At 33.0% G+C, this 112510-nt stretch overlaps 18 protein-coding genes and 1 pseudogene across 24 annotated transcripts; 7 read left to right on the top strand and 12 right to left on the bottom strand.

Annotated features, from left to right (window-relative positions):
- Positions 1–1370: 1370 nt before the first annotated feature.
- LOC106351277 lies at positions 1371–4650 on the bottom strand. The gene is made up of 9 exons (XM_048775846.1): positions 3712–4650; positions 3351–3624; positions 3111–3225; positions 2763–2887; positions 2567–2648; positions 2365–2476; positions 2131–2288; positions 1936–2056; positions 1371–1868 (listed from the first exon to the last, which is right to left on the bottom strand). Exons 1-9 carry the CDS (start codon positions 4246–4248, stop codon positions 1572–1574), a joined length of 1821 nt encoding a protein of 606 aa, XP_048631803.1. The 5' UTR covers positions 4249–4650; the 3' UTR covers positions 1371–1571.
- Positions 4651–5107: 457 nt separating this feature from the next.
- On the top strand, positions 5108–8314 carry LOC106438246 (probable pectinesterase/pectinesterase inhibitor 17). Its single transcript, XM_013879347.3, has 2 exons — positions 5108–6018; positions 7410–8314. Exons 1-2 carry the CDS (start codon positions 5172–5174, stop codon positions 8093–8095), a joined length of 1533 nt encoding a protein of 510 aa, XP_013734801.1. The 5' UTR covers positions 5108–5171; the 3' UTR covers positions 8096–8314.
- A 2331-nt stretch (positions 8315–10645) lies between these two features.
- Positions 10646–11879, bottom strand: LOC106443645 (auxin-responsive protein SAUR36). Its single transcript, XM_013885193.3, has one exon. It carries the CDS (start codon positions 11383–11385, stop codon positions 10900–10902), a length of 486 nt encoding a protein of 161 aa, XP_013740647.1. The 5' UTR covers positions 11386–11879; the 3' UTR covers positions 10646–10899.
- Positions 11880–14789: 2910 nt separating this feature from the next.
- On the top strand, positions 14790–17144 carry LOC106438245 (Golgi SNAP receptor complex member 1-2). 4 transcript variants are annotated; one of them, XM_022716041.2, is made up of 8 exons: positions 14790–15040; positions 15301–15482; positions 15726–15815; positions 15910–15981; positions 16104–16233; positions 16315–16374; positions 16549–16608; positions 16810–17144. In XM_022716041.2, the coding sequence occupies exons 1-7, from the start codon at positions 14857–14859 to the stop codon at positions 16578–16580; spliced, it is 750 nt and encodes a 249-aa protein (XP_022571762.1). In that variant the 5' UTR covers positions 14790–14856; the 3' UTR covers positions 16581–16608; positions 16810–17144. The 4 variants fall into 4 exon arrangements, with proteins under 4 accessions (XP_022571762.1, XP_022571761.1, XP_022571760.1 ...); XM_022716040.2 differs by having other exon boundaries at positions 16789–17144; XM_022716039.2 differs by lacking the exon at positions 16810–17144 and having other exon boundaries at positions 16517–16567.
- A 12381-nt stretch (positions 17145–29525) lies between these two features.
- On the top strand, positions 29526–32089 carry LOC106438241 (axial regulator YABBY 1). Its single transcript, XM_013879343.2, has 7 exons — positions 29526–29919; positions 30014–30169; positions 30254–30383; positions 30891–30939; positions 31031–31106; positions 31582–31659; positions 31839–32089. The coding sequence occupies exons 1-7, from the start codon at positions 29806–29808 to the stop codon at positions 31911–31913; spliced, it is 678 nt and encodes a 225-aa protein (XP_013734797.1). The 5' UTR covers positions 29526–29805; the 3' UTR covers positions 31914–32089.
- Positions 32090–34801: 2712 nt separating this feature from the next.
- Positions 34802–35590, bottom strand: LOC106438242 (14 kDa proline-rich protein DC2.15). Its single transcript, XM_013879344.3, has one exon. The coding sequence runs from the start codon at positions 35400–35402 to the stop codon at positions 34956–34958; it is 447 nt and encodes a 148-aa protein (XP_013734798.2). The 5' UTR covers positions 35403–35590; the 3' UTR covers positions 34802–34955.
- A 1385-nt stretch (positions 35591–36975) lies between these two features.
- LOC106438243 (autophagy-related protein 8e) lies at positions 36976–38216 on the bottom strand. The gene is made up of 4 exons (XM_013879345.2): positions 37960–38216; positions 37816–37871; positions 37479–37531; positions 36976–37378 (listed from the first exon to the last, which is right to left on the bottom strand). The coding sequence occupies exons 1-4, from the start codon at positions 37997–37999 to the stop codon at positions 37159–37161; spliced, it is 369 nt and encodes a 122-aa protein (XP_013734799.1). The 5' UTR covers positions 38000–38216; the 3' UTR covers positions 36976–37158.
- A 6353-nt stretch (positions 38217–44569) lies between these two features.
- On the top strand, positions 44570–46727 carry LOC106388222 (scarecrow-like protein 27). The gene has a single exon (XM_048775843.1). The coding sequence runs from the start codon at positions 44736–44738 to the stop codon at positions 46551–46553; it is 1818 nt and encodes a 605-aa protein (XP_048631800.1). The 5' UTR covers positions 44570–44735; the 3' UTR covers positions 46554–46727.
- A 4502-nt stretch (positions 46728–51229) lies between these two features.
- LOC106438237 (phosphatidate cytidylyltransferase 4, chloroplastic) lies at positions 51230–53499 on the bottom strand. Of its 2 annotated transcripts, none has more exons than XM_048775842.1 (7): positions 53099–53499; positions 52645–52943; positions 52383–52573; positions 52174–52298; positions 51972–52105; positions 51770–51885; positions 51230–51689 (listed from the first exon to the last, which is right to left on the bottom strand). In XM_048775842.1, exons 1-7 carry the CDS (start codon positions 53360–53362, stop codon positions 51598–51600), a joined length of 1221 nt encoding a protein of 406 aa, XP_048631799.1. In that variant the 5' UTR covers positions 53363–53499; the 3' UTR covers positions 51230–51597. The 2 variants fall into 2 exon arrangements, with proteins under 2 accessions (XP_048631799.1, XP_013734793.2); XM_013879339.3 differs by having other exon boundaries at positions 52645–52913.
- A 130-nt stretch (positions 53500–53629) lies between these two features.
- LOC106438240 (vesicle-associated protein 1-2-like) lies at positions 53630–55831 on the bottom strand. Its single transcript, XM_013879342.3, has 8 exons — positions 55614–55831; positions 55444–55514; positions 55289–55370; positions 55096–55211; positions 54819–54983; positions 54670–54720; positions 54127–54204; positions 53630–54019 (listed from the first exon to the last, which is right to left on the bottom strand). Exons 1-8 carry the CDS (start codon positions 55660–55662, stop codon positions 53903–53905), a joined length of 729 nt encoding a protein of 242 aa, XP_013734796.1. The 5' UTR covers positions 55663–55831; the 3' UTR covers positions 53630–53902.
- An 858-nt stretch (positions 55832–56689) lies between these two features.
- Positions 56690–58586, bottom strand: LOC106438239 (SPX domain-containing protein 3-like). Of its 2 annotated transcripts, NM_001315901.1 has the most exon segments (4): positions 56694–57186; positions 57283–57432; positions 57435–57438; positions 57942–58230. In NM_001315901.1, coding segments are annotated over 4 exon segments (741 nt in total). In that variant the 5' UTR covers positions 58149–58230; the 3' UTR covers positions 56694–56806.
- Positions 58587–62713: 4127 nt separating this feature from the next.
- Positions 62714–64108, bottom strand: LOC106438238 (zinc finger protein ZAT4-like). Its single transcript, XM_013879340.3, has one exon. It carries the CDS (start codon positions 63805–63807, stop codon positions 62884–62886), a length of 924 nt encoding a protein of 307 aa, XP_013734794.2. The 5' UTR covers positions 63808–64108; the 3' UTR covers positions 62714–62883.
- Positions 64109–67296: 3188 nt separating this feature from the next.
- Positions 67297–70735, top strand: LOC106438235 (ribosome biogenesis protein BOP1 homolog). The gene is made up of 12 exons (XM_013879336.3): positions 67297–67538; positions 67613–67813; positions 67886–68040; positions 68128–68245; positions 68319–68686; positions 68764–68866; positions 68936–69086; positions 69185–69317; positions 69389–69495; positions 69590–69654; positions 69871–70423; positions 70517–70735. Exons 1-12 carry the CDS (start codon positions 67377–67379, stop codon positions 70600–70602), a joined length of 2202 nt encoding a protein of 733 aa, XP_013734790.2. The 5' UTR covers positions 67297–67376; the 3' UTR covers positions 70603–70735.
- A 1813-nt stretch (positions 70736–72548) lies between these two features.
- On the bottom strand, positions 72549–75202 carry LOC106443644 (expansin-B4). Its single transcript, XM_013885192.3, has 4 exons — positions 74150–75202; positions 73942–74054; positions 73491–73684; positions 72549–73208 (listed from the first exon to the last, which is right to left on the bottom strand). The coding sequence occupies exons 1-4, from the start codon at positions 74298–74300 to the stop codon at positions 72887–72889; spliced, it is 780 nt and encodes a 259-aa protein (XP_013740646.1). The 5' UTR covers positions 74301–75202; the 3' UTR covers positions 72549–72886.
- A 499-nt stretch (positions 75203–75701) lies between these two features.
- On the bottom strand, positions 75702–76779 carry LOC106443643 (cyclin-U2-1-like). Its single transcript, XM_013885191.3, has 2 exons — positions 76218–76779; positions 75702–76101 (listed from the first exon to the last, which is right to left on the bottom strand). Exons 1-2 carry the CDS (start codon positions 76613–76615, stop codon positions 75825–75827), a joined length of 675 nt encoding a protein of 224 aa, XP_013740645.2. The 5' UTR covers positions 76616–76779; the 3' UTR covers positions 75702–75824.
- Positions 76780–86539: 9760 nt separating this feature from the next.
- On the top strand, positions 86540–86954 carry LOC106438234 (protein transport protein Sec61 subunit beta). The gene has a single exon (XM_048775841.1). The coding sequence runs from the start codon at positions 86558–86560 to the stop codon at positions 86804–86806; it is 249 nt and encodes an 82-aa protein (XP_048631798.1). The 5' UTR covers positions 86540–86557; the 3' UTR covers positions 86807–86954.
- A 267-nt stretch (positions 86955–87221) lies between these two features.
- LOC106438232 lies at positions 87222–89295 on the top strand. Its single transcript, XM_013879334.3, has 9 exons — positions 87222–87584; positions 87668–87734; positions 87809–87886; positions 87959–88011; positions 88082–88165; positions 88524–88576; positions 88668–88732; positions 88837–88895; positions 89009–89295. Exons 1-9 carry the CDS (start codon positions 87306–87308, stop codon positions 89096–89098), a joined length of 828 nt encoding a protein of 275 aa, XP_013734788.2. The 5' UTR covers positions 87222–87305; the 3' UTR covers positions 89099–89295.
- LOC125606878 lies at positions 89157–92016 on the bottom strand (annotated as a pseudogene).
- Positions 92017–99630: 7614 nt separating this feature from the next.
- LOC106438231 (ethylene-responsive transcription factor ERF034-like) lies at positions 99631–105630 on the bottom strand. Of its 2 annotated transcripts, none has more exons than XM_048775839.1 (2): positions 104730–105630; positions 99631–99843 (listed from the first exon to the last, which is right to left on the bottom strand). In XM_048775839.1, exons 1-2 carry the CDS (start codon positions 105581–105583, stop codon positions 99837–99839), a joined length of 861 nt encoding a protein of 286 aa, XP_048631796.1. In that variant the 5' UTR covers positions 105584–105630; the 3' UTR covers positions 99631–99836. The 2 variants fall into 2 exon arrangements, with proteins under 2 accessions (XP_048631796.1, XP_048631795.1); XM_048775838.1 differs by having other exon boundaries at positions 99631–99847; positions 104734–105630.
- Between the last annotated feature and the right edge of the window lie 6880 nt (positions 105631–112510).

Genomic DNA, 112510 nt, shown 5'->3' with positions numbered 1-112510 from the left:
TTCTATTGTTTTCTTTTTTTGTTTAAGGAGGTGTTATTGGTTTATATATTTTGATTGATTTAAAAATCTATATAGTATTTATAAATCCAAGTAAAATATGCAAATCCAGAGGTTTTCCTTCGGATTTGAGTCTTTGTATTTTTAATTAAAAATTCAAACAAATCCATTCAAATCCATTATAAAATCAAATATATTAGTAAATCCGTACGATTGAATAACACTCGATTTGATATAGAATTTATGAATCATTAAACCAATAACAAATGATTTTAATACATATTTGAAAATCATAAAACCAATAACACTATATTTAGTTAGAATTTTCAAATCCATTAAAATTCAACAACCAATAACTCCTACTAAGAGACCATTGGACATCCGATCGAAATAAACTACCGTAGACGCGTATATATGCCAATAATGTTCTTGAATTGTATATAAATTTGATAGACTATATATGTAAACTTCTTTTATATTCACTAGATCCTTTCTCCGCGCTACGCGCGGATAATATATTTAAATTTGTTATATTTATCATTTTTAACTTAACTTAACTAATTTTAAAATTTGTTTTTTAAAATATATTTTAGTTTGAAGTAAGTATTTCTATTATATGTAACACAATTAACTAATAAAATATGAAAAAATCTAAAATAATATAATTATGTATAGAACATAAATTCTCTTATTTTAAAAGATTAGGATATCATCTCGAATAAATTCACGAAAATAAAAAGTACTCTAATAAATTACTTAAAATATAAAACCCTCTTTTCAAAAAAAGAGTACGTAATCATATTTTTTTACGTATAGTAGTTGAAAACTGAAAATTGAAATTATATGTTTTAAGTTTTATATAGCTTTCAAATTATATGTTATAAAAAATCGAAATCCTTTCAAATTTAAAATAAAAATAGTTTCAATTTAAAAAATATAAAGAAACAAATTCAAAATAATTCGAAAAATATTCATGAAAGAGTTAAGATATTTATTTTTTTTATGTTTCAGCAAATTTCCATTTTGGCTTCTAGAAAGAGTTAAGATATTTATTTGTTTGGTGTTGCAGTTTTAATAGTATAGATACATTTCAATAAAACATATATTTTATATTGATTATCTTTCTTAATCAAATGTTTCAAAGAAATTAATTTCAAGCAATGTTAAGTGATCATATAATATCACATTTTCAAGCCACATGGTATATTAAGGAAATCACAAATTTATTCGTGCAACTTCTTTTTGAATAGGTTTTCGCAATTGGTTTGATATTAACCAAGTGATGTAGTTTAAAAAAACAAAGTAGATGCTTCATATAAAAATGACTATATGATTAACGTAGATGCTAATATACTAAGTAATACCTGCATGCATACGTAAATATATTATCCAAGCATTCAAAGGTATCAATCAGCTACTTCTAGCCTTAGCCAAGTATTAAGCAATAAGGAATAAAACAAAGCATAGTCTTTATCAAACACCAAGATTGTTCAAATGACACAAAAGCAAAGTCTGAAGATGAAAAAACAAAGCATAGTCTTTATTAAAACAAAGAAAACAGTAACAGAAACTTATTAGTCACATTTGGCACGCTTGGTCTCTCCCGACTCAATCCCATCAGATATCCTTTTCACATTCCCATCTGCAGCTCCATCCTTTTCATCAACAGGCTCCTCTTTCACGCCTTCATCTATGTCGCCTTCAAGTGCTGGAACTTCTAAAGGGAGAACTTTGGTGACAGTCAAAGTCTGGGTCTTGCCATCCAGGTTGTGTTTTGATACCTTGATAATAAACGTGCGAGACTGTCCAATGGAATCAGTAAGAGACTGTGGCACCGGGACGACATGATCATCTCCGACGTTTTCGTTGGCCTAATACATAGTCAATCATGTATAAGAATACATTCTAAACCTAAATGATGGATAGGTATGTAATTACCTCAAAGTAGCTCTCAACCAAATCCGAGGCTTTCATCCCAGTCAACTCACGCCCAGCATCACCGAGAAGCACGAAGCTTGCGTGATCATTGTTGTCATAGACAGAGATCTTCGTGAGATACCTATGACATAAGAACATTATTAATGGATGCTGAAAGTGTATCTGACACAAAAAAAATATGAATACAAATCTTACTCTGGAGTGCCGACAATCTCAGTCTTTCCACACTTCTTACACATAAGCGTGGTAGGCCCTTTGGTTGCTTTAGTCTTGCACCCACCACAAGCAATATAATACCATGCCGAATCACGCACAACATCATCAATAGTGGCTGTGCACTCAAACCAAGCTACCTGCGAATTATATCAGAGAAGATCGTAAATAACTAAAGCTAGCGCAACGTATGGACTAAAGAATCAAATATTGTACCTTTGCCTCTTCCTGCATCATGTAAGATAACAGCTCCCCTATAGTAGCCGTCTCGGCTTTGGTGACAATCTCAGCATACACCCTATTGGCAACTTCTGTGTTCGAATCAAACCTGTGTAAATGTTCAGAAACAAAAAAAATTTAAAAGTTAATCGCTCGGTGAATTGGAATAGATGTTCCAAATCAATAAATGAACACATACCAAGCCAGATATTCCCGAGTTGCTTGAACATCCATATCAAAAAACACACGCGATGAGGATAGAGATGACAGAGTTAAGGCACCTGCAATATGACCAATGTTCCATACCAAACAAAAATAAATTTAGCAAATAACCAATGTTCCACACGCCTCCTACTAACATCAATAAACCACAACCAAGTTTAGGTAATACTAACCTCCAAAACGTTTTGGATTCACAGTTGTAACCAGAATAACGGTTGGAGGTTTTCCAAGCGCTTTAAACTTCTCACAGAAGTCTACAGCAACCTTGTCCCATATGTACAGCTTCATGACAGGACCACTGCATCAAACCAAACTCATGTAGTTAGGATTTTTTTTATACAAAAAGAATTCAATATACTAATTTTAATCCATCAAAGAGAAATTAATTTATTTCTAATCTCGAGATCATATCTATAAAATATTATTTATATTTTTTTGTATAATTATTATTTATAGTGTTCCTAAATATCTATCAATGCGTTCTACAACTCGTGATATCGATAACTAAAAAGAGAACTCACTCATGCGTCTGGACATGGACCAAAATTCTCCTGGAAGAAGCTATCTCGACTTCATCAAGCACAAGACTATCACTCAAGGTCTGCTCATTCACCAGTTTCATGTGACCGACATAATCTGCCATAAGATAAATCAATACTTATTATTGTATATCATACTAACAAACCTAAACCTACACGACTAAAGGACCCCGTATTCCAAACCAATCAAGTGATAAACAAAAGATTTCGAGAGAAGATTACCATAAAGATCTCCCTTGAGGTCACAGGCCGCTTCAAACTCCTCATAACCATAGAAACGAAACCGGTCTTCAGGAAACGGAACCGGACTGTTCTCGAGAGGTGAGAGCACAGAGTTCCATGAGAAAGCAATCGTCACTAATGGTTCAGCAACTCGGTATACAGTCTTGCTTTTAGATCCATAAAAGTTATTAAGCCTGTAGACGGAACCAGCGAACATATGTGGCAAATAGGTCTCGATCCTGTTGGGTGGGATGAACCCCTGGATCACAGTACCCTGTTGATAACAAAAAACAAAGCGACGAATGTTATTATTTGATCGGAAAAGCAAAACCAATACGAAATCATAAACGTTGGAATAGACCTGTCCGTCGATCAGAATCATTTCGAGACCGAACAGGACCTTCGTGAGTGCGTTCCGAGCCTCCCAAAAATGTATCAGACGAAACCTTAGCTCGCCTTCTTGTGGTCCGTACTTGACATCTCTGAAGAACAGTACTTCGGCGGAGGAGGAGACGACGGATCTGCCGTTGAGTATCTTGGACTTTGGATCGCCGGAGACAGCGATAGCGGGAGAGACTCCGTGTTGACGGGTTTCTTTGACCGGCTCGGCGGAGGAGGCAACGGCTTTGCCGCTTGATTTCTTGGACTTGGAATCGCCGGAGATAGCTGTAGCGAGAGGGTCTCCGGGATGACCGGCTCGGTTGGCCGTATCGGTAGAGGAGATAACGGCTCTGCCGACTGGTTTCTTAGATTTTGAAACGCCAGAAGCAGATCTGGCGAGAAAGACTCCGGTTTGACCGACTCGTTTGACAGGCTCGGCGGAGGAGACAACGTCTTTTCCGTTTGGTTTCGTCGTGGTAACATCGCCGGAAATAGGTGCTTGACTGTTGGAATTCATGGTTTGAGATATTTGTGTGTGTAACTAATCTGGAGAAGATATGAAGGTTATATAGAGATTGGAAGGAAGATAGGCAAAAGAACACATTAATGAGTTCTCCAGAGGATGATTCACTCATGAATACGGTGCCGATTGATCGATCCATGGAAAAGGAGTAACGGCGAAGTGATGAGTCGTCGAAGAGATGAATCGCCGCAAGGGATCGTAAGTGTAAGTGGTGAGATGAGGCTGATCTTGGACTACGCACGAGAATGGGCTTATTATGAATCAATTAAAATGTGAAGCCCAAGTTCAGATAGCGTCTGTTGGTCGTGGACAAACGAACACACACTATTGGTCAAATATAAGTGCTGACGTGGAGGGGCTCTCCGGTGAGCATATCCTCCTTTTATTATTGTTTTGATGTATTGTAATATTTTCATTTTAATACGAAAGCCTTTTAAACTAGGTACGACTTCCTAATTAATAAACCTATTAGTATTTTTTTTTTAAATCAACCTATTAGTATTAGCTATCACATTTAAGTCGTTTTTAAGATTCGTATAAAATTTCGGTTGTGGGCTGACTGGTGTTAAAAAAAGACTGATTGGTTTCTTTTTTTTTCTGATTGAAACTAATTCCAAATGTCACCTACTCAAATTATTATTCTTGTAAAAAAAAAAATAGCCAAAACAAGAGAATACATTTCAACAAAGAGAATATATGACGGCATGCTGGTTACCAATCCATTGGTTGGTACAGAAATATATGCGTTTTTGCTTCAGCTACAACGAAATTACATTTTAATATATATTATTATTTATTTAATAACAGCATAAAGTCACCCCACACATCTATATAAACACATCGATTCAAGACATCAATCTCATCATCCAATACCTTCAAACACAAGCTTCACGTTTCTCAAAACATTTGGTCTTATAATGGCTTTTCGAGTTGATATTCTAACATTTGTGTTCTTATGCATTTTAGCCGCATCCACCGTTTCCGGGTACAATTCCAAAGACGTGAAAGCGTGGTGCAGCCAAACTCCAAACCCTAAACCATGCGAGTACTTCTTAACCCACAACTCAAACCAAAAGCCCATAAAATCCGAGTCAGAGTTCCTCAAAATCTCAATGAAACTAGCTCTAGACCGAGCCATCCTCGCCAAATCCCACGCGTCCACACTAGGACCAAAGTGCCGCGACACACGTGAAAAAGCTGCTTGGGAAGATTGCATCAAGCTCTACGACTTCACCGTCTCTAAAATCAACGAGACCATGAACCCAAACGTGAAGTGCTCGAAAACCGACGCACAAACATGGCTCAGCACGGCTCTAACTAATCTTGACACTTGTCGTGCCGGGTTCTTAGAGCTTGGTGTTACCGATATCGTCCTTCCATTAATGTCAAACAACGTCTCAAATCTTATATGCAATACACTCGCCATCAACAAAGTTCCATTCAACTATACCCCACCCGGGAAAGACGGGTTTCCTTCGTGGGTCAAACCCGGAGACCGGAAACTTCTGCAAAGCTCGACACCAAGAGATAACGCGGTGGTGGCTAAAGACGGGTCTGGTAATTTTAGGACGATTAAAGACGCGATCAACGCTGCTTCAGGGAGTGGTAGGTTCGTGATATATGTGAAGCAAGGCGTTTACAGTGAGAATCTTGAGATTCGAAAAAAGAATGTTATGTTGAGAGGTGATGGTAAAGGGAGAACGATTATTACAGGAAGCAGAAGTGTTGGAGGAGGATCGACCACGTTTAATTCAGCTACTGTCGGTACGTATGGTTACAAAATAAAAACAAAAGACTGATTAACCAAAAAAAAACGATTAATTTAATTTATTTTCATGAGATATATAGTGACTTAGATTGTTTAGTTTGCCAATGGTTACGTGCATGAACACACCAAACTAGAGTGAAACTGAAAGTGATATATAAAAAAACACTCTGCATATCCTATAGGTTTGTACAGAATCAAGATTTTAGATGTGGTCTTAAGATCTTTAGTGGTGTCATTTCCTTGGAAAGTAAATTCATACAATTTTAACAAAGTCTAAGTCAAATCATTTTTTTATGCTTCGTGTGGTGGTGCATTTACAAGTACACGCAAACCTCTAATATATTATTATTTCATAATAATTTTCAACATTATGATTAGCGTGAAGTATAAACAAAAATATATATGATTTGATTGCTAACCCACAAAATGACATAACCTATACGAATTATAAGTTTAAACTATATAATTGCATTTTATGCTTGATTTCAATTATTATAAAAAAACACTTGCTATTTCACAAATTCGATGATTAATTTATAAAATTATAAATCAGTTACTTGTCTTTTTTTTCTTCGTATTTGTATATAAATTTTAGAAGCATTCCATCCATATTATGATTATCTATTAGATTATGTAATAATTCAACATGGTATAATTAAGACTTATTCTTGGGTTCACCCCCTAGGGTGAACCTAGAGGTTCACCAACCAATAAAATTGTGTTATTTCATATTTGAAATCTTTTAAAAAAGTAAACAAAATATTTTCTCAAGCTATAAGTTATATTATATTTTCAAAATAAAAAGGTAAAAATAAATAAATTAAAAAAATGTAGTAATTAAAAAAATATATTTTTAACGTCCTCAGCAAAATACTAAACCCTAAATCCTAATCCCTAATCCCTAAACTCTAAATCCTAAACCCTTAGGTAAACTCTAAACCCTTAGATAAATCTTAAACTCCAAATTAAAAACACTAAACACTCAAGGGTTTAGGGTTTAGGGTTTTAGGATTTAGTGTTTTTGATTTAGAGTATGAATTATCCAAGAGTTTAAAATTTGCCCAAGGGTTTATAGGGTTTATGATTTAGGGTTTAGGGATTAGGATTTAGGGCTTAGTGTTTTGCTGACGACGATAAAAATATTATTTTTTTTAAATTCGTTTTTCTCTAACTATTTTTTTTTTTAATTTTTTTAACCTTTTTTATTTTTAAAATATAATATATTTTGACAATATTTTGTTTCTTTTTCTAAAAGATATCAAATTTAAAATAATGAAATTCTATTGGTTGGTGAACCTAGAGGTTCACCCTAGGGGGTGAACCCAAGAATAACTCTATAATTAAAAGGTAAGTAATCAATTATTTTCCTTTTCTAAAATCATTACAGCCGCGGTTGGAGATGGATTTATAGCACGTGGAATAACATTTAGAAACACGGCGGGTGCAAACAATGCACAAGCAGTTGCTCTAAGATCGGGGTCGGATCTATCTGTTTTCTACCAATGCAGCTTCGAAGGTTACCAAGACACACTTTACGTTCATTCGAACCGTCAATTCTACCGTGATTGCGATGTTTATGGAACCGTGGACTTCATCTTCGGAAATGCAGCAGCTGTTCTCCAAAACTGCAACATCTTCGCACGTCGTCCACGTAGTCGAACTAACACAATCACTGCTCAAGGAAGATCAGACCCAAATCAAAACACGGGTATTATTATCCACAACTCTCGGGTCACCGCCGCCTCAGATCTCCGACCTGTTCTTGGATCTACCAAGACTTATTTGGGTCGACCATGGAGACAATATTCAAGGACAGTGTTTATGAAGACTTCTTTGGATAGTTTGATTGATCCACGTGGATGGCTTGAGTGGGACGGTAACTTTGCTTTAAGTACATTGTTTTATGCTGAGTTTCAGAATACGGGTCCGGGTGCTTCGACTTCAGGTCGGGTCACATGGCCTGGATTTCGGGTCCTTAGTTCTACCTCAGAGGCTTCAAGGTTTACTGTTGGTAGTTTCCTTGCTGGTAGCTCTTGGATTCCATCGGACGTACCATTTACGTCTGGTCTTTGAAGGATATATCTAGTTAATTCAAATATCATACGATATATGATGCAAAGTTGTATATATGATCCAATTGATAATTGGTCTAATACGAAGAATAATGTAATACTGGAAATTCTTGTATGTTTGTAGTAGTTTCATGTGAACTCTGTTTTTTTCTTCAAATATATTGTATTTTGTATTTCGGAAATAAATTTATCATATGAGTAAAGGTTAAGGAATTTTCATTTTGTTCTTTACTTCCTTTCGTGTATTATTACAAAGCCCAACTAGACATTCTTGTTGAGTCGTGATTGAATGGGTTAGCAGTTGGTCGAAAATAATAAGCCTAATGTTATTGTTACACAAATGTTTATGACAAAAACCGAAAATCGGGATTGTTCATCAGATCAGATTAATTTGGTTCACAGTTATAAATATTCAATTAGTCTACGTTAATTATCATATTAGATCAGTATTATTTATGATAAACATAATATATAGATTTACAAACGTTTTGAAATATTTAATTATATACGTGTATATACAATTATGCATTCATGTGATCAAATGTCAAATGTAACATATTCTTAACTATCCAGCAAACAAGTAGCTGGTATTTTCCTTTGTATGGACCAAAACCGCTGATGGTTACGGCAAAACACGCAAATTAATGTCAACTCGGAAGATATTTCTTGAAATTGGACCAATCTAATCTACAACTTAAGAAAAATTATAAACCAACCTACGATTCTTTTTGGACAGTTACGGATCTATGACTCACCTGAAAATGAAAGATCTCGCCAATATGCACATCCTAATGCACATATCAAGTGGGGAAATAAATGCAAAGCAGACTTATATTCCAACAAGGCAGGAACCGTGGCATGTATCATTTCCATGATTTAGTTTGAATAGTTTATTTATATACCTTTTTTGGTAGAAAGTTTATTTATATACCTATACAACATTACCGGAACCGTATATTGTTTCCTAAATCATCTCTAATGATTTTCTTTATTTTTTACTCTAAAAATATAATACTCTAAAAATAGAAGAGGGTTTTGTTCCAATAGTTACTTATATTTACTACTCTAAAAGAAAACATTCCAAATATACTATTTTCTATTGATTTATTAATTTATTATATAATCTTTAATTTTAAAGTATCAAAAATTTACTCATTCATTTTATTTTATAACAATATACTACCACAATAAACTATTTATACAGTTAAATGATTATTTTAAAATTAAAATTTTATTATAACACATAATTATAAATAAACGATTTACTAAACATAGTATTTAAAAGTGTAAAGTTATAATAGATAATTGTCTTTTGGTGAAAAATGAAAATTTTATTACAACACATAATTATAAATAAATGATTTACTCAATATTTGGCGTATAATTGTTTCTTTTTTGTGTGCATAGTATAGCGCACTATTAAATGATATTTACTCTATATTTGGCATCTAGAGGAAAAAATTAAAATGCCATTGGAAATGTTCTTATATTCCGTAATTCATACATGCATTCACTGATTGTATTTTTTTGTGCTTAGTCATAATTTTTTGATTAATCTAGAATGACCCAAACTGATCTGTAAAAAAGATGCAGTCCACATATAGATTCTCTATATACATGTATTTAAAAAGGTCCTTAACAATAAATCCATATCCGCCTAGCCACATGGAGTATAGTAAGGAATCTTGGAACCCAGGTTGCTTAGCAACATTTATCACTAGACTACAATCACGTGCTTAGTCATAATTTGCTAACTTGAAGTATCGTTTTACCATAATAGAGGCAAAATATACATGCGACCAGGTGGAATGTACGAGTATTTTTATAAGAAAGGCTTAAGAGAATCGCTTCAGGCTTTGGAAAATATTAACGAACCGATCGCTGGAACGGGATGGGGTCCATGGACCGAGAGATCGGACGTGGATGGCCGATTAGCCGTGGACGGGTCGGGCGTTATAATTTTATTATTTACTTAACATAATAACATTGTCCATTCCTCTTTGAGATTAAGATTTATGTTTTTTTTCTTTTATTTGTTCTTTGCTAAGAGAATTTAATTTTGATTGAACGATTTTATATAATGGATTTTCAAAGTTCAGAAGGGAGAAAAGAGACATAGCATATATGTAGAATATACATACGAGAACATAGCTGAGAAAGACTCAAATCGATAAAAAAAACTTGTAGTTTATAGTTTGTATTAGTATATATGATCACAAATCACAATCTTCGTGTGTAAACATACAACAATTAGTAAGCAACATTCAATATATAAATGAAAAAGTTATCGTCTGGATATCAATCGCATCACGTTCTAGCGAACGCCCATTTTAGATATGAACATCTTTCAGATCAAAAGTATCCAAGTCAGACATGACACCAGCAAAAACAAAAACTTTCTTGACATTTATCCTTGTCATTCTTATATAATATTCGAATTATAGTTAAGCTAGCTAGTGGGTGGGAATAAGCAAGCGACAAACAAATCCTAGCGATTGATCACTTCTTTTTTTATCACTAAAATCTCCATTAGGGAACAGAATCGTGTTAAACTTACCTTCTCCTTTGAGGTTTCATCACAAAAGAAAAAGCTTTTTATCATTACCATTAAATTGTGTCCCCATGCTAATCACATCATTATCCAATATAATCATATTACGATAATAACAAGTATTTACATTACCACCTTATATTATAACTCACTACTACGAAAAAGAGTAAAGAGAAAAAGGTAGAGAGATAGAAAAACAGTAAAAAAATAAAGCATTGAAAAACGTTTAGAACTTTATGTTCTTATGTTCGTCTTTAACTGCTGCAAAGACGACTCCATGGAAATATCCGATCAGAATCCAACCCGGAAGCGATTCGGGTTTTGACACGTTGGAAGTCTGAATACAGACAAGGTATTGTGATGCCTCCTTCGTGTCGGAATCCATACTCTTTTTCGGATTCTCTGAGCAGCTCACCGAACAGAGGATGGTTAAAGTAAACAATGGGCACCAAAACTCTGCGAAAGTCACCTTCTTTTTGACCCACGTAAACCGCCAAGTGTCCCCGTGGAACCGGGTCAGGTTTACATTCGGATCTTCTCGTAGACCCCAATATGCTGAACCTTTGTGTTAGGCGTTGGCTCCAGTTTTTGAGTTTGGTGATCGGCAGTGTCAACATGCGAGTTGGTCTGGTCGGGTGTAGCCGGTTGTATCCGGACCGACGGATCCGGGTTTTCCCAAGAATCCATCTAGAGACTCGTCGAACCCGTCTCCCCATTATAAACCCTACGAGCTTCCTCATCTTTTCTTCTTGATGCTATAACTTTGACTGTGTAATCAAACTGTAAAGAAGAAGTGATCAATAGAAGAAGGGAGTGAAAGGCAGAAAGTTTTAAATAGAGGACCAGTATGAGTTACTCGAGTCTAAACAAATTAACGGTTAGATAAAGCATGAAGCTTTTTGGCCGTTGGATTAGATAAAAACTGCCAAATAATCTTGGTCAAAAGACGAAGAATCTACATTAAATAATGACACGTCCCCTTGACCGTTAGGCGTTAGCCAACATGCTTACCGTCTAATCTTATACAATATGGAACCATAATTATACTAGTTTGAGAATGCTGTTTTACCTTTGCCAAACAATATAGTAACTACAGACTACAGTGTTTTATTGTGATTTACGCGAGATCTATATTAGTGGTTGATTCTGAATCTGAGATGAGAATCATGGTACAGTTTTCTTTTATTGTCTGAAAATGTTTTGTCGGCGTTACATGTTTATTATGTTTGAAGATGCAGACAACTATGCCACCACACGCGTGCTGGCCACTTGGGACAAGTTTTTGAACCTATTCGGGAACACTAACACGAGATCAAAACCCCACCATTTCATATTAAAATGTTATTTTTTTTGTTAGTGATCATCATCTACTGTGTTTAATTAATCAGGTTAGTGATCGTCTATCTGTATGTGATTTTGTTAAAGATACAGATTCAATAAATAATTATAATCCGGTACGAGATGTGTACGGTATGTGTCCTCTAGCTGCGTTACTTGCGTACGCTAATAATGGTCGTATATATAATATTTTCATACCAGGACAAGCCATCTAAAAAAGTTACACCAACATAGATAGATCTAGTTTTGAGTTATTTCTCAAACAATAAGTTTGTGTTTCTAACCAGAGAAGCTTTGTTTATATAGTAACTTTTTATTATATAATATTTAGTAATCATGTTTTTGTATTAAGCACCTCTTAGTTAAAGACGGTTAAACGTACATGTTGGATTACAACACTAAAAGTATGGTCAAATGTGGATCAATGAAGCAATTTAGTTCATTATCATGAAACTCTAATCCGAACATAGGAAAGATGTTTAATCGATATATGGTCATATCATACAGTCTCGTGGAAGATATAGGTCAAACGCACTTTTACGACCGGTCTGCTCCAAAACTTGAGTTATAGCCTTTAACAGGAGAAGATCCAAGTATCTTCGCAACTTGGGTTAATGTTGTATCCCACATCGAAAATATAAAGGGATCAACCCAATACATTAAAAAAAAATTAAATAGCAATTCATTTATCCAAGTACATTGTTTATCCAAGCATCCTAAAGAAAGATTCAGTTCAAGATAGATTGATAAGAGTCATTATCTCGAGGAGACATGTTGAGACCATATATTAAAAGTTTAATAGAACCAACACTAATATATAAAAGTTTTAGAGGCAATCCATTTCTTGTAAATTAATTTTAATTTGAAATCCCAAAAAAAAATTAACGGTTAGGCAAATCCACATTCACTTTTAAATCCTTTCAAAGATCAAAGTGTCCATTGCACATGACAAACAGTAAATTTACAAAAATCATAACCAAAACAGAACATAAATGAAGTTGTTTATAATTTTGTTTCAGGTAAATCCCTCGAAAATGTCTTAGAGGTTTTAGAGGAAACGCTTGATTAACCAGCAAGATGACAATTATTTATAGCGTGTGAAAATTGTATAAAGAATCATCAAAATGACAGTCATTAATACTTTAAATATTGATATGTTTTTACTACAGCTTTTAATCAACAGTTTTAACATTTGTATCACAAAAAACTCTAAGACTTACTTGTTCATCAAGTGAAAGACTAACTTGTACTATTTGTAAAAGCGGTCACATGTCGTTTCTTTCTAAAACAAGATAAAATTTAAATGAATTATAAAGTATATTGTATTACTTCTCAAAATGAATTATATTTATCTTTCTATATAGATTAGAGTTTTGATTAATTTGTTAGTTGCATTTAGTTTGGTTTTTTATCTTATATTTTCAAATATATTATAGTGAAATTATGCATGATTTGATTGGTTTGGTTATTCCCGATGTTTTTTTGCGTTCGAATCTTGATATACTAAGATTAGATATTTTAGTAATTATACAAAGACTTCTGAAATTTCTTAGAATAATGTTGGTTGAAATCTAGATATACTAAGATATATTTACATTTTTGATATAAAGTTACAAAAAGATGAAATGTTGATAATTTGAAGTTGAGTTATCAAATAAAATATATTATTTATTGTAATGACATGGTATTGTATTTCTAGTACCCTTTTCATGCTTAAGATCACTTAAAAAAGATATTATTTCACTTTTTAAAAACTATACACCAGAATTTTGTTTTTCGAATTTTTATTTTGTGAAATAATGTCTTTCCTTGTTTGTCAAAAAAAAAACTTAATTATAGTGACTATGTGTAGTAGTGTTAGTTCATTACAGATATTATTTTATGTTAATTAAAAAATCTTTAGTTTATTAAAGATATTACTTGATAAAAAATATAGTTTAGTACTTAAATTTTACAATATCAATTATGTTTCAAATGGAAATTTTTTTAATGTTTTAAATATCATGGTTTTATTTTTGTGAATTTTTATTTTTTAAGAAATCAATTATATATAAAACAATTATCACATTTTTGAAAAAAAAAAACATTTCCTTTATATATATGTTATTTGGAAACTAATCTAAAGGAAAATTGTTTGACAAAAACAAATCTAAAAGAAAATGAAGTTAGAATGGTTAATTACAACGATATCCTTAATGAAATTATAAAAATTAGAATTAATGGTATTATTTTTTTGTCAGAAAATTAACGGTATTATGAAAAATTTCTTTTATTTTTTAATAATCTTGTTCAGTTTCTTATTAATTTAATTTTCCTTTTTTATTGATTTCCAAATCACATATATAAAGAAGTCAAATTTATAAATTAAAAAACGTGGTTATATTATATATAAATATTTATATATTTGATTTCAAAAAAAGCTAAAGTTTATAAAGAAAATATTTTTATATTAAAAATATATAATTTCCTTTTAAAACATAATCTCAAACAACATAATACATAATTTTGAGACATTGTTTCTCAATTGAATTTTCAATTTAAATTCCTTTTATATTTTTCGAAACAACATTTATAAAAAAAAATTATAAAATTAAAATATGGTTATATTAAGGATATCATGGTAATTAGATAACATTACAGAAATATAGTATATTCAATATAATTTTATCATTATACATGTACATAATTGTTTGTGGAAGCCCAATAATATGGAGGCCCATTCGAGTTCGTTTCCTCACCTGTTTTTCTCGATTAATCGCCGTTGATGGTTAATAGTTTTGGTTTGAATTTCAGATTTACGAGTCCGGGTCTGGGTACTCCAAAACTTCATTTTCGGATCCTTCGTTTTGCGTAAGAGGCTTCGAGCTAACTAGATGTTAGCTCTTGGCATTGGCTCACAAGAGATCACAACATTGGTGGAGACGATGACAGAATCGAGCTTGGATCTACAGGAATCAGGTTGGGAGGAGCTTCGGAGAGAAGCTCGCAAAATCGAAGGCGATCTCGACGTTAAGCTCTCCTCTTACGCTAAACTCGGCGCCAGATTCACTCAAGGCGGTTCGTTTCCCGCTTCTGATCATTCACTCATGCTCTTGTTACGCTGATTGTGATCTCCACTTCTTTGAATGTGATATACTGATCGAATCGATCATATTAGTTCTCGATATTATGGATTGCTCTCAGTCTTGGCTCTGCTTCTACAGTGCTGAATCAATTCTAATGTATTTGACTCTGTTTGGCGTTAGCTGAACGGCCTTGTTTGTAGTGTATCGAATCACATTAACGAATCTTGAAATGTGTGTGTGATGGTCTCTCAGGGTATGTTGACGCCGGGTCTCCAAGATCATGGAAGTCCATGGAGATTGAGATTCAATCTTCGCTTGAGAAGCTGTTGGACATTAACGATTCCATGAGTAGATGTGCTGCGTCTGCTGCACCTACAACCTCTGTTACTCAAAAGCTTGCAAGGCACAGAGATATACTTCATGAATACACTCAGGTTCTCCTCCTGCACTATCACTTGTGTGGCACGTGGGATACATGATGATACTGTAAACCTTATGTTTTCGCATCATGCATCAGTGGTTAAGTACTAGACAGTCCCATCTTTTGGTAAAAGGAGAATCCTTTTTTTTGCAACTAGTGTGGCTTTTGCTTAGCGATGCTTATGCGGTTTTAGTAATATGAATTATATAGGGACCTATCTTCTCGCCTGTAATGTTTTTCCAATGTAAATTCATAGGAGCTTCGAAGGATAAAAGGAAATATAAACTCCATGAGAGAACATGCTGAGCTTTTGAGTTCTGTCAGGGATGACATTAGTGAATATAAGGTAAAGAATTGAGTCTTCTTAAGATTGGAAATACACATTCTTCTGTGGTCACCACCTTTTGATAGGAAGTTGGGTTCTGTTTTCGCCTCTGCAGGCTTCTGGTAGTATGTCACCAGGTGTGCAAGTCTTAAGGGAGAGAGCTTCAATCCATGGAAGTATTTCTCATGTAAGATACTTTCTCTAATCTTAGTTTTATATTCTGTTAATAGCCCTTGTTATAATGCTAACTATCTAATGATATGATGTTACAGAGGTTTTAGTAACATTTTTAGTATGATTTGGCTGCAGATTGATGAAGTTATTGGTCAAGCTCAAGCAACAAGAGCAGTTCTTGGCTCTCAACGATCTCTCTTTTCAGATGTTCAAGGGAAAGTTAAAAATCTCGGAGACAAATTCCCAGTCATTCGTGGCTTACTTGGTATCTCTCTATTCAACCTCTATATGATTTTCTCAACTTATCTCTCACTAACTTTAGCAATTTTGTATTCTCTATTTATAGGTTCAATTAGAAGAAGACGTTCTCGGGACACACTTATCCTCTCTGCTGTGATTGCTGCTTGTACGTTGTTTCTAATCATCTACTGGCTCTCGAAATAAACAGTATTTTTCATACACCTAAAGTATAAGAAGAGCTTATTATTTTTTCCAAGTCATTTTTCTTCTTTTTGCTTTTGTATTTTGCTCGGTGTATGTGTTTGTAGGGTATAATGTTACACTCTTAATCATAAAACAGCTTTAAAAGTTCGAGAACACACACATTTTTAACAAGATCAATCCATGTGACAGCAGTCAGGTACTTGTTTATTTTTTACCACACTCAAAGTTCTTTAATGTCGTACAGACAGTGTGGTCCAATGCACACTGTAGCTCTGTTTTGTGTTAGATATTTCTTAGTCCCTATCCTTTTGTTTTGATCCTCTCCACCACAACACTGGTACGAAAAAGTAACCCAGCTCATAAATTGATCTTTCAGCTTACATTTACGTCCGCTCAGGTTATAAAATCTAAGGGGTGGGGACACACTTCACTGATGATGATGATCCAGTCCTTATGTTTGTCTCACTACTCATGCCCTACATATAGTGTCAAGAAATGTTAATTAGTTTGTTCATACTGGTTTAGAGATATTGTGGTGGTCCAGAGCCTTTATATGGACTTGGTCCAGCCTTGTCAGGGCCAGGGCCAAGTCAATTTTTCTATGTAAATTAAATTATGCTAGAAAAAAAAAATTGTAACCCTAAAGAAATTGTCAATGTGTATGTCTATCAGAAGCATATAGTCTCGTGTAACATCTGTATTTAAATATAGATCAATGATTATTGATTAAGATGTGGTTATGGCATGTAGTCTCGTGTAAGATATAGGTTAAACGAGGAAAGAAACTAGAGTACTGCTCCCCAACATGATTCATTTGCTAATTGCTAATACTAATTATAGTTTGAATATTGTTTTTGCGGGGAGGTTTGTAACTTTAGCTTTTGGCATTTTGTTATACATTGGCTGAACATAGGACTAGGAATCAGAGGCTTTTTTCGAAATAAAAAGCTTGTTAGATTATACGCTGCCCAGTGGGAGACCGTTTCTAATGAATTTCAAGACAATGAAACACTCAACAGGATCCGAAGATATTCAGTTTCAATTTTGGTTGATCATTCTAATTTTTGTGAAGACATGATAATACGGCGTCGATGCCACCAAGGCACCAATGCAGGTCTTTAGGCAAAGCAAAGGAAAGCACATGCTTCCAACTTTTTTATTTTTTAATAAATTCGCCCACATGTTCTCACTAGTCTAGTGGTGGTAGTGTTTCAAATTTATCTTGAATAACCAGTAATCGAGAATTTAAGTCATAATAGGTTTTTATTTTTTTCCTTAATCTTTGTTCAAAAAAAAAATTTCCTTTATATTTTTTTAAAGTGACCGATTTTTTTCTCTTGCTTCCTGTTCAAAAACTCCGGACCGGCTCTGGATGCCACTTATAAAAACATTGAACCATCACCTATATTCGACAACTCACGGATCGGGCATTTTTACTGACCTTAAAACATTAGATTCTTTTATTTCTCTTTATTTTGATTGCAAAACGTTATCCAAGAGAAAAAAAAACAAGTTAATGATCATGTTAATTAGTGTCGCAATATACACACTAATGTGGTTGAAATAGTATGGTCAACGTATTGAATGGCAAGTTAAGAAGGTAAAATTTAATTAATGGTTGGCCAGATGCCCTCCTCAGTCATCAATTATCATTTGTCCATATAAAAATGAGATTGCCATATTTGTGTTTTTATATGCTAATAAGTAGTCTTGTTAATTTATGTCAGTGTCCACCGCCTGATCTTAAGAAAGATACTCGACTTACATATAGAATAGTATGTTAGGTAATCTTTCGCCGTGCGATGGGAAATATACAGTTTTAGTAGTGACTAAACTTTGATCCCCAAAACCTCGCAAATGTTTTATTCATTTTATATATGTAAAAATCTGATTTCTACATCGTTAATGGTAAATATTTTTAATATTAATTATATTTTCAAATGTTTATGATTTTTTGAACAAAATAATGTTATAGTCAACATGTATGGTCTTCTTTTACTATTTTTGTAGATAATTTCATGATTTTTAAAGTCATATATTTATTTGCTCTTACTTCAAGCTTTGTAGTATATATTTTAAATTATTTTTTACAAACGCAAGCATACATCACAAAATAAAGTTGCACCTTCTATTAATAAATTTAGATCAAAAATAAACTATGCAGTTATAACAAAAATTTAAAATAAAAATTTAATAAAATATACTGATATAAATTTTAATTATCCTAGTTAAAATAGTATAGGGGTGGATCATAATTCTTTCCAGTTCCAAAATTTTAGCATCCCTTAAAAGCAAATAAAATAAATTTTATAAATTCAAAAAAAAATATATATATATATATATATATTTGGAATTATAACTTTTATTGAAATAAATTTGTTAAAGAAACAATGATTCCATAATGTTATTGTTTATTCCTAGAGCATGGCATGTGACCGTCTGAATATTTGTTTTCACTTAAGAAACGGTTTTGTACTAAATGGTATAATATATATTTGTAAATTTAAATGTACTACATAATTGTTAATATAACATTTCAAAACATAAGAATTTTACTTAATACTCTGAATAATTATATTTTGTGATATTAATCACCTATTATATCATAGTGTATCATATAAGCAAATCCAATATTTATAACTAATTGGATTTATATATACGAAAACATTATACCAATACTTTATCAATAGATTATTTATTTATATATTATATAAATTGATTATGATGTGTGATTTTTTACTTTATTATTTATTACTAATAAATATTGAAAACTATTTAATATGTTATTATGAAATCTATTAGGAAATTTATTGGAAAATCTATTTTGGTAAAGATTCGATTAAAAAATATATTATTTAAATTATGAAAGACATTAAATGACTCAATCTAATATTTAAATTAGAAAAAATAAGCATACTTAATTATAGGTTCAATAAATATTTTAGTGGTGTTTTAGTGTAATAATTAAGTGATAAAATTAAAGGGCATTTTTATTTTGTAGTTTTCTTTCAATAATATAGACTACCGTTGTTGTGTATACCAATGAATTTGTGAGGTTTAAACCCCCTTACAACTCAAAACTAATGTGTAAAATAAAGACAATTAATATTAATATGTAAATAAAGAACGCACAACAGATTGATAATCCAGTTCAAGTCTTTAAGCCTTGTTTCTGGAGAGTCGAACTCTTTTCCATCAAATTCACTAGATCAAATGAAAAATTTAAAGTTTACAAGACTCAGACCTAATAAATAAAAGACTCAGACGTCGATTTAAAGTGGAAAATTGAGCAATGAATAAAAAATAAAAAATTATTTCATTTATAGAGTAATATTTTTATTTTTTGTTCACTACTTCATTTTTCATTCTATTTTGGAATAAAATATGGAATGAGTATATATATATATATACTAGGTTTTCAAACTAACTTCAAGTCATGACCCATATCCGTTTTCTTTTTTCTTGCTGGTTAAACATGCACTTGGTCCAAATATATATTTAGTATTTTTAATAACGGTCTGAAATTTTGTCGAAAATTAGCCCGATATTCACAATCACTAATCGAAATATATAATTAATGTGACAGATTAAACGTATCTAAAACTGTACAATTTGAGAATCAGAAACTCGTTTTGGTCCTCCAGGAAAAATTATACTTCAATGATTATCTGCTTCCCATTTTCACCCTTAGATTTCTCCATTAGTCATATACCCCACTAAAAACAAGAAAATATATGCAGAGAGAGCTTTAAATTTGTCCAGTTTGGCATGTTGTGTGTGCCCTAAAGATAGAAATGTGAGGACAGAAAATAATGCACGTGGAAGAGAGAAGCCTGCGACATAAAGACAACGAGACGGACCATAGGGCTGGAGCCGAGGAGCCTGGGCGGTCCATAAACATGCTATGCCTATTAGCCTACATGACTGCCCTACCTATTCAATATATAGCTCTCCCCTCCGTACTCTTCTTTTAATTAACTTTTCTTCTGGGTGCAGCAAAATTACTGTGTTCAGTTAAAAAGCCATTTTATACATAAACTATTAAACTCTCTCTTTTTCAACTTTTGAAATATTAAATGAAAATCTTACATCTACTACTAGTCTACTATGAAGTTCATAACAAAAATAGTTATTTCTTCATTTTTTAATTTATATGGAATGGAGTTTGTATTCTAATCGTTTCCATTGATGTCCTTAAGATAACTTAGACTAAACTATTTAGTAGTTGGACATCTTACATTCAGTTTAGTAGAATGAACGAAAAACTAATAAAATATATATTTATTGTTAGCTTTTATTATTTTATACAATTGTCTACTTTGAATCAAGTTTAAGAAACACAACTATTTTGACGGCAGAACTCTACGGATCAATACCAACCACTCCTATTAGTCACTTCAAGTCTTCAACCACACTATATACTAAATCTTAGTTACATGATCTTGCATAACAAGACATTCACATGTAAACATCGTTTCTCCTTTACTTACTTTTATAGTTCGAATCCACTCGTTGTTTTTTGTTTTACCCACACTGTCGCTCTCCTTGATATCCGAGAATTTGTTACTATTTCCTTTAATTTACTCAGCTTAATTATATAAGAATAATATATAGAATTAAATAGAATCTTACAACCCCCATTTTAAGAAATAATAATCAAACAAGATTTTCGGAATCTAGTTTTGTATAAAAAGAAGATAAAAATAGAACTGGAGAAACCCTAGTCTTCATATCTGATACCTTTTTTAAGCACAGAATAAGTAAATGCTTATTCACACACAGTGATGTATGTATATAGAAATATTTAATTATAACCAATTTAATACTAAACTTTGAAAAGCCATTGTTCTCCCTTCTGCTCAACAGCCCATTTCTAACTCTTCCCTGGCAAGCAGCAAGCATAGGCACATTTTTTGCCTAATATGCGTACAGCGTACATAACTAGAATGGTTCACGATAGTATTAATTTAACTGATTCAAGTAGTCTTTTTTCAAAGTCTCTAATATAATTCAGCGTACTAGGAAACTGAAATAGTCAAAGTAGACATTCATCAATCATCACAAAAACATAAGCTAGCAATGAAATGTGTTCACATGGAATTTATACCAACAGAAGATGAGAAATTTAATATTCCATCTAAAAATTTAATATCATTGTTTGTCCGTATATATTTAAATAAAAATGAGGTTGATTTTACATGAAAGCAGTTAACACGAATGTTTACTTTCAGACATGTGGGGTTCACTTTATATCTTTACAGTTTGAATGTTGTGAAAAAATATTAATTATATAATAGGTAACAAAAAATACATTTATTGTTTTAGAAAGGTGAAAATTTCTGAGAAACACCAACACCTATTATGTACACACCAATCGAGCAATTGAATTCATTTTAATTGTCACTAGGATCGTGTCCGCGCTACGCGCGGATATTGGATGAAGTTAAAATTTGTATATGATTATAGTTGTGGCTGTTTCTGGTTGTTGTTAAAATAGATTTAAAGTAATTATAAGAATGAATATATGACACTAAGTTTTTTAAGATTGATTGTTTATTTTTTTATGCGAATATAGTTGGAAGTCAATCGATAGAGATGTAAAAGTAGAGGGGAGTTGATATTTTTGGTTGTGTAAAGTGGTTTTCTGTAGTAATGGAAATTAAATTAACGTGTTGAAAATTAAAAATATGTAAAAGAACTTCGTAATTGAGATATTGTTTAGCATTATGGTGTTTTGAATTTGAACATAATCTTTTAAAAGTGTGTTTAGGTCTTTCATTAATAAACTAATTAGAAATTTTATGAATTACATGGAAAAAAGGCCCGTTGAAAAAAACTTATGAACGAAAAACCAGATAAATTGATCGAGAATTTAATACTAAGGTTTTGTTGTGTTACTTTCAAAGTATAACCTACCAGATCAAACTATCTCTACCCTTAATTTTGCACTTAATAGTTAAGATGTTCTGTCCGAATTTTAGACAAATGATTTCTTGGATTCCAGAGAGGGGTGATTGGGTTCGTATGTGTTCGAGAATTCTATAAACGCACAGTAAAGTTGTAATTTTGATTTACCTCCAGCAGGTGGAGGATCATTGTGGTTTGATTTGACCACCATGTTGAGGAAAACGACCCTTTGACGAAAGAAATAATTAGAAAATGAGTCAGCGAAAGAGAGAGAGATCTTGAAATGTGGAAATCCACTGATTGAGTAACTTACATGTAATAGTTGTATCCGCCTTTCTTCTCGTTGCAAATTTCTGAGTGGAAGATGATGTGAATGTTATGTGGAGCTGAGGTTGTTAACCGGTTTGTATCAAATATGCAATGTTACTGAATTTATTCGTATATTTTGTTGATTTGTATTGATGAGACAAAAGATTTTTTTGAACTTTCAGTGATTGCCGCCGGTGATTGTGGCAGGAGATGTGCTACTTGCCTTTCTGATATTATTGTCTATCGAGAAGAATATTTAGGTATTATAATCTATTGAAGATTTTTATATTTAATGTGATACGTTTAAAATATGAAAATTTTGTGTGAATTAAAATAATTAGTTACAGTCATCAAATTGAAGCGAGAGAAAAAAAAACAAACAATCTGACAATAAGAGTTCATAATTGTCTTTGTTCATTACTCTTTGGCTCTGTTTTAAGAAGAAAAGTTACAAAACAACATAATAGATTTTGAATTGCATAACCAAGATTCTGGTGCAAGAACAAACCACTATATTTTTTAAACAGACTTGATAGCTGTCTTTAATCTTTTTTTTTAGAAATTTAATTTTTAAATAAAAATTAGGAGCTATATTAGTCTACATTTTGATCCGTGCTTCAAAAGCACGAATTTTTCGGTTAATACAAATGTGATACGAATAGTACTTTTGATTATGATTTATATTATTAAGTTATTATATAAATTTTTTTTAAAAAATAATATATATAATTTGTCAATTCTTTTATTTTAAATTTTGTGTGTACATTCTTATCTCACAACATCATCTTTATATTTTTATGCATTATATAAAAGTTAAATTTGTTGGCATATGTTAGACTAATTTAAAAATATATATTTGCAGGGGTTACAAAATATATAGAATATAAATGTAGTTTCTAAATGTAATTAGATTTCTTTATGTTGGACATGTTCCTAACTTGATAGTATTGACTTGAATTAGTAAAACAAATAGAGATTTTTATATAGAAGCTTAACATGGTTCATTTGCACGTTATAAATGAGTCCAAGACATATTTATGTACACTTATGTGCATGCAGTATCATAATATTCCAAGACATATTGCCATAAGTCAGGCCTCGATAGTTTTTTTCTTCTAGCTTTACGTGTGAACACGACATATCAGCCCCTGAGTCACCTGGATGGGCTGAAGAAATGCATTGTATTGGATGATGTGAAAGTACATGCTAATTTACTGCAACACACTCAATTTCATTCACACAACATAAATTCTAACTACGATTTAAAAATGCTACTATTTTCGCACCACCTTGTTTCCGACTGTTTTGTTATGATCCATTTCTGCAAATGGATAAACTTTATTGGATTAATTAAGAATTACCGCTGCAACTGAAAATTTTGTCTTGATCTCCATCGCTGATTTGGATGTCTTCACTTGGGAGCGTTGCTGCTTTGAGCTCCTCCAACTGATCTAAGATCAAACGTCTTTATTTTATTGAAGCTATCAATCATCTTTGGAGGCGTTAAGCAACCAAAGGTAGAACAGTTGAGTCTATGTTTTCGTACGTTTATTTTTTTTGGAAGAAGAGCCACCACCATCACCACCACCTGCTTCACACTCCGCTACATCTTTGTTATCAGCTTTTGATCCTTCATCAGTCGCGTTCGAAACATAGGATGCCTTTGTCTTCTTCTTCATCTAGTGCATATCAACACGTGCCTCCTCCTTTATTTTGCTGCTTCCTGCTTCTTTCATCGCCTTGTCTTCCACCCACAGAGGCTTCGTGGAAGCTTCAGCATCAGCGGTTGGTGCTTTGGAGAGGTCATTGAAGAAATTCTGTGGAGGAGGTTCAGAACTCTGCTCTGCTGCTGGTCTCTGAGAAGTTGTTGGATGAAGAAAGTTCTTAAAGTCATCAATCACTTTAGCGCTTCTATCACCTCCTCCTTCTAGATTGTGATTCTCAGAGGAGGTTCCAGCATTGTTACCTTTACCTTTCCCTCCACCACATGAGAGACCCAAGCTGAGCTCAAGCCCATTATCATCATCCATTTTTTTTGTTTCACACTATCCTAAACAGCTCAACAGATCGTTACAACATCCCTTGTCATCTGAGAAAAATCATTAGTCACAAAAAAGGAACCCAATCATCACTTTCGCTTTTTAAAAATTTATAACCAAAAAAAGGAAACATACAAAAAGGTGTAGACTTTTCGATCTGTTTACGGACAAAAAAACTCTGAAGACTCTGGTAATGATTAATAGCACTACAATAAGCAGAAGATCTGTCAGGTAATGATGTTCGGTAATATTATCATAAACCTCTTGAATCACTCCAAAGTACCAGACTTTGGAGTTTGGAATCATCATAGAGTAGTACCCAGAACCCTTACTACAGAGCTGGAGAGCCAAGTCAGCTTAACTTAGAGTCATTTCAATCACAAAGAAACTCAGAAATCTTAAATCGAGTCAGAGAGTGAACAAAAGTAAAACCTGAAACAATGACGATCAGAAGAAAAGAAAAAACCCTAGCAGCTTCGCGGCGTCGCTTTGTGTCTACGTTTCCATACGTCTATGTGCCATTGCTTTTTTCTCCATCTTCTAACGATTATGATGTGGAGGGTCTGTAGGGATCTTGAATGGAGGATTTATGGGAGCACATTGAAGTACCAGCACTCACATCCGAGGCGTTATGCGGGAGGAGCTGGGGGAGAGGAAGAGAATCAATGAAGGGATGAGACGGCGATTAGGGTTAGGTGGAGAAGGAGCCATATGTTTAGAACACGGGATTGTGCGACATCACTGTCAAGAGAAACTCGGGATTGGGCTGCAAGATGGGTCAAATGGGCTGTGAAGGTCACTAATTTTTTTTAATTTCAAGCCCAGTCCAAAATGACCTGGCACTTTGATTGGTCATGATTATTTTGACCATGTGGATAGCCTTAGGAAGCTCAAATTTAGCTTCTTTTATATAGTGGGATTAGCCTCAAGGGCAAGACTACTTTTCAGAAAATAAAATATCAGTCAATTATTTCATAATAATCCATTTGTATATCTACAATATGACAAGTGGAGACTGGCCATTATTACTTCAATTAGATTGTAAGTACTTTCTCATTAGATGTACAAATTAATATATTGGGGATTTATGCAATATTTGTATAACATGCATGCATACATGAGTGTACTGAGATCATAGGTGACATTGACATTGACATGTATAAACATGCATGCGTGTAGTAGTCTCTGCATATGTGTTTTTGGTAAAATATGATCATATCAACATTTCAACTTTTACTTCTTTACAACCAAAAACTGTAAATGCCTTAATTACTAAAAATATTAACCTTTAAATGTTTGTCTTCGCCCGACCTTACCTTTATTATACTCTCTCCGTTCCTTAATGATAGACTTTTTAGAAGAAAAAAATTGTTTCAAAAAGATGTATTTTTTGTGTGTTTCTATGAAAAAATTATAAACTTCAAAAGAATTAATTGACTTTATTGAATTACTATTAGTTAAAAGTTATTGAAAATTACAGAAAACGATACATTTATTATGATAGTTTTATATGTTTTCTTAATATGTGTGAAAATACTAAAAAGTCTATCTTTGTGGAACGGAGGGAGTATATAAAACTACTTACATGTTATATTTAGGCAACCAAATATTATGAGCAATATATTGGGCTTTGGTATACATTGTTTAAGAGCATCTCCAATGTAAAACTCCATTTTTTCTTCTAAAATGGAGTAAAAGTGAAAATAGAGTAAAATTACTTCAACACTACTCCATTTCCCATTTCATTATAGAGTGATGAACAAACAAAAATAAACTACTCCATTTATGAAGTAAATTTCATTATAGAGTAAAATATGAAGTTGAATTAGAGCATTCCTTACTCCATATCCACTTTTACTCCATTTTAGAGGAAAAAATGGAGTTGGAATGGAGATGCCCTAAGTTATGTTCAGCTTACAAAATCACGTGCTTTTGGGGTAACCAAATATCCTGAGTTGAAACCCAAATTAATTTCAAGAGTTTGGATAATTTTACAAAAAAAAAAATTTGAAATGCAAGGAAACTAATATATGTGGATATGACTTCGAGAGCATATAGATGGTTTGAAAAAGTTGTTAAGGAAAGTATGAATTGAGTCCATTAATGTAGGTTTGATTAGCATGGCATTCTCATTCGGATGGTTTGAGTAGTTGAATTACCTATCTTATAATCTGATTTTTGAGGTGAGATGATCGTTGATGCTCGTATATATTAGTAGTGAAAGAGGTAGTTTAGGTTTTAAATAATTTACCAGTTAGTTGCGCAATTTAACATGATTGATTACAATACCCAACCTAATTTCTTAATTCTTCAGAACAATAGTAAATTAACATCACTATCGTGACATTAGGAATTACTTCAATTTAGTCGGACAACAAATATATATACCATCATTTGTGCAGGTAGATGCATATATATATATATATATATATATATATATATTTTCGTACATACTTTAAGGTCAGTTTTTCTTACATATATATACTTAAATGAGTGAAATATATGAAAAAATTTATTAGAGTTTGAAATTAGTTACGTGTGGAGTTTTGCTCGTGGCTTTCACCAATATGGTGTTTCTAATACGTACATATATATATGCCGCTTTCAAAACTATCATTGAGAAACAATAAATCATATTTGTTCTTCCTTCTTTGATATTCTTAATTTGTCTGGAATATGTGTATTAGCTAGCATTAACTCATCGTTGATATGTCATAATTCCTATTCGAATTTGGGTCATGTATGTGTGTGTATGGGAGTGTAAGAGTTTTTTTTTTTTATCAACCGGAGTGTAAAAGTATTTTCAATGTATAAACTCCATTTTGGAGAGTAAAAAAAAAATTAAGTAAAATTACTCCAGCCTAACTTCATATTTTATTTCATAATGGATTAATGAACAAACAAAAATATATTACTCTATTTATGAAGTAAACTTCATTATGTAATGAGATATAGAGTTTGGTTGAAGCATTTCTTATTTCATACTACATTTTTACTTTATTTTTACTTCATCTTTACATCCTAAACGATAATATAAAACAAAAAAATGATTATATATCTTGTGTCAAGTATAAATTATGCTTATTGATAATCGGCCAGTTTGCTTGAAATACATATATTATATTTAAATGAGTGAAATATTTAAATGAGGAAAAACAATCATATAATTGACTAAAAAGCTAATGATAACCAATCAATAAAAATGGAACATTGTGTTTCTCTCTAGTCTCTACATACATACAAAACAAACTGTAATACTGTTTAGGGATAGGACAGAAAACGAAATTAGTATTTTAATAGTACTAAAATGGAGTTAGAAATAGGAAAAGGAATTGTATAGAGAAACGAGAAAAAAGTAATGGCAGAGGTAATTAAAGAATGACAACAACGGGTGAATGAGGCGACGCTTAATCACACTCCCATGCACACGTCCCTTTCTTCCCCCCACCTCTCTCTTCCTTCGTTGGGAAGTGCGAATTCTATTGCAAAGTATTATTATTAACACTTTTCTCTTTAAGTATTCATCGTCGTTTCTTCGCTTACTTACAAACATACCACAATACATTAACATTATATGTGTTGTACATATATGTTCACGTGCAAACCAAAGCTCTAAGCTCGTGATTCTTCATGTATATGCATGAATCGTCCCTTGTTCATACTATAGTCCTTACTCAGATTTCTAAAATGCGAAGAATAATGAAAAGGTTGTGAAGTGTAGCGATCATTGTCATATTGATCAAAGTCAAAGCCGTTGTAGAAAAAGTGCTTACATATTTTCAGAGGTTCGTCCTTTTGTACAGAAACGAATTATGTAATCTCCTTAGCATAGATTTTGTTCAGTATTTTAGATCCGTAACAGATTTAAAAGTTTAATTTATTTTTATTATAGTTTTGTTTTGGTGTTAAATAATTATATGTAAAATAATGTTAATAATTAAGTTTTGAATATTGCGCATTGTAGTTGTAATTAGAATAAAAAAATAGTAGCATAAACTTTTGTCATGAGTTTTTTGTTACTAGCAAACAAATTTGTGGATTTCGCATTATACGGATGCATAAATGCAGATTTTGAGAATACTAACAAATGTTCTTTTAACTGTAAACCCCACAACCTCATTGAAATTTAAGTTTGAAACTGATTCAGTTGAAATGTGTTTTAGTAATTGTTTTTGGGGTCAACAAATGTTCTTTTAACTGTAAACCCCACAACCTCATTGAAATTTAAGTTTGAAACTGATTCAGTTGGTGGAGCAAAGTCCGTTGTCTTTAGGCAATCACATCCTTAAACGGCTTTGTCAACATTCTTGTCTCTTGTGACCACGAGATCACACCATAGACATGCACTACGGTACAAGAAATTAGTATGATTTAAAACGATCACACTATAATTCATAGTGTTTGGTGTGTACGTCTAGTTATATTTGTTTGGAAAAAGCTTTGGACTTTTTTGTATCCCTAAGTGTACTGCTAATTTTATCAAATAAAACAAATTTTTTCATAAACCTACTATACCATTTAACTTTTGTTGTGCTTCCTTTTCCTATTCTACACTATATAACCATCGTTTGTTTCGGACCACTTAATTAGTTCAAATTCTGCTCATTGATACATTTATATAAACCATCGGAGAGTTTGTTGATTGGGTACTCTGTATAGGTTAGCTAAGCACTAATCAATACCTAATATATATCCATTTACATTGTCTAGCTTTATTTTAAGGTTTTATATACATCAATATGGCCTAAAGGTTACATAGATGCTGTTTTAATTTAAAATTGAATGTACCTAACATAAGAAAAACGTTATTAGAAGACGACCTAGTGGCTAGAGTTTATAACATAAGAGGCTTTGTTGTTTTTCACCTTCTTACCATTTTTTTTTTTGTCACAAATCACCTTCTTACCATTAATATTTCCTTTTCTCCTCTCACCCTTTATCTCTCTATCTCTCCCTTTGTGGTATATAATACACAGCAAACAATCAAGAAGATCAGATCATGGTGGGGTTTTTTATTTTCTCCTTATCAAGAATCCTCTGATCAGTCAAATACCCATCAATCAATCAAATCCCCAAACACTCCCAAAATAAGAAGATCAGCTTCCAGCTTCAAATCCTTTTCTTCTTCTTACAAAAAAATGTCTATGTCGTCTATGTCTTCTCCTTCCTCAGCTGTTTTTTCACCAGAGCCCCTCTCTCCTTCAGACCATCTTTGCTATGTCCAATGCAACTTTTGTGAAACGATTCTTGCGGTAAGCAATAACCACTTCTTTTTACTTTCTCATTTTCTCTTCTTGATAGATCTCCTACTTTTCTTGATTTGCATATTTCTCTTGTGTTACATAGGTTAGTGTTCCTTACACAAGCATGTTCAAGACCGTAACCGTCCGATGCGGTTGCTGTACTAATCTTCTTTCTGTGAACATGAGATCGGCCGCCCTTCCAGCTTCTAACCAGCTCCAGCTTGGTCCTCACTCTTACTTCAATACACAAAATATTCTGGTAATTTTCAATGTTTAATACATAAATCTTATATATTGGGTCTTTTGTATACTAAAGCCTTAAGGATACTAAATGTTATTGAAGGAGGAGCTGAGAGATGCACCTTCAAACATGAACATGATGATGATGAATCAACATCCTAATATGAATGACATACCGTCTTTCATGAATATTCATCAACATGAAATTACTAAAGCACCACCCGTTAACCGCCGTAAGATACAAATTTCCTTCTCATTTCTATTGGGTTTTCTTTCAAACTTCTTTGCATATTTATAATTTGGTAGTGGTTATGAATCGCCAGTGAGACATGCATAGCTTTTATTATTTTAACGTCGCTGGATCTTGTTTCAAACCCATAGAAACATTGAATTACGCATAGAAATAGACAGGTTTGTATATTTAGCATATTATTCGATCAATGACCTTTTGTATGTATTGATTCTCTATATATCAAAGATGGCTTTTAGCGTCTGTAAACATTTAAAAGGTTAAAGATAATGAGAAGGGGAGATATATTCATGGATCCCCCGGAAATCTAGAGAGAAAGAATCTCTGTATTAGAAGATGGGCTTGTCTTTAGAAAATGATGAAGTGATGATGGGTTAGAGAGAGAAAGTGTTTTTGTGAGAGATATAAAAGAAATGAAAGTAGTTTTAATGAGTGTTTGTCTCTTTCTGTCTGAGTTTTTGTTTTTGCCGTTGAATTTTGCCATTGCCAGCTCCAGAGAAAAGACAGAGAGTCCCATCCGCATATAACCGATTTATCAAGTGAGTTTTATATCATTTTTATTTTGTTCTCTTAATCGTAGTCGTATATAACATTGATTAATGTAATTCCTTTATCACGCCTTTCTTGTAGGGAGGAGATCCAACGTATCAAAGCTGGTAATCCTGATATAAGCCACAGAGAAGCCTTTAGTGCTGCTGCCAAGAATGTAAGAACCTTAATTTTATTATTCCAAAAATACATATTAAATCGTTATATCCATTGGTTAAATTCAAATAAAATCCAAAAGAGTTCAAAATATCTCTTGTTGTCCGGAAAAAAAAGTCCAAAATTTCTTGGTAAATCCATATACGTACACGAAAGTCCAAAATTCAACGTACAACAAAACGCTAGCTTGATATCTAGTAAATCAAACGTCTAGAAAAATTTCAGTTAATTAAGGCATTGGTGTTATCCATTTCCAGGGTTGTCTTCTTTGGTTTGAACTGGAGGCGGAAACTAGGGTTTAATTTTCTCAATGTCTATATACTCGAATGCGTGTATATATAAATATATATGTGTGTGTAGGTGTGTCAGGTTGTACAAAAAAACATATATAGCTGAGATTAGGAGTAAAGAGTTTTGTCCGGTTATAACACAAGTTGATATGTGTCTTGTACTTATGTTGTTTATGTGCAATGTAGTGGGCCCACTTTCCTCACATACACTTCGGACTCGCACCAGACAATCAACCCGTGAAGAAAACCAACATGCCCCAACAGGTAAACCCTAATCTGTCGACTGTCGACATACCTTACATCTTTAAATAATGTTACATATATCTTCAAGAAATTCGTATTTTTGTTTTTATGGATAACTTTTCTTTTCTTTTCCTCGCAATAATTTACATAAGGAATTTCTATATATTGATTTTGATCATATCTTTAAAAATGGTGTATAGGATGGAGAGAACAACATGGGGATGAAAGAAGGATTATACGCTCCTGCGGCTCACGTTGGTGTGGCTCCTTACTAAAGATAAATATGATCGATAAGTATTTGAGAATTTGAAATCCAATTTCTGTAAGATTGATGATGTTCAATTGTTGGGTTTCTTTTCTTTCTTCCACTTCAATTATATATTATGTATGCTTGAGTTTTCTTCTGTTGTTGTAATCAAAATCTTGCTAATTAATGAGGTTTATTATGTTAGTTTTGATGTGTATACTCGTATGATTAGTTAACTTAGCACAATGTTTTCTATTTACCTCCAAACAGAATTTTAAAATTAAATAGCAGCACTAGTTATTAGTTGGGTAAACAATAAACCGAACCAAACCGAACCGACACAACCTAAACCAAAATATATGTCTTAATGATTTGGTTAAAAGTTTTATCAACTCAAATCGTTTGGTTTGGTTTTAAACTGAATTGAACCAGAAAACCGAAGTGTTTATTTAATTAATTTAACTAAATACACTAAAAATATTTAGATTTAAGATATTTTAAATCTTATTTAAACAACTAAACTTAATTTATACATTTTACTTTTAAGAGAGTAAAATAAACACAAATAACAATAAAATAAATAAAATAATATAAATCTCAAACACTACCATCAACACCGAAAACAAACCTATAATATTTATTTAGGTTCAAATGTAATAATATAAAATTATTGGATTACAGATTTTAGATTATTATTCTGATGTTTGGTTTTATGTTTAAATAAAAAGTTAATAATTTAGTGTCAAATATTGATTTGTTTTATATTTTATAAATTATATTTTTGTAACCGAACCAACTCGAACAAAACCAACATGGAAATCTGGATTTTATTTGTTCTAAGCTCTAACCAACAAAAAGGAAACATACGTCTGAATAATAAACTCTTGAACTTAACCGTGCCATATCTCAGGATCTATCAATCAGTAAGATTGAATACTAACAAAATATAAATAATATCGCATTAGCACAATAATGTCGAAAGTATTATTCCATTCTCTATTTCATAAGTGTCACTCTAGAATCAGAGGCGGATATAAAACAATACTGAGATGGGGGCAGTGGGGCACAAAGTACTTTTTCATCATGTTTAATTTTTGAATTGAAAACATTTAACGAAGTTAATGTAATTTAGTGAAGGAAAAAAGAGAGATAGGGCCACGTGCCCCATAAATTTTTACGTTCATCCGCCCTTGTCTAGAATTACTTTTCTAACTAGGTGATTATCTACTAACATGCACATAATGAAATATATATTATAATAATTATTGAATAGAAACTTTGCTTGTTCAACCATAATTATATCATGTCATAAGTCTTATGTATATATATATATAAATATTAATCTGAATATCTATTAAATAATTGTTTTACTTGTATGGTGTTTTGATCATTTGTATTTTATTAAAACAAAAATTTTAAACTATACACTATAAAATTTTCAGTGTGAGACTTTTAACAGTTTTCGTAATTTATAGTTTTTTTTTTAAATTCAAAATATAGCATATATAAAAATAAAAAGTTCTATTATATGGTTAATATGATTGTTTAATTTATTTTAATATTATAGCATTAAAATAATGAAAGATATGTAAATTGTTATCAAATTTTTATTATTAAAATCATTAATTGTCAAACATATATTTTATTCATTTTTGGTAATTTTATAGCTTTTATCTAAAGAAAGTAGAAAAAATAACAATGGTAGATTGTTAATTAATTTCATGATTAGTTTAATGAAAAATATATAATATATGTTTAGTGAACCAACATATTTCTCTAGAGATTTCAAGAAGCATTCTAGTGATAACATATGTCATATCTAAAATGTTGTAATGCTTCTATTTTAATATATATGAGATTAAACTGTTTTGTGTTTATAATTTCACATTTTAATGTAATTTTCATAACTATTAGTTTTTTCTGAAAAACATAACTATTAATTTTCTCATTTAACTCTTACCCAAAACTAGTAAAATTTAAAATTCAGAAAATTATCTACATAATTATATCTTAATGTATAATTATATTTTAATATTATAAAAGGTGATTTTGGTTGTGAAATGGAGCTGAAAGAATATAAGTTACTAAGAAATATTTGTCTCGTAAAATAAAAATTCTGTGATAGCAATAAGTTAATCTAAAAGTACAGTGATGAACATTCTCTGGCAAATTTGACAAAAGAAAATGACATTACACACCAAATTAAATCACTATGAGATCAAATACACTGGCACAAATCGGTAAAGTGACTATATAATATCAGGCCTACGAGATCAGCCCATTAAAATAACTGAGGCATTCTAGAAATCAGCCTATCTAAATTAATGCGGCTTTCCGTAGCAACTGGTGCGTTATTCTATATCGGACCATCCAATTTCTACGTCGAATGACAATTGTACCCTCCCGCTTTCGACGCGTGTGGTCCATACTTATCTGGACTTATAGAGCCATATGGGCCTATGGTGAGTTTCATGACAAAGTAAAAAACCATGTAAACCCAAGGGAGGCAGGCACTGAAGCAAGAGCACGAACGACACGGAACACTGAAGAGTCTGTTGAACTTTGTTTTGACTGAACGTAATTTTTTGGACGGTCTCAAAGTACTTACGTATCCTGTATAAATGATCTATCTGTTGTGAATTTCTTTGATGTTCGGCTTCTACTGTTTTCAATAGACTATTTCCTACTTACATCTCAAGAATGCATATTAAATATACTACATTATTTAGATAAAAATTCTTGTGGGATATATAAGTGATGTATTGATTCTCCATTCTTTAGCTAATTTTTTTTATGTCGGTTAGATCCAGTATTCATTAATATTTGTCTACTTCTTGTTTTTTGGGATAGGTTTCTTATAAGGAATCATTGAAATGATATCTTTTATCAACCACACATTTACATTAGGAGAGATAATAAGACATTACAATAAACGATTTCATTAACAAGTTCAATATGAAATAACAAAGGTTGTAGATTTGCATTTTTCTCACAAACAAAAAAAAACAATAGATAACAATAGAAACCAACAGAACAAAGCATAACCAAGAGATTTTTTTAAAAAATCTCTTCAAGCACATTGGAAGCCATAAGGAAGTTTCTTCCCACAATAGTTCAATAACAAGCTCAGATCAACAGGAACATTGAGATTAATCCCCAAGACATTGGCTTTAAGAGCGGTGCAAAGACAAACCGCAGCTTCAACATTAGCAAGACCATTAAGAAGTGCACAACATGGAGTCTTTGGTGGAGAACCAACAAGAACGTTAACCAAGCCCAATAGGTCTGCGCAAACACCGAGCTTAAGTGTGTCGGTAGGACAAGTGGGTTTAACCGGAGGGTCCTTCTTTGGAGATTTTGGGGTTTTAGGAGTAGTCGGTGGACATTTTGTGGAAGTTACAAAACTGAAGAAAAGAAGATTAAGTGTGAGAAGAAGAGCTGTAACTGCAAGAGCCTTAGGAGCCATAGAAAATTCTAGGAATGTTTTTGGGATGAATGTGAAGGAGATATAGGACATAGTTTATATAGAAGAAGTTAGTGCCTTCGTAACAGAAATTTACAAAGTTAAAACGAACATGTGATGTGTGAATGCAAAGAAAATTCGAGTAAGAAACAAAAATATACAGCTAGTTGGCTTTTGCAACTTGAGACCATGGTACTGATTAGACTAATTTTGAGATATTTTTTTCAATGGTGATAATGGAGGAGACATGATTCTTGTCTTGTTTGTTTGTTAATATAATTATGAACAGGGTTCCACAATCTTTGTTTCGACATGGTTGTGCCAGAGTGTCTCTCTGCTTGGTATGTATCAGTTTAAGCATCGAGGTGGTATACATTGCACGTTGTTGATAAGATATAAATCTTACATTGCATTGGTCCCTATTCCTTTAGATTCTATTATTAGTGATAATTCCCTATCAGTAAAGTTTGTTCTTCACAAATGTAATTCTAAAACATAGATTTCAATTTGTCACCACATTTTAGATTTTTTTTTTTGATATATTAATTGTTTCTCAAATTAGATAGTAGAGTATTTTTTTGTTGAATTAATACATGGATCGTATTTAGATTTTTTTTTTCTTTTTCATGTATAAAAATATTTTTCTCCCCAGTTTCAATTCTTAAGATTTGAAAATTTTATTTATTGATCAAATCAAAAATAATTGAACAGTTTTTTCTAAAACAACTTTTAAAAACTTCATAAAAGAGCTATTATCTCATAAGTTTTTTTTTCTATTCGATTACTCAAACTTAAGATAGTCTCGGAAACCAAACAAGAAAGAACAAACCAATGTAATACATATCCATGTGAAAGGACTTTGTTATCTTAGCTAATGAATAAGAAGATGCATTTTCTGAACAAGAAATAAAAAACAATTGAGAAATTGGAAAATCTATGCTTCAGTCTTGACAACTTCTTCAATTCAAAGAAAAAGTTCGGCTATGCTCCTAGATCTTGAATCATTAAGATTCAATCTTTACAATCAGTGCCAAAACTCTGATACGCCGATAGTTGTAGCATGCACTCTATTACTTATGAGAGAGCCTCAAGTTCCAAGTGAGGGGTGAGATCCTTCTGTGTTGGTTTTTTGCTCTCAAAAGTTGAATTACTCTTCCAAAATATTTATATGTCCATCCACGATCACTGAAGAATGCGTCGTGTGTCCATGATCCATCAATCATATATCTCTCTGTTGTTGTGACATGTTCAGGAGATTATCGCTCCACTGGTATTTTTTCTTATTTACTAGTAGCTTCAAACAAAGCATGACATTTTGATTCAGCGTAAGATAGTTTTTAATGGATCCTTGTGTATTATTCAAGGCTACGAGTTTGTATCCAGCTCAAAATTTTTAATATCATTTTTTCCCAAAATAAAAAATAAATAATCCATATTTGTGTATTAACTTGAGTTGGAACAACAATGGGGAGATGGGATTTGCTAATATTGACCATGTTTGTAACGTTGGTTAATAGTTTCATTCTTATCGCATAAAGATTTCTTTAACATTGTAAAAGACAACCAAAGCCATATTTTCGATGATAAACCTATTATAACTAAAATAATATTATCATAAAGATAATAATAATGCCAATGTAGAGAATATTTAATATCAGTCTTAGTTTACATTATTAAAAACTGAAGTGAGAAGAAGAAAAAAAACATAAATCTTGAGAAGATTATGCTGAGAGAATGATACTTATTATATACACAAAGTTGAAAGATTGTGGGAAACAACAGAATAAATGCGTTTCTCAGGTTAGGGGATTCAGATTGAAGAAGCACCAAACGTGTTCTCGCCACTGTAAGTGATGTAAAGGAAGCCATCTTGGTCTTTCTTCTCCTCATAGACGCTTGACATGATCTCTCCTGTAGGAGGAAGAACATTGTCTACGAATATAAAGATGGCTTTTTCTGCACTCAGTTTGATCCTCTTCCGAATCACATACACGAATTGTCCTACTGTTAGGTCTGATGGCACAAGGTATCTGCATTGATACAGAATCCAAAACATTTAGAAAAATCACATATAAATTTTACAAAATCTTGAACGTAAGAGAATTTAAAGATATGAACAAAGGTCATTACTTTTTCTTGTCAATGTTTGGGATATCACTTTTCTCAGCCTTTTCCACAATCACCTGCAACAACCCACACACAAAAAAAAAAAAGCATTTCTTGAATGATCAATACAATGCAAGAAAGTGATCAAAATCTTGAAACATAAGAAGAAGAAGAACAGAGGTTTCAAAACAGTATTGCATGTATCTCTCAAACAAACAAAGATTCTTGATCTAAGAAGAACATCTGATCAAACACAAGAATCCAAACATTCCCCTAAAGGGTCTAATGAGATCATGTTCTTATTCGTGGAATCAAGAAACAGAGCATAAAGATAAAACCTTTAACAAGAAACAGAGCATACCGGGATTCTATCAGGGTACTTCTCCCTGATCCTTCCAGCTTCAGCTTTCCTCTTTTCTGCACACAAAAACCCATCTCGAAGACTCAGATATAAACACATGTATGTGCTCTTATAAACCTAAGATCACAAGAAAGAAAAACAAACCGTAATCGTTGTCAAGCTTGAAGCTGCTGCCTTTGTTCATCTTTACTCCTGAGAATCTACACAACAAGAAGGATCCCAAATCTAAAATCGAAGGTAAGAATTTAAGAAGATCTAATCAACTGAAAGGTAACAGAGAGAGAGAAATTGATGGAATGGATAAGGATGAAACTCTTTAAAACAGAGAGAAGAAGATGTCAACAAAGGCTATTTCTTTTTCTTGTATGATTGGATAACGATTAACTTATACCTATTTGTATAGTATATTCCCTTACGTGTCTAGACAACCTTACCTTGTTTTTTTTTTTTTTTTTTTTGAACATTTTTGTGACAACCTTACCTTGTTCTCCAAACATAATCATTCACTTTTTTTTTTTGCTTAGGTCAATTCTATAATCTTCGTCTTTCACAAGCCAATAATACTACGTATAAGTTATATAAATATTCTATTTTATATAAGTTTTACAGCAATCTTTTTGCTAAAGTTTTTAAATTAGTTATTATAATTTTTAAAATTAAATTTTTTTTTTCATTTTTGTAATAAAATATTATTATTTTAAATTCTTTTGGATAATTTATGTATTTTTATTTTTACTTTTATGGATAAAATAGGAAATCCGGTAAACAATCTAAAATTTTCCACCAAATTTTCAATCCGGCTACCGATCGAAACACATCGGATAATTGATTATTCAAAAGAAACTAATCGGATCACAAATACCACCAAAAATCCGGATATCCAATTTGTGCCTACCCTTACAGGTAATCATCATCGTCTATATATCTATCTTATATTATTTTCTAAGAAGTGATTTTTCACATTCGAACGCTCACGTTAGAAGTTATATTAGTTAATATCGTTTATACCCTTAACAAACAAAATATATAAATTAGTAAGAAAAAAAAACGAATTTAAAATTTAATCACATCATTTAAGAAGTAATTTCTTACATTCAAACCCTCACGTTAGAAGTTAAATTAGTAGATATCGTTTGTATCCTTAATAAATAAAATATACTCTTTATGTTTCAAACTAGATGATGTTTTAGGGAATTTTTGATATTTCAAAATAGATGATGTTTTCATATTTCAATGTCCCTTTTAACTTTATTAAAAACTGTGTAACCAATCATATTTTGCAATCGGTTTTGTGATTAGTTCAATAATTTTTAATTTATGTTTTAATATTTTTAAGGTAAAAAAAAAGTTTCTTAATAGTTGTGTCGCATCCTAAAACTATATGTATTTTGAAATAGAAAGAGTATAAATTAACCGCAAAATAAAACGAATTAAAAAATTTATTTGATTAAACAAGTTATTAAAACTAGGTGACTCACCACCTCATGCGGATATAAAGATTTTATAGTTAATTATTAATACATTTTTTACTAACTGAAAAACTATAATGATAAATTACCATTATTATTTATATTTACTTTTTAAACCAATTATTCAAGTTGTGAGCATACCGATGCTGAAGCTAGCCATGCAGCGCCGAGGAGGCTACCGATGCTGGACAATATATTTGAGTTGTGAGTATACGGTTATCGGAACGAAACCGATAATAGAAAACGGAAACAAATTCTCTCTCTCTCTCTGAAAATTTTTGATGAGGGAAGAGAGAGAGAGTCCAAGTATTTTTGTATTTTGGCGACGAAATATTATTTACGATAATACGACATTTATTTAGTAAATTAATACCAAATGTAATTTGGTGGTGTATTTGGTTTCTCTCTCCTTTCCCTCTGCTTTCTCTCTAAGACTTTTCACAGAGGAAAGAACGACGAGAAAAAGCTTTCGGACGGTGGTTTTCCAGCGACACTTTGCGGTTGGGCCTCCCTTTCGGTGTTGCACTATTATCTCGGTGGTCAGCCAGCTTTTGGCTCCAGTGGTACATCAGCTTCTTCGATGTTGCCGTTGGCACTTGGCTCCACGCCTCACATCTTTATGCGGTGGTGACAATAGTCTTCTCCGGGACTATTTCAGTTTTGCTTGATCTCAGCTTCTTCAAACTTTCTTTGTTTCTACCGATCCAAAGCTCGATTGGTTCGAAATTGTTGTTCCTCGATAAAAACTTCAAATTAGGAAGCAAGATCCTTTTGCTTGGATTTAGCTCGTTTAGTGGCTCTGTTCAAAGGTTAATTTCTCGGCTCAGAGTAGATGTGTTGTTTTCTGATGTAGGAGCTCCGGCAATAAAACCTATGGTGTCTTAGCTTCTTCAGTTGCTAAAGCTGTCTAACGGCTTCTTCTCATGCGATGCCATGTTTCCAATGTGTTCCGGTGGACTGTCGGTGAGTTGTTCAGGCTACAACTTTCTAGTCTTGAAGATCGGTGGCAACTTTTCCTTCGAGCATGTGTCTCTCCATCACTATATGAGCTAGAGCTGGAAATTTTAATCAAGGCTCAAACGGGGGAGTAGATGCGGATCGAACAATTTGAAAATTTTCAATCGCGGGTGTGGGTTGAGATTATTTTAAGCGGGACGGTGCGGATCAGCCGAATTTGGGTCGCGGGTACTCGCTAACCCACGGGTTTTTGCGGGGCAGGTGCGGGTAGAAACTTTTATGTTAGCGGGTTGGATCGATTTTTGAATTAAAATAATGATTCAACCCGCAGCGGGGCGGGTTGACCCGCAAACCATTATGAGCAATGCGTGGTGGTGCTCGAGATGACATACCTTCTTCTTTTTGGGCTTTCTTTTTGCTGGGTCCTTTTTGGATCTCTCGTTTTGGGCCTGGTTGGGCCTCATCTTTTGCCGATGGTTGGGCCTTGTAGTAAATATTGGTTTCCGGCAATTTTGGCTTTTTATAATACAAGATGACTAAAATACCAAATGTAATTTCACGCACTTCTCCGTTAGTGCAATGGCTTAATGATTTGTGTAAGAGCGGATAATACGGATTACTTAGCTTTAATGGGCATGTAGTTGGTTTGATAAGATAGATTCTAAAAGGCTCATGCCCTATATACTACATACGTGTCCATGTATTGCTACAAAACAAACATGATACGACTCTCTCGTTCATGCACCAGTCACCAGGGGCGGACGCAGAGGCGATGTAACGGGGTCACGTGCGCCCATCTAAATTTTATTTTTCCAATAGTAATATGTATAAAGTATAAAAACTGCCCCCATTTAGAGAGTTAGATGTAATGTAAACATGTCATGTGCTCCCATCTGAGTTTAGTGCTAGATCCGCCCTTGCCAGTCACCACTCCTTTGAATAGTTATAACTAGGGTTTGCGACTAGTTGCAACGCATGTCGATGAAATGATACGGGTCGTGCAAATCCTTTTGCGTCTTCTTTACTGTCTACCCGTGCCTATTCGCTCATCTGGATGATTCTAACGAAACAACAGTAGCGTTTAGCTATCTTCAAAACTAGATCTTATAGAGTCATTCGATCATCAAAATATATTATTTCGACGGACCAAAAAAATGTTCGGAGATACTCTTAGTATTAGGTATGTAAAACTTGAAATCTTTAGCAACATAAATATTAAGGGACGTTATTAACATTTTTGACAGATGAAAAAAGGGTTTGATATATGGAGTATATAATAGCTTCTCTTCGTCATTACCAAATGATTATGGAGAATGTGTTATGTGTGTAATAGTGCATCATATAATTTTATACTTTTATATTTCAACTAACCCTAGATTTTAGCAATAATACTTAAGTTTTAGTTTACGTATTAATCGTTAACCATCTCTTCTGTTGTTGTGTTGGTCGTTAACAAAAGAGACCATTATTGTATCAAACATTTAACTAGGAACATAGCATCAATATAAATACGTATATGTTCATCTTGATTTATTAATGATATTCATATATCCAATGAGAAAATGAAACTACTAATAAAATTATATAAGTAGATATTATTATCAATAGGGAATATAAAGTAATGTATAACAACCTCAATGTCCTCAACGCAAATGCCCCCAAGTTTGAAGCTGGGTTTAAAGATATACTACTAAGAATTTGAAATCTAAAATTTTAAAATGTAAAACAATAGGAAATATAATTTTACATATACACAGTATATACATACGTCAATATCTACACAAGTGGCACGTTAGTGGTGTCCCTTCTTTAGCTAGTCACCACTCCTAAAGATTGAATAAGCAAGTTGGTAATTTGTATTCTGAAAATAACAAAAAGCCACGAAAAAATAAATTAATGCGACACACATTTTGTTTTAAGACAGAGTTACAATAGTGGTGGAAACTCACATGGAGGTTTGTGGTTTGTCTTGGGAAATAAACCATGTCTCTCATAATGACAATGCTCAATATAATTGTTTTACATTTTCTGATCATTACTGGTTCAAGATAGGAGTACTATATGTATAATGGTTCGTTTAATGCAATTCTGTCACATAATAATAACTTAATAACCATGTCTACTTTACATTCATACACAAGCAACCAAAATTTTCAATCTTGTCTTGGAAATCCAGCTGCACTTATCCTTACTTGATTTTCATTTACTCCACTTTCATATATGGACCACTTGATTATTAGTAATGTTACTATATTTTATGGTTGTATAGTGTTTTTTAGTGGAATAAACAATATGTTAGCGTGATCCATGTTAATATCATCGAGGTGTTTCACTACCACGAATTTTCTTAGAAATTGTGAACAACATATTGGGACCGTGCGATTAAATTGATTTATGTTGGCAAGAAAATAAATTGTTTTATAGCTAAAAAAAAGTTTCATTTCCAACACAGTTGTTTAGTGTCGTCAATATCTTATACCTAATGTAAATATTTTATTATTACGTTTTTGTTTTGTACTTTCATCGATTATATAATTTTTTAGCTGTATTATTAACGGTAGACAACATTAATATAATAATTAACGCTTCATTATTTAAATGAATTTTTATTTTTATAGTGCGTTGAAGTTTTTGAGCATAGCATTTGTCATCTCCATTGACCAGGACTAATATATTAAATGATCATTGTTAAATCATTCAAATTGATCTTTAAACAACAAAGTAAAACGCTACACCTTTGTTTCCACACAAAATGGAAGTATTTCCTTAAAACCTCAAAACATTATTTTTTTTGGACAACAAAAACCTCAAAACATAAAACGAAACGAAACCATACAAATTGGGAATTATTTCCAAAACATGCATTGATAAAAGTCCCAATAAAATAATGTTAATTATTTAACAAACACATGCCATCATTAACAACTTTTTAACCACGAGTTAAAGTAATAGACACAACCACCCATCTCAGATTTTATTTAGAAAAGCAATACAAAAAGATGAATACTTCTAACATAATTTAGAGCCACTGGATCTATGGATAGACAAAGAATCACAGCCGTTGAAAGAGTTGGTCTCGATGTTTTCAAAAAAATCTTCAAAAAGCTACACAGAGAGACACTCAAATAGAGCACCGGTCCGTCAGATTTAGTTTCGAAAACAAGGCCCAAAGCCAACCTGCCAGAGTTGTTTCCCCTGAAATTACCATAATATGCCTCTCTCCTTTGTAGTGTCTCTCAATGGTATAAGAGGATAGAATTGGGAATTCACGTAAATAAGGAGTAATGAAACATCTGCGTCAGTTTCGTCTTTTTGCTCTGTTTCCTCGGCATTTGTAAGATTTTCTTTTTAATAACACTGTTTCAGTCTTTCAGATCAATGATTTTTTTACGCGCCTCTTTTTCATTATTTTTGAAAAAAGTATTTGCCTATGTAAAGCACGTTGAAATTTGTAAAACATTTGAAATTTTCAAAAGAAAAAACACTTTGTTGTAATTTACTTTTTGAATTGTGTGCTTGAATTTCTTTTCTTCTGATTTTTGTATATATGTTTTCATTTCAATGCTGGAAAATAACATGTAGCATTTTGTCTAAATAAAAATCGCAAAACATGTTTGTTTAGTAATATATAATGAATTTCAATTATCGTTATGACAAATAGCCAACTCTTATTTCCACAATCGACTACATGTTTTGCTTTTTATTGACCTGTTTATTATGTTAATCATATGTTATGTATATTACTGAATTACTAAACCTTGATCAAGAAAATCATGTAACCATAGCTTTTTGTTAAAGGTCATATAACCAAATACTTCAAGTGAATCTTCAAACTTCAAAATTTGATTTATCAGCCGAATTTTTATCAACCCAATTGGGTTGAACCGGTTGTTTACATCATATTATATCATCATCAATGATTTAGTTTACGAAGTTTAAAACCCTACAAAATGCTTACCAACTAGTAATTTGTTGTTATAAAATTCACAAGTAGGTAGAATTGGAGCTTATAGAGGCAGGGCAATAAGATTTACAATTGTTTTTTTTTTCATTGAGCCCACATAGGAGCCATTTAATTAATTTAACCCACTTGAAAGTGGCAAGGGTGATTTATATATAAATACTATACAAGGCAACATTCCAAAACAAAGCAACAAAAAACTAAAAATTTGACAGCTTATAAGACAAATATGGTGACTAAAATAAAGAGGGGAAAATGACTTTAGAGAGAGTAGAGTCACGCGCAGCATATTGCGAAGAGAGACGACAACGATGGCACAAGAACACGGTACATATGTAGATAAGTACATCTACAGACACAAGCCACACATAGAGGAGGAAGGAGAAGCAAAACAAAATAATAAATAAAAACAAAATAAAAATAAAAATTCTTCATTACACAAACCGCACCCTCTCTCTCTTCTTTTGTTGTCTTCCTGTTCTGTTCTGAGATCTCTCTCTAATAAGTTTTTCTTCGTTACTGTGTATGAGGCCATGCCCTTATCCTTTGAAAGATTTCAAGGGGAGGGGGTGTTCAGTGTTTCTTCTTTCTACTCAGATTCTCACAAAACACGGTTTAATCAAGACAAAACCGGAATCGAAGAAGAACGAGAAGATCTCGGTTATGTTTTCCGTGGTGGTTTACAAGAACCAACGTCTGTTCTCGACGCTTTAAGAAGCCCTAGTCCTCTCGCTTCTCACTCCTCGACCACCACCAACACGACGCTGTCATCCTCTCACGGCGGTGGTGCCGTCACCGTCACCGCCACCACAACAACCGCCGGTGATGATAAATGTAGTCAAATAAGCTTGGACGATCTCGACGGAGTTATCTCTCCTGATCAAGAACAGAGCATCTTGAGGCTTATCATGGACCCGGGTTCAGGATTCGGTGTTCTCGACCCGTGTTTCGGTTTCGGATCCGGTTCAGCTCCGGTAAGCGATATTTCGAATCCTTTGCTATCATGCGGCTTCCCGTTTAACGAGCAAACTCATCAGACTCCGAATCAAGAATCGTTGTTCTCTAATCCTCCTTCGTCTCCGCCTACGAAACGGTTCAATTCCGGATCTCATCAACCGGTTTTCCCGTTTTCCGATCCGGTTCCGGTTCAGCAATACCAGTTTCCGGTTCAGTTTCACCCCCAACAAATCTCGCCTTCTTCTTCTTCTTCACCCGCGGCGGCTTTGGTTCCGGTTCCGGTTCCGCCGCCGGGGATAGCTAATGATGACCAGTCAGTCATCATCGAACAGCTCTTCAACGCGGCGGAGCTAATAGCAACCACCGGCGACCACACCATTCTCGCGCAAGGGATATTGGCGCGGCTCAATCACCATCTCAGCAGCAGCTACAACAACAAAGCTCCGTTTCACAGAGCAGCTTCCCACATCTCCGAAGCTCTCCTCTCTCTCGTCCACGACGCAGCACCACCGTTACTCACGCCGGAGAATCTCATCCTCAGAATCGCAGCTTACAGAACCTTCTCCGAAACGTCGCCGTTTCTCCAGTTCGTCAACTTCACCGCGAACCAATCGATTCTCGAGTTGGGCTTCGAGCGGATCCACGTTATCGACTTCGATGTTGGATACGGAGGACAATGGTCGTCTTTAATGCAGGAGCTTGCAAGGAAAAGAGGGTCGTGTCTTAAAGTAACTGTCTTTGCTCCTCCTCCTTCTTCAGTCTCCGACGAGTTCGAGCTCAGATTCACCGAGGAGAATCTCCGAAGCTTCGCCGGAGAGCTCAAGATTCCGTTTGAAATGGAGTTGTTGAGTCTCGAGCTTCTTCTGAACCCTGCTTACTGGCCGCTCTCTCTCCGTTCATCGGAGAAAGAAGCTGTCGCGGTGAATCTTCCTTTAAGCTCCGTCGACTCCGGTTACCTTCCGTTAATCCTCCGTTTTCTTAAACAGATATCCCCAAACGTCGTCGTTTGTTCAGATAGAGGGTGTGACCGTAACGACGCGCCGTTTCCTAACGCCGTGATCCACGCGCTTCAGTACCACACCACTCTGCTCGAGTCTCTCGACGCCAATCAAAGCCAAGAGGATTCGAGTGTTGAGAGGTTTTGGGTGCGACCTTCTATCGAGAAGCTTTTGGTGAAACGACACCGTTGGATTGAAAGATCACCGCCGTGGAGAAGCTTGTTTACACAATGTGGGTTTACTCCGGCGAGTTTGAGTCAGACGGCGGAGACTCAGGCGGAGTGTTTGATGCAGAGGAATCCGGTGAGAGGGTTTCATGTTGAGAAAAGACAGTCTTCACTTGTCATGTGTTGGCAGAGGAAAGAACTTGTTACTGTCTCTGCTTGGAAATGTTAGAAGAAACCATATGCATCTCAGCTAATTTTTATGTTTCTTTTATGATTTCAATCTCTCTCTTTATTTTTAATTTTAAATGATGTTATGTTGTTGTTCAATGTTGTTCTTAGTTTCAACTGTGGTGTTGACATTTGAAGGAAGTAAGGATATATAATCAAAAATCTCCTTTTGTTAGATTCTATTTGGTCCTTTTGAGTTTATGCAATCAATAGATCTCTTATCCAAAAACAGAAATTGCTAAAGGGATAGTTATTTCAAATCAGATACATTATATTTTGCTTTGAGGGGACTTGAGTGTATAGTTTAGCTGTATAAACAGTCTAATTTGGACTATTGTTTCTTTTAATATTGATTGCCTTCTAATTATTTACTTGAATAAGACTTGTGGAAAACTATGTCTAAGAGCTTATTCTAGTGTTAAGTTCATACATGATTACATTTATGGTGAAAACTGATATACAATACACATAAAATAACAATCAACGACAACTTTATCTTACCTTTGGAATGTGACGAGATAGAGAAATACTCACGGTACATGCAAGAGATACTGTTATAACACATTTCTATAAAGTAATAATTTTTTTCAACCACAAAGTTGAGCCAATTCGTTTCTCATTTCGTTTTTGGAGCTTCCAAGGTTGAATGTTTGTTTAATCGTCTTGGGTCCCTAACATAAATTATTTGTTTTCTGTCATAGAAAAGGTTAAGACTTTAATTTACGTACAATTTGTTTAATATTAATTGAAGGATTAAAAAGTATAGCCCTTAACTGTATTCCTAAGCTTTTAGCTTTAAGGTATATCATACAGTATACATGTTCATTATTGTAATTCGACTTTTATACGTGAAATCACATGGGCCTATAGTCATTGGTGCTTAATATTATATAGATTTTGGTTATTGAACTTTTATATGTTAACTAAATTGGACGGTCTTGATTTGGGACCAACCGCTTCATTAAATTAAGATCGATCTAGTTTTATGACGTCGGTGTAAGAGAATTAAAATTTCTTAAAAACGTGTAGTTTTGTGCATTGGCTGGATTAAAGAAACAAATAGTATAATTATTAACCCTGCATATCTATTTATATCAATTATTGTCGTCTTTGTTTACTAAGATAAAGATCGATATCTAATCCACTAGCATCTTACCGAACTATTAAAGCACTCGATAATGGTCTGTAATCTTGTTCTAGGCTCTCTAGTAGCGGATCGAGGTTTGCATGTTACTTTGTATGAAATTTTGTTTGTTTGTTTTGGTTTCCTAATTTCGAAATTATCAGCTTTTTGACAATATAAAAAAGCATCATCAGCTTTAGTTATTACAGCTTTAAAACTAAACAGTCATCAATAAGATATGAGAATTTAAACTAGAAATATAATAACGTGGATTAACATGGAGCCAAACCGACAACAGACACTTTTGTCTCCATGACTGCCAAAGAAAGCTTCATAATTTTACTTTGCGAATTAATTAAGAACCACCGGTTCATGCACACATACGTGCTTACAAACATTACATCACACAAATAATTCATCTCGAATTAAAATATATAAGTAATATAATTCGTGTGAAAATATTTTCCCCATACTCCCCAATCCCCATAGATTATGTATTAAATGATTTCAGTAAACTATGAAAAAAAGATTTTTGTAAACTATGCATTAATGCTTCCAACTATCAAATAAATTAAAATATAAAATTAATTAAAATGTTAAGACTTTGAAAATTTATAACTTATAAGATATTCAATAATCAATAGATTTATAATTATTGAAGTAAAGATTTCATTTTCGATGTACAGCATGTGGTTTTACAAACAGTATTTTATTATTTTGTTTCCATATTCTTACACTTTTACAAAATGTTAAAGAATGTGGTTAAAAGCATACAAATTAATGTGACATTTCATAAGAAAGGAATAAACTTTGATAGATACAAAATCTTAAGCTGATGCTCTCGCTCCATGGCTCCACCAATATCTTCTTCTTCCCAATCATTTCTTCATTTTCTCATCTTTATCACTATCTTTTGATTCTTTAAAAATAGATTAATCTACTTTTTTGTGTCACACGATTTTAAAAGTCTGCTTGGGAACAACGCATTCTCTCAACCCTACATATTTGTAGTCACTCTTTCTAACTTTCCTTTCTCAATACCTCATTTTAGTTTTTATATATTTTATAACAAAAGGTTCATTTTATAGAAGCAACAAAATGAAAAATCAAATCCCTTGTCTTTGTAGAACAGCGTCAATGGTGGAGTAGTGGTAGACCCATCACCATCAAAATAATTGCAATTCGGCCGTTAATCATGTAATAATTTTAGTGTAATATATAGTCAAGGTCAAACTATCATATAGTTTTTCATTAAATATAAAAAGAGTTCTTAAGAATTGATCACATTTATATATGGAGTACCAAATTCCTATGAATACAAATTAAATTACTGTTTTGAATAAAGAAGAGAAGACAAGGGAAGAGAGAAACTGGTGTGTATTATTCCATGAGTAATGAGTCCTTTATATAGGATTACAATAGCTTGTGGACAAAGCCACTTGGAGAACAAGTAAAGCTTGGAGAACAAGTATATTTAAGATATGCCATAATGGCATCACCATAATATTCATAACACTTCCCCTTGATGTCCATTATGCGCGTAAGATGCTGCCTCGTTAAAAACCCCACCAGGAAAACCCAATAGGAAAAAACCATGGTTAAAGGAAAAAGAGTGCAGCGTATAATGACTTCCCCTCATGTGTACATACGTCGAGATCTTTGAGACAACGTAATTCAATAAGATGAGTGAGCTTCTTGAAAGTAGCTGGGGTAGCGTCTTGGTGAATGAAAACAGCCAAATATTTACTCGAACGAACTTGTAGGAAACGAACTTCGCCATTCTTCAGTAGTGCATGAGTCTTCATGATCTGATCATTTCTTGGATTTTTTTATCTCCAAAACTATAGAACAATGATAGATTTTCATTTCCCAAATTGTAACATTCTCTTTGGGTGTCTATCTTTTATGTGTTCTTTGTTGCCTCGTTAAAACCTTGTCATGGAAAAACCCAGTGGGATAAAAACCATGATGAGGGAAAAGAGTACAACCACACATATTTCACATTTCTTCTTCGGAAAGCAATATCTTCAGGATATGCATTCCAATAAGAGAAATCTCCTTTTGAAATTGAGAATATTGTAATACTCTTTCCATTAGAGTATTCAAGGTCTATAGATTTCTGGTCCACAATTCTTATTTGATATAGACAATATTTTCTTAGTCTATTTGGACTTCAAACCAAACTTCTTACATACAATCGTCTAGACATTCGTTTCGTACATACGAATAACTCATTCGTAACTATTATGACTTTCTTTCTTGTCATATGAAATTACATCTTTTGGTTATGAAAAAGATTAGTAATTTGCTCAATAACACTTTAAATATGGTACTTCAAGACCAAACATGTATGAGCATCTTAAATAAAATCCTTCACGGATCTTTATGATAACATCTAATTTTAGATCTCCAATTTGGAATACATAAAGATAATATTTGTATTGTCAAGAGCTTTCTTCCAAAATACAATTTTCTATAACTCTTCAGGAGTTTTATTGATATTCAAATCAATGATTCTATTGATCTATAATCACTTGACAAATATAAAGTAGATTCTGAAATACTCAAAATTTGCTCATATAAATATGGCTAACATGTTAGTAAACATCAATATATAACATTAACCATATTTAAATAGTAATAATTCATCCAAAAAAATCTACTTAAATCAAGCGTATATATAATTACTATAAAAATCATTCAAGCATTAAGCAGAATGTGCAAACCAACGGTTTCTAAACCCGATGCAAACCAAAACTATTACCATATCATGTGATGTTCCAAGTAAAATAGAAATAATATATTACATGCACTCAACCGTAACACTTGATTACTATATTATATGTATTCGTATATATTACATGCACTCAGCCCAAAATTTTAAACCAACATGCAATATCTTATCAAGTCTAGTAAATAATTATTAACCTATAAATCCAATTCGATGATATAGTTTTAAGCATTGAACAATACGCAGCCATAAAGAATAAAAGTGGATGCAATCACAAACGCAATAACAATATAAGATGTAGCTGCAACACTAAATCTATGAATTTGTTAATTTATACGTTCAACTGTATCGATACTATATGCAACCGTAATAATAATATGCAGCCGTAATGAGACGTATTCAAACTTCGGAGCTATAGTCATCTGCTATTACTGAACAATAATGGTATGCTGTAATTAACAATATGCATAAACAAACTATATGAACTTGTTAAGCAATAATCATGGTTATACGAATATGAATATGAAAACTAGCGAGATTGAGTATAGCTTATAAAGTCGATAAGATCTCACTTTGATCGAAGGATTTTTCTTTCCTTGAAACAAGGGAAATCAATATTGTCGATTAAAACTTTTAAACTCAATCTAACATGTGATGAACTATGAATCCCAATCTTACAAACCATGAATTGATAATAAGCATGATCGGTAGAATGATTGGACATAGACTAAAAATATAAAATAAAATCTATACCTATTAGTTTAAAGTCGCTAGAGATTCGTGCTGATAACGTGTTTTGAATAAAGAAGAGAAGACAAGAGAAGAGAGAAATTGGTGTGTATTATTCCATGAGTAATGAGTCCTTTATATAGGATTACAATAGCTTGTGGACAAAGCCACTTGGAGAACAAATAAAGCTTGGAGAACAAGTATATTTAAGATATGCCATAATGGCATCACCGTAATATTCATAACAATTACTAATTAAAGCCCGACTTTCTTTGGCAACTCAACTGTCAAACATTAACCAAACCCAAACCGGTAGTTGCACTGAACCAGATAGTCACATAGGCTCTTACAAGTCTTCTGCATCTCTCAAATGGCAACAACACTGCACCATATTTTTCTTTTTTCACAGCTACTTTGTACCGTGGAACCACTTGTAAGTTTTCTTGAAGCTACAGTGGATCATCAAACTCCGTAAAGTCTAAGGGATGTTTTGATGAACGAGTATGCTAATGCACCGGTGAAAATGTAACTATCAACCCTGTCCAATATTCCACCTGCTCCATGGACAAAGAGATTTATTAAGAGGAGGTGTGAATGATCTATGTATTAGTATGTTACGTGGGGAGATTCTTACCATGTCCAGGGATAAGTGAACCAGAGTCTTTGACGCCAGCATCACGTTTGATCATTGATTCAGTAAGATCACCAAAGACTGACCCAAAGAAGTTAATAAACCCAAAAGCAATGGAGCTGAGGATACAAATCAAGTAAAGAAAGTATTTACAAACAGAGAGATGATAAGAAAGAAACTGAGTTTAGATAAAAAACTAAGTAACCTGAACAGAGACTGAGGCCAAGACAGAGACTTAGAGAGTAGAATGGTAATGACTATACAACCAACAAGTCCAGCAAAAGTCCCTTCCCATGTCTTCTTGGGACTAATACTAGTAAGAGGTGTCCTACCAAAAGCCTGCAACTTTTCTATAGTTAAAATCAAATTCAAACCAGTTTTACTAGTTAAAAAAGCTTATTGTTTACCTTGCCACCGAGGAAAGCAAATGTGTCTGTGGCAATCACACCACTGAATGAAATCAACGTTGCCACGAGTCCCACCGTCCACTGAGGTGGACCACCAAGAAAAATTGGCCAAGTCCTTGCAATTCCTAAGAAAGGAGGACAAAGTCTCAAGAGCTTTTATGTTTTTGAGATATAAAAGGAGGGAGAAAAAGAGGTGAGAGAGAGCTTGCCAGTGTTGAGCGCAGGAGCAGCTAAACCACAACGAAGCTTAACCCAGAAACAAGGGAGATAGCCACAGTAAAACAAGCCAAACATTGTACTACTCAGCTGAGAAAAACGTGGGTTTCCTCTCTGTACTAACAAAGCCATTGCAACAACAAACGCTGCGCATGTCACCCATATATCAATGTTACCATAGTACCTAAACAAGAAACTCAGTCTCAAGAAGCAGTCAAAATGGTTAACAACAACAACAAGAGATATTGAACTTACAGTGTAAGTATGGGCATAAGAGCACATATAACGGAGCAAAAACGTGATACGTATCTAGGAGGAGGAGTCATTCCTTTAGCTATGCCTCTACTTCTAACGAGCTCGAAATATTCACGAGAACCGATGAAAACAGAAGCTGCCAAGGCTAATGTGAAAACCCATCCTCCAGCTAAGACAACACCTCCAACAGGTAACCCAATGGCAACACCAAAGATGACTCTTTTCTTAAGCTGGCTTGCTTTCTTCTGCTTCTCTTCTTCTTCAACATTCTGCAAATCGTGGATTCTTTTATCAACTCCCTAGCAAAAAAAAGATGGAAACTTTGAGAGGAATCAGCGAAGGCTCATTGAATCAGACAAAGTGACTACCCTCAATTTCATAAACTAAACTTAAAAATTGAATCTTTATATCTAAAATAGATTCTTGGGAGCGAGCATATAAAGTTACTATTTACCTCTGAGTTGTCATCACCAAGCTGGTTCGATTCAGCTCGAGTAACGGCCGTGAGGAAACGCCGTTTAACAGGAATCCGACCAAGGCGGGAAAGAAACAAAGGTTCGGTTTTGGCATCACGGACCAGACGTAGGCTCGAGTAATCGGAGAAAGGTGGGAGATTTAGGGTTTTCTTAGTGGATACACGGCATGAGCATTTACAGAGAGTAGTAGTTAATACCGGTACAGGCTTATTGTACGTACATACTTTACCAAAAGACGCCATTGTTTTCTCAGCTGTGACACACGGAAATTAAGACCGAACAAAAGGAAGTGTTCTGTTTGAAACTCACAATCTCTGAATCACATCATGTCGGAATATCTGTGGGTCTGTGATAAGCTGAATTACTCGGCGAGTTTTGTATTGTAGTAACTAGGAAAAAGGTGAAATTAGCGGTTGGTTAAAACCTTCTAGCTCAGTTAGAGTCTTATAATCCTCGCACACTGCTGATCAGCGAGGATTTATGTCTACAAGGAAGACAGAGACGACAAGTTAGGGGAGGAGAGAACACATAGAAACAGAATGTCTTTAGGATTACAAAAGTTGAAAAAGATGAAGAAAATTCTAAGTCATATGAAAACTGTAACACAATCAATCCTCTAACGCAACTAGGTTTAAGATTCAAAACTAAAGGTGAAATGACGACGATAAGAGAGGACTGAAAGTCCACAGTTTGATTTTTCATTTTCATGTCTTTTGGTGTGTTTTTGGCGAAGCCACTTTTTGATGTGGGTTTTGTGGTATATAGTTTTTCCAAGGTGATCATCATGTCCTCTTCATAATGTATCCCAAGATTAGACCGATAAGTCCCACTAGGAGAACGTACAGGAACGGGATTCCACCACCACTCTGACTTCTATTGCTTCCACGCTTCAACTGCTCCTGCAATCACAAAACAAACAAAAGAAAATGGTTTCTTCATTAAGACTTGTCAAATTTGCAGGTAGTGGTAGTTCAAAGATACATGGGACCAGGTGAAAGTTCCTTACCAATTCTTGTTGAAGTCTGTTGTTCAGTTGAACCGCAGAGTTCTTTTCCTCAGTGAGCCTCGTGATGAGCGCTCTCGCCTGAAATCACACAAGTCGATAGTCATCAATTTTTAAATGTAACAGGAATGACCATATCACCTATAAGTATAACGGTAAGTTTTGCCAATTAGTAGCTACTAGGTTTGTTGCAAATGCATAAACTGATTAGTGGAAAGCTAAAATCCAACAGCAGAAGAAACCTTATTCCTCTAGAGTTAGACCACGGTATTGAGGTACCAAACTCTACATAAAAGATTGGTAAAAGCAAGAAACAAGGTAAAAGTCTTTACGGTGATAAACACAAAGATTAAAAACCGGTGTACAATAAGCGAGCCATTAAATTCCTAATAAGCAGAATGATCTGGAAAAGAAAAAAAAACAGCTCTAAAAGACCTGACAGAAAAAAGATATATCCGCAATGATAGAATTAATACTCATGCACGCTCTTTCAGATGCAAAGGTAGCTCAGCTTCTACAAAAGATCAGAAAGATTATAAAAAATACCTCAGAAGGGTTATCCTGAGGTTCAAGCCTGTCCACGCTAAATCTTGGAGCCTAAATTCAAACAAGAAATAGAGCACGATTATTAGAAAAGGAAACGCCTAGCATAGCCAGAAGCGTTCTATTCTATTGAAGCTGAGGTGTATACTTACAGCAGTAAAGTCAGAAGCGGCGTTGTTCCCATTGTCAGAGACAGAAGCTCTTGGTGAAGAGCCCTCTTCTGATCCTTCACGAACCGGTGAAGGTGGTCGTGGTGGATCAACATAGACAACTCTCAATTTAGTCTCCTCAACTCGATGCCCTGCCTCTTTGCTAAACTGCAGCGAGTTCATCAGAAAAAAAAGAAGAAAAAGAAAAAACACAATGTTAAGTCTCAGAAAACATGAGAGAAGCAATGTTTCAAAATCCTATAAGAAGAAAAACGAATACCATGTCAGGAGTAACGTCCTTGGGAGTGACACCGGGAGTAGCGACAACACATTGAAGCAAGAACTTGTCCTTGCACTGCATATCAGCAGGAGCTTCCTTTTGCGCTTGCATCGTCACTAGTTTCCAAAAGACAAACAATCAATTCAAACTCTTAATCTCAGAACTAGTAACTTAATTTCTCAAACAATCTAACCAAGAACTTCAGAAGAGGATCTCGGAAGAACAACGCCAGTGTTAGGCCTCACACAATACTTCTTTGGATTCGTCGTTTTAACCTAACAATCGAAAAAACCTTAAGTTACACAGAAGATAATCTTCAAAATTGAGAAGGATTCTAATGAATTTCACCTTGAAGGCCACATAATTGTCCGTCTTGTTAGCCAAATACAGAGAGCAGGAGATCTGTTTCTTCAATTCAACTACACACAAATCACCAAACCAACCAAAGGCAGATCTATAAGGAGGAGGAAGACATGCGAAGATCATTGAAAATTCGGATATATATATATTGAGCTTACAAGGGAATTGAAGGTCGATAGGGTCGATGTCGAGAAGCGCGTTACTCATTCTGATAAGATCGCCGGCGAATTAACCGGTTCAATCGTTTAGAGTTAAGAGTGGTGGTCGTTGTCGTCGTCGTCGATCGTGGACGGAGAGAGAGAGAGAGAGTTTTGGCGTCTATTTTGAAGGCTGGAGACGATATATGTATGCCCTTCTTCTGATTCAAGGCGCGTCACTAATCGCGGGGGTATAATTGTCATTTAATGCAATGCGTTTTTTTTAAAAGTTTTGACCGGCCAACACGAGGTGCTAAACCACGACCCCCCTTTTAGCTTTCTCTGATCCTTTTTTTTTAATTCTCAAAATATATTATCTAAGTACCAAAAGTAATTACATCAGATCAGAACGAGCAGAATTGAAACTCAAGCGAGAAAAATGTTTATGAGTAAACAATTTTGTTTTCATTAATCTGCAAAATAGTGGGTTTATATACAAACATAACCACGACATAAACCAATCTTTAAACCCAAAAAAGAAAAAAAAATACATAAACTATACACGACCATGACTAGATATTCAAGAAAAGATCAGTGTGGTGCGAAGGTTTTTGGAAGCCTATGACGAGTTACAAAATAATTTTACACAATATTTTTTTAATAATAGTTTTATTTAAATTCAAATTATATAAATTTTTTGAATTAAAAAGTTTTGAATTATTAAATAAACGTTTTCTAAATTTTCTTCACAAAACTTTTATAAACTAAAAAATGAAAATCATGATAAAAATATGAATTCGTAAGAAAATAACAAGGACACAAATTTTAGATTGAAATGTTGGTAGCCGTTAAAAAAGATAAATCTTAGCGTTTAAATTAAATATAATAAACTATATATTCAATATTTTATACTTTTTTTTACCAAATTCCCATAAATATATAAAATAAAGCTAACTAATAGCATATAAAAAGAAGACAAATGTAGATCAAATATTTGCAGTTTTTGGAAGTAGAATCTTTATTGTTTTATTTAAAATATATAAACCTAGCTATTTCCAACATGGGCCATGAACATTGCTTGCTTTTTTGAGACGTGATATCGCTAAACTTGACTGATTAAAATACGAAATATTAAGATAGTGACATAGTCCGTCTGGTCTAATGACATAGTCAAAACTAAAAACGCTGCTTATATGAAACGTGAGTTACAAATATTACGATAATATCGGGGAAGGGATGTGTATCGGTTGTAGAACGAGATCGAGATCGTAGAGATTAACCGGTGGAAGTGACAAAGCACTGTACGTAGAGCTCCCTCTTCTCATTTCTCTCATCGTCACCAACGCCGCAACCGTATTCCTAAATATCCCTTCTCCCGCAGCCGCTGAACTCACCGCCGCAGACCGCTCATATCCCCTCTCCGCTTCCGCATTCGACGCCGGAAACACCGCGTCAATCGTCGTCTCCCACTCCCTCACCAGCCTCGACACCAAATCCGTCTTGAAAAATGGTTGATGAAGAACTTTCTGTACAAACGGTGATCGCAATGCTCCTCCGCTTCTCCTGTCGTACTTCTTTAAAATCTTGGCTAATCCTGTAGATAGAATGTTTTTTTTTCTTTATTTCTCCGACCAGACACGCTTGAAGTAAAGATTCTCAGTATTGGTTCAGAGTTATTAAGTTAAATTACCAGTGTAGTTAATGTTGCTGTAACTAACGAGAAGTACCATCTCTCCATGGAAGTTAACAATATCCTTTCTGATCTCACCAATCTCCTCTCTGAACGTTTCATCATCATTGTCTCCGTACTTCTCTACCAATCTCTGAATCCGATATTGCAATATTCCTTTAAACATACAATCTGTAATTAATTAAACTTGTAGTTCAAACTAAAACATATGTACATTAGTATAATTAACCATTTGTTAAAAAAACATATGGTCAACACCTAATTTGCATAAGAAAATGGATTAAATATTTGTCTTGTCCTGAAAATTATAGCGCAATGAATTTCTAAAAGTTGTTGGATTACTATATAAATCACACTAATATAAATTAAATCCTCCAAAGTTGTTCATATAATAAAATTAATTAATTCTCACTGTATTGAATATTTCCTATGTACTTCACATTCATAGTTTGATAAAATATAGTATTTTATTTAGCAACCAATGATATATTTTTTGGTAAAATATAGTTATAGTATATAACGACCAATTAAATGATTTATTTATCATACAATTTTTAATAGTGGGAAAGTTAGCTCAGTGATTGGCTAAAAACTTAAAACACATTGTAGCGAGTCAATTCTGATGGTAAAGTGAACAAGAATGATATATGTTATCATACCTTGTGGTGGATGATGAAATCTTCTTCTTGTTCCACAAAGAAAGCATTAAACTTTTCGATCTCGGAGTTCAACAAACCGATGAAGATAAATTCAGCCGGATCTGGAGAAGAGATCAGATTCTTGAGTTCTTTGTAACGTAGAAACTTATCTCGCCACTCCGGCAACGACTCTTGTATTTGTTCTTTAATCCTCTTCCCAAACTTCATCAAAATACAATATTATATATCTTAGGTTTATATTCTTTCTTTTAACTGGAAAAAAGGAAAGAAATGTATTATAATGAGATCTGGAGGAAGAAGAAGTTAATATAGAGATTTATAAATAGTGGTTATGTAATACAGTAACAGAATATGAAAGAGGATATGCTTAGCTTTGGCGTGACCAAGTGTTGTGAAATGTGGCATGTACTAATTAAAGATACGAAATAAAAGTTTAGATTATTGTTGCTGTTGATGTAAAAGATGGCAAAATCCTCAGCATATTCGGTCTCTAAGTTCTGTTTGAGTCTTATGTTTGCATTTCTATGTAAAATAATTTTGAGTTTCTTATCTTTTGACCGGACCTAGAGTATGTTTGGTATATTAGCATTACATTTTTTTCTTGTTGATTTTATGTTTTCTTTTTCAAGGTATAAACTCTAGAATGTGAGGTTGATGATCTTACGATATTTCTACCATATTGATTTAATTTTGTTTGTTTATTTTTGAATGCATGCTGTTGATGTGACCGTGAATCACGTCGTTGAGAGACTGTCGTGCACAAGGAAAGAAAGAAATTGCCGGGACGTTTGTGAGATTAGAGATGAAAGTGACTAAAATTTGCCCGCAAAATGGTAGTCACGTAGATCTTCGGGAAGCCCTTCGATAAAGAGATTTCAAAGATTCCAAGAGAATCAAGCATGTGTGTTTCGTAGCAAAAACTAAAGGTTTAGCATACCCATTACAATAAGTCAATAAACTTGCCTATTCAAGGCCCGATACTAGCTCATTCTAGGTCCACACGTTGATGAAATTTTATTACTTAAAAGTTAAAACCAAATTTAGTTCTAATTCATCTTTAGTATTTCCATGGTTGCATATTAATAATTAATCAACTCCACAGACATGACTACAGTTTATCGTTCATCACTATATGAACCTTTGATTAGTATTTAGTACATATTTCTCCGGTTACTAAAAAGTAAAAAGCATACTCTAAGTGTACAAGAAAAGTGATTCACTTGTAGAAAAGCATGGCGTAGAAAAAACATCATAGCATACAAAGAAAATTACCAAGTTTTGCAAGGGCATGACCTAAAATGCATATAGTAGATCCTAGTAACAAGGAAACAACATAATGTTCGTTAATATTGTAGTTTATGTTTCAGTTATCTCTCGAAAATGTGAACTCCTGAGTCTTGACCATATATATATATACGTTTTCTTGCATTTCGTGCTCGGCTCAAGAAAACGTCTAAAATGTATGGAAACTGCAAAATAGACATGCAACGTCTAGTTTCAAAAAAAAAAGACATGCAACGTCTTCGATGAACTTCCGTTACCAATGGTTAGAAATTAGAATCCCTATTTGAAATAAATTTGTATTCATAATCAAATCTTACCCGTATATCCAATCCCCGTTATTGGGGGTCATAGTCTAATCCATAACAATGTATGATGTATCATAAGGTATAGATACGGACATTATCGTGGAACTTTTGTCTAGATAAAAACTTGTAAACTTTATATGATTTGCCGGAAAAAAAAGAAAACTCCTATATGACTAACGCGTTAATTAATCAAGGGGAATCCATCGATCCACAATTCCAGATTGTATATAGAAATGCATGTTGTCGTGGCTCAGCTAGTCAACTTGGGCTGGGTATATACATTCCGAAAAGAAAAACACTTGTAATAACAAATACGCTCCCCGACACAGATATCGAAGCAGCTCTTACGCCCATGGAATCCGACGCCGGCAGCTCCGTAGCTCGCCGGCGTCGCCGCCTCTCCGTCGTCGTCATTTCCTTTGTCTCTCTTCCGCTCCATGTTACCTTGTTACTTCACGAGTTCCTTGTGGGCTTGGGTTTCTTATGCTCGCTCATCGTCGCTATGTGCTGGAGATGCTGCCGTTGCTGTCACTTTATCCTTTGGCTCTTGCTTATCCCTTCTTCATCTCTATTGACTGCAATAGTTCCAGATCTGTTTCATAAGACCAGCACTTCTTCGATTTGTTATTCTCAGATCCCAGATCTAAAGCTGTTACGACGTGTGTTCCCCTCTTCGTCTCCTACGACGTTGAATTTTCTCCCTTCGGGGAAGATCGATGCTAACTGGTTCAGCTGTCCGTGTGGCTCTCGTACTAGTCTTCCAGGTTCTCTGTTCGTCAGATCTATGAGGCTCAACGGCTCTAAGTACTACTACCGAACTATCTCGACGAAATTGCTCCCGTTCGATGACCCACGAACCAATCCATGTTTATTGCAAACACCATTTGAAGCTACACATACCGACGACTGCTCAAACTTTCTCAGTCTGCTTGACCACAACGACCAATGGCTAGGTTTTGGTTCCGTCAAATCTCCCGGGCTCCAACACGGTAATGCTGGAGTGGGAAGCGTTTGCCTGGAATCAACGCTAGTTCACTCAGAAGTTGGTGTCAAGCCCATCTCTTTGTCTAAGGTGAAAAGCTCTTTAACGACTAATTTCTTTATGGTGAAGATTCATAGCTGTAATGCAGTTCCCGCCAGACTACTAGAGTGGTTTAGATGCTGGGTACACAAAGGTCAATCTCTCCAGGCAATGAAGTATCTGTTTGTTGACTCGATGGTCAATATCTTACAACAATGCTCAGCTTCATCTTCTAATCTGAGACTTCTAAAGCTCGACAGAAACAGCCCTTTTAAATCATCTTTTGAGGATGAATTTAATCAAATTTCCTCTCGACAGGGCCGAGAGAGATCTTTCTCCATGTCCTCCTTCTCAAAGGAGAGAATTATTCCACCAATTTCCCTCTGTATAAGAGGTGATCCTCTCCCGGCATTCAAAACCCGGAAAAATTACCAATTTCCTAGCCGTTTGCTATCTTGTGTGAAGGTCCGCTTGGGGCCGGTAGATGCAACGACTCTCATACGAATGAGAGTTGAGGTTTTGGATGGTGCTGCGACGTCATATGCTATTGTGACTAATCGTTCGTTATTTGAAGATTTTGAAGTGCGGTTCAATAGGATCGCAAGTGGCAACTTTAATATCTTTCGTAACATTTTATCAAACTTTTATAAGTTTGTGTCTCTATCCTCGTATTCTATCGTTTTATATGTTTGGGGTTTAGCCTTTTGTTTCGCACATCGTGGGCTGTACGATGTTGCTTCTACTCGTGTAATCGCTTAGATCATCAATGAAAGACTTTGGTGCAAAAAAAAAAAAAAAAAAAAACACTTGTAATAACATATGAACATCTACTTCCTTTTGTTACCAGATGTCAAATATGCGAAGTTGTTATCTCACTTTACTTGTGGTTACCTCTTTGCATTGCATGCTATCTTCATTTTTTGCTAGCTCTATACATTTGACACCTTTCTCTATATGAGTTTCTCTTACATATCATAGCTTTACAGAGAGTGACCTTCACGGACTTCTTTAGTTCTTTAGTATGAACGTATCATATCTACTGGATTTTTCTTCAATTAAATATGTCCAAAACCAGTTATGTGCGTATAAAATCAAATTATAAATTATAATGGGAAAATGAATATTTATCCATTTATACCAGTTTAAAACTCTATGAAAACGTAATCTTATAAAAACAAAACTTAAGCTAAATGAAGTAATTTTCCCCACCGTTTTTATAACTTATTATAGCGTTTTTGTTGTTGTTGTGCGTGTTCGCTCTTTTCGTAGACAAGTATAGAGAGGAAGTTCGTGTCAGTGTGGACAAGATCTACTTACTCTACTGGCAAAGCAAATGAATAAAATCGACTTACATATTTGAGACCTAAAAGGATTTAATAAGAAACAAATAAAACTCTTGAAAACTTACTAACGTTTTTGGTACGCTTAGTCCGTTCCTTTCATATAACCGTAATCATTCGATATATACTGTATATTGAAATATTCTTGAAAATTTACCAAAAAAGAGAAAGTCCCATTGAATATTCTATTTCTTTTAAAAATGAAAAATAGATTAGTGATACTTTGTAAACACTAAACCCAAGTGATTAGCCAATAGCCACCAAACAAATCATGGATTAATGATTTTTTCTTTGTAAACACTAGTGAGTAGCCACCAAACTGCGTAATAAGACTAGTTGAACCATCACAACCACTTTAAATCACAACTTTGTTGATATCTATTGGGTGGCGACTATGAACATTAGTTTTGATTCCAAATCATAACTAAAGAATAAAGTATACGTGAAGAATAATTCTAATGTGGTGGTAGTTCAAAACCCATAAGGCCAAATTTGATTCTATAGTGAAAATGATATATGAAAATGTATTAAGTTTCAAAAAAAAAAACTAAAGTTGATCTCTTCCTTTTTAGATTTGACTTTCTTTTTTCTTCTAATAGTAGGCCAAAGAGATAGATGAAGTGGGCAATCTCTAGCTCTTAAAATTGTACAGTAATACCGAAATCAAGAACTGATATGATTCAGTTATACCTAAAACAAGCTGTGAATAACTTTATAGAAACACTTCATGATTCTTCTTCTAATCACTAGTGACAATTAAATGCTCTTTGAATTAGGCCAACACGAAGTGAGGCTAGTAGTGAAAGACTTGGCGTTAGAACATGTAAAAGTAGCCTCTTTTGCAGTTAAACATAGTAGTCTTAATAACAAAAACAAATAAAATTGTTTTCAGAGTTGATCAACCAAAAAGAATAATAATAACCGAATAATAATATTTTTTTTAGAAAAAAAAATTGACAACTCGTATCACGCAAAGCTGTTACCTTTCGTTTTCACCATTCATTGAACACGACAGAGGTTTCATCATCTTCGTTTGGTGCAGGAAGATTAAGATCTATCATCCTCTGTTTCACTGATACTTCTTCTTCTTCTTCTTCTTTAATGCTTCGAACACTTTGATTTACAGACAATTCTCTTCTTGATCCGACGTTGTTGCTTCCGTGAGACCTCTTATGACCACCAAGTGCTTGTCCTGAAGTGAAAACCCTAAAACAGATCGGACATTGATGAACTTTCTCGCCCTCTGTTAGTGTTTTCTCATGCTCTGTTTTCGTCGACGTCATTGCTGTGAAAGTCTTGTTCTTTTTGTGGCTTGCTCTGTGCCCTCCTAATGCTTGATACGAATTGAACACTTTACCACAAGTCTCGCACTTGAATCTCCCTCTTCCTCCTCTGTTCTTGCTCGATTTGTAATCTTCACGTTCATCATCTGTCTCATGATCTTCTTCTTCTACTACAGTCGTCTTGTTCTTCTGCTGCTTCCACTTGTCTCTCGAGAGCATAATGAGACAAAAGGCGAGATCTTCCTCCGTCGTTGTGTCAGAAGCTGAGCTGTGATGTTCCGTCTCTGTCACCACCTCACCACCTGGTTGACTCGTTCTCACCTTCTTGAAGTCGTCGAAATCGAACGATCCGAGCTTCCTAGTTCGCTTGGAACGTTTCCGAGTTGGGTTCATCCTTGAGGACTCGGTCTCGCTTTCGAACTCACCGCAATTCACATGATCTTCTTCTTCTTCCTCATCAGATGAAGAAGAAGCATCGGACTCTGTCTCCTCACTGAGTTGACTCGGCCGTTCAGTTAATTCATAAAGCTCACGTTTTGAAGGGAGAGTAAGCATGTGAGATCTCATGTGACCACCTAAGGCTCTTCCATTGAGGAAGCTCTTGAAGCAAAACCTACACTTGTATCTCTCCATCTTCAATACAAAAAGCTTTTTTGGAGTTATCTCTCACAAAGAAAGAGAGAAGAAGAAGTAGAGAAGCTACAAAAGGAGAGTAGGTAACAAAAGCATTCTTCTTCTACAGCCAACGAACTAATAAGAAGACGAAGAGAAGAATTAAAAAGAGAAATCAAAACTTAAAAAAAAACAATAAAATTCATTAATTAATTCAATCAAAAAACGGAAAAAAAAAAGAAAGAGTAAAATTTGTTATTTTGAATAATCTAATTAAAGCGTTTGCCATGGAAGGGTGAAGAACGGACAATGTAACATGCGAGCTTTGCCCGTTTCTGAAACAACAACAAAAAAAAAAACTAATCTTCACATTTCCTGTAATACCCTTCTTAAAAATAGGAAATGTTCTATTTTAACACCTTCAGACAGACAGACACTATAAGTTATCTATTTTTGGCGCAAAATAATTAATTAATTTACCAATCTATTAAGGGCACTTTTGGTATTATACAAGGTGATGTCTTTTTTTTTTTTTCCTTCTTGTTGTTGTAACGAGTCAGGACAGGACCAGAACAAAGCGTTGTCCAAAAACGAGGGGAAGAATGTTAACACTTTATGGCTGTCAGTTCTTCAGTTTGTGACCGCCACGTACTAATTTTAACGACGGTTATAAAACATATCCTCACCCACCGTAACTTTATCTCTGTAATGTAACAAAAAATTTAAATAAATAGATAAACTTTTCAGTTTTAGCCAACTGTCAAGTGACCATGTCTCTTAGCAAGTTATAAGCAAGCATGATTCTAATACCCACTTAATCTTAGTATAAACTTAGTTTAATTCCACTAATCACTCGAATTAAGACGCTTAGGAATGCCAAAAATTGTGAAAAAATTGGTTTTCTCCTTTAATTTTGGATCTTCAAAGCTACAAAACAATGAGAAAAAGTCAAGTGTCCATAATTTTCGCTTCATCAATAACACTGCCACACGTTCTTGTTCAACAAATCAAATATACCAACTCAAGTCCATTAAACTTAAACCAAAGATTGACAAAACAAAAAGGAGTAGACAATAGAAGATGTGAGCTAGTTGTTTTTTTCAAAGTGTATTCTCTTAAGCTACAAACACATTTAACTTTGGACCCACTAAATTTTATGCCTTTGGTTTAAAACAAACCTAACCATCTCACTTTATTTTCTGGTAGCACTGTACTAAACGTGATCAAACAACCCACACAGCGATCATGTGATCTTTTTGGATTCATTGAACTGATAATTCGAAGACTAAATCATCCACAAGGGTAAAAAAAAGTTGTAGTTTTACTTGTAAAGTGCATGGTAGATCACAAATCTCGAATCAAGTTAAAGCTAAACGTTCCATAATTGTAGGTTACAAAAACAATAAATATACTCAAGGAACTTACTTAGGAAGGTAATTTAACACACAAGGACTTTTATTTTTAACTGAAAGTTAGAGATCTTTTGAATCAAAAGTGTGGAAGCAATTCACATACGCAAAGTGTTAAAGTTGCGATTCTTCTTCAATGGCATGACTTAATGGTGGTGCCAAACCACTTACGCTACTCTCTTAAAGGAAAAAAAACTCACCATTTCTTTTAATTTTCAGTTGACTTGTCACGTTAGAACTTCATATTAATATTTCATTATTATTATTATTATTTTTTAATATTTCATTATTAATAAAGTATAGTAAGCATACATATATGTGTTACTTATTTCCAGCATGTAACATTGGGTTCCTAGATAATAGATATTAATCACTTTTACACATTAATCAAATTGTTTGATGAGCGAATAGACGTAGCAACACTCTTCATGAAGTCAACTGATAAAATGCGTAAAATATACAGAAAATAAAAATAAAAATTGGTTTTTATTCAATATTAGTTATCTTTCCATAGTTGACTGAATGAAATAAGGAGTTCATTAAGAGAGCTTGATCTTGAGATTTTTATGATTTATAGACAATTTCAATAAATTTTGCTTTTAACAATTTATAAACTTTATTTTTGTATGTATTATTAATTCTTAAAATTTGGAGGATTGTAAGTTAATGTTTCAAGTGCCTATATTAAAACTGAACAAGAGTCCATCACAATCAAAAAACTATAGAGGTTATATACTGATACTGCTATCGGATCTTTATTTCGCGTGAAAACCGAAAGTTCTACTAGTTCGTAGTTAGTAGAAAAAAAAGACTGCAATATAAAATTCTACTAGTTCATACTTCATAGTCAGTAAAGCCGGTTAAAATTTATTTTTCAATAAATAATCAAAAAGAATTTTGGGTTTATTGTATAATACATTTTAGCATTCTTCCATTTTATGCTTGTAAATTCATGTATGTTGCTCTTCTTCTTGCTGCATTCTCTCACCGTAACATATGCAATTCTTATTAACATAAGATCTATTTTTCTAGGTATTATTAATATTCCAAGAATTACTACACAACTTTTTGTTGATTCAAAAAATGATTTTCGTTTTTTAACAGTTTGGGGGAAAACGTCAACGACTGCTGGCTTATTTGTCAAAAAAAAATAGAGTACCGAACTGAACTAAGAGCGCTTTTCTTGTTTTTTCTAAAAAACGGTACATGCGAAGAAATGATGAAAAGAGCTATATTTGCCAGAGAATTGGGAGTTCCTATCGTAATGCATGACTACTTAACAGGGGGATTCACCGCTTATCTTTCTTAACCGATAAGCAATTTATATGAATCATTAATTTTTCTTTCATGGGCTTTTGCAATTATTCATATAGTTTCCCGTACTCACAATGAGGGTGGGGGTTGAATACCCTACAATGGGATTGGTGATATTTTGTAGCTCATCGAGGTGATTTCAACGGTGTTGTAAAGTTTAACATGTTGATAAAATTTTATGTAGTTCCGCTTAGCCAGGTGGTGCAAATTGAATGTGTAGAATATAATAATATTTTTTAAAAAATATAACAGTTTTATGATTTATAAATAGAGACTAATCTAATTTCACTTGGATACAAAAGGAAAAAACATCATTTTCAATATAATCAACTACTTTTGTGTTTTAAATCTTTTTATTAGATAGATTCCAATAATATTTTTTTAACATTCAAAATTCTTCTTATTAAAAGTTATGTTATTTTAATTTTTAAGTTAACTATAATAAAATATTATTATAGTTATTATATTATAAAAGATAAAAGTATAAATTGAAAATGGTGAAGTAGGGTGTTCAGTTTTTTTAAACAAACTATTGTACATGTTAATAATAAAATGAGTGTTGAATAAATTAGCTGGACGAGAGAAGATAATATAAAATGTTAAAAAAAGTATTTGAAAATGAAATGAGCTTAGACGGAAAAAAAAATGAAATGAGCTTTGTACATGGTCTAACTAAAAGTAAATAAGAGAACTTGCCGAAGAAAGCCCATTAAAATAGTGAGGCCCATAACAATTTGTTTTGGACAACGGCCCGTAACAGTTAAAGAAGAAAATAACGAACCTAAAACCCTAAATCTTCTTCCTCCCCGCAACTGCAACAGAGGTTTTTCCTCAGACCAAACCCCCTCTACCTCTCTTTCAGCACCGATGACGAAGAAGAGCCAAGGAGCTAACGAAGACCAAGTGAAAGAACCCAAGAGAAAAATCGTCCCTTTAAAATCTCAGAAAGAAGCAAAGGAAGTGAAAAGCTCGAAAAAGGAAGAAGACCTTCTCTTAGATTCCGGCACTGATTCTGATTACGACGGATGTGTATTCTTCTTCCCTTACTCCTTCATACCTTCGACCTCCTTCTTTGGTTAACTCTGTGTGTTTGTGATGTTCAGAGCTTGTCAGGCTCTTTAAACTCCGATGACTTCGACTCCGAGGATGACTTCGATTCTCATAGAGAGACACAAGATGATTCAGGTCACGAGGGCTCAGATGAAGTGATAGATAGTGAGAATGGCGAGGAGGAAGATGGGAGTGATGATGAAGGCTCTGAGCAACGTGAAGTAGCCGAAGAGAGCGATTCATCAGAAGATGAGGTGGATGCTTCTCCTCTATAACACGTTATAAATTATATACAAAAGTTTTAATCTTTTTTTTAAATCTGTTAGGTTGCTCCAAGGAACACAGTTGGGGATGTTCCATTGGAATGGTACAAAGACGAGAAACATATTGGTTATGACATCACTGGTAAGAAGATCACCAAGAAGGAGAAACAAGACAAGCTTGACTCTTTTCTTGCAACTATGGATGACTCCAAGAACTGGTCTGTTTCAATACGTTTCTGTTTGTTTTTGGGTGTATATAAGTTAGTTAGTAAACACTAGGCTGATGTAAGTTAGTAACACTTTAGGCGCAAAGTTTACGATGAGTATAATGATGAGGAAGTGGAGCTGACTAAAGAGGAGAGCAAACTCATTCGTAGAATGCTCAAAGGAGAAGCTCCACATGCTGACTTTGATCCATATGCGGTATGTTTGTAGTTTTATGTGTATAGCTCTTAGATTTGGACCTTTTGATTGATTCTCTTGGTGGTGGTGTTAGCCTTATGTTGACTGGTTCAAATGGGACGATGCGATACATCCACTCTCGAGCGCACCAGAACCTAAGCGGAGGTTCATCCCTTCTAAATGGGAAGCCAAAAAAGTTGTTAAGTTGGTTAGAGCGATAAGGAAGGGGCTGATCAAGTTTGATAAGCCTGAAGAAGAGCCTAATGTGTACCTCTTGTGGGGTGATGATTCAGCTTCAGATCAAAAGAGCAAGCACTTGACTTATATTCCTCCACCCAAACTAAAACTTCCAGGACACGAGGAATCTTACAATCCTTCTTTGGAGTACATTCCATCAGAGGAAGAGAAAGCCTCTTATGAGTTGATGTATGAGGAAGATCGTCCAAAGTTCATTCCTAAAAGGTATGTAAAGCTTTGTTCAATAGTTGTCTTTGGTATTTGCTAGCTGAAGCCTCATGGTAAAATTTATATGTGCATAGGTTTACATCTCTGAGAAGCATCCCAGCGTATGAGAATGCACTTAAGGAGTCTTTTGACCGTTGTTTGGATCTTTACTTATGCCCCAGAGTCCGAAAGAAGAGAGTGAGTACTTAATTTGATCATCTCTTTTTCTGTGTGTTTTTAATCTCACAGTGTGTTTTGTTTCTTCAGATAAACATTGATCCTGAATCTTTGAAGCCTAAGCTACCTAGTAGGAAGGATCTTAGACCTTATCCAAACTCATGTTACCTTGAGTATAAAGGCCATACAGGACCTGTTACTTCCATATCCACTGAATGTTCTGGCCAGTGGATAGCCTCAGGTATATCATTTACTGTTTTGCATTCAATCTTCTTGAGCTGTCTTTTGTTTTGCACGATGCCAATTTTTGTATTCATTTTTTTTTTCTGTTCTTCAAAGGTTCAACTGATGGATCTGTTCGTATATGGGAAGTGGAGACTGGTAGATGCCTTAAGGTCTGGCAGTTTGATGAAGCTGTTAAGTGTGTTGCCTGGAATCCTCTTCCTGACTTTCCAATTCTAGCGGTCGCCATGTGAGTTGGGATCTTTGAGAGTTTATTTATCAGCTTCTGTATTCTGAAACCATCATATTTCACATTTGCAGGGGAGTAGATTTGTTTTTCCTGAACACTGAACTTGGCACTGATGAGGAACAACAAAGGATTGAAGAGCTGCTTCGCTTAGATAACCTTCCAGAACTTGATGAAGCTGGTAAGCGTCTCAGTATACACACCAACATGTTTGTAAGAAAATTATTAACTCCTCTCCTTATTTGTGTATTATTTGATGCACCATGTTATCATAGCTGCAGCAATTGCAAAGTGGCTTCCAGATGAGAAATATCGAGGGATCAAGATAAGACACTTCAAGGTACACATTTACTTTAGAAAAGTCCTTGTTTGCAACTAGTCATATTTGTAATATTTAATATTTATATTTATTTTAATTATGTATCATATTTTTTTTTTTTTTAAATGTATATTGAACTAGGTTTGACCCGGTTGAACCATATTGAAATGACCAAATAATTATATTTTAAAAACATTGACTTTAACTGGTTTGGTTTTTTCATATTATGTATTTCAGAACCTATCATATATTGACTGGCATCCAAGAGGAGACTACCTCTCAGCAGTCATGCCAGGCGGGGAAACGCGAGGTGTTGTAATACACCAGCTCTCAGCACATTCAACAAAAAGGCTCCCAATAAAGATGCGTGGACTTCCAGTGTGCACACTTTTTCATCCCAATCACCGTGGCTTATTCATCATCGCCACTAAAAAGTACGTGCGTGTTTACAATCTTCACAAGAACGGGGAGCCTATAAAGAAGCTTGAGACAGGGCTGAGAGAAATCTCATCAATGGCGATTCATCCTGGTGGTGATAATCTGGTAGTTGGAAGCAAAGAAGGGAAGATGTGTTGGTTTGACATGGACCTGTCTTCGAAACCGTACAAGATTCTCAAGAATCATCCTAAAGACATTACCAATGTGGGGTTTCACCGTTCGTATCCGTTGTTTGCTTCGTGCTCGGAGGATTCAACAGCTTATGTGTTCCATGGAAAGGTTTATAGTGATCTTAATGAGAATCCTTTGATTGTGCCGTTGGAGATTCTAAGAGGCCATTCTTCAAAAGGAGGTCAGTTTTTATTCTCCGTCAATCATGTGTTTCGATTCTTTAAGAGATTAAGAGGTTAATTCATATTAAGGGTTTTGAATTTTTTGATGGCAGGAGTCTTGGACTGCAAGTTTCATCCAAGGCAGCCATGGCTATTCACGGCAGGTGGTGACTCAGTTATCAAACTTTATTGCCATTAAGTTTATTCCAAGCCCTATTTTTTTGACATTTGCAAGTTGTATTCGCCTCTCACATTGGCTTAACTTTTTGTATTGGAAAGTTATTTGTAAGACTTGTCCTATTTCAGTAAGCTTGGATGGGATGGTTTTGGTATGGTTTACAAGGTATATAAACGAGATGAGCAAACACTTAGGTTTTAGTGCGTCTTTCAGTAACCAGATGTGGCGTAGTGGCTAAGCTTCATATGGTCTGATATGTTAATTGTTTCTTTACACGATGAAAATGGTAAGAAAAATATAAGGTGAATTTTGCAAGAAATAAAATGTAGGAATTACTGAACATTTTGTTTTTCTTTTCAATAATTTCTTTGAATGTATATCATCGATAAAATATTATAAAAAGTAATACAAGTATACAAGAAAACTAGAAAATGTATTAGTGGTTAGTGTCGGTGATCATACGAATTCATATTTTTGTAGGATGCTGAAAATCTCTTTTAAGTTTTTTTCAATATAATTTTCCAGAAAATACTTACGCGTAGAAGTACTAATTTATTTATATTTCTACGTACATTTTCCTTTTAATCAATCACTAGATTTTGACCCGTGCAACCGCACGGGTGTTCGTTTTCACTTTTTTATACATAAATTATTGTTTTAGAACATAAATGGTATATATTTTTAATGTTAATCATATACTTAAATATTTATATAACTATTTCAAATACAATAATTTTATAATTTACATGTTATAATTAATTAATTGTTTAAACCTTATGTATTTGCCACTTCTTATTATATTTTATCTTATTGTATTTGCATTTAGTTATTAAGCAAATTAATATATTCATGAGAAAATATATTTAAAAAATATTTTGTATTTAATTTAGGCTAAATTCTGATCCGTATTTCAAAACTGGATTTCTTTTTACCAATATTTTTATGCTTATTCATTTTAGATAATTTATTATTGTATATATAAAAGTGTAAGATATGTTAATTTTTAGAGATGTATTATATAGTTTGTTAATTTTAAGCTGTTCTATCATCATATTATATTTTAAATAAATAGTTTATAGTTATGAAAATAAAATTTATAAATTTATCAATTGAATATAATTTTATCATATTTATTTTAGTATAATAATTATATTTTAACATGATCATGACTATAAAAGTAGATAAAATATGATATAATTTATTTATTTTCATTTCTAAACGATAACTTAAAATACATTAAGTTATTGTTTAAATATTTTTACACAAATTTATTAGAATTTTTAAAATATAATAGAAATATATATTATATTTAAAATGAAAATATATTATGATTAAAGTAGTTACAAATATTTTATATTATTAACTTTAAAGAAATACATGTTAATTTTTATACATGTATTATATAGTTTGATAATGTTAACCCATCTTACCAACATATTAGATTTTATTTTTGAACATAAATATTTTTTAATTACGAAAATAAAATATATAAATATATGAATTTAATATAATTTTATTATATTTAGCTCAATATAATAATTTTATTTAGCTCAATATAATAATTTTATTTTAATATGATTGATTATGATTATATAATAAATAAAATATTATAGATTTTTTTATGTTGAATTTTATATAACTGAATATTATAATGTATAATAATATTTTAAACTAATTTCGAAATTAGTGAAAATATTTAAATATAATTTCGAAAATGAAGATCTTGTAAAAATCTTTTCAAACAGATTTGTTAGACTTTTAAAATAAATATATTTATATTTAAAATGAAAAGATATCAAAAGATACTATGATTAAAATATTTTAAAAATTATATTTATTATTAGTCTGAATTAAAATATAGTATAAATTTTTATGAATAGGTTCATTAGGTCCATTTTTTTAAAAATCACACATGAATGAAGGTTGTGACTTCTGTTTTAATATATAAGATATATAATTTCACTTCATGTTTCCATATATGGGACATATGGTTATATTATATATCTTAATTATAATTATATAAAGGTCCCTAGCATTTGTATAGAAGATAAAAACACGTTTTCAAAAAAAAAAAGATAAAAACATAGACATATATTTTTCATATTTCTTGTACAGTGAGAATTCCCTTGATTTAGATAATTTAGTAAAATAGTAAATATATGGGCGCATATGATAAACTCGTTTTTGTTATAATAGAATTGATTATTACTAAAAAAACAATTTTAAAAAAGCTTCTTCTCCACAGTATTTTGTGTAGGAGCGAGCGACGAAATGAGTGAAATACAATTTGACCAACAGTGAAACTCTAAAAGTTAATGATTGACCGGTAAGTCTGATCGGCTCTCCAATTTGCGGGAATAACCCCCTGAGCGACCACTACTTTACGAGACTCGCGAGATGTAAGTCTAATGTTGAACGGACCTCTCAGAGCACTGCCGGAGTTTACTTTCCACAGGGCGGACCTCATCTCTTGCATGGCTATAAATCCTCCGCCAGCCGGTTGAATTTCAACAGAGGCCAAATCTCCGTCACCGTTTTCATATTCCACAACAAATGCCATGTAGAAAGGGGTTGCTCCGGCATCAACATGGAAAGCTATATTAGTCCCTCTATATAAACAAGGAGCTCTGCAAAACAAAACATAATAATAAAAAGATTATTTCCTTTTTCTTAGATAAATAGTAAAATAACAGAATTGAATGACATAAAACATATAGAGTTTTGCAAGCCGGTATGGAGCATAAATCGGTTCTTTAGTGCATCACGATTTTATGGGATATTCTTAGTTGTATATTTAAGGTATTATGAAGTAAAGAATAAGAGGATAAACTTTTATTTGAGTACTATGAAAAATTTAAAATGTCATAACCGAGACTGAGTTTTAGGAGAACAATAAGATATATTCGTACCGTCTATAACTAACACGTAGAACACCAGCGGCTCGAAGACTACCAGCTTGGCCAGGTTTGGCTAAGGCACCGATAGCTTTGCCGCTAAGGTCAAAATGGAATGGTTCGGAGGCGCAAGGACCACCGGGACACTCGTCGGTTATCGTCACCGTTATTGGTCTCCCTGAACACGCTGCAGTCCCGGTGCACACAATCTAATATATACACATGCATTGCCATTGATATATTTACAATATGGTTGAGAAAAAATATATGTCTGCAACCGTGGCATCATCTAGACTTGCATGCATGCTACGTATTCAAACTAAATCTAGCCTGACCACGAAGAAATAGGTCATTATTGAATATATTTATGTATATATACAGGTCGTTACTCTTTGGTTAAGTATGTATATATTAGTGTCTCATTTCGGGTCGTTCCAGACAATTTATTCTATATATTGATACGAACCTGATAACATGTTCCACATCCTTGTCCATTGTTGAATAGTGAAGGGCCTCCGGCTGAAACCATCGCGTATAGCGGTGGGTTAGCCACTACCATGCCATATCCACAAGCTCCTCCTATATAGATATTAACATATATATATATATATATATAAATCCAATTATTAGAAGAATAAAATTATATATATGTTGTTGCAAATGGTGATACGTACCTGTGCTACCGGCGCCCTCAGGCTCACCGTACCAAGTAACACCAGCGTTGCCCCAGCCGGCAGCTAACGTTTCATTTTGGCAATAACAACATTTTAAAGAGACTGCAAAAAGAGCCAAGAGAGCAATGTATATATGTGATGATGATGCCATTGATTATATACTTTGTTTTGGTTAAACAAGTCTATAGTGTATTTGATGCATTATATGATGTTGATATTTATAATGTTTTTTACATGAAGAATTCGTTTGAAGTAACACTAGTTATAAGATAACTCCTTCATAAATTATTGATAGTTGACCAAAATATGCTATATTGTCAATATAACTTCTTATGTATATTTTATTAACTTCTATTGCTTATATATATCTAGTAACGTATATTTTTGACATATTTTCAGTTGACTTCTCCAGATTTTCTAACACACAGAAATTGGAAAGTAGTTTTTTAAGATTGATTGTTGAGTTTAAAATTTTGGAAACAAGTTCAAGGATTTAAGACTTTGCAATATAAACTTTTTTAACGGATGTCAATATTTTATAGGATTTAATCTTGAAAGTAATCCTTACAGATTTGTAAGCTAATGGAATTATTGTTTTTTTCCGAACAATGAACAAGTAACCAATACAAATTTCAAAACATTACGTAGGTTTTGTACATCTTCCAGGAGCGTGTTCATTGGACTTTTACTTGCTAAATGGTTCCTTCAAGTTAATTAATAATCCATTACGAAAGTAAGTTACATGTAAGTTAGGCATGGGCGCAAAGGCGCAAAGGCGCAAGCCAGATACTTGGTGTCTAATCCTTTGAACTACTTTTAATTTCTTATATATATTAAAAAAAACTTTTTAGATTATTATTATTATTTACCTCAATAAAGACACCGAGGAACTGTGTTTTTTGTTTCTCCAAAATAAAGACAATCGTCCCAAGTTAGAAAGTGTAAATACACCTGCGCTTGCTAGTTAAAATGTAAATTCCTCAGACAATAAGTCTATAACCAACAAATAAATACAACATTTTGTTTCTTTCGAAAAAGAAAAAAAAAACAGAACTTGTTTGGTTATGAGATGAACAAGGCCCTAAGATTACCAACAATATAAGAGCATCTCCAATGGTGATATCCCATTAGAGTCTTTAAAAAAAATGTTTTTTGATTTTTTTAGTTATTTTTTTTTTTTTACTAACCAATCGTGGGCTACCACATGTCGTGGAGTACCACAAATAGTGCAATGATTCATTAAAAACGAGTTTTTATTTATGAATTTTAAGGATTGAATCTTTAGTTTTTGATAGGATCCACTGATTATTTAATTATTTTTTCTCTAATGACTCCCCTTAAAGTTTGCTGTTGCGGATGCTCTAAGCATTTAATACATAATTTATGAGATTTCACAATCACGGGTGGCAACCCATTTCTTAATCAATTGATTCTAGTGTCTAAGCTAGTGTTGATAGTTCACATGTCTAAGAAACTATTTAGATGACAAAAAAACAGATTAACAAAAAATTTGTATATTAGTGTATAAAAACCATTTCCTTAAACCTCGATAGGTACACATAAAAAAGTCTCTATATATTATGCATTTACATTTACATTCAAGAAAAGCCCAACCGATCAGAAAGTCAAAGACCCCAAAACCGACAAAAACAAACAAAAACAGAGTTCTTCTTGACTACAACAAGACTCGTGAAAATTGATGGTGATGATGATGTTTAGGATCTTGAACAATTTGTTTCGATTTGATTTCCTCAGCGCAACGTAATGCCTTCTCGATCTGATAACCTCCCCCGATACTTACTTCTCTCTCAAGATGACAACAGTAACTCTCGAACACACTCACATTCACATGCAACTTAAACCCCATCAAGAACAAGAACTCCAACTCCATGTTGTTCAAATCTTCTGTCTCTAACCCTCCTACTTTGGCAAAGTACGAGTTTCTGTAGTTCCTGTAATTGTCAAAGAGAAAGAAAAATGAGTCAACCCAACACCACGACTTTGTTTTCAAGAATTTACAAATAAAATGAATTTAACAACATTTTAAATAGTTTTTTTTTTAACTTACATGTCTTCGACGTACTTGGAAGCGATCATGATGGTTGTAATAAGTAGACGATGTACATTAGTGAGACTGATTCTAAAACCTTGATTATTTTGACAGAACCGGTCAATGTACACATAAGCAACAACGTAAACTGATGGACCGGCTTTGGTATACCGGAAAATCCTTTCTAAATACGATTGGATCGTCATGTCAGGAACTTCCATGCAATCGAAGACACATGTCTTACCAAAACCACCGTAGCTCGGGCTGATCCTCTCGTTCCGAGCTACCGTCCGTTCTATAACAGACGAGAGAACAGAGATGACGAGTGGTGTGTTGGAACCGTCTCGGTAAGAGTATGAGTAAAGGTCTAACCGGAGCTTCCTCGGAGAAATCGCTAGAGAACTCGAAGGCGCCATTAATCAAGAAATGTGTTTTTTTTGTCGTCTGGTTAGAGGTTTATATTTGTGAAATGAATAATGAGAAAGGTTTGAAGAGGCTTTTTATATACAGTAAGCTAGGGAGTGTGTGGAGAAGAGTAGCTTTAGTATCGTAGGGCAACTTCCTCTTCTCTTCTTTTTCTAAAATTTTAACTTTTAAAAATGTGTAGTTAATAGTGTGTACTGAATATTTAATAGGATTAAAACATAGCTCGTGCAACTACGAAAGTTCAGAATTGTATCACTTTCGTCCAGATAAAGCAATTTAATTCCCATCTACTATGAGAAAATAACGGTTGGTCTCATATATTTTAGGTTAGTGAATTATGGCATATGATATATATATATCAGTCGTTTTTAAAACATTCTTCAATTCAAACGGACGTAGATTATACAAGAAAAATTTACATTGAGGGACACATTTTGTCTTTTAAATTACAGGATAAGACACAATACACATGTGACACACTTATTATGGTTGATTTGTCCATTTTATCCTTCTATATATATTATACAGTTATATGTGTTTTAATTTATTTATCTTTATTGTTCTTTTATGTTCAATTTCTTCACCGACAACAAGTATTAAATTAAAACACAATTGAAACAAAGAATATCTCACCTCGATATAATTTCACTTTACCATCTAAATGTAATTATCAACAGTTTCAATCAAGTTATGGATCCATCATTCCAACTTGTCCACAATCCATGTTTCTTATTTTTTTATTCATGCCGTTTAACCTTCCACCGTTTCCGACTTCTTCCTCAGCCCAGAAAATGATGTCTGTCACAGTCCTTCCATCGACTTCACCAGATTTGAAGGTTCAAAGACCATCAGATTCGGATCTCCGCCGAACACGTTAACGAAGCTTGTATTTAAGTTTATGATTACCAAAAAAATCGAGAAAAGTCCCAAATATACTTCAATTCACGAACCCTAATTCCACCTTTTTTTAGATTTTTCTGGTTGCAATTCCTTGTCATGTTTTACTCAAATCCATTTCAGTCCCCTTCTCCATGAATCAGAATCCTTTTCTTTTATTTCGTGGCCATCATCTCTTCTGAGTCACCATTGAACAAGATCCACAAATGTTCCTGCTCCCCGTAAGCAGGTCCGAGCTCCGGTGTGGAGGGGACGACGCGACAGCGAGCAGGTCCGAGCTTCGTTGTGGAGAAGAAAATGGCAAGCTCTCGTGGTCTCATCCACATCGACAAAATTACATTGTCGGCAATTCATTTTCTTTGAGATCCAGATTTCTTGAAGCAACAAAATTATACCATCCACAATTCATTTGTCTAAGTTTTGTTGTCCATATTCATATCATCCATATTTTAGTGTCTATATCCACATTTTTTTTCTGTATGTATGTTAAAATATATGAAAATAGATGTTGAAAAATAGAGAATTTTATATATAAATTAATGTAGCAATTATTTTTTGTTTTATATATTTTAGAAATTAAGATAAATCTAAATGAAATCATAAAGTAAGGTAAGAAAAGAATAACATAAAATATAGATAGAATAACCAGAAAAGTAACTAGACCAAAACTAAAGTTACTATTTGTAATTACCCCAAAGACACTAAACGACAATTTTGTTTTTTGTCTCACTAAGGGTATATATGTCAAGAAAGAGCTAGCTGTTCAGAGAAGGTACCTCACCAGCACAAAGTGTCTTAAGGTGTAAAAAAAGATAAAAAAGTGTCTCAGTAGGTAATGCACTCATTATACAATTCTTTAACCCACTGAAACAATGTAGTCAAGTGACTTCGATAGTTTCTTCATATAAAGTTATTGTTCCGTGTAATATATAGTGTGTGTGAGAAGGTACACTAATTCTTCAGGATTTTATAATGTGGGATTAATTGTATCGAAAAGATAAACGACATGGGTTTTTGGAGTCATATGGAAGCTGGAGAGAAGTTACTAAAATAAGTAATTAAATATTTTACAAGTTGAAACGAAAAACAAATGTGTAAGTGCAACAGCTAAGCTTTTGGTTCTTTTTTATCCATATTCTATTCACATAATAGTAATTAACCAACTCCAAAGTACATCAAACAAATAGTATACAAAAATATAAAACTATAATTAAACAAAGGAGAGTACTCCGCCGACAGTTTGTAGTAGACGGTGGAGAGAGATATCAACTCAACATCGTTGAAATCTCTTGTGGAGCCTGCGGGTTTTGGGTGAGGGCTCACTCACTCATGCTAAGAGCATGATTATCAACGTCCCAAAGGCCGTCCTTAGCTATTTTCGTATTAAAAAAAAAATGAAAAAGGGGGATTAATGTGTGGGACGGCCTTAGTTAAGAAGTTTTCTTAACCGTCCTAATGAGACACGTGTCGGCTGAAGGGAGTAAACGAAAAGGGGGTAGGGCAAAATCGAGTCAATTGTGAAACCATGTCTTTTTCGATCTCTCTTGTCTCTCGATCTCTCGATCTCTCATCTCTCTTCTCTCTCGATCTCTCATCTCCGTCGCGTTCTCCGGTTATCTCGATCTCCCCACGGTGCTCTTCTCAATCTCTCGGCTGTTCTCCTATCTCCTCTCGTGGGTTCTCGTCACGGCGGTTCTCCTTGGCGGTTCGACCATCTCACGGCGGTTCTCCTTGGCGGTTCTCCTCACGGCGGTTCTCCTTGGCGGTTCTCCTTGGCGGTTCGACTCTAGATCTCTCGACTCTCGGCGCTCGCGATCTCTCTTCTCTCTCGATCTCTCATCGCCCTCGCGTTCTCCGGTTATCTCGATCTCCCCACGGTCCTCTTCTCAACGCACGGCGGTTCTCCTCTCGATCTCTCGGGGTTATCGTGTCGGCGCTTCTCCTCTCCGCGGTTCTCCTCGGCGGTTCGAGTCTCGGCGGTTCGACTCTCGGTGTTTCTCCTCTCCATCTCTCCACGGTTAGTGTCTTGAGCTTTGAAAGTAATTTCTGCTATAAATGTTGATTGAAATGTTGATTGTATTCTTGAAATTAGTCGCTTGTATTCTTGAAATTACTCTATTGTTCGTAAAATTGTTTGTCATGAAACTGTTGTTTGTATTCTTGAAATTGTACTCGGTTGTAGACATAGAACTGTTGTTGTTCATAGTTTGGCATGTTTGTTTGCAACTAGATAGTTTGGCATGTTTGAAATTTAAGGCTAGTTTGATTGCGATTCAACTTAGACTTGGACTCTAATGATAACTGGAAGGGTAGTTTGATTGCGATTCAACTTAGACTTGGACTCTAATGATAACTGAAAGGGTAGTTTGATTGCGATTCAACTTAGACTTGGAGTCATGTTTCTTTAATGACCTTGAAAGGCTAGTTTGTTTGCGATTCAATTTATAGATCGACTCTAGTTTGTGTAATGAAGAGGGCTAGTTTTTTTCCATTTATTGGTAATTTGACAGTTTGAAATGAAAGGCTACTATGACATCTTCACCAAGTCTATTTACGGGAACTTAATGCAATTGTGAAGTTGGTTGTGTAATGTGAATTAACTGAGTTGTACTTTGGTAGTTAGGTAATTAAACATGTCACTTAAGTTTACCTCTCCTATTAAACCGAGAATGGTTGTAGTAATTTTTACACCATCATCTTCTTTCTCTTCTGTTCTTTAGTCCCTTCTCTCTTTATTTCCTACTATGAATCCATTGAATCAGCATAGTCAGTCCTCTGGCTATATGGGTCTTCTTCACCGTCAACAGAGCGGTGCTCTGCATGAAAACTCTCCTTATGAGAGTTTTCATTCCGAAGCTTCTGACTTCCCTCAATTCAGTTCTCAACAAGGCGAGGCTCCAACTCCACCTTCTAATACACCCGTGGAGCGTGGGAAGAGACACAGATGGAGTCCAGCGGATGACGAACTTTTAATCAGTGCCTGGTTGAACACGTCTAAGGATACAATTGTGTCAAATTACCAAAAGGCTGGGACGTTCTGGGAGCGAGTAGGAGATTATTTCTTAGCAGCACTACTTAGTAGAGATGGTCGTCAGAGTAGTGAACATCTCCACTATAAACAGAGGTGGCACAAGATCAATGAGCAAACTAACAAGTTCTGTGGTGCATATGCGGCTGCGGAGAGGCAACTAAGGAGTGGTATGAATGATAACGATGTTCTTAAGGTGGCGCATGACATCTTCTATTCTGATCACCAAACGAAATTTACACTTGAGCATGCTTGGTGTGTGTTGAGGCATGAACAGAAATGGCTTTGCCTCAACACCACTAAAGGATTTTTATCGAGAGAAACCGAGAAGAAGGCCACATGAAACTTTGGAATGATTATTTTAGCGAGACTCCGACATACCCGCACAATACTCCATAATATGATTGTCGAGAATGAACGAGATTCCTACCTCCGCACATCAGAATTTCAGCAAGGAGAAGATGACGATCCCAGTTTTGTAGTCAGACGGACTACAAATATCCGTACTACATTGGGACGTCGAGCAGATGTTCGGGATACAGCAGGCCATCTACAATTAAAAGAAGATTTGATCGAACATATTTGGGATAAATACGGACATTTACCAAATTTACCAAATGATATGTAATTTTTATGTTTGTATGAAATTAATAAAATGTGTGTTTGTTTTTTATTAATAAAATGGGATGTAAAATGTTTGCAATATAATGTTTGTAATTTTCTATTAAAGTAATAATTTAGTTTGTTCTTATATGTGTTATTAAATTTAAAATGGAATTTTGTCTTAAAAAAATTAAAAGTTAAGGACCCAGAAAAAGTCCCACCAATAATCATCATTTTAACAAAAAGTCCTTAACAAAGTCCTAATCTACAAATAATAATTAAATACTCTAAGGACTTATCAATTGGGACAATTGATAATGATGCTCTAAACTTTTTAACAACTGATTTTAACGCGTCGTCTACTGTTTAGACACTCGTGTGACATTCGTCGGCTTCCACAGATCACAAGGTGACTCACACGTGAGGACGTTTTATTAAAAATGTACAATTTCAAATGGATAGTCGCATAAGTAATTAACGGATATATAAAAAATATAAGGATTTTTTTGCCAAATAATGAAAAAAGAGAATTAAATTCGTAGAGAAAGATAGAAAGAGAAAGCAAGAAACATTCAGCAAAAAAAGAGAAAAGAAAAGAAAGTATGATAGAAGGGACGGTTTTGGCCTTTTGGATAGTTAGTGAATTTATTTTCATTTTTGTTAATAAAGTATCCCCAGAGATACACTCGATTTTGAAGTTTCCAAAAAGTTTATATTTGACATTTAAAAATATTATCTTCAAAAGCATAACTTAAATTTAAAATTATTTGTATTTTATATTAAGGTTCTTATATTTTTTATAATTAATTTGAATTCATAAAAATTTGTAAATAACTAGCATATATATATAAATATTACACACTATTAATTAATAACATTTTATATTAAAATAGAAATTTTAAATAGAAATCACTAATATTAAACTTCAATAAAATACCATATTATTCCATAAATTATTTTTCATAATGCATATGATTAACTAGTGCATTTTGAAGTAAAAAATGACTCTTCTTTTTTAATTTGTAAATTACGAGATAAAAATTATTAAATGCGGATGATATTAATATTTGTAAATACATTAGATCTGAACAAGAAAATAAAAGAATAAAATAAAATATTGCTAAAAAGACTTAACTTCTATCGATGATCTTAATACTCGTGAATATATTCGATCTGAAAAAGAAAGAATCGAATGTAAAAGACATCAAAAACAATAATAGCAACCATCTTTAGTTGCACAAAATGTTTTGGACAATATTTTGAAAATTTTGGAGGTTCCGGGTCAAATTTACCAAACTATTAGTATTGTTGTAATATTTAAATTTGTGTAATAGTTATGTCATCATGTAATTTTCTAAAAGTTTTTTTTTGTATATTGTTGTTGTCTAACTCTAGTTTTAAGATATTTAAATATTACTTTAATGTTTTTTTATTTTTATGTGTAAAACATAAATTTATAAAAAAAAATTGAAATATTTATGAGATTTTTAAGGATTAAAAGGATAAACGAGAAAATATTTATCATAAATGTGATGTGTAATTGTAGTGACCAAAATAAAACAAAAATATGAAACTTTGAGTAGTGAAACTTCAAATATAGAATTTCACTTCTTATACCTTTAATGAATTTTTTTTATGTAACAAAAAACTTTATATTTGAAGTTATATGAATGTCTATTAGAGATGCTCTTAGATCCGATTTCCTAAAAATATAACCAATCCATTTATTGGATATTGATCTTATATTGGAACCCCATGGTAAACGTAAATTCAACATTTTTGGGAACGAAGCACACGTTATTTCTTTTGTTCAAAAAGCTCCATGAATGTGAATGCTTATGTCAGTGTGTTTTCACTATCTTCTTGCTGATACCAAATGTAATAAATATGTAATGTAACCATTCAAATCTTTCATTCTTATCAAATATTTGCTCGACAGCTGCAACTCAAACTGAAAGAAAGTACATATTTTCTTGATCTTAGGTACAAAAATATATCTTATGGTCTATTTATTCCCATGTGGTAAAGAAAAAAGCATATATTAAAATAGATGAAAGTGGTGGGGCAAAACAAAGTACAGATAATAAATTGAGCTGAACGGAATGAACCTACCGCCAACGAACGAATAAGTTTGATAATCAGTGCAAAATGAAGGGACCCGAATTGATTTCCCCTATCGTCTCGTCAAAACTATTTACCACTTCATGATTGCCCTTGATTCAAGTATATTTCATTTTAGTTGTGTCTCCCCCACCTTATTTATTAGATCTAATATCATGTTTTTCCCTTTGATTGATATTCACGTATATGGTATACACTCATTGACTTACATAACGAGTATTACAGATGTGTTTTCTAGGCCTAGTTACATGAAGATCAAATCGATTTTTTTTAGTTGGAAAAGGTTATTATGGTCCAATTAATTTATTTTACTGGGAAGCCAAAGCAGCAGAGACATACCCTTCGCAAGCAGAGCCCAAGCCGGATAGAAACCCTACAACATATTTTGCGATATGCCAGAGAAGAACCGAAAGGACCGAGGAACATCAAGAAAGGAGACATGAAATGGAAGAAAGATGCTTCTTGCACTCGACGCCGGAACCTAGCTCAAATATGCTTTTGATTGGAGAGGAGAGAAAAGAGATGATAAGAGGAGAGAGAGGTTTTTATAATCTATCCATCTATGGTCTAATTTGTTTTTCTTTTACTGAATCTAGGTCTAATTTATTGTTGTCAACAATAGACATAATACCAAATTTGAATCTATGTAGTTACAATGACGACAACTGAAACCACACACTCGACTAGCATTATGATTAGTAGACAAGTTAAGTAAACTGAATTAACATTTTTTGAAATTATCATAAAGAGGGTATATTATTATCAAGTTCTTTGTATTTTTTTAGTTGAAAACTTTTATATAAAAGGTGGAAATATATAACTAATTAAAGTGGTCCATATATTCATTTGCCACTTTTTATTATAAATTATTTACCAATCAAACTTAAATGCTATGGTATATTATGACTTAACAATAGTAATCTATATACAAATTTATGCATTATTTTCATGATTATTTTTTCAACTTTTACCAATTGTGAATTTAGTTATTTAAGAATCACGGATTGGAACATGATTTTTCAGTTTATATATAAATATAATACAATGAAAAAGTGAATACTTATTTTATAGAAAATAAATCAATAGTCATGCATTGGTTTATGATGTAATATTCTCTAATATATATATATATATATATATATATATATATATATATATATATATATATATATATATATGTATGTACACCCATATACAACACTGATTGACTGGAACACATTTATGAAATTTAGAGTTTTGGACTCGACCGATATGTACGAAGGTAAAAAAGTACCACAGTATCTGTCGACTCTGACCGTACACAAATCGTCAGGCTCCCATAACTTTATGCCCCTTAGATATGCATCTCTGATTTACATAATCTATCTCCATTTCGAGATTCGTAAGATGAATTTCTTTTAATGTCTACGTACGTACCCTCGTACGAAACTTCTTTCATCATTCATATCATTTCTTCCTCGGTTTCCTCTATTCGAGTACTAAGAACATGATTAATAGAAGATTCTTAGGATGTGTTCTCAGCGGAATATAATAAACCATCTCTTAATTTTTAACTAAAAAAATTAAAAACCGGTTCATAAATAAGATATTTAAAAACCGGCTCTTAGCCCTTTTAGTTACAAGTTAAAAGACGGTGTCTTATATTCCGCTAAGAACATCACCCCTCTAACGTAACAATTAGATCAGATTTTGATAAACACATGAGATTTTACTTATGTAAATATGTAATACAAAAAAGCTATTGGAAAAAATGTACAGAAACATCTTCTATTGATAAAAAAACATCTTCAAGTGATAATTGAGTTGGAGTGGGCCTGATCAGCATTTAGGTCGTAGATATTATTTCGTTTATATGTTGGCTTTGATTTTGTTCTTTAATTTCAGGAATCAAAAAGTCATAAACATTAATTAATTGTCTGTAAAATCAGACATTTCACTTCAGATTTCTTCTCATATGACCTACCAAAGTTAATGACTACACGGCAGTGTTTTTAAAACTAGACCGATTCGATGGTTGAACTGGATTTGACTATGAACCAGTCATATAATCACGTTGGATCTAATAATTGGTTCGACCATAAACTGGTCAAATAGTCGGATTAGATCTCGGAATTGTTAAACTGATAAAAACCATTAAAACTATCTAAAATCTATAAATCATCCATATAAACATAAAAGCCATGTTTGTGTTTAAAATTTATTTCTATTTTAATTATGTTTCATTTTTACTAACATTAATTTTAAATTTATACACTAAGAATATATTACACTGGATTATTGAACCAAGTTTCATCGGGTAGAACCATATTGAATCGCGACTCAAAAATTATCCAGTTCAGTTTCCGATCTGGATTTAAAAACACGCTACACATTATCAATCATTAAGTGATTAGAAAGGTAGTATATCAAGAAGTTTTTCGTACTAAAGTTTTTATTTTATTTTAAATAGAATGAAAAAGAAGGACGATAAACCGATGCTAGTCATTCTTTTTGGAAAAAAAAACTCTACAAAAAAATTAGTTAATTTTAACTTTTATCATACTTGTCACTACATAATTTGTTAAGCTTTTTTAAGTTTTAAATTTAATTATTTACGTAAATAAAATCATTAATACTAAATGGATTTCACATGAACTTGGACTATTATCCGATTTTTCATTTCTGTGTTCAAATAATGCTGATAGCCTTTAGTTTGGGCTTTTATGGGCCTTAAGCTGGTGATATCCAAAACTGCCTTTTCATTTAAGTTGAAAACAGCCTGATAATTACGCTGAGGTGTCGCTAGTTTATTGGCTGATACTGCGTGGCGAGAAGAACCCGTCTTATAAAAAAAAGACCTGTCCGGTCAACTCCAAAACTAAAGGTCCGAACATCTCTTCGTCTCGTTATCGTCGTGATCAGAGAATCTCTAAAGCCAAATCTGGTGAGTTTTTAATTTGATTTTCGTTGATGTACGATCCAGTCTCCGGTGAATTTGTGTGATTCAGTGATGTCGTGAGTCAGGAATCCCTAGATCTGTTGTTATGGTTGATGAGAGTGTAGATCTGATCATGAGATCTCGATTTTCGATCTCCGATCTGATACGATTCTTCCTTTGTATGTGTAAAATTATGTAGAATTTTGCGTGTTCCTAGATATATAGGTTTTGATGTTGGATTCAAAGTCGATTTGTTGAGAATTTTGAAATGCTCATCTCTTGAATCCGTCTAGTTTCACAATTCATGTTTAGAAAGTGATTTAATGCTAATTTCCTATGCACATGTAGTAAAGAAGAGAGGGAAAGATGGTGGGAAGTGGAGCTCCACAGAGAGGAAGTGCAGCTGCAGCTGCTAGCATGCGTAGGAGGAAGCCAAGCGGCAGCTCAAGTGGAGGAGGAGCCTCTGGTGGTGCAGCAGGATCCATGCTTCAGTTCTACACGGATGACGCACCCGGTCTCAAGATCTCCCCTAATGTCGTCCTTGTCATGAGCATCGGCTTCATTGCTTTTGTCGCTGTTCTTCACGTGATGGGCAAGCTCTACTTTGTCAAGTGATCACAGAGAGAGGCTTGAAACACCCTAAAGTTACTGCTAGTGATCAGTATTAGACACTTGTTTTGTTTGACTCATGTTTTAATTTTGTGGAGTATTAAGTTTCTTGACGTTCAAAGTTTCAGTATTCTTCATATACGAAGTTAAGAGATACACTTGTGCACACATGGTACGCATTCAGAGCACAATCGTTAAAATTTTGGAAGGATTCAAATTCACATGAGCTAAATTCGATTAATACTTGAACCCTTTCAGAGGAGATTAATGAAGGACTAAACAGATATTGTTAACCTGTGAATTATAGAATTCTAAGGTTTATTGAACAGTTAAGGAATAAATGGAAAACATTAGACACTATACAAAAGTTCAGGGGCCTAAGTTGTAAATAAACAAATTGAAACGGGGCCCGACGGGTCAAAATCCGGGTCAAACTATTCAACCACTGGGTTTTCCACAGAACTTCGAGCGACGAAGACGAAGAGGAAGACGGAGATCTTCTCAAATGGCAGCTTCAGCAGACTCATCCTCAGAGATGGAAGACGCGCACTCACCTACGATTCCACAATCTTCGCCATCGCAGCCTCTTCTGTCTACGATTCCAAGCGCTAACATCGCAGCGACGACGGTCGAAAACGCAGCTTCCTGGATCGACGACGCGATGCGTCAAGCGCTGGTGTACCAGAACACGATCGTGGAGACGTTGGATTCCACCATCGACGCCTCGAGAACTCGATTGTCTCAACTTCGAGATACTTCCAAAGCTCACACGAGCCAAACAATCGTAAGCGAATCTGAAAATCCACACTACCGTCATTCCATTGCATCTGTTCATCCTCTGATCAATTCGAGTGTTTGTGATGATAGGATTCTCTTAGAGAGATTGCCTCTGAGTATAGCGTTTACGAGCATATGGTGTTTGCGAAGATTAAAGGTCTGTTCTACGTCCCTGGATGCTACGTCGTTTTAGCCTTGTTCATTTATCTCTCAATGTGGTCGTGTATGCAGAGGGTGTAAACGTTGCTGCATCTCATCCGCTAATCTCAGGATCTTTAGCCTTTGGTGTTGGGATCTTTGCTCTCAAAAGTATTATTCTTATACTTCATATAGAGTTCATTCTCCTAAGGATATTTATGCTACTGATATGTTTGTTTGCAGAGACGAGAAGATTTGTATACTACAATACTTTACGAATGTTCTCAAGCGAAGAGGTCAGTGTTCGTTGAATGTGGTTGTGGTTGAACTTTGTCTTTGACTCTTGACGCTTTATTTTGGATTCAGGCTTTGCTTTCTAGAGCAGATCTTAGAGTAAAAGAGCTGAGACAATCAATGGATCGTCTTACTGCCGAAAGTGAAAAGCTTGAGGTATGCTTTTAGTTAGGTTTGTTCCTCTTTTGTTGGTTTGCTTTGACATCCCTTTATTTTTGGAAGTAGAATGAAAACGAAAAGGGTTCAGGTTTCGAAGAGAGAACTCTATATGTATCCATTATTGAATGGATATGGATGCGGATGGTGATGCTCTAGATTCATATGGATGAATGGTTTTGCTTTCACAGGAATTATACTTCTAATGCACTTAGGTTGATTTGTCTTGAATGTGACTTATATATATATATACATGTAGCCTGCACTTACTAGTTAATGGTCTTCAGCAAGAGCAGTCTGTTGAAAGCCCTTATTGGATTATGGTTTTGAATTCTTAACCCCACTTTGATTGTTTCAGAGAATTTCAACTGTGGCAGAAGATGAGTTGATTAGAGGAAGGATGAAACTCAGGTTTATATGATCTAGACGATATAAAAGTAATATTGGATATGTACGTATGAACATTATTATTGTGTTAACTCTCCATATCCTCTTTTCTCAGACAAGCAGGCAAACAGATACGAGGGGTGGTCCAATCAGCTTATAAGATAGAAAACCAAGCAGCAGGTATGTTTTATTTCTTAAATTCCCAAAGTTTATTAATCCAAAGATATGCATAGAACAGTAAAAATTTATAGACGTATACCACCATTGATTTATTCTATGTACAGGTTTGAAAGATGTACTTAAAGAATTGCCCACGAGAGAAGCTTCTCGATTCCGTTCTCAAGTAAGTATACTTGTCTCTTTCCTCTTCTAGTTTAGAATATAGGACCTGAACTAGTTTAGAATAACCATTTATATATAGTCTTTAATGGAGTTATCTCGCTTGTTCAACCTCAGATATCGAACCGTGCTTCTGAAATAAAGCAAGAGAGAAAGGCTTTGACAAAGGAAGTGAACAAGATCAGCAACTATGGTATCTCCGTATGAGGAGTTTGATTACTCTCTTGGTTCTTAGATGATGGAGCAAAATTACACAATAATAATATCTTAAACTTGATTAAGACTTTTATTTTCTTTGGCGTCAAATGCCATATATGTAATCTCATGTTGTCTTGTATTTTCGAGGGCTTTGGTTCTTTGACAATTAGTTAGCAATACAAGTTGATGATGATGTTTTCCCACCATGAGGGTGTCTTTAATCCGTTTTTTGGTTTGAATTTTCGGTGACGTCAGACTAAAACGGCCGATGCTGGTGGTCGTGGTGAAGTTGGACTTTGTGTAGTTGTCTCGTAACCTCCTTCTGCCGTCCAAGCTCCATCACTTTCCGGTGAGAGTTGGAATGCTGAGTCAAAACAAAAGTCGGACTCACGCCGGTCTGTATTCCGGTACAAGTCTACCGGATTTAAACCGGACTCCGCAGGCCTTGACAGCGTCCTGTCCTCCATTGCGGAGTCTTCTCCGATGCACAGTGAATGCATCTTCTAATCCCTCCTTCCGCCGACGATTGCTGTCTTCCTCCTCCTCTGCCGGATTGTTCTATCTTAGGCTGGTCGTATTCCGACATCGGTGGCCATTTTCCGGCGAAGGTAGCTGAAGCTCTCGAACGTTTGCTTCTTGGTTTCCGTGAAACGAGGGTTCAGTTTTGACGGAAGTTAAAGTTCCTCCCAATGGGTTCGCCAGAAAATCAGCGAAAGAGTCGTCGACGAAGGGCGAGAGCCATTCCAGGTTAGCTGCGTTGTCACTCTGCACGTAAAACAAGAACATCAAATCAAGAAAAGGAAAAAAATACAAAAATACGGACGGAAACTTCAAAGTTTAATTGTAGAGAACATACGGGAACGCAAATGTCGTAGAGGAAGGAATGATCGGCGGAGGAAGGGAGATGGTGGTGGTGAGAAGGAGGGAAAGAGGAGGAGGAGGAAGTAGCTACGGTGGAAGTGGAAGAAGAGGCGGAGAATATGTCTTCGTTGGAGAAATCAAGAAGGTCGTCTAAGCCATAGACGTCCATATGGATTGTTAGTAATGATGATTGATCAGTTGGTCTCTCTTTACGAACTCAGACTGTCTCTTTCTCACACTCTATAGTCCGTGTCTGGTTTAAGTCTTTAACAGGGTAGATAACGAAAGGAGAAAACTGTCATTTAAATCATCAATTTCAATTTTGGTTAAAAAACATGAGATCTATCTGGTCTGGTACAGTACAATACTAGACGATGGAATGTCAACTTTTATGTGGAGTATTTTAAACCTCAACTTATCTTGATTAGCTGTTTAACTTTTAACATACTTTGACTAAATTACTTTTAAAACATTGTTATGGTTAACATAATTAATTAACGGGTAGTTTTCTGTCTCTAATCTCTGTTAGGTTCGTAAGACGTCATTTTTAAATTTTAAAAAATTATACCAAACCCGTGAATAAAAAATATACTTGTTACAAAGCTGAACCACTAGATAGATATCAATAGTTATTATTATTAAACTTTTCCAACAAGCCCAACAACAACAACCAATCAAAAATTAAGGGAGAAACATAAATAGAGGATTAACCTGTTTCACTAGCAAAAAATTCAAGTAACCACAGAGGACAACCCATAGCTACATACGATTGACACTGACCAAAACAATCCTGACAAGCTTTGTTTAAAACAACTACATATATATTAGATAACTAAGGCCTTAACGGGCTTAAACAAGTTATATTTGTCATAATCATGTGACAATATATAGAATAGGCAATAAACATTACACTTTTCTATAGGGTCTATGTCTTGGTGATTAGATATTTGTGATGGCTCTTTCAATGATCTTAGATTTATTGTTACTTCTGGATATTTCTTAAATCTTAGTGCACCCGTAAAAATGGGTTTTAAAACTATTATAAATATGAATTTAAATGGTTATAAAATTATTCATTCACAAAATAATATATAAAATTTAAACGGGTATTTGTCTTAATAGTTTTTGTTCTTTGCTTTCTTCAATTTTTTTTTAGAACAAACTTTGCGTTTGTTAACAACATTTACGAAGTGAAGCATAAGGAGTATTTTCAAAATTTCTAATTCAGCTTGTAAAAGAAAAGGACACGAATCATTTCGTTCTTTATCGATTTTGAGCTATATATCTACACTAAACAGCTTTGTAGTGTTCTATATATGATTCTATCATAGCATATTGATTGATCTCAGTACCATGTTTTCGACTGACATATACTCATTACATTGTCACTAGTATTTTTTTCGTTGAAGACAGTTTTAGTTTAAATGCAAAGAAATAACTTATTTATATTGGTTAACAGTTTAATTTGGAATGGAAGAAGTATTTCATTTATATTGTTTTTTCCTTTTTTTTCTTTACATCTCTTGCTCAAGACAAGATCATTGGTATTACTGCACAATGCTCGTTTCTCATTTTCTTCCTTTAAAAATGGCAGAGACGTAAAAAGGTTAAATTATTTGAATAATATGCTCTAAATCATTATCTTCTTTTTTTTTTTTCTGCTACTGCTTTCAGTTTGGTCTTTCTAATTGCTTGCTTTTTCTTTTTAGCCTCTTTATTCGTAAAGATAAAGATCACATGTTTTAGCTCCATTCTGGTTCTGTCTTGAAGTTCATATATTATAGACGTATAATATAAAGGGGGCCCTAATATAAATGATGAAAATTAAAAGTATGTTTGTGTTACATACACAATTATATATGAAATTCTTATAAATACGCGCGTTGATATGTATTCATCAACGGAAAAATTAAACCGGCTGATCAAACAACAACAAAACACGTTTATATGGTATTTGACTGGAATCCTCAACTAAGCTAATTACGAATAGAGAAATGTATATATATTAATACATACAAAATATATAAAATAAATATCCACAAATATGCTCTCCTTGTTTTCGTTAGTATACCATTATACAGGCATGAACAAAGTCTGAAAGTACATAAGTCGTACTACATAAGAATTTTGCATTAGATTCGAGATGACATTTTATGAGGAAGGCTAGTCCTATATTAAATTTTAAAGCCGAACAAAAAAATAACTTTAAAGCAAATTACATTGCTAACGAAAACAAGGATAAATGTAACTAGTATAAACGTAACAGTTTTTCAGACTACATATCCCCTAAGAATTTTGCATTAGATTCGAGATGGCATTTTATGAGTAAGGCTCACTAGCTAGTTTTAGTCCTAGATTAGATTTTAAAGCCGAACAAAAAATAAATTTAAAGCCAAAAATAATTCTCAGAAGACATTTATGAAGCATGTTAAACATATATGCAGAAAACAGTTAGAGATCGAGAAAGGAATTGAGCTTGAAGCACGAAGAAATAAATTAAAACACAATATTAACAACAGAGGAAATCAAGATTATACATAAAATATCTAATCACGATTCCCTTGAGCATTCCAATTTCCTTTATAGTATTTTTTATTATTATTATTAATACTCCCTCTGTTTTTGAAAGAAGAATTTTTAGAGTATTCACGCATATTAAGAAAACAATTAATTTTTACAATTGAATTTATTATTTATTTTATTATACATTTTTTAATAAATATCAACTAATAGTATTCAATCAATTCAAATATTTTCAATTAATGTTTCTTAGAAATATATAAGTTTTCAACATTAACTATTAAAAGTATCTTAAAATTTTAGAAAATTTATCATTTTGGAACAAAAAAATAAATCTAAAAAATCTTATTTTCAGGAATAGAAGGAGGAGTACAACAAATGATTTTTTTTAGATCTTGCAATCAAGCAGTCTAGATTGAATACAACTATCAACCCAATATATTGTCTCCAAACATTTGATCTCACCACTCCCAAATCCCAATCATTCACGAGAGAAGATGTGCTTTGATTTAAATACTTTTCTTTTTGAGAAAATTTAAATAGTCGGGAGTTTATAATAATAAATGCGCTCTATTTGCAAAACTTAATTAATTCATCCACGGGAATTAAGATGATCATGGACATACGACCAGTCTTCTTCTTTTTAAATCAATAAACTAGATTTCCATCCGCACAACTGTGCATGTATATATTTGGGTAAATCTCCAAAATAGCACATTTCTAAGTTTATATCACAAAAATAGCACTCAAAAACTAAAATGACCAAAATAGCATTTTATCTTTTGAAAAATTTAAATTTTTTTATTTTTCAAAATTTGAAATCTTATCCCCAAAACCTCACTTCTCAACTCTAAACCCTAAAACCTAAACTCTAAACCCTAAACTCTAAATTCTAAACCCTAAACCCCACTCCTTTAGTGCTATTTTGTGACTTTTGGTCATGAGTGCTAGTTTGGGAACAAAAACTTGATTTAGTACTATTTTAGTATTTTTCTCTATATATTTTCACATTTATATATATAGATATTTGTTTTACATAATTATTATATATTTTTAATGTTATTCACATATTTAAATGTTTGTATAATTATGTCAAATATAATAATTTTATAGTTTTCATGCTGTAAATTAAAATCATCACATATATATGTTGTTTATTATATAGTTGTCCTATTGAATTTGCGTTTGATTATTAAACTAATTTTTTAATGCATGAAACAACATATATGAAAATAATTTTGTATTTAATTTATTATAATCATGATCCGTAATTCAAATCGCTAGATTTTTTTAATAATTTTTAATGTTTGTTAATTTTATATAATAAATTACTGTATATTAAAAAGTTTAAGATAAGATAATGTTTTATACATATATTATATAGTTTACTAATATTAACCCATTCTACCAACATATTATATTTCTAGCGTAAATATTTTATATTTATGAAAATAAAATATGTTAACTTATCAATTTAAAATAATTTTATCATATTTTGTTCAATATAACGTTTTTATTTTAAGATGATAGATATTATTATAAAATTGATAAAATATGATATAATTTTATTTTTTTAGTAACATTTCATTACTAATTACAAAATTAGTTGAAAATATTTATATTCAATTTATGACAATTAAGATCTAATTATAATCTTTTTCAAGAGATTTGTTAGAATTTTAATTTTTTTTAAAAAAATTAAAAGATATATAAGATATTATGATTAAAGTAGTTAAAAATATTATATATATTAGCATTAGTGATATACATTTAATAGAAAAATTAAATGATGGTCCAAATAAAAATATCACTCATAAAAAAAATCATGATTTTTATTTTATTAGAAAACAAATTTGAAAAAATTAAAATAGAAATAAATATTTATTTCTAACAAAATCTTTAAAAATTATTAGTAAATGTATTTTTGAAATTAATTAATTTCATTTTATTTAAATTTTCGTTTATAAACCAAAACTATATTCAATTTTAATTTCTAATTATATATTATGATAATTTAAATTAAAACTAACTATTTTTTCGAAAGTAAATTTAAAAAGATTCTAAGAATATTTTAAAAAGATTTTGTTAGAACATTTTAAATATATTCATTTGTATTTCAAATAAAAAGATAAAGATATTAAAATATAATAATGAACTTATGTAAAATATGATATTTTTTGGAAATGGTCCAAATTAAAAAAATCACACATGAAAAGAAGTCATGACTTCTGTTTTAATATATTAGATATGATTAATTGCTCTAACAAATATACAAGCGATGACTCGCATTAATTAATACATTCCACATATTTGTTTTCGCTTATATAGGGTTCGTTTTTTTTTTTGTATCAGATGTATTATTACATTAATTTACACGATAGTAGAAAATAAACAAATATACGTATATCAGATATATTATTAGATTTACACGGTAGTATAAAAAAAAAAGATATATATATACATATTCCGTACATAGGGTTGTTTTTACTGAATTAGATGTATTTTATATGATTTGCACATAGTTGCAGATAAAGAAATAATAGTTGCAGATGTATTATTACATTAATTTACACGATAGTAGAAAATAAACAAATATACGTATATCAGATATATTATTAGATTTACACGGTAGTATAAAAAAAAGATATATATATACATATTCCGTACATAGGGTTGTTTTTACTGAATTAGATGTATTTTATATGATTTGCACATAGTTGCAGATAAAGAAATAATATACAGGAGTACGTAGAACCTTCCAGTAATATGCAACCATAATATAGTGGGAACCAATGTATATATTCAAAATAGTAGGTTTTAAAATGTAAATTAGACTAATTACTTGTCTGTACGTAGTTCGGTTTGCATGCCACAAGATGCCAAACATCAAATTCAACTTCTTCTAATTTGTCAGTCATAATATTGTCCAAACGATTACACGTTACGTGTATATTTTTATAAGGAAATATTATAGATATAGTCATTTATATGATACTAGTATTATTCTCGTGCTACGCACGAATCAAATATATTGTATTTTAAATTATTTTATCATAATTTTCAATCAAAATAAATGAGTAATTTAATCAAAAATTCTATATACATGAAAATATTGCTTCCACAATATCAGCACACAGGGTTCCATACTGAAAATCTGGTATTTTTAAAACTAAAATATCAAAGAAAATGTATTAGTATTCTTTATAAATGATACTTCATAAAAAAGTAAATCCATAATGATACTTACAATATGTTTATATCATATATTAATAGTTTTATGAGTTACCTGAAAAGCTAATATTGGATTTCTTACTTTATTTTCAGTATCAAATATGTTTGAAAACTGCAAATAATTTGTCTAACTATTTGAGCTACTGCTTTGTGATATTCATGTGTTAATTAAAGTTCTGAAGCTAGGTATATATGTTTGAAAATCAAGATATTAATAATTAAGCACCTAGTCTTTAGATATTTTTCATCTTCTATGATTAGGTTTATACACTTTTGTTTATTACAATAATATTTGAGTTTATGCTGAATCTTAAAGAACTAATTGAGCTGTCTAAAAGTAAAAAAAATTATGTTCCAAAGTTATTTAACTTACTGTTGAAATATCATTTAGGGTTGTCTTGATACAACTTTTGAAGAAGGTGCAAAAGTGTTTGCAGTGCTTGAGAAGATATTTTCTGCGTTTCACATCAAAGCAAAAATGATAGGAGAGTAGGAAAATTAGGAATGATATGATGCTTTTAATATAAAATTGTTTACAAATGCAATAAACTGCATTTTGTCTCTCAGTGTTGCAACTTGAATGCTGCTGCGTTTATATTCTTTTCCGGATCTTGAATATTCATATTGGTTGCTGAAACCAAACATACAAATTAGTTGATTTACGTTAATTAAAAATACAATGACACAAAATTAATTTACATACCCTTTGTAATTTTCGCATAACTGTTGCTTTCCATGCATATTGGAGCATGTTTTTTTTTTTTTGAAAATAGAGCATGTCGAAGAACTATGTTGGTAGAATTTGCAAGTTTGCTTTCTATAGCACATTGAAAAATGCACGATTAGTTTCTGCACAATTTTAAATTTATTTGAATTTGATTATGAAAATAAAATCATTTACCTTTGCCATAGATTGTGGTTGACTTATGAGGTTGGTGTCTCATTCTCCCTGGTTCTTCTATTAAGATTTGGAATCTTCATTGTTGAAACTTTGCAGTGAGACCAACAGGGACGTTAAAATGAAGTTTGCACTTGTTACAAATGTGTCAGAGATAATTTAATAATAGAGATTTAAAAACATAATTGGAAACGTGTGAAGAAAATAGACAGATGGATACCTTTTTTGTGATGAAGAAGATATAAACAGTTTTTTTTTCTTTGATAAAAAAAACAGTTTTTTGGCTAAAAAACATAAACAGTTATTAAATCGAATGTTGTAACTTCCATGAACAGAAAGTGGAATACGTGGGTTTGCTTTATGTTTTTTTGCTTTAGCAAAAATTTTAATTGATTTTTAAATTTTTTTGCCATGTGTCAGTGTTTGATTCGCCAGACGACTTGCACTTTAGTATATAAAGGATTTGCTGTCGCCATTTGACAATCGTATATATAAACTAGGTACTCTTATTATTCGGTAATACTAATATTTTTATATAATATTAATCGATGGGCTGCTATCAAATTGACTTAAATATGTGTTGTGATTGTCTACATACATTCAAACCTTAAAATCATGAGAAAATAGAAAACTAACCCAACATTTTATAATTATTACTACGTATGGAGATAACGATAGTGAGCTCACTAGTACACCCACTATGTTTCTACTTAATGACCTGTCTTCAACTATCCGAAAGTCTCACCAAATAAATGAATAACATAACATACATGTGTATATATGCTCTACAATATGCGAATATTACAAAATGCCAATGAAAATAATAGAGACAGAGTATTTCCCTTTCTCACTGATATATGATGAATAAATGGTACTAAATCAACTCTCTCTCTTTTGTTTTTTAAAAGGGCTTTCATATATTGATAAATAAACGGCCAAACGTGTACAAAGAAGCAAGCAAGCTTTAAAACAAAATACAAACAGAATTTGGGAGGAGGAAGCTTCTGGTACTAAATCATTCATACAATATTTAATCATTTTGTCTATTATGCACAGTTGATACGATTTTTATCGTGGACGAAATCTATTTTTAAAAAGATGTGAAATTGTCTTAGCGAGTTTGATATGGACTTTATCATCTGTGTGAGTAAATCGTTTCTGGTAATGTGGTTCCACCTATTCTGCCAATAACTGCTATATGTAATGACAAAAACGTATATAAAATAATTTTTTATCTGTAACAAAGTTATTTGTCACTCTCAAATCTAAGGGTCCAATATGTTTGGGATATATCAATAACAGTCTTCATTTGCTTCATAGTGGTGAACAAAGTAAGGTGTTGGCCAAAAGCAATCACCTTATTACAGTATATCTTTTCACTTTTGACATAGGATAAAGAAGTGACAAACAAACAAAGAAAGTAAGAAGGAAAAAAAACTAACAAAAAAATGTGAAATGAAAGATCCAAAGACATCATCACCATGTGACTCGTGTAATTTTCCCCATCCTTCACTATCAGTTTCATAATCATTATGTCATCAAAACTCGTACACTATGGAGTCTGTGACATAAATATTATTAATCTGAAAGGAAGTTAGTTAGCAAATTGCCCCAAGAACGTGGATTGTGACTGTGGTAATCATTTCCTATTAGAATTTTTTTAAATTAACATGCAGGTTAATTATATTCTGGTAATAAGTGAACAGTTAATTATATTCTGGTTAATAAAATGAACATATATAATGAAAAACTAAATCTAAAATAACAAACATCTTTTTCAAATAATAGCAGTATAATTAGTGAAATGGAGTTTCATGAAAAGGACTCGACTAATCAACCAGAGATATCTTTTTCGAAGTTACATATTTACCATTACTATGCTAATTTCATACACTTTTACAGAATATTACTCTTTTATTTATACGAACATTTTATTAATTTCTGATGGATTAAATAAATGATTATTTATACTAAAATGCGGTTAATATATACGTCCCTATCGAATATACTTTTATACATATTGTAATTACTTAAATTCAAGTTTATTATTCTTTAAAAGAAAATAAATTTGACATAGTTTGCGAATATCATGACAATTGTCAACAAACAATTAGATTTCATTCTTACTTTTGTTGATGAAGGATTTTGCGTGGTTCTTAACTTTGTTCTTTGTTAAAAATTCTATATTAATTAATATTATTAAAAATGAAATACATTGTATTACTGTTTGTAAACATGCATATCAGTATAAATAAGAACTGTTTGGAAACATGCATAATGTAACTTTTAGTAATTTATTAATATAATTACATTCATTATATTTTTCATATTTTACTTAGTTTAACAATTTCATTAATTATACTATTTTAACAATACATCACATCATTAATTATATTACCATAATAGTAATAATGTAGATTTATATTTATTGGTTAATTAACGTTAACTTTGTGCCAATTATAAAATCAAAAATATAAAATAACTGGGTTTTGCATATGGTTAAACGTTCAGTTTAGTTTGTTTTATTAATTTTTTTTTAAAAAAAATTTTCAGTCGGTGAAAAATTTCGTAGCCAAAAACATAATTCAAAGACATGTTTTTTGTGAATAAAATAATAATAAAAATTACATTTATTGTCATTAAATAGAAAACTCTTTCTATTTCACTTAATTTAACCAAATACATAAAAATAGTTATTTTATTAGTTTATAAAATCAGTTAGACATAAACATTGGCTATCCATTTAGGTACAAGTTATTTTTTTTATATCATTTTTTTTTGTTTTGAAATTAGGCTCTGCTTGAATATTTTAAATTTATGTGTGAGTTTTGAGTTGAGTTCTTCTGAGTCTGGATGAATTTGGTTATAATGTATAGAAACCTAAAAATGTCTAAATAATGAAACGAATTTAGATATTTGTACCAAAAATAACCATATTATCTGATTCGGTACAGGTCTTTTGAATACAATTAATTATATTACGACTCATATAAAATATATAACATTAATTATATAAATAAATATCAATGTATAAAAATGTAAAAGCCAATATCTGTGTGGATCAATCTCTCATTTATATTACACAACCATTCATCAAACACGCTTTTCTGCCAAAAAGAAAAAAAAAATCAAAATGTTACCGTTTCTTTGCAGAAAAATAACTGACGCTGAAATTGAAGAAATAAAAAACGTAAATATAGAAACTGAAAAAGGAAGAAGAAAGAGTAGGCAAATTAATTAGGTGTTAGAGCATGATTATCAACGTCCCAAAGGCCGTCCTTAGCTATTTTCGTATTAAAAAAAAAATGAAAAAGGGGGATTAATGTGTGGGACGGCCTTAGTTAAGAAGTTTTCTTAACCGTCCTAATGAGACACGTGTCGGCTGAAGGGAGTAAACGAAAAGGGGGTAGGGCAAAATCGAGTCAATTGTGAAACCATGTCTTTTTCGATCTCTCTTGTCTCTCGATCTCTCGATCTCTCATCTCTCTTCTCTCTCGATCTCTCATCTCCGTCGCGTTCTCCGGTTATCTCGATCTCCCCACGGTGCTCTTCTCAATCTCTCGGCTGTTCTCCTATCTCCTCTCGTGGGTTCTCGTCACGGCGGTTCTCCTTGGCGGTTCGACCATCTCACGGCGGTTCTCCTTGGCGGTTCTCCTCACGGCGGTTCTCCTTGGCGGTTCTCCTTGGCGGTTCGACTCTAGATCTCTCGACTCTCGGCGCTCGCGATCTCTCTTCTCTCTCGATCTCTCATCGCCCTCGCGTTCTCCGGTTATCTCGATCTCCCCACGGTCCTCTTCTCAACGCACGGCGGTTCTCCTCTCGATCTCTCGGGGGTTATCGTGTCGGCGCTTCTCCTCTCCGCGGTTCTCCTCGGCGGTTCGAGTCTCGGCGGTTCGACTCTCGGTGTTTCTCCTCTCCATCTCTCCACGGTTAGTGTCTTGAGCTTTGAAAGTAATTTCTGCTATAAATGTTGATTGAAATGTTGATTGTATTCTTGAAATTAGTCGCTTGTATTCTTGAAATTACTCTATTGTTCGTAAAATTGTTTGTCATGAAACTGTTGTTTGTATTCTTGAAATTGTACTCGGTTGTAGACATAGAACTGTTGTTGTTCATAGTTTGGCATGTTTGTTTGCAACTAGATAGTTTGGCATGTTTGAAATTTAAGGCTAGTTTGATTGCGATTCAACTTAGACTTGGACTCTAATGATAACTGGAAGGGTAGTTTGATTGCGATTCAACTTAGACTTGGACTCTAATGATAACTGAAAGGGTAGTTTGATTGCGATTCAACTTAGACTTGGAGTCATGTTTCTTTAATGACCTTGAAAGGCTAGTTTGTTTGCGATTCAATTTATAGATCGACTCTAGTTTGTGTAATGAAGAGGGCTAGTTTTTTTCCATTTATTGGTAATTTGACAGTTTGAAATGAAAGGCTACTATGACATCTTCACCAAGTCTATTTACGGGAACTTAATGCAATTGTGAAGTTGGTTGTGTAATGTGAATTAACTGAGTTGTACTTTGGTAGTTAGGTAATTAAACATGTCACTTAAGTTTACCTCTCCTATTAAACCGAGAATGGTTGTAGTAATTTTTACACCATCATCTTCTTTCTCTTCTGTTCTTTAGTCCCTTCTCTCTTTATTTCCTACTATGAATCCATTGAATCAGCATAGTCAGTCCTCTGGCTATATGGGTCTTCTTCACCGTCAACAGAGCGGTGCTCTGCATGAAAACTCTCCTTATGAGAGTTTTCATTCCGAAGCTTCTGACTTCCCTCAATTCAGTTCTCAACAAGGCGAGGCTCCAACTCCACCTTCTAATACACCCGTGGAGCGTGGGAAGAGACACAGATGGAGTCCAGCGGATGACGAACTTTTAATCAGTGCCTGGTTGAACACGTCTAAGGATACAATTGTGTCAAATTACCAAAAGGCTGGGACGTTCTGGGAGCGAGTAGGAGATTATTTCTTAGCAGCACTACTTAGTAGAGATGGTCGTCAGAGTAGTGAACATCTCCACTATAAACAGAGGTGGCACAAGATCAATGAGCAAACTAACAAGTTCTGTGGTGCATATGCGGCTGCGGAGAGGCAACTAAGGAGTGGTATGAATGATAACGATGTTCTTAAGGTGGCGCATGACATCTTCTATTCTGATCACCAAACGAAATTTACACTTGAGCATGCTTGGTGTGTGTTGAGGCATGAACAGAAATGGCTTTGCCTCAACACCACTAAAGCTTCTGCAAGTTCAAAGAGGAAACCCGTTGAAACAGACTCCCAAACTTCCCCAATCAATGTTGGTGATGAAGAGGTACGACCGGAAGGGGTAAAGGCAGCAAAAGCGAAGAGGAGTAATGCAAAGGGGAAGACTGTTGCTGATGTAACCACGGTCTGGGAGATGAGAAACTTAGATTTGGACAGGAAAGAGAAACTGTCAAAGCTTGCAATCTTAGACACTCTCCTTGCGAAAACCCATCCACTAACTGCGGCTGAAGAAGAAGCCAAGAACAAGCTGCTCGCGCAATATATCTAGATAATCATTTAGTTGAAGAACTAGAACGCTTCTACTTATTCCCAGCTTCTTTATTTTTAATGTCTTTAAGTACTCGGCGGTGATGGTTTAATGTCCACCTTCTCTATGTTTTAAATGTGGTTCGTTGTGGCTTTGTTTGTATCGCAACTTTCAAAATATATATTTTCTATATTTTAACCTGGTCTCCGCTATGAATGTTAACTGTTAAGAATGTCTATGTTATAAATATATATTTTTAAATGCGCAATGTTAACCTTGTCTATGTTTTTTTTTCAGGTTTCAGTAAAGATTGGGCGTTACAGCTATAGCCAACCTTCCCAGTCTGACACTTATGGTGGGGGTCACTCGGACAGTGACTCCAATGAAATCGAAGCTTTGATAAGGGCGACTGAAAGACACACACAACTGTTGGCCGACAAGGTAGATTCTCTTCTATCATTGACTGACTATGAGACTGAGCAGAAGCTTGTTAGACTAGAGAACATGGTGTGTGAGTTGGGCAAGAGTTATGCTAGGTGTAGGTTTGATTACTTTGTTGCTGTTACGGTTATGCTCTTAGGTTTCATTGGTATCGTCCTCATCTTCATCTAGACTTTGATGCTCTGTTACGGTTATGCTTTATGTTCTTTAGCTATGTTGAACTCGACCTTCTAAGGTGTAACGTGTACTAATGTGTACTTTTCACTCAATGTTTTTATGTTTTGAGATATTTGTAATGTTAAATTTGTACTATGTGTATTTGGATTCCATGATGTTGTTTGTCACTTACTGAAAAATTGGAAAAGCTCGTGACTATTACTTGTCACAGACTTATAACTATACAACCCGTGAGATTCTCCTCGTGTTAGAAATCACTAGGAGTCAAAAAAGTGGTTTCAATCCGTGAACAAGTACATTCTATATTCAATCAATATTGTATCACAAGTCGTGAACTTCTTCTTCTATAAATAAGAGTTACAACATGTTCGTTCAGATCACAACCTCTTTACTTTTCATTTCAAAACAAAATCTCTTCAACTCAACTCAATATGGCATCTTCTTCACATTATCATTATAACATAAAAGATGATGATGATAATGAATTTGAGACTATGGTTGAAGAATTTTTAGAAATCCCTTATAATATTCCCGAACCAAAAGAGCGAAAAAAAAGGATTTTTATCGAGAGAAACCGAGAAGAAGGCCACATGAAACTTTGGAATGATTATTTTAGCGAGACTCCGACATACCCGCACAATATATTCCGAAGACGGTTTAGGATGAACAAGAGTTTGTTCTTGGCTATTGTCGATCGTCTCTCCCAAGAATTTGAGTATTTTCAACTCAAAGAGGATGCATCCGGAAGGTCTAGCCTATCTCCCCTCCAAAAATGTACCGCTGCAATTCGACAATTAGCGTATGGTGGTGCCGCAGATGCCATTGACGAATATGTTCGGATGGCTGAAACCACAGCTAGAAAATGTTTGCACCATTTCACTGCGGGGATAATCCACTTATTTGGCGATGAATATCTAAGACATCCAACACCGGAGGATCTTGAAAGACTACTAGCTGTGGGAGAACAACGTGGATTTCCGGGAATGATTGGAAGCATCGACTGTATGCATTGGGAGTGGAAGAATTGTCCTACCGCTTGGAAAGGAATGTATTCACGTGGCACCGACAAACCCACAATCGTGTTGGAGGCGGTAGCTGGACAGGACCTCTGGATATGGCATGCGTTTTTTGGAGCTCCAGGTACTATGAATGATCTTAATATTCTTGATCGATCACCTGTTTTTGATGAAATAATTAACGGAAACGCTCCGGAAGTCCATTTCCATGTCAACGGAAGGGAGTACGATTTGGGTTACTATCTTGCCGATGGTATTTACCCGAAATGGGCTACTTTTATTCAATCAATCCGACTCCCACAAGGTCCAAAACCTTGTTTATTTGCTAAAAGACAAGAATTCGTGCGAAAAGATGTTGAGCGTGCCTTCGGAGTCCTGCAAGCTAGATTTGCGGTTGTTAGAAATCCTTCTAATTTATGGGATAAAAACAAATTAGGAAATATTATGAGAGCATGCATCATACTCCATAATATGATTGTCGAGAATGAACGAGATTCCTACCTCCGCACATCAGAATTTCAGCAAGGAGAAGATGACGATCCCAGTTTTGTAGTCAGACGGACTACAAATATCCGTACTACATTGGGACGTCGAGCAGATGTTCGGGATACAGCAGGCCATCTACAATTAAAAGAAGATTTGATCGAACATATTTGGGATAAATACGGACATTTACCAAATTTACCAAATGATATGTAATTTTTATGTTTGTATGAAATTAATAAAATGTGTGTTTGTTTTTTATTAATAAAATGGGATGTAAAATGTTTGCAATATAATGTTTGTAATTTTCTATTAAAGTAATAATTTAGTTTGTTCTTATATGTGTTATTAAATTTAAAATGGAATTTTGTCTTAAAAAAATTAAAAGTTAAGGACCCAGAAAAAGTCCCACCAATAATCATCATTTTAACAAAAAGTCCTTAACAAAGTCCTAATCTACAAATAATAATTAAATACTCTAAGGACTTATCAATTAGTGAGCTGGAGTGTGATTGAGTCATTGAGACAGAAAAACGGCTCTTCAAGCCGGAACCCATGATCAGCTCCACATAGCTGCCACGCGGACGAGTAATAGCAAAACGCATCGTTTCGTATGATCATTTCATCGCTAAACAAATCCGGCAAATCAAACAGCTTCTCTTCCTCCTTGTCTTTATCCGCAAACGACGTCGTCGAAGAACATGAAATTTTCGACAAATCTCGAGTGTTAATGTCCGAAGAAGACACCACACTACCTGACAACGCCTGAGCCATCACTACTCGACTCGGCTCGGTTTCAGCTAATTCAGCTACATCAGAATTATTCATCCGGAGGCTATTTGCGCCGGAATCTTGCCAATTCACGGCGGCGGCGGTTGCAGCCGCTTGAATATCTTTAGGAGAACTTGTGACCGGACGAGGAAGCTCGCCGGATGATTCAGGAAAATTGAGATGAGCCGTTGTACCTTTAATAGCTAAAGATGCTACATCATGAGCTCGAGCTGCCATCTCAGCCGTTGGATAAGTTCCGAGCCAGATTCTTGATTTCTTCCGCGGCTCTCTGATCTCGGACACCCATTTCCCCCAACTCCTCATCCGTACTCCTCTATAGTTCGGATGCTTATCTCCACCGCTGATCTTCCGCCGTTTCACGACGTTACCATCATCTTCTAGAATTTCTGATGATCTTGGAGATGCTTTTCTTTTAGAGTTATAAGTTGTTGATGAAGAAGAAGAAGAAGATGTTGTAGATGAGGAAAACGAGGCGGCGGGATAGGAGGAAGACACGGTGAAGATGGCGGAGGAGGTTAAGTTTACTTGAGAAACACTCTTCTCTATGGTTCCCATTGTCAGAGAGAAGCTTTAGAAAGAGAGTTGCACAAAAATAGATGTGAAGTGGGCATGTATTAATATTCCTCCACAATTTCTTTTTTTTTTTGCTTTTCATATTGTAAGAAACATAAATAGAAAATATGTATCTTTTTTCTTTGGCTTATTCATAAGGGAAATTAATATAAAAATAAATATAATGGTTTTTTTTGAACTCAAATATAATGGTTTTTGGTTATAATAAATGAATGAGGGAGGATGGAATTGGGTCCATGGAACAAAGTAGATATTATTGAGATTTCACCGTTTAATGAGCCAGTTTTGCTTCATGTGAAAATAAATAGAAACATGGTTTCATATGTGTATTCTTTTCATATACGAAAACTGAAAAAGAAAGAAAAATACATATTTTGAAATAAAATAATATAATATAGTTTTTTTTTAGTTGAATGGCACTCATTGAATTTTTTTTTACTTTCACGTCTAATATGGCCCGACCCTCGTGCATGTGCATCGCCTCTTAGCTTATGAATTACCCATCTTCCACCTTTTTTTTATTTCCTCCAAATAAAAGAGGGGTTGGTGACGTCATAATATATAATTTAGCATATATTCTTTCTATAATTTAAGTGTTTCGTTTTTTCTTCTTTGGTGTATTTGATTGGTGAAATTAAGAAACAGAGTACGATATCGACACTCGGATTCACTCCATACACAATGTTGTTTTGACATATGCATAGACAAAATTGTTTAAATATGTTTCCGTGTAAAAGATATTTTTATTTCATGTGCTATTGGTTGTAATTTCATGATATATTATTTTCTAATCGAGATAAACTGTAAATCATAACTCTTTCTGTACAAATTAATTTAAAATTTGAAGGGCACTTGGAAAAAATAACTCCTAATTGAAAAGTATAAGCTATATATTACCAAGCGCAAAAAGATCCATGTATTATTATATGGTAGTAGGTTTGTGGTATATTATTAACTAAAAGACTTGTTAGTCTTCTGAGAAGACTCTTCTTTCTTTCTTTTTTTGATCAAGAGAAGACTCTTCTTTCTTCTCTCTTTTTAATGAAAAACAACGTCGCTTTATGATTAGAAAATTATGAAGGTCCGATTGGTACATATAGTTTTACAAGTCTGGTTAGAAAATTTTCTGATTATTGTTGGAGCAACTGGTAAGAGAGAGTATGGTTTTAAAATGTTTATGATAGCTAAATAATTAATTTCAAGAAAACAATTAATATAAAAACTATACCTATTGCGTCGAGGTATTTTATTACACGTGCCTTAAATAATTTGAGTACAATGGGAGTAATAAAAACAAACACGAGATTCCCACTTCCTGGACAAAGGTTCACACTCGTATTAAGCCATCTCTTTCAATTAATTTAAATGACAGATTAAGCTCTTTGTTTCCTTCTCGAGATGGAAAAGGGCATGAAGGCATGACTAAGATGGCTGTAACGCCATATTGCCATGTGATATAATTTACTTTAATACGAGTGGGTCAAGGTATTAAATTTTGATTAAAACATAGAGCGTACAAGTACCTAATCAATTTTATATGAAAGACTATGTTAGAGCACTTCCAATGAGGATATCTTAGCATAGGGTTCTTAACTCAAATTAAAGTGTATGTATAGATAAATATTAATATTTAAGTATGGAAATCTTAAAATCATGGAAAACCCAACCAAAAGATTCTAATTAGTTAAAATTAGAATTTTAGAACTAATTAGAATTTTTGGGTTAGGTTTTCCATGGCTTGAAGAACCTAGCATAATATTTATATTATATAAAATTTTAAGAACTTTTTATTAGATATCCCCAATAATGTTGCTCTTAGAAACATATATATACATATATTTGTTTGATCATCTCCAACGTTAATTTTTATATCTATTTTTTTTTAAATAATGTATCTCTATTATTGAGTTGAATGTGTTATAATGTATACATTTATAATAAAAAAATTCTATTTGAGGGGGAAATGTAGAGAAATACTATTTTCATCTATTAATATAAAGGCAAAAGGTAATATTCTTCTATATTTAAAAAAAAATAGAAAAACACTATGATAGAAATCTGTATTTTAGAAAAAAAATATAGAGATCGATGCATTATAAATGCTCTTACATGGTCATATTCCATTCGGCGCCACCGTAATTAATCAAGAGACAACTTTTTTTTTTTTTTTTTTTTTATCAAGAGACAACTTTATATTATAATATTTATATATATGGCTATTGGACACCACAAGAATTAATAAATACTGCTTCAGTTTAAGTATTTTTCTCAGCTGCGACTATTCATTGAATAATGAACGCCATTATTCACATAATCACACGTATGTATATACTCAATAGTTAATAAAATTGAACCACTGTCCACTATTAGCGCATGAAGAACTAATTACTATATATACAAACCGATTGTTAAGAGGAGGAAGAAGACAAGATAATGACGCAAGAGGAGATGGACTAAATCACAACCTAGCTGTGATTGAGCTTCATCAGTTAAAAGAAAATATCGTTGTATAATTGTTTATATACATAATTTTATGTTAAAATCGTGCAGATAGATACAAAATAAAAGTCTAAGAGAGTAGAGATTGTTGGAAAATCTGCGAGCGGTATACGATGATTGATGCGAGATTTGGAAATTTTATATACGTCAATGGGCACACATGGCTCACATGCCAGTCATTTTTGAGTTGTATAAAATGAAATATCATTGACCATAGGAAATATACTTGTTTTGTCAACAAAATATATTTATCAAAACTGTGTAAATTGTTATAATGTGTTTATACTACGTCGGATATAAAAAATATATATACAATAGACAATTTAAATGCTTAAACACTTTGCTGCAAATATCGTGGAAAATTATAGTATAAAAAAAATCTATGCATCCTACTATATAAAAGGGACTAAATTCAAGGCTTTTGAGGCTATCCACCTCAGCCAAAATATTCTCATCCAAAAAAAATTAAAAATAAATATCATTTAGAAGATAATTAACTAATATAAAACTTTTGATATTTCTAAAAATTTCAAATTTGTAACTGCTAATTTATTAATAGAATCATATATCTATATTGAATTATGTTCTATTTTTAATCGTTACTTTAAGAGTAAATAAATTATTAATTTATAATATATATATATAGTTTATAACTTTATATTGTAGTTATAAATAAAGAGAAAATAACCGGGAAAGGTGAAGAAGCTCATATAAAATTATGTAATTAAAACTATTTGAATCATAGAGAAAATATAGTGTATATGACTGAAGTTGATTCATTCCAAAACTAAAGATGGCTAAAATTCTTCTTTGTCAAAATGCATAGATGTGAATCTTATATGAATAGAGTTCTCAATTGCTTATAGCAGTGTAATAAATTCCGTGTGTAAAGGAAAAAAAATGTTATATAAGTGAAAACAAAAATTATGATTTTTTTCTTGTGCCTATAGGCTCTTCGCAATTTGAAGAAGAAATAACATATTGTGTGAAAATCTTTGGCTCGATCAAATTTTATCGAGTTGTTTATAAAACTGTTGTTATATGATTCATGTAAATTTTCAGTGTTGATTTAAAAGCCCAAGAAAACTCATCTATACTGACTTTTTGATTTTTTTCTGTGATTTAAATTTAAAAAAGATAAAACTTTCGATAAGTTATGTAAACTCAGAACAAGTATTTAACTTTAGAAAGCATTTACATGTTTCAAACTTATAATATATACATATATAATGTTTAAAATTATGTATATAAAACCTGTATAAAATGTGCTTAAATATGTTTCTCTTCTTTAATGTGTTAATTGTACTATATATAACATTATTTTAAAATTTCAAAAAGTTTATGTCACATTCAAAAACTATCAATAAAAAATATAATTCTCCATCTACAACCAGAAAAAAGAAAAACTATAAACATATAAATTTAAATTAAGAAAAACTAACATTGGAAAAACAAAAAATTAATGTAAAAGAAACAAACCGACAAATAATATTATAAGTAAAATAAATTAATAAGACACAATCCGCGCGAAGCGCGGAAAAAATCTCTAGTATATATAATATTTGCAGCTTTTATATTAAAGGCAACGGGACTGGTTCAGAAACTTGATTACGATGTTCCCCCAAACCGTTTTGTTCATTCAATTCTCTGTTTCCCCATAAAAGAGGTAACCATTATCAAAATAAATAAAAATCGAAAACCGATTTATTTTTCATTAGGCCGATGGCGATGAGCAAGAGTCATGAGAGAAAATTTTAGAAGTCATCATGTGTACTCCAGCTTGTTTTTATTTTGTAGTATAACAACTGGTAGTATTTGCAGTATTAAAATTTAGATTCTATTAATCATGGAGTAGTAAACAATTTGAGCTTGCTAGTACTTTTGTTGTCTGATGATGCAACCTAGCCAAGGTAACTTTCCCCTCGAGTAAGGATCTCTCTTAGAATTGGTAACATTAAATAATAACACTCTTTGTCAATATTAAAATTTATAACTATCATTTAATGTTGCTATCAACACTCTTTCTGTTTCAAAAAAAACTATCATTTAAAAGATAAACCATAGATAAATTTCTTTAGCAAAATTCCAAAGTACAACCAATTTTTATATCTAAAAATATAAGCTATTAAATTATTTTGATAATATTTTTGTTAATGGTATTATCCTTTAATAAACCGTTCCAGTTATGTGTAAAATTTTATGATAAGAAAGGAATTGTCAGCTTTTTTTTGGGTTAAAGCCATTATCCTTTAATAAACCCTTTCAAACAAATGTGTGTGTATGGTTTTGTAGTCAGGGGCGGACCCACGTTGGAGGGTACGGGGTCACGTGCCCCCGACTGATTATATAAAGTTCGTGTGTATGATTGATATAAGTTCCTCTACTAGGCCAGTGGTATTCATTGTGCACGGTTAATGAAAGAGTGACGGGTTTGATTCTCCAAGCTCGGTTTCGTTATTTCTTCCATTTTTTAGTTATATATTAATATAACCTTTATTTTGGACCATTCTATGTTTCGTTAATCGCTAGACTATGGCTAGCCTATGGTATTAAAAACACCTTTTATACGTAATCTGTTTTTTCTATGCATCTTATAAAACACTATTTTTTTCTTTTCTCTTGTCTTTGAAACTATTTCATAACTTTATTTAATTTTATACTAGTGTCAGTGTGTATTAGATTTTTTTTTATAAACGGTCTAAGTAGTTTCTGATGGACAAAAAGGATGATTGACAAATATACATAATATAATATTTTAAAATAAAATTTTGATTATTATTTGACTAATATTTATCATTATATTTAAAATTTAACATTAATTTAATATTTAAGTTATACACTACATTTATAATAATGTGCCCCCAACTAAAACGTTTTCTAGATCCGCCCCTGTTTGTAGTCCATTAAAATCATGCATGTGTCATGTATATCTATAAAAGTAGATATGTAACATAGTTTGTTTTTGGTAACTGTAGAGGTTCGTTGAGTGGTAACATCTCTTGGGTCACACCAGATCAGATCCTCAAAATCTTGCTTTTGGTCCAACCGAATACAATTATAACTATTAATATAATAACACGGGTTGCAGTTGATATATTATAATGAAGCATTGTGATTGCAAAGCCTTCATGAAAAACATGTATTGTAAAATATCTCTGTGTTCTACCTAAAATCAAGAGGACTCATTATTGTTTCAATAGCAGTTGAGTCTGCGCTTACATGTCAAACAAGATTACAGTTTTGGAATAAATAGATAAAACTTAAGGTTTTTCTATATAAAATATATTTACAAACTCCAGCGAACACTATTTCTACTAAAATGATGATAATGAATGACACAACAAGTCTCTCAAAAGATTTATACACATGATTACTGCTAAAATGTTCTCTCGTTTTGTTGATTATATTTACATTGAAGCAGTATAAGAAAGATGGGAGTGAGACATTCATAAATGCCTTTTTCTCAACGTGAAAAGAGATTACGGATTAAATTTATAAGCAAATCCAATTATGCAAGGGAAAGGAATAACATCATCAAAACTATTAAAACATAAGCAATTTTTATCTACTTACAAATAGTCTAGGTTGAACCATTACATTTAATTATATTTCCTATTATTTCTATTCATATCTAATTTGATTATTAAATATACATCATACCTAAAATTAAGGAACTAACTAACTAATCTGTTATTTTTTAAACTAATGAATTTAATTTATATTAATACGAAATTTAAATAACTAATCAATTATATTTTAGTTACTAATGTAATAAATACTTATATATTTATATATATATCTATTCATTTGTATATATACAACTATATATTACTCCAAATGCAAAAAAAAAAACAAATTGTTCAAAACCTTCACCAAATACATAAAAATATAATTTTTATAGTTAAGTATTAATATATATATATATGATAAAATAAATATTAATACTAATTATACGATGAAACATGTTACTGTTGATAGGTTTATGAATATATTTTTTACGGGTTACTCAAAGAGACATGTAACATATATATCAAATATAAACTAATTGAACAAATATATTAACACAAATATATCATAAAATATTACATTAACATGAATCGATGCTAGAGAGTAAGGGTTAATATTATAATTATTTAAAAATATAATTATATATATATATAAATTATAAAATTAAGAATTAAATATAATAAAAAATATATATAAAAAAATAATAAATATTTACATTTCTAATGCAAATAATGAAATTAAATTTTAAATTTAAAATAAGCCATAGACAAAACATAAAAAGTATCTAATAACATGTGAATAACAAAAGTAAACTAACTAAATAAATAAACAATTTTATTTTGCAAACGTCAATCATTAATTTGTAATAGACGTATACACATTATTGATGCTCAAATCTATTTC

The sequence above is a fragment of the Brassica napus genome, chromosome A3 (genome assembly GCF_020379485.1).
Source record: "Brassica napus cultivar Da-Ae chromosome A3, Da-Ae, whole genome shotgun sequence".
NCBI lineage: Eukaryota > Viridiplantae > Streptophyta > Magnoliopsida > Brassicales > Brassicaceae > Brassica > Brassica napus.
The sequence above is the reverse complement of the archived record's forward strand: the minus strand, read 5'-3'. Positions and strand labels throughout refer to the sequence as shown.

Coding starts and splice junctions, on each gene's coding strand:
- LOC106351277 (XM_048775846.1), bottom strand. CDS start 4,248: ATGAATTCCAACAGTCAAGCACCTATTTCCGGCGATGTTACCACGACG. Junction 2,888..3,110: donor GTCCATGTCCAGACGCATGA/GTGAGTTCTCTT, acceptor GGTTTGATGCAG/TGGTCCTGTCATGAAGCTGT. Junction 2,477..2,566: donor ACTCGGGAATATCTGGCTTG/GTATGTGTTCAT, acceptor ACATTTACACAG/GTTTGATTCGAACACAGAAG.
- LOC106438246 (XM_013879347.3), top strand. CDS start 5,172: ATGGCTTTTCGAGTTGATATTCTAACATTTGTGTTCTTATGCATTTTA. Junction 6,019..7,409: donor GTTTAATTCAGCTACTGTCG/GTACGTATGGTT, acceptor AAATCATTACAG/CCGCGGTTGGAGATGGATTT.
- LOC106443645 (XM_013885193.3), bottom strand. CDS start 11,385: ATGAGGAAGCTCGTAGGGTTTATAATGGGGAGACGGGTTCGACGAGTC.
- LOC106438245 (XM_022716039.2), top strand. CDS start 14,857: ATGTTAGCTCTTGGCATTGGCTCACAAGAGATCACAACATTGGTGGAG. Junction 16,234..16,314: donor AGTCATTCGTGGCTTACTTG/GTATCTCTCTAT, acceptor CTCTATTTATAG/GTTCAATTAGAAGAAGACGT. Junction 16,375..16,516: donor CTCTGCTGTGATTGCTGCTT/GTACGTTGTTTC, acceptor ATGTGTTTGTAG/GGTATAATGTTACACTCTTA.
- LOC106438241 (XM_013879343.2), top strand. CDS start 29,806: ATGTCTATGTCGTCTATGTCTTCTCCTTCCTCAGCTGTTTTTTCACCA. Junction 30,384..30,890: donor AGCACCACCCGTTAACCGCC/GTAAGATACAAA, acceptor TGCCATTGCCAG/CTCCAGAGAAAAGACAGAGA. Junction 31,660..31,838: donor AAACCAACATGCCCCAACAG/GTAAACCCTAAT, acceptor AATGGTGTATAG/GATGGAGAGAACAACATGGG.
- LOC106438242 (XM_013879344.3), bottom strand. CDS start 35,402: ATGTCCTATATCTCCTTCACATTCATCCCAAAAACATTCCTAGAATTT.
- LOC106438243 (XM_013879345.2), bottom strand. CDS start 37,999: ATGAACAAAGGCAGCAGCTTCAAGCTTGACAACGATTACG. Junction 37,872..37,959: donor CAAGCTTGACAACGATTACG/GTTTGTTTTTCT, acceptor TTTTGTGTGCAG/AAAAGAGGAAAGCTGAAGCT. Junction 37,532..37,815: donor AGTACCCTGATAGAATCCCG/GTATGCTCTGTT, acceptor GGGTTGTTGCAG/GTGATTGTGGAAAAGGCTGA.
- LOC106388222 (XM_048775843.1), top strand. CDS start 44,736: ATGCCCTTATCCTTTGAAAGATTTCAAGGGGAGGGGGTGTTCAGTGTT.
- LOC106438237 (XM_048775842.1), bottom strand. CDS start 53,362: ATGGCGTCTTTTGGTAAAGTATGTACGTACAATAAGCCTGTACCGGTA. Junction 52,299..52,382: donor TGCTCCTGCGCTCAACACTG/GCAAGCTCTCTC, acceptor CTCCTTTCTTAG/GAATTGCAAGGACTTGGCCA. Junction 52,106..52,173: donor TTGCTTTCCTCGGTGGCAAG/GTAAACAATAAG, acceptor GAAAAGTTGCAG/GCTTTTGGTAGGACACCTCT.
- LOC106438240 (XM_013879342.3), bottom strand. CDS start 55,662: ATGAGTAACGCGCTTCTCGACATCGACCCTATCGACCTTCAATTCCCT. Junction 54,721..54,818: donor CCGCTTCTGACTTTACTGCT/GTAAGTATACAC, acceptor GTTTGAATTTAG/GCTCCAAGATTTAGCGTGGA. Junction 54,020..54,126: donor ACAGACTTCAACAAGAATTG/GTAAGGAACTTT, acceptor TTGTGATTGCAG/GAGCAGTTGAAGCGTGGAAG.
- LOC106438239 (XM_048762345.1), bottom strand. CDS start 58,148: ATGAAGTTTGGGAAGAGGATTAAAGAACAAATACAAGAGTCGTTGCCG. Junction 57,436..57,940: donor TTTCATCATCCACCACAAGG/TATGATAACATA, acceptor TGTTTAAAGGAA/TATTGCAATATCGGATTCAG. Junction 57,187..57,282: donor CAGCAACATTAACTACACTG/GTAATTTAACTT, acceptor TTCTATCTACAG/GATTAGCCAAGATTTTAAAG.
- LOC106438238 (XM_013879340.3), bottom strand. CDS start 63,807: ATGGAGAGATACAAGTGTAGGTTTTGCTTCAAGAGCTTCCTCAATGGA.
- LOC106438235 (XM_013879336.3), top strand. CDS start 67,377: ATGACGAAGAAGAGCCAAGGAGCTAACGAAGACCAAGTGAAAGAACCC. Junction 68,246..68,318: donor CTGACTTTGATCCATATGCG/GTATGTTTGTAG, acceptor TGGTGGTGTTAG/CCTTATGTTGACTGGTTCAA. Junction 68,867..68,935: donor CCAGAGTCCGAAAGAAGAGA/GTGAGTACTTAA, acceptor TTGTTTCTTCAG/ATAAACATTGATCCTGAATC.
- LOC106443644 (XM_013885192.3), bottom strand. CDS start 74,300: ATGGCATCATCATCACATATATACATTGCTCTCTTGGCTCTTTTTGCA. Junction 73,685..73,941: donor GATGTGGAACATGTTATCAG/GTTCGTATCAAT, acceptor TGTATATATTAG/ATTGTGTGCACCGGGACTGC. Junction 73,209..73,490: donor CTACGTGTTAGTTATAGACG/GTACGAATATAT, acceptor TTTGTTTTGCAG/AGCTCCTTGTTTATATAGAG.
- LOC106443643 (XM_013885191.3), bottom strand. CDS start 76,615: ATGGCGCCTTCGAGTTCTCTAGCGATTTCTCCGAGGAAGCTCCGGTTA. Junction 76,102..76,217: donor TCCAAGTACGTCGAAGACAT/GTAAGTTAAAAA, acceptor TGACAATTACAG/GAACTACAGAAACTCGTACT.
- LOC106438234 (XM_048775841.1), top strand. CDS start 86,558: ATGGTGGGAAGTGGAGCTCCACAGAGAGGAAGTGCAGCTGCAGCTGCT.
- LOC106438232 (XM_013879334.3), top strand. CDS start 87,306: ATGGCAGCTTCAGCAGACTCATCCTCAGAGATGGAAGACGCGCACTCA. Junction 87,887..87,958: donor TGGGATCTTTGCTCTCAAAA/GTATTATTCTTA, acceptor GTTTGTTTGCAG/AGACGAGAAGATTTGTATAC. Junction 88,896..89,008: donor CTTCTCGATTCCGTTCTCAA/GTAAGTATACTT, acceptor GTTCAACCTCAG/ATATCGAACCGTGCTTCTGA.
- LOC106438231 (XM_048775839.1), bottom strand. CDS start 105,583: ATGGGAACCATAGAGAAGAGTGTTTCTCAAGTAAACTTAACCTCCTCC.